Below are 144179 nucleotides of genomic sequence, written 5' to 3' on the forward strand. Positions count from 1 at the left end.
CCCAGGCCAACTCATGTATGCTATAAACGAGCTCCTTGTTCTCTAGTGGTAGCTCCTGGTGACCGGTTACTGCTGGATACCCAGGCATTCCTGCTTATCCAATCCTAATTTTAGGTAAAGTCCTGTTTTTAAAGAAGAATCTAAGCAGAAAATTGGAGCGCAGAGATGCAGAAACTCAATGCCTCCCGAGCTATGGTCCACTCCAGATTGGACTACTGCAACAGCCTCTTCCTTATTCTACCTGAAACCTCCCTTTGGCCCCTTCAACTAATCCAGAATAGGACTGCAAGACTTACTCTTGGCCTCAAGCCCAGGGAGCGCATCTCTCAACCCCAAAAATATCTCCATTGAATCAAGTTCAAGGCCCTCTGTGTTATCCACAAAGCTTTCTGGGACCAGGGATTCCACTACATCTCTCTTTCCATAAATACCTCCCTGTTAGAGACCTTCAGTCATCTAGCTGCAATTCTCTGCAGATCAGACGCTATTTCAAGCCAAGCGCGTGGAGTAAATCTCTTTCCTCGGCAGGAGCATCCCTCTGTAATGGCCTCATTGCCCCTCTCAGGCTTCTGCCTGATCTCAAGTTCCAACTTTTCTCTTCATTCCCCCCACCCACTAATGCCCCCACTGTTGTATTGACTGGCTGCCTGGTCTCTTCAGAGCTCCACAGGGCACCAGGCTCTCCTTGCCCAATATACCCCAGCACCCCGTCTTCCTGCCCCCCCTCACCCACAACCTGCACTTGCCCTTCTGGGACCTTTTCCCCTGACAAGCCTTGCAGGGTGTGCATGCCCAACAAGCCTGCTCCACCCCAGTCCTCGCGCTTCACATGTGGTCATCACTCCCTGCTTCTCCTTGCACTTGCCCATCTGGCCTCCCCTTAGCACTTCCCTAGCTCCATTGGCCTTATTCTTCCCCTCCTCCTCCGCCCCAGCACTTAGATACCTATTCTTGACACACACCTCCCTTCTGCCCTGACCTGCACCTCTCTTCTGCCCTGATCTGCACCTCCCACCACCCCACGGCACTTCTTGCTACTGCTCTTGCCCGATTCTGAATGATACAAGGCCTAGTAGGACGATTGTTTTTTTCTTCCTTGCCCCTCCCTCTTTTTGTTTTGTGGCGCCTTGAAACACCATTTATTTGTACAAGCGCTTTACAAATAACCATTTATTTTATTATTTATTGAAGTCTAACCTCGCTGGAAAGTAGGAATCATGATAAGGGGCTGCAGATAGCAATTGACCAAAAGGTTTATGTGCCACAATGTTAGCCAACACTGAAATAACAAGCAAAGGAATATGTCTTGCCAATGTGCAACACAAACATGTGCCTGTGGTCTTTGCACGTTTACATCTTACTGTGGAAGCCCACATGTTGAGGGAAACCAGGTGTGCCTGAATCAATGCAGAAATCATTATGATTGCTGCAATAGATATACACAGAAGCCAGTAAGCCTTTCAAAACTGCATTCATTCGAGGCATGCTTGAATTTTAGTGATGTAAACTTTTTCCTTTTTATTGTTGCTCATTGGACGTATTGCCCTGGGTGCAACAGTCCACCCAGCATGATGCAAAAATTGCCGCTCCTTCCCCTCCCATCCCGGTCTCTTCCGTGCCGTCTCTATATGTTAACCTAATGCTTTTTATTCATCTATATCCATAAATCTGCATTTCGTGCTGTAACCATCTCTATGTTAAGTATGATTACTGAAATGAGTTTGTAAGTTTTTAATCCGCACTGATGGTGGGTAGTGAATAGCTACTTAGCTTGTTGGGTAACAGGTGCATAGAGTACTGTTGAAATAGGTTACATAGTCCCAACAGTGAAATGATATAACCAATTGACAGTTGCCGAAGGCGTTGTATTGGGCTCAAGATGCAAAAGCCTGTTTTCCTGATGTGTATTCGAATTCTGTTTATTTCAGAAAAGAAGTCACCCACTTTAGCCTAAAAAACTGCACCACACTAATATGATATGCATTATGTCCGGTAAAAGCAGTTCTGATGATTGTATCTCCTTAGATTCACATGCTGTGCATATAGTCCGACATCCAGCCGTAACCGCAGAGTATTGCATCTTGTCTTTCGAGAATCGAAAGGGGACGTCGACATGGGTGTATCTGTAACACTATCCCGACGTGACATGTAGTGTACCCAAAATCCCTCACGCGTCGAGGTCCCTCCGATTGTTTTTTTATCTGCCGTGAGGGAGCATTATGACTATCATGAGTGAGTACATAAAAGAGAGAAAGTAGTAAGACGTCTATGTTCGTTCCATCCGAGCGGGGAGGAAGGGTGGGCGCATGTGAATCTAAGCAGATACAATCATCAGAAATGCTTTTACGGTAAGTAATGCATGTCTTCTGATGCTTGTTAATCTGCTTAGAATCACATGCTGTGCATAGACCAGCGAGTAGTAACCGGAGTTGGAGGTGGGTTGTGAGACGGAACAGTAGATGAAGAGATACTGCCTGTCCCACCTGAGAATCAGACCTAGAATGAGTGTCTAGGCAATAGTGTTTTGTAAAGGTGTGTACAGAACTCCAGGTTGCCGCTTTGTAAATGGACTCTAGGGGAACATTTGCAATGAATGCTATGGAAGCCCCAGTGCCTCGAGTAAATGCGCTCTAGGTATGAAGGGCAGTTCTCTCTTAGCAAGAGAGAAACAAAGTGTGATGCATTTGACAATCCACCTTGAGTTTGCTGATTTAGAGACAGGATCCCCTTCTCTACCAGCTGCCACTGAAACGAAAAATTGGTTTGTCTTTCTCAGTGGTTTAGTTCTGTCCAGGTAAAATATGACTGCCCTATGGATATCTAATGTGTGTAGGCTTCTTTCGGCCATGTTAGTAGGGTTCTGGAAGAAAGTAGGCAGTTCTATTGATTGGTTGACATGAAACTTGGGAGATAAATTTAGGCACAAATCTAGGGTGAGTGTGCAGAACCACCTTATCTCTGTGAACTGCAACAAAAGGGTCTAGAACTGAGAGGGCCTGTAGTTCACTAACCCTTCTAGTAGTAGTGAAAGCCACTAGGAAGGGTATCTTATAGGTAAGATCCTTAAGACTTGCTTTATGCATAGGTTCAAACGGAGACCCCATACATCTGGTTAATACCACATTTAGGTCCCATCCGGGAGCTGGATTAGAATGTGGGGGATTAATTCTCTTGACCCCCTTCCATGAAAGCCTTAATAACTGGTATCTTCCACCACAACACCTTCTGTTGTGACTTGGTCTAAGAGAGCGGCTAAGTAAACCCTCAAGGGAATTAAAAACCAGCCCTGAGTCAAGTAAGTGAGTTAGGTACAATATAATGTGTGTGGGAGAGCAGTCAATGGGATTGACACCTTTGGAATTGCACGAGATAATGAAGCGTTTCCATTTGCTGGAATTGCAATATTGGGTGTTAGGTTTCCTCACTGCCCTAAGTATGTCCATGCATCTCTGAGTAAGTTGCAGGTGTCCGAACTCCATGACCTCAGGAGCCAGGCCGCTAAATTCAATGTTTGAGGGCATGGGTGGAGAGTCTGCCCTTTGTCTTGCGACAGCATGTTGTACGGGAAAGGTAGCTTCAAGAGAGAGACATCTCCATCAAATGAGCAAACCAGGGTTGGCAGGCCCACATGGGGACCACCAATATCATGGTGACTGGTTCCTGGTGCATCTTGTGTATTATCTTGTTGAGTAGAGGAGTCGGGGTGAGGAGGGTTGAAGTGTAAACAAATTTCCCTGACCATGTGATCCAGAGTTGGTTCCCCTTGGAACGGTTCGGGGGGTACCTGGAGGCGTAGTCTTGCCATTGAGCATTCTCCAGAGTTGCCAACAAGTCGATCTCTGGGAAACCCCATTCTGCGAAAACGTTGGAGACGATGTCTTCGTGTAATCGCCATTCATACCCATGGGTAGTGGGAAATCTCTGTTGAGTACGTCTGCCAGAAGATGGAGTTCCCCTGGAGCATGTGACAACAGGAACATGTTGTGTTTGAGAGCCCACTTCCAAATGTTCTGTTACAGTTTGGACAGCACTGGAGAGAAAGTGCCCCCCTGTTCGTTTAGATAATACATGGCCGTGGTGCTGTCTGTGAGGATAAGTACCATCTTCCCTTGCAGCTGTGTCTGAAAGGATTTCAGTGCTTTGAAAACTGACAACAGTTCCAAACAGATTTCTGTGGTTGGATGCTACTTCTATACTATTTCAACAACATCCCGATTTGGCCCGGTAAGCCCTTTTTCACAAAACTCAATCACTTACCTCCTCCTTTATCTGGAATGGGAAGACAGCTAGGTTAGGGTGGGCTAAGATGATGGAACCATTTTCACAAGGCGGTATTGCGGCCCCTGATTTTGAACTATATTATTAACTGCACGGGCACAATTTGCGAAGCACTGGTTCGACCCCGAGGACACGGCTCCCCACATACTCCTTGAAAAACACGCCGCCCGTCCCAACGACATATTTTCAACTCCACTTACAAGGACACCTGCCCATTTGACCTGGTACGTACCACCATACTTGCCTGGTCCAGGATATATAAGAGGGTTGGCCTGGAGACCCCATACAACCCGGAGGTTCCCTTGTGGAATTTCCCCAGCATTGCCGACAAGGCCCTTCAGCTATCATGGAACCCAAATAAACTTTTCAAGATGCGGTACATGTTCCTGGATGGCACTTTTTGCGTACTTACAGACTTTATGGATGCAGTGGGGGGGGGGGCAGCTTAAACGCTTTCAGTTCCACCGAATGAGGGCTGCTAGATGGCCAAATTTTCCACTTGAGCCCCCAACGCATGAATGTATTAGAGCTGTGGTGTCTGCAGATGGTCACGGCAAGGGGGTCTCGTTGCTATACTCCCTGGTGCAGGCACATTCCACTTCACGTAACACAATTGAAGAAACCTGGGAGCGCGACACGGGCACCCTGATCGATGACATTAGATGGTCCAGTTATTGTCAACTTACCAAATCTGTTTCAATGAATTCTGGACTCCGACTGATACAATTCAAAATCTTAAATCAATTGCACTACTCCCCGGCCACACTAGTCAAATTCGTAGAAACCTGTACAGGTTCCGGTCCAAAATGTAATGCCCCAGATGCTGGAACATATCATATTTATTGGTCATGCCCCTTGATTGTGGAATTCTGGCGGGAGGTGGCGGAGCTCCTTGAGGAAATCGATCCCGGCGACCCTGCCCGCCTTGAAGTATTTGTTTGGAGATATTGGTAAGGTGAAGGAAACCACGAGGCGGCTATTTAATATTTCATGTGTTGTCGCCATACGATGCATCCTGAAATGTTGGAAATCCTCAATTAGACCAACTCGAACTAACTTCCTGAAAGACTTATGTATGGTAAATGATGACGAGGAACTCTTTGTACTGTCGGTTCCGACACCCTGTTGTCCCAAGGACATATGGACACTGCTGCGCCTCTATGTGTAATTTGATGCCCGATGTTGATGTAACACCTACACCTTCGCCTTGATTTGGGTACTTACCCGATTGCTGTGTACATATGTGTAACAGAACTATGCTTAAACCACAATGTAATGTTTATGTAAATGGTCTTGTTATGAAGCTGCTCTCTTATTAAATAAAAGTTTTAAAAAAAACAAAAAAACTGGGGGGCCTAAATGATACCCAGCCGTAGGGGTTGGGGGGAGAGCTTGAAGGATTATGGCGACTGTTTTTAATAGAAAATATAAGCATTTGTGGCATTCGGAGAGGCCTGGAAACCATATTTTTATTCAATGGGGGGTGCGGTGCTCAGCATAAAAAGGCTTGAAGACCACTGCCTTGGGAATACAGTGACCTCCCACCTTCAAAAAGCATAGCAATTAATGCCGCCTAGGTCAGAAAACTCCTGCTACCGCACCAGTCCTCCGATACACAAGGCTGCTGAAAAATCAGGAAAAGCAAGAAAATAGCTCCAAGCTCCACAACATGTAACGAGAATTAACTGGTCCCATTATCAAGAGACAAAAACAATTTTTTAAAAAACCACCATCACTATAAAAACCATTCACCCAGATCCTCATAATTATCAAAAAAGATATTTTCAAAATGAATGCCTGTGATCACTAGCTCTAGCAAGCTTTTTTGCTTATTCCTGCGCTCCTTGACGCTTTCCCTCCCTCCCCATGCAGCTACCCACAACTCAGTCTAGCTGCACAGATACATTTTGGTCCACGAGGGCGTTCAACCCATAGCACTTTGCAAATAACATAGGAGAAATCATATAGACCACCTATACTTTAGAGAGTTACTCTAGAGGAAAGAGATACTGTAAAAGAGCGTGGGCATTGTGCAGCACTTGTATGTGTGAAAAAACTGAATGCCTCCGCGTAGCCACGTCAGATGTACCCTCCTCCTCCCCCAAAACATCAAATAGATGAACAAAAAATAAACATTGCTTACCTGCTGATTAGGAAAGCATCATCGCCTTGGAATCCTTTTCTTCACGTATTTCTCTTCTACTTTCATCTAGACCCTATCAGCCATTTACAATTAACTTCACCAAGAATTGCCAAAGGATCAAATTCCCCATCCTTTCAAATAACCAGTTAATGAGTGTCATGATTTGAGTTATTGCCTAAAAGATGAAATACAAAAAACGTAAAATGTAGTATGCTCCAAGTATTTGTGAACCGTGTCTGTACCCAAAACCATTCATTTATAGTGGGCTTGCTATGGATGTTCCTGCCTGTGTCCCGATTTGTGAGTGAAGCTTCTATGCTTGGTTACTTCCTCCAAAACTTCACTCATTGCGGCTTCAACCAGTTGCATCTGCTCACTGATAAAATTAGAGGTGGGTGTTTGAGAGGCAATACGCTATTCACTGTAGAGCTCTTGTACCTAAAATGCTGTAGAGTCATTTTGTGTTTGTCCTTTAAAAGACAAGCCCTGTTTCAGTTTCTTAAATGTAAATATCAACCTCAATGCCTCAAAAGATTCAAAATAGCAAACACCACATGCGAAGATGTAAAACTAACCATGTGAATTTGTTTTAAGTCCCCAAAAGACTTAAACAATGATAAACACGTCATGCAAAGACTCAAAGGAACCATGTGAACAGCGTGAGGGAAAAATCAGAAATACTGGTTGGATTTAAAAAAAAATAAACACATTGATACAAGTCTCAGAAGACTTCCTGTTCAGCTCGTGAAGTTCTAGCTCGAATTTATTATTATTTATTTTTAAGTGTGGTCCTGGACTAGGCCACAGATTGGCAGCAAAAAAATAAAATAATTGCACCTGGATGCACATTGCACAGGGCCGATATAAACCTACAGCACTTCTACTCCACTCAACCAATGGTGCATAGGGAAAAGAAATCCTTACCTGCCTCCGTGACTGGGTTAAGTGCTTCACTGGATTCGTCTTGCTGGGACACAGGTGGTTAAGTTGACACACCAACGCTTGGAGCAATGCTGTTGCAATGAAAACAGTTAGTCACGAATCTCATTTTGAGACTTCAAAATGAAGATTAGGTGAGCAGGGGTTAAAACCAGCTATTGGGTTTTCGGCATCTGCTAGTAAGCAGGACCCCACGCTGGGAAACCAGGAGAAAGTACACAGTGCACTGCAAATGCAACTCCCACAAGAGACGTGAACTCAGTACAGCACCAAACTGCACATGAGAAAGGAACAGCCTCAAGAATAGGTTGGAAACCCCCCGATTATGACTCCATATAGCTTTAAAATTGCCCCAACATCACCCACAGCAAAATACAGTTGTTTAAAAAAAAAAAAAGGCACTTTTACCATTGGCCTACTACAGAGTCAGGATTTGTTATGGTGCCACTGCTACTGGGGACTTTGCTGTCCTAGATGTGATGATGAGTCAAATGGTGTTCCAGCAATTGAATAAGTACAATAAAAAAAATATTAGACGTACCAGATTAACCGTACCATATTTGCGCACTATACTGCCAGTCAGCGCACATCCTCCCCCGCACACAAAGGGCCCTAGGGTGCAGAGTCCTACTGGGATATCTCCAAAGTTTCCTATAGGACAGTCCACCCTAGCTGGCAGAGAGAACAGAGAGCAATCATAGTGCTGTGGGGTACAATTATCCACCCAGCAGAACTCCCCTACAACAGAAGACCGCATTTTGATCAGTACCAGAAGAATGGCTGCACTGCCTCAGTTGAGCCCCATCACCTTGCATCAAAACTGTGTTTGGCAGTTACCAAAATAACGGCTACGCTGTGCCACCAGGCACATATGAGGCAAGATAAAACATAGAGCACCCCAAGAATTGCTGCCCGTTATTTTTCTTCAATTGCACCAAAGAAAAGAAGTCAAAGGCACCGTTGCTATGCTGCCAGTTCAAAATCTTTTCACTGAAAATAAGAACATATTCTGCCTTTTAAAATTACTGCGCCATGATGCTCTTTTTCAGCTTTTCAACAGTACACAACTTGGTTCCAGGGTGACCCAGCTACGCCCATCCATATTCAGGTAGTGCTCCAGCAAATGGGGGCATTTCTCATTGAAGGACAGGCTGTGTTGGGCAAGATCTGTGAAATAACAAAGAATTTCATTCCAAGCCATACGCAAAACGCTTTACTTTTGCAACAAAATATCAGATAAACTCTTTACAAAAAGCCCTCTCTCTCTCCTAGCTCATGTCCGTTTCAAAGGACATTTTATTTGAACAGATGCCTGTGCATTAGAAACATGACTGGGCTTTGGAAAGGTTCAGAAAATGGATGAGAGGAAGGCTGCTTTGTAAAGTGACAGCCAAGGAAAATTAACCACGTGTAAAATGGTGCTATTTACAAAAAAGAAGATGTCTGTTTAAAAGTAAATTGTTGAATTAAGGCCCTGTCCTTGCATAGAAATGTGATGGGGGTTTGTTTTAAAACATATATAGGATATTTAATTCCAACAGACTTTGCTCCAGCCTGGGACAAGGGATTTCCAGGGCACACAAGTATGACTTCCTGGTAGCACCTCTGTTACATTCGTCCGTCCTGCTCCCCCCGATACTAGTGCTCATCTAGCTCCATCACACCGTCTCAGGCATTCCAGGCACTCCACACTCGGCACTTGGACACAAATAATATGCAAAGCCAGAGGTTTGGGTGTAAAAGCTGTAATATTAACACACATACCAGGCTCTGGAGGGCTGCATCGACTCTGGCCCCTCCCAGGCCTGGCTCATACTTCTGTACAATGCAATGCTACATATTAATCTCCTCCCATTAGCCATACGCATTTATAACAGTTCATTTCGCCGAAGGGAGAGAATCCAGTACATTTCGTAACTGGCTGGCTGCTTCTGCGAGGCAGCCTTGGGACTTGAGCCAGCAGCTTGAGCTTCAGAGCTGCGTACTTCTCAGAAGGGAGGGCTGTTGATGCCCATCTTTCGAGGCTTGGCTGGCAGACATTCCACAGCTAGCTTCGCTGGTTGTGCTCCGGTAGTTCTCTACAACATCTTCTTTCATTGTTTAGATGTTTTAGGCCAGTCCTTATGCCAGATCATTAGGCCAGACTTCCTGCTTCAGATGTGATGTACCTCAACCAAAAGAAAGTGCAGAATCAGAAATGATCCAGGTAACATGGCCCACTTATTTTTCATCTCTTCTTATTTTATCTATGAATCACTAACCAATCCCTTGAACTACTACTACATAAGCATATTGCAATACACACTATTCTTACTCAAACTTGGAAGCCAGAAAAATAAAAAAAAACATTACCAAACTAAGAGATTATTTATGTCTTTACTCATTTAAAGCCATTCACTGTACTGTATTGCCACCTATTAACATCAGCCATAATCTAGGGTGCATCTAAAACACCAAAAACAGGCATAAATACATGTCCAGCCCTTTCTAGCTCGGAGCATCCGTGTCCCCGTCACTCTCACATTCAGCAACTTCTGCTTTCATTGTTTAGATGTTTTAGGCCAGTCCTTATGCCAAATCATTAGGCCAGTCTTCCTGCTTCAGATGTGCTCAACCAAAAGAAAGTGCAGAATCAGAAATGTGCCAGGTAACAACCTCCCCTCAACTCAAACTATAGAGCTTTAAAGGCATCTCCATGGCAACGCTGGATTAGGTTGGCTAGAGCCTGACATTTGGCTGTGGGTTGGGAAGAATGCTCTGCCGGCCCATCTGGGGCAAAAGACCGTTCGTATTTAATAAACTTTAAGACCATTTCTGTAACTGTAACACGCGGTAATGCGAAATTCTAACAGTTTAAATGTAATTTTTGTGCCATCAAAACAAGACATTGTACCTTTCCCTAGAATGTGGGGGACGCAAACAGCAGGAAAATTTAATTAATGGGAAATTTACTTTGAAAATGAATGCAAACATGCTCTATGATAATAGGTACACATACATAAAATTGTAGAATTTTAGATGAAGCGGTTCCCACTAGAAATTGCAAAAGATTATTAGTACGACTAAATAACATCGTAGAAATTTAGGAGTTGGAATGACGGGCTCAGTGTAAAATATGGAATCTGCCTATGTGATTTTCAAAAGCACCACAACTGTAAAAATGTGCATTTTGTGTCATAACTGATTTTGGCAAATGTAACTGTGGGAGGGCCATGGGCATTGTAAGCACACACCATAAAACTAATGTCATGTCCCTGAAGTCCACCGGCTGACAGGAAGGCAGTGACTGCCACACCTGACCAATCCAGTTGTTAGAGGCATGTCAGGCCAAAGGTCTGCCCCCATAGTAAATCCTGTGATGTCATCTGCCTTATAAAAGGTGGAGGCTCAGAGACAAAGGACTGACTCTCCTGACTTCCAGCTTCAGCATATCCCGAGATACAGACATTTCATACTCACCCCGCAAGATTCCACTGCCAGAAAAGTGATAGCTGATCCTGACCCTCCTATCCAGGCAGAACCACCCCTCAGAATTAAATCCCACAACAATCCCACTAAGCCAGGGAGAAAGGGGAAAGGTGGCAGAATCCTCATTGCGGTTATCCAGCGCTTCCTGCTTTAACCAGCTGATGCTGTGCCGTGACTAGACCCTTGCCTCGCTGTTCAGATACCCGGTTGGATGTCCAGAAACCCATATTCAAGTGCTCATTGTAAGTATCACCCAATACCCATAGCAAAATATAGCATATCCCATGTTGATATCTTGCCTTTGTTCCACCCTATAAGTAATCCTGAAAGTATCCTGGTAACTGTTTAAATTATCAGAACCCTTTGTGTATTCTGTTTCTTGATTTCCCTGTGTTAGCGCCAGTCTTTCCTATTCTTTTAGTCCATTGCACAAGTCCTTAGTCATATTTGGAGTAAACTAATTAATTCCCACGTAAAGAGCCTGCATGTGGGGGGGTTAAAACTGCAGCTAACCTGTTTCACGGGCGGCGTTCCTCTGTTCTAGCCACTAAAATATAGTTTCAGTAAAACTTATTTATTTCCTTTTTAAACCGATTTTTCCCTGTGCAACCGCTTTCATTTAAAAACCGAGTTTCCTTTCCTGTTAAGAATCTCACCCAGTCATGCATTCAGTTACCCTTTCACTTTCTTATTATTCCTGTGATGTTTATCTGTCCCATAGCATTAAAAAAAAAACGCATTCAGATTGTCAACCCGTTTTTAAGCTGTTTTGACATTAAAACCCACGAAAATAAGAAAATGCAATTTCTCCACGTGTGATTTGGCTGCAATTTGTTTTCCCTCCCAAGTAGATTTTCTGAACTGTATGCCCGTTGTTAGGACATTTCTTGGTAGATTGTTAGTGTTCTTACATCTCTGATACTGTTATACTCAATTCTACCTTTTTCATTCAACCGCACCTGTAAAATAAATATTTAGTAATTTCGCTGGCTGTTTTGCTCAGTTTTCGGGGAGATGCATATTCGGGGGGGTAAGTCAGATTTTTATTCCGATTGTTGCATAGTGTACCTGGCTCCTTGCTACACCTCCCCATCCAAATTTGATTAATAGGGGTTTGAGAGAGTGTTGCAGGGGGAATGATTAACTGCGAAACCATTTAAAAATCCACTCAAAGGTTAATTTTGCTTTCTTCCAATTGTGTAGTGTTTATCTTATATGACAAGGTCTGAGTTCATTCCATCAATTTACTGTGTAATTGTGCGCTGCATCCTAGGCCAGTAGCAAGAGCCCTGGTCTGGTGTGCGGCGCCCCTTTAGAATCCTTAACAGTGCATATCTGAAAACATGATACAGCGAGAGATAGAGCATCAGCATGTTATATTTTACCCTTTCTATTCCCTGCCTAGAATATTTGAGAAGTCCAGCCTGCTGGCATTCCCATCATTCATCTACATATCTTACATAGATTCCGACACAGTAGTGCTTAACCCTCCAAGCTAACTTTCGGAAACATCGAGTAAAGCCATTTAACTTTTACTGCAGTTTGGTGACAGTGCTGCAGTAGCAGCAGGCTCTGCTGCGGCTGCCATGCCAGATACGAGAGCCCCTGCCTTCTCTGCAACATATGGTGCCCCATGCAGGCGAAGGCATGGCACCCACAGCAGGAGGATATACATCAATTCCACTTTAAATCACTTCTATGGCTGTGGTGCACCCAAAGTACTGTTGGAAATGCAGTTATTCTAGTACATCAAGGGATGCATAGACTCGCTTGATAGTAGATGGCTACCCGGGTAGCTCAGCAGGTTGACAAAACGTTGCAGAGACGTTATATATGGAAAATATAATTGTGTATTGATATATCATTGTGGTTTATTTTAATGCGTTTAAGGTTGAATTTAACCAAAACAAAAACACAAAATGTATGCAAAACTTGTTAAAAGGAAGTGCTATAAAATGTTTTTTGGCCAAGGTATGAATAGGGCAACGAGTTGGGGTATTTCTGCCTCTGTAGTGAAAACCAAAAGTTGGCACCCATGAACCCAGTTTAATTTCCCAATAATTGCTGTCAGCACAACGGAAGCCTTTATTTATGATTAACCAGTTTGATAAAGATAACATCTTCATAAATATAACCTGTGATAAAACACCAAGCAAGGGGCACACACATTACAGAATATTGGTGTGGTGCTCTGACGAAAAAATAACTTCTCAAAGAAAACTAGTGAACGCAAGTTTCAGTAGCATTTATGCGTTTGGAAATGGCTTTTTTTCCTATGAACGTGTAAAATTCACATTTGAACAATGTGTCATGTAGAACACCTGCTTTCAACAGTGATTTTCCCCCTCCCTCGCCCACCCCAGCGATGTTCATGGCCCATTGATTCCTGTTGTGTCTCTTTCAGGAGAAAAGAAAACAAAACGGAATGAGCAAACACAGCCAGGAAATGCACAGGTGACGGCTGGGGAAAGGAGCACTGCAAAGATTAGGTCACTGAGACCCCAGCTTCCCTCAGCGAAGCTGGGGGCTTGGTAAAGCCTGGTCATGCCTGAGGCAGGCCGGGTCCCGAGGTCCGGCCAGACATCTGATGCTGGATCTCGTAGCGTCCCATGGAACAGAGGAGTGACGAGGCAGAGGGCCAGCCAAAGCAGGGGGGCCGTAGTTGTATGATATCCGACTTCCCCACGGCAGATGGAGCCCAGCAATCTGCCGTGGGGGAGCCAGATATACAACTCCAGAAATGCATGCTTCCGTCCCCGCTTGCCTCCTCTCCTCCATGGCCCCAAGGTGGGGGCACAGAGTAAGAGATGCAGGGAGACCAGCATTGCAGTGATCCAGCACCCCTGCTCGCCTCCTCTCCCCACGCGTTTGCCTTCATGGGTCCACAGGGGAAGAGGGAAGTAGAGGGACTAGGAAAAGCCTGAAACGCTTGCTTCCCAGCACCCCCTCCAACTGTGGTGCGAGGGCTGAGCAGAGAAACAGCATCCCTTACCAGGCAGAAGACGCTGGCAGCACCAGCAGGAAGCAATAACGTAGCCTGAACATGCAATCAAAATGCAGGAAAGCACACGTCCAGGCTGCATTTATTTCCTGTTTCGTGGCCATGCCCCCACCACGTCACACTGACCGAGCATGTGCATGGGGGGGCCAGTGGTTCGCCATGCACAGTTAAGTGAGGCAAAAAAAATACTAGTCTCTCTTTTCACGCGCCCCACAGATTAAAGCCCCCTGCCTACAGTATGGCTTTGTTAAGGCGAAATACTCAAGGCGAAATGTTATCTTCGGGCCGGACTACAATAGGAGTCTGCATTTTCACTGTATACTAGCATAGTACACATGAACATGCAGGCACCTAGTCAGTAATGCAGGGAAATGAAGGAACTCTGTCCTATACAGACAGCAGAAGAAATGCCCAGGGGAAGGGGGAGAAATCAGTAAGGACATCTTGTGGTACAAACAGACTCAGGCCGGTATAGCTCAATGCACTGCCTGGCAGCACTGAGCGGTAAAGCTGGGAACATCTCTCTGCAATCTTCAAATCAGAACCCCTCACCTCTTAAAATCAGTAAAGTTAAAGAAATCATGCCAAAGGAATTTCATGCCGTCGTACTCACGCCCACGTCCCAAACTCCTACCTACACATGACACCCTGCCCAGGGCTCTTCATCCAGAACCCCGGGCTGACGCTGCACTCGTCCCCCGCTCCGGCGGCAGCACAAATCACCCCCAGCGCAGGAGGGCTCATCATCCCCAGAGGCATCCAAGCCCGCGTGTGCCTGTGCAGCAGTGTAGAAAAAGAAGCAATCATGCGAATGTGGTAAAATGCGGTCGACATGGAGCTTAATTTCCAACTGGGTGAGCTCATTGCTGTTTAAACAGTGAAAGCAGTGTTGCGCAGATTAACGACTGAATAAAGATGCCGTATAATATGACTTGTTACTAGCAGCCGAATTTGGAAAAAAACAGCTTCCGTGAAATTCCCTCGTCGTGCACGACACAGCCATAAATCACTTCTGTTTGGGGGAGAATGAGCCGGAATGGGGATACTTACCAGCCAAAAACACAAAGATCCACTGTTGCTGCAAACAAAATCAAAATATGAATAACAACTCATCGTCATCTAAATAAAACTGGCGCTTTGAAACACTTCTGAAATGTATAATCGCCTTATTATAAACACACAATAAAAAATGAATACCTGCTTGCACACGGCATGCCGTGCTCCTTCCGGCGTGATTGTCTACCTAAGCACGTAGACGTTCCACGTGGAAACTTCAAGACGAGTTAAACTGAAATACGTGCAAAACGTCATAACGCCTTAAAGGCATTTGAGAAAATGTCGGCAAACCTTTAAACAAACACACAATGCTATCGGGTCTCACAGGGACTTTAAAGGTGTGATTGATAATGAAAGCAATATAAGGACTCCAATTACGAAACGCTCGTATCCGGATTTCAGATAGCATCAAGTGAGTCCATGCGATCCAGTTCTTTTAGTGAATTTTATATGCATTTCTTTTATCATCCATTAACTTAGACGTTCTCACCCCTTTGTTGTTATATTGGTAAGAGGAGCCCTGTTGCAACATCTGGAAATGCATGCTGCAGCTGTAATTCACTGTATTTTACTTATCACATGTTGAAATTAAACGTAAGTACGTGGCGTTCTAAACATCTGGTTTGGAAATTACACAGGGCAGCCTGATATCGTAGACACAGTAGCTACTCCGAAGTTCATTTACGATACAGTTCAGGCTCTGGAATGCTCGCAGACGCAGTATCTAACTGCTGTCCAGCTACTACGCAGACCCTGCTCTGGTGTAGGTGACTACATTTAACAACTGCAGGCACAGTGTCTGTTCTAGGTCTGTTGGCTGCAGACATAGAAGAACGCCCCGATCCTTTGGAGTGAATGAGTGCAGACACATTACCTGCTCTGGAGCTAATGACTTCCGATACAGTACCTCGTGCCTGCTCATCAGCTACATCAGTACCTACCCTGGGGCATATCATTACAGACACGTTACTGAATCTGGGATACCGATTCCAGACACAATACCTGCTAATCCGTTACATATGAAAGAATATCTGCCCTGGGGTTTATTTACTACAGACACAATACCTGCTCTGCACAGTACGTGCTCCGGGGCTAATGAGTCCAGTCACAGTATCTGCTCTGGAGCTAATGGTATTTAACATAATACCTGCTCATGAGCAAATCCGCGGTTAATGACTGCAGAAACACTAAAAAAAAAGCCATGCACCCTTTAATTCTCGTGTTTCCTTTACCATTCCTAATTCACCTCTGACACCTCGAGCCACACTTTCTGAAATGAACGTACAGCAAAATGTGTTTGGTGCAAATGATGGGATGCTCATTCACTTCACTTGCGCCAAAAGTGTGGTGAACCGCGCACAAAGGACATTTAAATGTGTGCATCATAGTTGTGCACATTGAGGTGCTCGTTTCCCACCAAATGCACAACTGCGCAAGGCAGAGGGTAGAAGTTTTTTTTGGGGCATTTTCAAGTAAATCCTGAGTTTCAAAAGAGGTGCTCTTTTCAAAGCTCAGGGGGAAAAAAACATTTCCGTGTGCCTATTTGGAACAGGTGCAGGGGGATATAAAATGTATGGGTAGGTCACTTATGATCCTCTCAAGCAATGAGTTAGTGAATGCTGTGTGTGAATAAGCAAGTGAATGTTGAGTCAAATAATGTATGTGTGGGTGTGTTCGTGCTGGGCCAGGGAGCTGATTTTGGCTGGTGAGGGCAGCACAGTAACTGAACTTTAAAAAAAAATGTTTTTATTTTATTGGCATTTTTAACAATAAGAACACATGTAACCCCCCTCCCCATCCCTTCTCACCCCCCACCTTCTCCCCTCTTCCCTCCTTCATCCCAACACATGTAATAAACAACGCACCCAGTCCTGATTGCCCCCCCCACCCACTTCTGAGTCCATAAGCAATGTAGATGGCTCCCCGTCCCAAGTTTCTGTGAGTGGACAGCTCTCTCGCCAGCCGTTGTACTGGCTCTTGCACCGTTTGAGAACCCCCCCTCCCCCATCGTCCACGGCTCCCCTAGAAACTTTAGCCATATCACAGCTTCCGGTGAAGGTGCCCTCCCCAAGTGGAGCGAGTACTCGCACCAGCAATCTCATATTCCTCAGGCACCATGCTGCCCGCGAGTCCCACCACAGGTGATGCAGAACAATGTTCCATTATGAGAGAAACCTTTGGTGATCCCCCTTGAATCGAATAGGTAACCCAGTGCACAAAGTTCCAGGTTTTACTAACCCATTAGTGTTCTGCGGGGCAGGTTTTTGTTTCCATTTGTGTGCTACCACAAGAGTTGCTGCCACTATCAGTATGATGTATGTCTTTCTTTGAGCTTTCAATGGTAGATTTTCCAGCACCACTGATTGCCCGGATAGAGGTACTTGTGTTGTCTGCCATCTGACTCCTAAAAATACTATTCATTGCAACACAGGTCCTGTCTCAATAAGGCTGAATGACTGGGCATTCCCACCAGATATGCTTCCACAATCCCTGTTCCCCACATCCCCTCCAGCAGAGCGCTGACCAAGTTGGTTAGAATCTATGTAGTTTTTCTGGGGTGAGATGCCATTGGACCATTATCTTAACCCACATCTCCTGAATCTGGAAGGCCTGCGTGAGCTTGGGTATATCTGCCCATAACTGAGTCCAAAGTTCCCCCTCCAGCGGCTGCCCCATTGCAGTTTCCCACTGCTCCATATAGTGCCATACCTGGCTCCTTGCCCCTTCTGCTATAATCCCATATATAACGCTCCTACCAAATGCCTGTCCCTATATCTATCGTTGCAAACAGGGCGTGAGATCCCTGGTGGCCGCTGACCTGACCATTAGATTCGTAAGATAATGCCTCAGTTGAGAGTAGTGATACCTCTCCCCTTTATCTAGCCCAAGTCCTGCTTGCACTGTGCAAAGGGTTTAATGTCCTGACCCGAGAACATGCCACGTAGTTTACAGCACCCTGCCGCCTTCACTCATTGAAGGTATCCCTTTCTTTACCCGGTGTGAAATGTGGATTCCTAAACAGCGATGTCTGCGGGGAAGGGAAGGTGGTCAAGTTCACCCTCCGCTCCAGCTCATACCATGAGTTCCCCACTAGGGCCCCTATCCTGCTACGGTACATGTTTGCAGGTCTATCCCCCTTGGGTCACCACAACACCTCGTCCAGCGGTGAGCCCACCACCGCTTTGTCCATTCGACACCAGACATTCCTGTGATCGCCCCTGAACCAATCCCGGCTCACTCTGATTTGAGCCGCAAGGAAATGGAGGCAGAAGTTTGGCACTCACAGCCCTCCCTTGCTTCTGGGAGACATTAGCATCTGCATAGCTACCCTGGTTCTCTTGCTGTTCCAAATAAATGACCCCACATGTTTTTGAATGGTTCTCAAGATACCTTGGGGAACCCCGACTGGCAGGGCCGTGAAATAGTACAGGACATTTGGCAAAATCACAATTTTAAGGGCATTTATCCTCTCCATTCAGGATATTGATAAGGGCACCCATTCCGCCAGCAACTGGTGCATCTTTTCCACTAAAGGCGGGTAGTTTGCATGGCAAAGAGCACCCAAAGAACCAGTAATCTGGACCCCCAAATATCTAATGCCAGTTTCTGTCCATCTGTAGGGTACTATACCCTGTAATTCCTGAACCTTTTCTGAGGAGGCAGTCACATTATTTTTAACCCTGCCACCTCCCCAAAGATGGGAAGTTCCTGTGAGATCCCTGGAAATTAGGTTTCTGGTTCTGTGATCAAGAGGAGCATGTTGTCAGCAAACGCTGCGACTCTATGCTCCTCACCCCCAAAGGGAATCCCCCTAATATCCGGGGAAGCCCTAATGCTGAGCAAGAGAGGGCTCCAGGTGGATGGTGCATAAAAGTGGAGAGAGCTGGCAAATGTGCTTAGTGCCTTGTGAGACTGTGATCCTCTGGGGAAAGTTGCCTGTTGATGGCCAGGCGCAAGGAGAGAGTTCGGTAGTTGGCTCTTACCATTGAAAGGAATTTAGAGCCGAATCCCATAACCTCTGTGGTATGGATGTGGAATGGCCATTTGACCTGGTCGAATGCCTTCTCAGCATGCAACGCTGGTATAAGTGCACGGGTTCTAGATTGATTTACTTTTTCAATCAGATGACGGACCCGTATAATCGTAGCCGAGGTCTGCCTATGCCTAATAAATCCTGACTGGTCGGGATGAATCAGTTTGGGGAGGAGCTTATCCAGGCGTGACGCCAGAACCTTGGTGTAGATCATTTTGTCTAGATTAATAAGGACGATCGGCTGGTAAGAACTGTATAGTGATATCTTTACCCGACTTTGGGAGCAGCACAACCTTGGCTTCTTCCATTGTCGGGGTGATACACCCTGCTCACCCTCCAAAAAGAGTTAAAGAGCTGGACTAAGCGCAGTATCAGTGCCTATCTAAAGGTTTTGTAGGTACACGCTGGAAATCCAGCTGGCCCGGGGCCTTTCCTGATGGCAAGGCAGCTATAGCCACCTTACTTCTTTGGGAGTAATGTCTCCCTCAAGTTCTTCCCATTCTCGAGGAATGATCTTGGGGAGAGGGCACCGGAACAGGTATTTCCCTTTGGGCTCCCTACTCGGGAATCTGATGTATACAGGGATGAAATGTATTCTGTGAAGACCGAAATTATTTCAGGTAGAGCAGTGCTTTCTTGTCCACCCACCTTTTATTTTAAGGATTATCCTTGATGCTTCTTTTTTCCTAATCAACCCCTCTGACAGGCGATCCGCCTTATTGGCTTTGACCTAATACCTCTGTTGGAGGTAAAGCAATGAACGCTCTGCAACGCTAGTCTGCAAAACATCTAATTGTCTCCTAATCGGCCGATCTTCCCTTTGCATCGTACTCCCAGCGTTGTTTGCCATTTGAGCCAATATTTGTTTGTTTAGCTTCTAATTCCTCCTGTAAGAGACCTAGTTGTTGTTCCTCTGGCCCTTCATTGCAATGGGCTCCCCCCTCAATGTAGCCTTAAACGCGTCCTGCACCAACTGGTCCCGTACACCCTCTGTTGCGCAGAGTAATCCAAGATTTTATTCCTTGTCCTCTCATAGGACTCATTCCTTAAGGATGTGGCTGAGGAACGTCTACCGCCATAGGTCTGGTTCGTTCTGCCCCATATTTAAGGTAATCGTTATGGGTGCATGGTGTGACAGGGTGATAACTCCTAGCTCTATCCCTGCAACCTTACCCAATAGTGACCTCGAAATCCAGGAGTAATCTATCCTTGGGAAGGATCTATGAACATGGAAATAAAATGTGTAGACCCCCTCAGTTCCCTACCAATGCCAATTGGGCCATATGTTCGTTCAAGCAGAAAGATGGCACCACCTGGTTCTGGAACACCCTTGCGCTTCTGTCTTCTTTTGGATCCCAGACCAGATTAAAGTTGTCTACCAATTTTATCTGCCCATTGGCAAAAGTCTCCAATTTGGTCGGTGTCGCCCGCAAAAACCCATCTAGCCCCGTATTGGGGTGTAGATTGCTGCCACTGTATATGTCCCCCTCTCCCATTGGAATAAGTTTGACAGATACCTACCCTCTGTGTCCCCCTCTGTAGCTTTGACCTGGAAGCCTGGGATGTCCTGAATAGCGATGACCCCCCCCCCATCTTCCATGGGGCATTGGATTGGAACAGATGGCAGTACCCCTTGATTTCCAGTTTATGCCTGTCTCATCTCCAAACGTGCATCTCTTGGAGGGCTACAACTTCTATGACTTTCCCTGCCCAAGAACTATTCCACCTTCCTTCTCTTAACCAGGGAATGAAGCCCCCTGACATTTAGGGCGATCACCCGAAGCACTTCCTTCTTTCCCATGGTCATCTTACTGTGCAGCTCGCACTAATGTGTGGCTGCCCTTGTGATCCCTCCCACCCCCCTCTGGGCAGGCTCAACCACCCTCTAGCTTTCCCCGACCCATCATCTCTGGAATTGAGCCCTTGGAACAACCCTGAGTAAACCTGTGCTCCCACTAGACCCATATAGATAAACCAAAACATCTTGTACCACCCACCTCCCCGGTACCTTTTCCCTATATACCTCCCCCAGGCAGACTACAATATTCCTTCCTGTAAACCCCCCTTTCGCTCAGCTTGGCACTCAGTGTTGATGGGCATTTGGGCACCTTCCACTCCTGCCCCCTCGTCGGGGTGGTTAAACCGTGCCCCTTGGGCCTGTTTATTTTAACCCCTTGTCGAAAAACTTCATCCACTCTCACATTTACCTCTTGAGCGGTTGTCTCGTCTTTGTTCTTGCCTTGGTGACCCTTTGTCCTCAATCTTCAGTACCTTCGTACCTTCCTCGCAGGTGGTGACCCGATGCAGTTTCCCTTTCCATTCAAACAGTTGTCCAAAGGGAAAGGTCCACTTAAAGCGTATGTCCGCTCGCATTAGGGCACACGCCATCGGGCCCATCATCCTACGCTTCACCAGGGTGGTCTGGGCTAGGTCCTGGAATAGCTGCAGTTCCGAACCATTGTAGCTGATTGATCTGGCCCTCCTGGCAGCCTCCAGCACTTTCTCCTTCTGCCAGTACTCGAAGGCCAGCACTACATCTCTGGGTCTGGACCCTGGCTCTCCCCTCTTTGGCCCCACTCTGTGTATGCTGTCCAGCTCTATCCCTGACCAGTCTTCCACCTCCAGCAGGTCCGCGAACGCTTCCTACACCATCGTGCGTAAATCCTTGTCCGCCACCCACCTCAGCAAGGCACTTTATTTTGAAGTTAGATCTTCTCAAACAGTTTTCAAGGTCTTCGCCCTGGTTCTCGAGGTTCTGCGTGACCCTTGCTAATTGCTCTACCAGCTCGTCGATCTTCCTTGTGTCCCCTGCGACCTCTTGTGTGGCACTCTCCGCTGCTTCGGTCCACTGACCAAATTGAAGACTTTTGCCAAAGGGCAGATAATATTGGGAGATGACTTTAATCTGGCCTGGGATCCAAGAGAAGACAGGAGCGCAAGAGTGTTCCACAACAAGGTGGCGCCATCTATCTGCTTGAACAAACACATGGCCCGATTGGTGTTGATAGATGGCTGGAGTGAACTGAGGGGGCTACGGGTTACACATTTTATCTCCACATTCATAGATCCATCTCAAGGATAGATGACTCCTCGATTTCGAGGTCACCATTGGGTAGGGTCGCGGGGCTAGAGCTAGGAGTGATTGCCCTGTCAGACCATGCGCCCATAACGATTACCTTAAATATGGGGCAGAATGAACCAGGCCTATGGCGGTGGAAGTTCCCTAGCCACATCTTTAAGGATGGAGTCCTATGTGAGGACATAAGGAATAAAATCTTATATTACATTGCATTTAATGCAACAGAGTGTGTACGGGTCCAGGTGGTGTGGGACACGTTTAAGGCTACATTGAGGGGGGAGCTCATCGCGATGAAGTGCCAGGGGTACAAAAACTTGGTCTCTTACAGAAGGAATTGGAAGCTAAACTTAAACAAATAATGGCTCAAATTGCAAATAACGCTGGGAGTACACTGCACAGGGATTATCGCCTGATTAGGGGCCAATTAGATGTTTTGCAGACTAGAGCTGCAGAGTTTTCATTGCTCTACCTCCAACAGAGGTATTCTGTCAAAGCCAATAAAGCGGATTGCCTGTCAGCCAGGTTGATTAGGAAAAAGGAAGCATCAAGGATAATCCTTAAAATAAAGGTGGGGGAACAATAAAGCACTGCTCTACCTGACATAATTTCAGTCTTCACAGAATATTATACATCCCTGTACACATCGGATTCCCCTGAGGAGGGAAGCCAAAGGGAATACCTGTCCCGGTGCCCTCTCCCTAAGATCACTCCTTCAGAACGAGAAGAACTTGAGGGAGACATTACTCCCGAAGAAGTAAGGGAAGATATTGCTGCCTTGCCATCAGGGAAGGCTCCGGGGACGGGCGGCTTTCCAGCGTGCTTCTACAAAACCTTTAGAGAGGCACTGATACTGCACTTGGTCCAGCTCTTCAACTCTTTTTTTGGGTGGGAACGGGGGCAGGGTGTATCACCCCAACAATGGAAAAAGCCTATGTCGTGCTGCTCCCAAAGCCAGGTAAGGATGTCACCATGCGGTTTGTACCGGCCGGTTGCCCTTATTAATCTAAACACAAAGATCTGCACCAAGTTCTGGCGTCATGCCTCGATAAGCTCCTCCCCAAACTGATCCCGACCATTTGGGATTTATTAGGCATAGGATAACATTCTGCGGGTCCGTCATTTGATTGAAAAAGTAAATAAATCTAGAACCCCTGCACTTATACTAGCGTTGTGTTCCAGAAGTGCTTCTTTAATAAGGGTAGATGCTAGGTGCAAGATTACTCCATCTCCCTGATCTTCTGATAGAAATTCAACAACTCTTATATCGTCAGACGATATGTATCGCAATGCTGGCACTCGCTGTAATCGCTTCATCACATTAGATCTATTTAGGAGAAGTGACTTTCTGTCATTTGATCTTCTTGTCAATAATAACTTTGTCATTTCTTTCCGATTTTCTTGAATGTTTGTGAGTATTCTCTACTTGAGTGGAACGGGGGTTTAATTTAGATTGATTGAAACCCATTCTCGGATAGAGGTCTGTCTTTCTATTGTCCTCCGATCTTAACGAGACAGGCTTTATTTTTACATGTTGACGATTCATTTCCGCTGTCAAATCTTTTCTCCTGCCTGTTGTTTGTACTTCCTGAAGACCCCCTTTTTTTTGTCCTCCCTTTTTTCTTCCATTGTTAGAAAGAAGGGCACTGTTTTCTCAGTTTCCAATGGTCCATGCACTTTCTTTCTTTTTTGAGGATATCAGAGCTTCTTGTTTTTCAGTTTCCTGCCAAGCTGGGGCACTTAAATTGTTCAATTGTGCATCTTCTTCCTCCTCTATTAGTTCTGCCAAATCATTGAGCCCGCCATACGATTGAAATGAGAGATATTCTCTTCTGCCTTCAATATTGTGTTTTGGAGCAGTGTCGGTGTCAAGATCCTGTGGGGGGCCAGGATTCAAGCTCAACTCTTTTCGAGGTCTTTTCGATTTTTCAGCTGAGGTCGACTGAGGAGGCTTCTGTAGGTTCCGCAAAAATGCTCTCGAACCGTTCATCTTTTTATTTGGTATAGATTTCGCATTTTTTGGCTTTTTCTCCTGCGGTTCTTCACTCTTCCTTTTCTTCCCTCTAGTGCCCTCTTTATTGGAAGGTCCCACTGAAGAGGATTTCAAGATCAAGAAAGCATTTTATTTCGGGGCTCTAGAATTTTTTTCCGTCAGATAATTGTGATTTCCTCTTGAGCTGCAATATCAGGAGCACCAAATTCCCCTTCTATTCCCAGATTGGTCACAGGGTATCAGTAGCCCCCTTAATTGCATTCTCTGCGGCTTTCCAGTGGGCTCTCATCCACTTTCCATCTTCCAACAGAGCAGTCATCAATAAGATTTTATCATTGGTCTCACTCCTTGCTAGGTCGCACAGTCTTCTTTGCCATTGGTTGGAAGTTTCTGCTTCCACATCCAGCCGTTCTTCCAAATTTTTTTTGTGAATAAATCTGTTGTCCAATTTCACTTGCCAGGCTTGTGTTAGATTGACTTGTTCCTGTACTGCCGAGTGAATGGACTCGTATAGTTTAGAAAAGGGTGCAAGGGAGACCGTCAGGGCAGCCATTACTGTGTTTTGTAAAATTTGCCAACTCTGCCATCGACAGGCCAACGTCCTTGCCTTTATCCCTTCCTGGATAGGTGTAAATCGAATCCGGGCTCGTCGACTGATGAGGAGGCGTTTCTGGAACCCACACTACTATTAAAGCAATCCTCATCATTGGTGAGATCGACCCAGGCATTTTCAGGCAATTTTTCACTGTCCGAGCCTCCAAGGGATTTCTAGGACGTTTGCGCAAGCCTTTGCGCTAAATGACCCATTGCCGCTATGGGGTCCTGTAGTAAGCTCTCTGACTGCCAGGTTCCATTCTTCCACAGCGGTAGATTTATTATTGGCCATTTCAGCATCTTCCAGGGCCTCCAATTTATCTTTAATAAATGACAAGCTCTTACGGAAAAATTGGAAAGACCAGGCATTTGGTTTCCTTCCATGATAGCTGTTGTGATCAGTTTGGAATTGTTCATTATGGTCACACTTTTTTCATTGAATAAACTGTGTTCAGGGTGAGATGATTAGCCCGTATGGTCGCCTCAGGTTCTGTGGTTTCCATTGGTCTCCCACCCTGGCCAGATAAAGGTAGTCTTTTCGGCGATCTCCTTGCAGAGCGCATATTCATCAAGGGAGTTTTCGGTAGCAAATCGGAGCCAACACTTCCCATTTTCATTTGTAAGCGCGTCCGAGCACCCGCTTGATTAGTTGGCTCCATAATTGAGTCTGTAGCAGATATCAATACCTCACCACAATGGTCCGCCCAAGGCTGCTAAGTGCGAAGTACCCTTGGTTGTGGCAATACTATGGTAAGGCGCCCCCCTCACTCAAGCTGGATATAATTACTTTATCTTCCGGCCAGATAAATTCTGTGGGGCCCACAGGGATGGAATCCAATAGCAGGCTAATGCTTAAAGCAGCTAGTTGTTAGTTTATGGGTCTTCAATGATAGATCAAAATTGTCATGAGCATGTAATAAAGCTTACCTCCAACAGGCCGTCAAGAAGACCCGCTATCCACACAGATGGAAGGTGCTAGCTGGCAGCACGCAGAGTCAGTATACTGCAGCGAGGGCTTTCCCTTTTCTTCACCGAAGCAGCCGCGATTGACACGCACACAGCAGCCACGGTTGACAAACACAATGGGACTGAAGTGTCGTGGTCACACAGTGGGGCAGAAGTGTTGCAGGCGGAGGCAAGACCAGCCCTCCTATGTCTGCACTCTCACAGCGCCAACACTCGCCAACACTCGCCACACACGCTCCGTATACGCGGAAGCTGGAGATTTTGAAGAATGGGCTCCTCCTCCATGCCTTGTCTGGTAACGGCCACAGAGGACAGACTTTCTCTACTGAGAAGTCATGAATGACTGGTATTAAGCCACACTCGCCAACACTCTCCACACACGGGAAGCAATGTTAGGGCCCTTCCAAAATTCACAGCCAGGATCTAGGGGAGGTCCATCATAATCAGTATAGACAATTACCACGTGTCTTGTATCTGGATCAAAGCTCAGAATATCGAGAAATGTACCTGGGAAGCAGGGTGGAATCTCATCCAGTCTCGCTAAAAGTGTTTTGCGTTAGAGTTGAGTGGGCTGGCTCGAATTAATACTTCCCTCTTCTAAAATGTCACTTCTACCTGGAATCTTCATGGAAATGAGAGGCCCGGGATTCTGGTCTTGGATCTGTTTGCCTATCCAGTTAATGTGTTATGAGTAGACATTTTCTCCAGATTCCAGGGCAGGGAGCACTGGGTGTAGATGCGATGACAATATATTGGCTAACTGTGCTTTTTTGTAAGCATTCACCCTAAATCTTAGATTCCAAGAGTGGCAATAATAATCTGGGACAGCGTTCAATATATTTTAGTAGTGCTATCCTGTACTTCCTGGCATTGGCACTGGTGTGGCAAATACTGACTCTCCCTTTTCCCCCCTCAGACTGTTCATAGGGGATCGGTTGGGCAGTCTCTGCCACTGGTCAGTATAGGAATTGGTGCAAGCGTTTGACGGCTCATTGTTCCATTAGACAAGTTTCTCTGCGCTTTTACAGCCAATAATACTGTCATTAATGCGTGAATTGATGTTTGAAAACAGATTCCCTGCAACATCAATGCATGGTTTCATTAGTGCTTCAGGTTGGGTTTTATTCGGGACTGAATGTGAAAGCAGCAATTCTATCCTACATGGGGAAAAAACAGCTGCTTGCAGGAGCTCTGACATTTTTTTTAATGTTTTTTTTTAATTTATTTTTTTACCTTCTGCATTGCAGACCATATAGAAAGGCCACCATAGTTTCCATTGGCAGGTGCATAACATCAAAGATATGCCTAGCTGATACTGCAGCTGAGATCCCTCTACCAAGAAAGGGCCATGGGAGTTCTACAAGGGGCATTGCAACCTCTTGGGTAGGTGTTACTCTTCAGCAGAGTAGTGACTTGGTTGGACCCTAACTCTTTAATAAGACATTATCAATTGTACATCAACAGTCAATCTTCAGGCTCTTTTGAAACTAGTGTTCTGCCTCTGGGCACTCGTTAATGAAAGCGGGATGCCCATTTCACAATACTGATCGTGACGTGGATGTGGATTAATCTATTAACCATCAATCGCTAGATTTGACGTACCACAAAAGTAAGTACCTGGGTGAGGAAGTTGGACATGGATGTAATGCGCTAATTATTTACCAGTAACCCTGATTAGTCTGTTTTGTGGTCCAGTGACAATTGATCTTGAGGTTGTAGAGAATCGGTCGCACAATTCCTTGCTTTGCAGACTTCAGAAAATCCCTTCAGATTGTTTTTATTGTTTAGGCTTTTCCATGGGGGAGGCATGCTAAGGAAGTGAGAATTTACAAATTGTACTTCAGGCCCCGGAGTCAGATTGTCCGTTGCTGTGGATGGATCAGCATGTTAATTGTTAGGTGGAGGCAAGCGTCCCCCACAACCAAAATGATAACCAGTACACTTTTCTTTCCTTGGAAAACCATGAGTATTGGCCACCAATGTATTAATTAGGTGGTCAGTGTCCAACTTCAGTCCCATACCTTTGTGCTGTAATTGGGGGGGGGGGGGAGAAGGGAGTGGAGGGCAGGACCAAATGGGCCCTATGTCCCCTCCAGTATAACCTTTGTCAACTTATGGGGGCCAGGACTCTCCCTCTTGCATACACCCTGCCCAAATCCCTAAACCGTAGGGCCTTTCTCAGCCCATGATCCCCCACCTTGCTAATGGGCATTAAAGGGAAAATGCTGACCTCCCCCCACCCCCCGCCCTCCGCACCTCCACATGAGGGCAATTGAAGCATGGTGCACTAATCGTGGAGTGAGCACAAATGGGTAAAAGCACCATGACTGCCTATATTGTGTCCCGGCCTGAAGCCATCTCTGTTACAAAATCTCTCTGCCACTATGTAACCCCTCCCCCACTAAGAGTAAGCAAAAGGGTGAGATGTTGGGCAATATAAGAATCCAGTCAATGCGGTGGAGGGACATCCGCGGGCAGTGTAAATCATGCACAGGAGACGCGTCCTTTGTCTGACAGCTTTCGTGTTGTATCACTTCTGAAAGCCCCCCTGACTATCTGTCCCCAGAGGAGACTACCTGGCGATGTCACTTCTGGGTGGGTCGGTTGTATTCCCGCCCCACCCCTTGAGTGACATAAACCATCTGACCACCATGGTCCCAAACCCCGTGGCCTCACATGCGCTCCCCGTCTCCCCACTATGGGGGGCTGCTTTTGCAAAGGCCTCAGAAGGGGGCGGGCATTGCCTGTGACCAAAATAATTGACAAGACATGTTTCTTGATTTGGAAAACAATGAATCATTGCAACAGATGTATTCAATACCACAAAGCAAATAAACAGATGTATGTACGAATTAATAAACAATAACTGTATAATAGATTGGACAGTGTCCCCCCCGGCCCATAACGTCTGTCTAACTCCTTCATTGTGTCATTAAGGGACAGGACCAATTGGGCCCCAAGCCTTCTCCGGTATAACTTCTGTTTACTTATGGGGTCTGTGCTGGGACATCTGCCCTACTGGTTCCTTCTGCCAGGCTGAATCACCTCCAGCCCTCCTGCCTTGCCAGTATACATTAACTAGAAAACACTGACCCCCGCCCCCATCAGAGGGCAATTGATTCATGACGCACTTATCATGGAGTGGGACCAAAAGGGATAGAAACGCCACCAAAGGGCGAAGGGAACTACTCGTTACTTTCCTCTCCCCAACAATCGCTCCACAAAACAGACTATAGTCTTGATATCTCTGTACCCCAGTGGGCAGATGAACACCATCCTTCTGCAAGCATTCTGGGAATGTGAGAGCACTATGCTTGATAAACCTTATTCTGCCCTATGCTGGCTGGCCCATAGCTAGATTCAACTTGTTAACGGAGGTGTTAATTTTCTTTTTGGAAACTTGTGGTCCCCACCTCCTCCTAGGGGCCATTGTTGACCCAGCAACTGTTGTAAATATAATTGTTAGCCAACACAACTCCACTAAAGGCTTCTTTGTCACTGTTCTCCTACCCTGTCACATCAGGCCTAGGTAAACCAGCACTCTCAAAACATTTGCGGATTGTCGCCATCAGCTGGTTTAACTTCAGCCCACTGGCCCAGTACATCATTGTGCTCTAAAGGCTCATTGCTTTCTTCAACAAACAGCCATTGTTGTTTTATGAGTGCTCTTGCCTTCTGATGTTCGAATACCCTACCACCTATACTGCTTGTTCATTTGTTAAAAGGCCAAAAAGTAAAGGACACAACTGTCACTGAATCCAGTGAGGTACCATTATATTTTCTGACAGTAGTTGCGGACGGATCTACAATTCAAAACAGTAAAGACCTCCATCTGCCAATCCTCTGCTACTGGCATCAATCCAGAACCTGCCGCAGATATTGCCACACCAATTCTAACAGAATGTGGCTTATACCTATCTGGACCTACTCCTAGCACCCCAAGCTCTTTCTAGCTCACCTCTGTGAACTGGTAAACTGACGCATCTATGTGCACCCAGAGTGGACTTCCCTCCTCTAAGGGATGCATTGTCTCCAATGTCCGAACCTGGCAGCACTCATGGCCCAGTGTCCTACCCATTCGCACTCTGTCCCTATTCCCACTGGGTCGTTTTTTGACCTTGCAGCCCTATATTGGATCCTGTCCCGTAGCAGCCGCACCAAAACAAATGTGTAGGCCTCTCCATGTGCCTGTCCTTTAAGCGACCGCAAGTTCATTTACTCTGAAACCCCCATAGAATTTCAGGGTGAATGCTGCTTTAAACCAACCTGTCTCGTACAAAGTACTACACCCCTATCAGTGGCCCCAACAGACTTCTTAATTTTGCAGCATTAAGCAGCCTCTTGTTATCTTCAATCTTCCGTGTTCCCTCGACAACCCTTCGAGTGCTCTAAGAGTTATGGAATTTGACGGCCAGGCCTCCCTTTGGAAAATAATGTGATTGCTGCAAACTGATTTTATTTTGGCGTAGGTGACTGCGCGGCCCTGCGCTTTTAGCTATTTCACATATCCGGCCACCATATTCAGCTCAAATGGTGTGCCTAAACCGTGTATCTCACAAGAAGCCCTAGACAGACATTTCATATGTTTCCTTACTCTTATGCGCCAATGCTACATTCTGCGAGATAAAGGCCCCCAATTTCCAGGGTTCCTCTGAGAAAGGAGTAATTTCCTCATCCTCCATTGTCCAAAAGCTTGGAACACAATACTATACAATATTTTTCACGCGCCTGTACACAAGTGTTTCTAGGTGCGACAAGACTTGCAGGCCGATTCATGTAATTCCTTCCAAAAGTGTCGCACGCGTGCCCGTGCGAATGTCTGCGCCAGCCGCGTGCGATAAAATCAATTTCCGCGCACAGCTTATTCATGGATTCTCGCCTCCAAAAGCAGACGTGGCGCAGCGACCCTGCAGCAGCGCCAGTTACGCCCCAAAGGCCCATGCCAACCCTGTACCAGTTTACCGGACTGGCAAACAGCAAACACAAAGCGGGGAACGTGTATTACGTGCGCTAGAAGTTTCACACGCGATCTGGCCTGGGGGAGCGTGTGCGTGTATTTCAGGGGTGCGCGAGAAGTCCCACACGCGATCGGGCCTGGGGGTGCGGGGTACGTGTATTTCAGGGGTGCACGAGAAGTTCCACACGCGATCGCGCCTGGGGGAGCGTGTGCGTGTATTTCAGGGGTGCGCGAGAAGTTCCACACGCGATTGGCCTGGGCGCGTGTAGTTCAGAGGTGCGTGAGAAGTTCCACACGCGATCGTGCCTGGGGGAGCGTGTGTGTGTGTATTTCATGGGTGCGTGAGAAGTTCCACACGCGATTGGCCTGGGCGCGTGTAGTTCAGAGGTGCGCGAGAAGTTCCACACGCGATCGGGCCTGGGGGAGCGTGTGCATGTATTTCAGGGGTGCGCAAGAAGTTCGACACGCGAATGGCCCATAAAAGTGCACGCAAACAACAAACAAGCTCAGACGCCAGGATGAACATACCGTTCCTAGCAGCAGTGGCCGTGGGATACCGCAGGAGGAGGAGGAGGATAGTCCGGGCCAGAATTTTTACACCCAGAACCAGCCTTTTTGGAATGCCTGATGACCATGTATATGGGAGGTGCAGGTTTCCACCTCACATAATACTCGACCTGGTCAGTGAGTGGGAGGATGACCTCACATCAACCACCCTGTGCTCCCAAGCACTCAGCCCCCTGGAGAAGGTCCTCAATGTACTGCACTTCCTGGCCACTGGATCATTCCAGCGGACAAGTGCCATAGTGGGGGGGTGTCACAGGCCACGCAGTCACGCTGCGTACACCAGGTCTTGGCCATCATCACTGCACGCCCATCAGACCGCAAGCACTGGCATTCCATCAACGCCCAGGTAGTATGTGATGCCAAGGGAATCGTCACCTCAGTATACGCCAACTATCCAGGCTCCACCCACGACAGTTTCATCTACAGAATGTCTACCCTAAACCAGGACATAGAAGCTGGGCGGCATGGCGATACATGGCTGCTCGGTGAGTATAAATGCCACTGCGCATGCATGCATGTCAGATACTGAGTAATGTCACAACCCCACTGATGATACCCATCACCACCTCCCCAGGGGACAGTGCCTACCCTCTCAGCACCCACATGATGACGCCAATTCGGAACCCCACCACGCCGCCCCAGGTAAGATACAACACAGCCCACATTGCAACCCGGGGCATCGTGGAGCGCACATTCGGAGTGCTCAAGTCACGCTTCCGCTCCCTTGACCGTTCTGGCGGGCAGCTGTTATACGCTCCCCCAGTAGTGTGCAGGATCATAGTGGCAGCATGTGTCCTGCACAATGTTGCAACACGCCGGGGCCTGGCCGTGGACATGGTGGTGCCCCCACATCCCCAACCACATGCATGCCCACTGCGCATGGGAGGGGAAAGGGCACGGGGTGAGGCAGCCCGTACGCAGCTCGTGGCTAATTACTGAACATAAAATCGTACCCCTGTGGAGTGCACACAGCCCTGGCACATACCAGCTGACAATCAATGATGATTGTAACTGACAATTATGATGTGTCAATGGACAGTCAACTGTCACAACCATACCAGCCTGAGATTGTACATCTGGAAGTGTTCCATTGTGTGCTTCCCTACCTACACAAACACCACCAATGCTGTGTTCAAAAGACACACTTCTATGCTGCTAAAATCATTACCCCCTTGCAAGACACAACATGACAACAGTGCCATGTCACCCAACCCCTCCCCAGCACCGCCACCCAACACACCATGGCATGACATGCCATGTGAGAGCAAACAAAGTCATCCCCCAAACATGACACGTGTCACAAAGTACAGTGTCCCTAATGGAAACTGGCCACACACAATATGCCCACATAAATGTAGAAACAACACACATGACCAAATACTTACCACAATACAATCGACATAGCATAAACATGACAGTACTAAGGCAAAGGATACGTAGTCCTACAACATGAGAATGCCAGCACATCCACCACCTCCAACTGTACAGTGTTGTTGCCACGCACATCTGGAAGTCCACTGCTCACAACATGAGCTCCATCTCCAAAGTGGACGGCCTTGTGAAGACATGAGGAATGAACCTGCAAATTAGGAGGGAGACATGGATGCACAATCACACATCAATACACCATGCAGTGCACAATACAACAACAATATGCACTAGGAATGTATACACAGTATTGACTACAGACTGCCCACACAGCTCATGGGAGTCCAACGTCACTGTGTAATTCACTGTCACTTGGGCACACTCTTTGCAAGCCCATGGAAACGGGAAGCAGGAGGGGTGTGTGTCTCACGAATCCAAGCATCTAACCCAAACTCAGGACAAGCCTGCATGTGCCCAGCCGGAATACAGTGGATGCCCGCGGGAGCCACACAAGGCAACACACTGCAACAAAAAATCAAAAATGGCCATATGTGGGCCTGGGGGGGGTGGGGGACGCCACCCAGGAGGTCCGAGGACAGGGTGCCCACCAACAGCCACCTGCGTGAATGTTGCGGGAAAAAAAACCTCCATGGGCTCATGGCCTGCACGGCTACTAAATAGTGGGAGATTCACTGCTGGATTCGCTCTCCTCAACCTCTGCTGCTGCTGCCACAGCGGGTGGTGGTCTTATGGGAGGCAGCCCACGCAAAGCCCTAGTTTGGTCCTCCATGGCAGCAAGCATGCAGGTCTGGAAGGCCTCGTTCTGGAGGGATATGGTGCGGAGATCCCCATGCAACACCCGACGTGTTGCCCGGACCTTTGCCCGAGTTGCCTGCATCTCTGCTGAGAGCGTACGGGTGACGGGCTGCAGCAGCTGTTCCGTCCTGGTGACAGTGGAAGCCTCAAGGTCCACAAGAGTCTGCCTGAGGTGCCAGACCTCTCCCCTCAGGGCTTCCCTCTGTCCCTGTGCATCTATAGAAATTGATTCCCTCAGATTGTCCAGGGCCGCCTGTCTGTCCCTGTTGGACGCCAACATGTCCTCCCTGACTGATTGGCAAATGGAATCTGTTGCCTGCTGTAGTAGCTCCATCTGCCTTTCTGGGGGGGACAATGGAAGTGGCCACCCTCTCCATGACTTGAGCAATCATTTCTGATGATGCTGCCTGTTGGTTGGCCATACCGCAAATGGATTGCTCCCATGCGGTATTGCCTGGTGGCGGACGGCCACCGCGTTGGCGGGCACCACACCTGTCTGGGGCAAGGCGAACTGCACCTTGCTGTGTCGGCACTGCCTGAAGCTGCAGGACTGCATTTCCCCTCTGAACTGCTGGCCCAGGAACAGGATCAGATGTTGTGGAGTGTGGCCCTGCATCGGTAACCACCACAGGCGCACCTACCAACACTGACATCCCCATAGTGGGCTCTACCCCTGGTGCAGGTGGGTCAGACAGAACAGTATCCCTTCCATGAACACATACCTGCGAATCCACATAGGCCTCATCCGAATCAACACCTGAAAAGAGTTCTGGGGACGTGCAGCCAGGGACACCCCTGGACAGTATGGCCTGCAGCAAGAGAGGGTTCTCCCCACCACCAAACCACGCCCCCCACTGGTGCCTGGTCGTGCTTCAGATCCCTCCTGGGCCTGCACCATCTCCACTCCCTCAACAGCATCAGGTGCGTCATCCTCTGCAAAGACATGAAAGACAAAAAATCAGAACAGGCATTAGCACCATGGCACGCTATTAGGCCAGACAAGCTACAGTACCAATACTTGATTTACACACGACCCACATGACTATAACCCTCCCATGCATGCACTGTCCATGAGTTGGAAGGGGAGGAAAATGTCAGACACTGATGACACCAAGATGGGAGAGCAACACATCAGCTGCATGCTGGCTAGCAGTGCCATCACACATTGGCCTGCGAGTGGCATGTCCAATACACATACATGACACATGCCATCACACAGATGGCATGTACCATAGGCATGTCATATATGTGACAATAGGGCAGAGTAATGCGCAGTACAACCAGGTGAATTCCTACAATCAGCCTGAATGAACACAGCTAAATACGGAACAATGTTGTAGCAAGATGCCACTTCAAGGGCAACTGGCGTGATGTAGTGCAAAATGCCTACTGTGGCCAGAAGGGATACTGTAATACCCAAATCCCGGGGCGCCGAATGCATTGGATGAAGCACATGGGTGGGCCAAAAAAGGCACACACACCCTGACCTGGCACTCAACCAGAACCCCTCCCACTAACAACATACACATGGATCACACACACATGCATGTGCACTCACCGGACAATGCCTCGTAATCTGGCAGTTCTCCCACACCTTGGATCTGCTCCTCTGTGACGTAGGTCCCAGCAACATGCTCATGTAGAGTGAGTTCTATGTCCTCTTGTGGAGACCCACCTCCAGTCACCAGAGTTGCGGCATGACTTGAGGCCAGCTTTTTCTTAGCCCTACGCTTAAGGTCGTTCCAGCGCTTGTAGCACTCAACAGCTGTGCGCCTCATAAACCCAAGGGCACTTATGCTGTCCGCGATGGACTGCCAGTGTGCCTGACGTCGAGTAGGTGTAATCCTACACCCTGAAGTGACCAACATTTCGGCGTCATGTTCGGTCACATACTGCACAAGTGCATCCAGTTCGGCATCATTGAAGCTAGGCTCCCTTGGCGTGCCGGACCGTGTAGCCGTGTCGGGGTCATCAGCCTGTACTGGACGAGCACTCTTCCTCTTTCTTTTTGTGGGTGGTGGGGATCCGGAGTGCCCTACGCCGCTCTGGACACTAGGGGCAGGAGCACCGGTGGACTGTGTAGTAGTAGTGTGCGATGGCACACTGACCACATGACTTTCTGCAGGCATTAGCTGAAGTGTGATGATGGCAGGGGGAACCTCAGTCTGATGTACCGGGACCAACACTGTCCTTGCTGGGGGAGTCAGAGCTGGGGTGGACGGAGCTGCAGCTGCCCCTGCAGCCTCCCCACCCCGCCTACTCGGGGCAGCAGATGACATGGCTGCCCCTGTACCACGTGGCCTGGTGACACTGGCTTGCGCCGCCACCCGTGGCCTAGACTTGGCGACCTGGAAGTCAGCCTGGGAGTCACCCTGTGCTAGGTCAGGTGCCACAACGGGCCAGTCCAACAAGGGCTGAGCAGGGATGGTGTCAGCCACGTTTCCCTCAACCATGGGGGGGGGGGATGTGTGTCCCTGACTGGTCCTCCACACGTGGGGGGCTAGGGGGAGTCTGCAAATCCTGGCCACGTCCCCTACCGCGCCCACCACGCCCACCTCTTGAGGCTCGGCCACCTTTGCCACCCTTGCTCGCTTCCCAGCCATGGCACTGATGGAGTTGTGCGTATGGGAGTTGCAGTGGACAATTGTCCTGGGCAATTGGGGGTCAAAGGGGTAGGGTACTAGATGGAATTCATACCCAAGTGCTCTAGCAAGGCTGTATGGAACCCCTGGGGAAAGATGACGGGTCACGCAACGCACAGGCACCCCTAAAACAGAAAATCGTAGACCACGTGCATGGGAAAAGGAACCTGTACTACGCTGTGGCACCCAGAAACACAAAAATGAACGTATGCGTGTATCACGCAGCCTACAATGACCTCTGAAGGGGTACGCTACACACGGGGCTAGCACAGTTGGTAAATACGTGCGCAACTCACCGCCTGCCTGGGAAAAGAGCGTGAAAAATACGCGCGTGTGCGCGTTGGCAACACCCCCGCCAAAAGAAGAATTGTACACTGTCTGAGGAGACAGGACAAAAGGAGAAGTCAACGCTGTTTGAGGAAACAGGTCGAAGAGAAAATCAGAAAAATAAAGAGGTAACGGGGAGTACGAACTAGAAACGCTGTGAAGTAAATCGCGTGTGAAGCGACAAGAAGTACAGATTTCACCCCTCGCTCTCCACGGGAAGCACGTACAAGGAAATGACGTACTACACGCACCTTTTAAACCGCACCACACGTCCAACGTCACTTCCGCGTATATGCACTGAGGCACTATCCTCCAATTACGCGGGCTGACACTCGGACGTGCAGTTTTTGGTCTTGTAACATTCCCCCGGGTACAGGGACACGCCCGCGCGTGTCACGTCACAGATGCGCCTGCGCTGTCAGGGCCTTTGGTCCAATGGAATCGCGTACACAGGCCAATCGCGTGTGGAACTTCTCGCGCACCTCTGGAATACACGCACACGCTCCCCCAGGCCCAATCGCGTGTGAAACTTCTCGCGCACCCCTGGGATACACGCGCCCAGGCCAATCGCGTGTGAAACTTCTCGCGCACCCCTGAAATACACGCGCCAAGGCCAATCGCATGTGGAACTTCTCGCGCACCTCTGAAATACACACGCCCAGGCCAATCGCGTGTGAAACTTCTCGCGCACCCCTGAAATACACGCGCCCAGGCCAATCGCGTGTGGAACTTCTCGCGCACCTCTGAAATACACGCGCCCAGGACAATCGCGTGTGGAACTTCTTGCGCACCTCTGAACGACACGCGCCCAGGACAATCGCGTGTGGAACTTCTCGCGCACCTCTGGAATACACGCACACGCTCCCCCAGGCCCGATCGCGTGTGGAACTTCTCGCGCACCCCTGAAATACACGCGCCCAGGCCAATCGCGTGTGGAACTTCTTGCGCACCTCTGAAATACACGCGCCCAGGACAATCGCGTGTGGAACTTCTCGCGCACCCCTGGGATACACGCGCCCAGGCCAATCGCGTGTGGAACTTCTCGTGCACCTCAGAAATACACGCACACGCTCCCCCAGGCCCGATCGCGTGTGGAACTTCTAGCGCACCCCTGAAATGCACGCGCCCAGGCCAATCGCGTGTGGAACTTCTCGCGCACCCCTGAAATACACGCGCCCAGGAAAATCGCGTGTGGAACTTCTCGCGCACCCCTGGAATACACGCACACGCTCCCCTAGGCCCGATCGCGTGTGCGCCTTCTCTGGCGCACATTTTTTTCCTTTCCTGCGCAGGGACGCTACCGCCTGCTTTCGTGTGGCGGACATGTATGGGCCTGTGCGCGTCTTTGGCCGTGCGCTGTTTTTCCCTATTAGATTCCATGAATACGTGTTGTAGGTGAGCGTGTGGGCGTTCTGCGCACTTGCCTCCTGTACTTCCCCCGTGACGCCCACATTTTCACGAGTTGTTCCCCATTCTGCGTGTGACGCCCCGTGTTACGCCTACTTTTGTTATGTGTGCCGCGCTATGTGCGAATTCGCTGTGGCCTTATCGCACGGCGTTCAGTGACCTGTGCGCCAGCGTGCGCCGCGCACTTTTTCAGCGCACATCCCACATTTTGCGCGTGCACGTACTTCCATGAATAGATGTGCGATAATCGCACTTGCACTGCGATAATCGCACTTGCACTGCGATTTTCGCTATTTCACTGCGAATCGCGCGTTTTCGCACGCGTGCGCCGTTTTTTCGGCGCACGTTGATTCCATGAATCGGCCTGTAAGGGTGTGGATGGGACAGAGGGAAGACTAATCTTACTAGGCCTTGTGACATTCAGATTGTGCAAGTGCGACAACGAGAAGTGCAGGACGGGTACAGATATAGCCCCTAAGTGCGCGGCAGTGCAAGGAGGATTGGTCATGGGGGATCCCTGGTACCCAGTGAGAGTCAGAGGGTACCAAGCCACCAGTCAGCACAGGCAGGTAGGTTAGCAGGGAAGCGAGAAGGAGGCAGAGGAGAAAAGGAAGGTCTTAAGCCGCTTCCGGAACTTAAGGGGGTCAGGCGCAAGTCTGAAAGGGGCAGGGAGGCTATTGCAGAGCGAGGCACCTGCAGAGAAGAGCGATCTACGCCCCACTCTCTGCTTGGAGAAGCGCCTGACCCTCAGAATTGGAGGTAGCTTAGCGAAGGGCTCTAGAAGGAAGGTATTTAGGCAGAGAGAGTTGGATATATGATATTGTATTTATATTGCGCCCAAACACAAGTGTTTTACATAATGAGGACCACGGCCCCAGAAGGCCTTGTGGACGATGCATACGGTCTTGAACCTGATCCTTGCACCCACCGGGAGCTTATGAGGGGATTTCAGGGCTGTAGAGATGCAGTCCCTGCGCTTGATGCCAAGGATAAGTCTTGCAGTCCTTTTCCGGATATGTTACGGGGGTCGAAAAAGTAGAGTAGGCCGATTTTAGAAAGAGACTGTTGCCGTAGTCCAGCCTGGAGAGAACCAGGGCTCTGGAGACTGTGAGCTTCGGGGGAAGGTGAGAAAAGGTAGAATACCACTTAGGAGGTGCAGCTGGAGGTGGGCCTTTTTTGGCAAGGTCCAAGATGTGCAGAGAGAAGGAGAGAATGGAGATGACACCAAGATTTTTTTTTTGCCTCGCAGGAAGGTGAGGGTGGAGGGCCCAAGGAGGGCGGCCAGAGTGATGGAGGGAAAGCAGGAGCAGGGGTCCCAATGAGGAGGATCGCAATCTTACTGGCATTAAGGCAGAGATCGTTGGCGGTGCACCAATCCTAAATCGCGAATGGTCAGTCGGGAATGATTGGGGAAGGAGAGGAGTCTGAGGGGATCCTGAGGGAGAGCTAAGTGTCATCCGCATAACACAGAAAGTTAGAAGAGAAGGTGGCGATCAGGTAGGCCAGAGGGGCCAGCAAGGCATCGAAAAGCCAGGGTGAGAGTATAGAGCCCTAGTGGACACCCCATGTGGAGAGAGAGGAGGAGAGGCACAAAATCGTGCATCAATGCTGTCACTTTGCCAAGGGTCAATCTTCAGACCCTTTCTATGGAATCTAATTCAATTCACAGTAAACTTGTGCACATGTCTGGGCCCACTGTCTACCTTTGCGCTAAACAAACTCTCTGGCCCTCCATCCCACTGAAGAAAACGTCCAACAAAGCCTCATACTCCTTCGTGCCTGGTGAATCCAGCAGCAGAAAAACATCCAGTTAATGCCCTACCTCATTGCATGCTGCTTCTTTTTTGACCACCCATTCCAATAATGTACTGAAATATTCAAAATACGTGCATGATATTCAGCATTTCTATGGAATTGGTCTTGTCAAAATTAAAGGCACCCTCGAATAGGAAGCCTAGCAACCTGAAATCGTTGGGATGCGCTGGAAGTAACCTGAATGCAGATTGTGTCTGATTTTGCTACCAGTGTACCCATTGCCAGTCTCCTCATCCTAGCTACTACATGATCAAAGGATGCCTAAGTCACTAAGCAAATGTTGCGGTCGATGGCATCATTCACTGACTCTCTTCTTGGTGCCGACAGATTGCGAACCAACCTCAATCCTCCCTCCTCTTTCTTGGACACTGACGCAATGTGAAACGCACAAATTTTGAATGAGACGGGGCGAAAATCTACCCAGAGTCGTGACTAACATTCTCCGAAAAAGCCACATAAAGCAAGAGTTGAAGAGGTTGCAAAAACGTTGTCTAGCTGCACTCTCATGTCAAAGCATTAATGATGGTTTGCAGAGACCAAATTTAATTGAGGCATGCCCCCTGAGATTTAGAGGATGGGATGTCCGGATCTAATTGAGCCCACACGTTTGCATTTCTTTCTTCTCCCATCCAGCATGATGGTTGAATGAGTGCCCCCAACAACTCGGATGTCAAACACAGGCTTTTAGATTACAGTTGAAAACCTTGCGCTAAACCTTGGAAGGGTGATCAGGTTAAAGTGTTTGCTTGCCCTATTTTAATGTTTTAGTTCTACGCAAGTTTTGCAAAAGGCTCTTTCATGGACCATGAGCAGGCCAAAACATTGTGCAGATTTCGTAATTTTGGTCCACCCAAATATAACCCCTCTGCCCCATCAATTTTTTCTTGTAAACTAGTTTCGTATCTGGGCAGGGTGCATCTACTGAGAACGTTTACAGGCTGCTTGAGAGTTACCTTGTTCTGAGCTTTTGCATGCAATGTCTCCAAACATCATAATTCTTTCCGGTCTTTGGAAGGTGATAATTTCTAACTTCATCATTGTAATGTAGTCTGGCTTGAGTTAGACAAATCTCTGCACCTTGTACACCCCTATTGTGGACTATGTCCAAATGCAGCTGAATTAACTAACTAAATGGGTTTTTGTATAGCGCAACACTCACCCGAAAGTCTCAAGGCGCTCACGAGGACAGATAAACAAGAAACAAATCGGCTCAGAGTGAGGGGTAATTGAAAGTCACTTTGAAGAAGTGACTGGCAGAGTCCTTTCAGGTGTCCGGGTTAGTCAGATGCTCAAAAATGACCTTAGACATCAAAGAGAAACGTTGTGGGACGCTTTCTGAACTGCTGCAATGTTACGCATTGTGTTAGGTAGAGCAGGATTATATTCCAGTTTTTTTGGAGCCCAGGTGGCAAAACGTGCTCCGCCTAGTTTCTTCAGAATTATGCATGGTTGAGCCAGTAACATCTGACTGTTAGATCGCAGAGCATGCTTTGGTGTGGCCATTTGTAGCCTAGATCAGAGATATTCTGGAGCGTTACCTGAAAGACAAAAGACTATACCAGCCCTTTAAAGTTTGGTCGCTGCTCTATCGAGAGCCAGTGTAGTTTTTTTCTGGTATTCTGTGATGTGTGATTGACGACTCAACCCACAGACAGCCCGTACTGCTCCATTTTGTATGGTCTGAAGTTACCTTTAGAGGTTCCTATAAGAAGGCTATTGCAGTAGCCCAACTTCACTATGGCTGCTGCAATTGACGGTCTATTGACTTCTGACAAATAAGGACGTAGTTGCCATAGAAGGTGTGTGAGAAAGGTGCATGCCGATTTAAGATAAGACACATGCTTCTGAAAAGTCAGATGAGCATCAAAGAACACTCCCAGGGTCTTTACATGTTCGGACACCAGAATCTTATTGCCACCTATTCCAAAGGCCTTATAACATGCGTCCACATTTATTAGCCTGTGAGGTGTACTAATGACCAGTAACTCTGTTTTCTTGTTGTTAAGGGCAAGAGAGTTTAGGGCCATCCATTTCTGGATTGCCTCATAAATCCAATTAAAAGTACCCCGATCATCTTTGTATACCCCATATAGTTTAACATCTGAGTGTCATCAGCATAGTTTGCAAATTGTATGCCCAGGGACTTTAGCAGGTCGCATAAACATTTGATATATATGTTGGAAAGTAGGGGAGACTAGCATGATCCCTGAGGGACGCCACACATGACAGGGACTTTTTGAGACTTTGAGGATCCCTTGCCAACACAAGCACTTCTAGGGCCAAGGAATGATTTTAGCCATAGCAGTGCTTCTGGAGAGCATAGGCTTATTTTCTGGAGTCTCTCTGCTAGAAGATTATGATCGACCAAGTCGAACGCAGAGGACATGTCCAACAGGAGCAGAAGAGCAGAGCTTGCTTCCTCAATTTCTGTTATACTGGCCTTCAGATCTAAGAGGGCCGTCTTGGTTCCATAGTTGGTTCTAAAAACGTACTGCTTGTTGGCCAATATGTTGTTAGTTTCAACAAAAGTCCAAGATTTTAAGTATAAACGGAACATTGGTGATAGGGCGATATGGCACCAGTGGGTCTAGATTATCCTTCTTTAAAGATCCATGCCTCCTTGATGCTAAGTAGCAACAGCCTCTCACAAGAACGGTTAATAAGTTCTGTAACCCATGGTGTGAGGGTATTTTCAAATTCTTTAAAGAGTGTGGTAGGGAAGATATCCCCCTTACAAGATGTAGGCTTAAGCCCTTCAATAATCACCGAAACCTCTTGCTCTATCATTTTGGTGAAGGTGAAAGGTATTATCATTTGACCAGGCTCATCCAGAGGTGGAGACACTGGATCCTCGGTTAAACATTGAGATTCAATCTTTTTTCTGATACGATCTTGGTGAAGCCGAGTCTTCTGACAGAAGCTGTCAAGTATATCCTGGCACCAGTCATTATTAATGTTTAACCTGTGTTCAATAATAGGCCCTTTAAGCTCTTTAAGCACTGAAAAAAGTTCTTTAGATTTTATCGAGGCCTTTTCAATTCCATCATTGATAAATGATTGTTTAGCCTCCAATGTAAGATCCTTCTACACCTTGACCGCTATATTATAGGCTGCCAGAGTAATAGAGGAGGGGTGATTGCGCCATTGACATTCACATTTCCTTTTATTTTTCCTAGCGGAAATTATTATTTCAGGGGAGAAACAGTTTGTATCCTTTTTTTTTAACGGGACGGAGAGGGGCAAGAATGTCAAAAGCTTTATTAGTGGTGTTTCTAAAAGCAGCAGTAAATTCTTCCAAAGACAGGTTCCCACCCAGGGGTGGTAGCAGAGGTCGTATGGTAGATTTGAAAGCATCAGCCGTAATATTTTTTTACATTGCGCATTTCAACAGGAGCAGTTGTTCGGGGCCCTATCGGAATTTAATGGTAAAACAAAATGCATCAAAAAGTGATCTGACCAAGGGCATAATTCTACATTTTTTAAAAGAGGTTCAGTATTTTTTGTTAGAATCCAATCAAGTATATTACCAGCTTTGAGTTGATTTGTCCACCAGTTGTGCGAAACCAAGAGAGGTTAGTGTTTGCAGTAGGGATTGTACCTCCATATCCTGCAGGTTATTGGCCCAGAGTTTAAAATCTCCTAGAATGGCAACAGCCCTGTTTGTTTTACATGAGCCTCCTATTAGTGCCAGTAGTTCCTCAAAAAGGAGTATCTCGTGGTGGCCTATATATAATTATTAGGCTCAGTGAGTGTGTTGCATCAGTATTAATTTCAAGTTGGATTGCTTCACATAGATCCAATTGAGGGGATGTGGAGATATAAAAGTCCAATGTTGATCTAAAGATGATTACCACCCCTCCACCTTGCCTAATTAATGTGTAGTACTTGTTTTAGAATGAGTTTAGCCCTTTTCTCTTTGTAAGAGATGGTTTCCTCCTCACTTTAAACTCTCCAAAGGCAATACCTATTTGTGTCTTTATGAAGTCGAGTTTCAAAAGTCTTATCTTGGCTCATCTCTGTTCGTAGAAATGTTTGTTTCAATCAAAATATGGGCCAGAGAAAAGGTCCCACCTGGGCTAGGGGGACAAGACCAGGGCACACTGTAGGCTGACGATGCCTGCACACTTTCAATAAAATAAACGGAACATTTCACAAATTAATTACATTTAATCATGAAACAATTTGAAAAGACAAAGTAAATTCATCAAGTGAAAAGTATATCAAGTAGAAACAGAAGAATTTGCACATTTCTATACAAGTCACGTGCTTGTTATTTTGAACCACTTGTGATTTGTTCATATAAAAACAATAACCGATTGTTTAGATTCCCTGTCACAAGGGGACATTGAATGTAAACTGTCTATCCAATAAACTTCTAAACGGTCTATCCAATAGACTTCTCTTTGTAATAACAATTTGAGTAGGTTGCCGCCTCTGCTTGGTAGACATATATGTTCTAGAATGATAAATATGATTTGGGCAATTGAATGACCTTATTTAGTGAAATGTTGAGCCACAGGAGATTGTTCAGATGCCTGTCTTATATTTGATTTATGCTCAGACCATGGAGATTCTCAGGGTGGCATTCTACTCCATTAAGCACAAAGAGTTAAGTGGCATGGTCCTGCCACTGAGAGGTAAGTGGAATTGATGTGCAGGAAAATCAAACCTCTATTGGGCTCTAGGAAGTGAGGTCCATGAAGGGCAGGTATACACAGTCAGTTGAGATAACAGAGTACAGCAACCTGCCTGCTATCATCAGCAGAATTGTTTTACCGTAGGTGGTGGTAGAGACCCTTGGATATTTAGGTGTAGAACAAAATACAGGTACAGCGTCTGGGGACAAGGAGCTTCCTCGTTTTATTTTTATTAATATGCGGATTGAGTTGATGTGCATCCACTGGCACAAGCCTGTTTCACCTGTCGCACCTCAGGCAGCAGGTCCAGGCTCTATTTCTGAGTCCGATGGAGATGGACCTGTTACACTGATGCGGCTACCGCCACCACATCTATGCGATAACTAATAAAGTAGCACCAGCAGTGACGGACAAAGGGGAAGAGAGAAGGGCCTGTTAAACAGATGCGGCTACCGCCAGCGCATTCATGCACTATCAGCGAGAGACCAAGGGGGAAGAGGTCAATCATCTGCAACAATCCTCCTCTTTCTCCCCTTTTTCTTTTTGGATGGGAGAGACCCTGAAAATATTAAAAGCATAGGCCACCCTCCCCCTTTCTGAGAACTGGATCAAGCAAATTGTTAGCCGTAAAAGCAGTCCAAAAAGAGCACCTCCCCTAGGTGACTCATTTCCTCAGTCCATATGCTCATTGTCCTCATCCAAACAAGAAGCCAAAGTGGAAGTGGGGCAATATTTGAATATTTGGACGGGGAATCCCAGCCCAAAGTTTTGAATCGCATTATGCAGAGCGTGATATTCTGTGCCAACCGAGTAAATGATTTAGAAGCTGCGCCCAATAGCCTCTCTGTGAAAGTTGAATCTAGAAATGTGCCTATTATCCTCTCTGTGCAAAGTTGAACTTAGAAGTGTGCCTTTTATCCTCTCTGGGCAAAGTTGAATTTAGCAGTGTGCCTATTAGCACGCCTTGGCTGAATTTAGAAGTATGCATAATATCCTCTCTGTACATAGTTAAATTTAGAAGTGTGCCTAATAACATGCCCTGGTCGACTCTAGAAATGTACCTATTAACGTGCCCCGGTTGACTTTGAAAGTGTGCCTAATAGCGTTCCCTCGTTGAATTTTGAAGTGTGCCTAATACGCTCTCTGTGCAAAGCTGAATTTAGAAGTGTGCCTATTAGCACGCCTTGGCTGAATTTAGAAGTGTGCCTATGAGCACGCCTTGGTTGATTTTAGAAATGCACCTAATATCCTCTCTGTGCAAAGTTGAATTTAGAAGTGTGCCTAATAACGTGCCTTGCCTGATTTTAGAAGTGTGCAAAATAAAGCGCCCTGGTTGAATTTAGAAGTGTGCCTGATATCTCCTCTGTGCAGAGTTGAATTGGGTTGCCTAATATCCTCTGTCCAAAGTTGAATTTGGGAATGTACCTATCGGCGCGCCTTGGTTGAATTTAGAAGTGCGCCTAAAATCCTCTCCGTGCAAAGCGGAATTTTAGAAGGGTGCCTAATATCGTGCCCTGGTTGAATTTAGAAGTGTGCCTGATAGCGTGCCCTTGGTTTACCTAGAAGTGTGCCCATTAGTGCGCCTTAGTTGTATATCCTCACTGTGCAAATTTAAATTTGGTTGCCTAATATCATCCCCACTGCAAAATTGTTTTGGCTGCCTATTATCCTATTTCTGCAAAGTTGAGCTTAGAAGTGTGCCTAATAGCGTGCCTTGGTGGAATTTAGAATTGTACCTGATAGCGTGCCCTGGTTGTACCTAGAAGTGTGCCTATAAACGAGCCTTGGCTGATTTTAGAAGTGTGCCTAATTTCCTCTCGGTACAAAGTTGATTCTAGAAGTGTATATAACACCACCACTCTGGCATAGCGGGATTTGACAGTGCCCCTAATAACGTCACTGTACCAAAGTCTTGAAAGTCTACCCTATATAGGGTGAACGGGTGAAGTGGACGCCCTATATCGGGTGAAGTATGGGGATGGAAAGGGTGAAGTATGGGGATGGAATGGGCAAAGCATGGGGATGGAACGGATGAAGGGTGTGGATGGAACCGATGAACTGACGTGGAACGGGTGAAATGGTAGAACGGATGAAGTAGGTGAATGAACGGGTGATGTGCTTGGAACCAGCGAAGTGGGGGGGAACTAGTGGAGTGGGTGGAACGAGGGAAATGGTACAAATAGTTAAGTGAATGGAACGTGTGAAGATGACGTATGTGGATGAATGATGCATGGAGTAAGGATAACATGGGTAGAACGAATGAAAGGATCAGTGCGAAGATGACTTATGTGTATGGATGATGCATGGACAAAGGATAACGTGGCTAGAACGAATGACGGGAGTAGTGCATAAAATGGTGGAGGGCATAAAATGGTTGAAGTGCATGGAACGGATGGGAGTGCATGGAACGGATGGGAATGCATGGAACGGGTTGGAGTGCACAGAATGGCGGGACGTACATGAAATGGTTTGGAGGGCATGGAATGTCTGAAAGAACACTGAAAGGAATGGTCTGAGTGCTTGAAACGGTCCTAATGCATGGAACAGTTGGAGTACATGGAACGGATGAAGTTCATGGAAGTATTGGAGTGGGCGCGATCTCAAGCACCTTCAGTAAACCACCATACTCACATCTCCACGCTTACTCTCTTCTTTACACCACCACTCAAATGGAACACAGCGATACTATGACACCATTCGGTATAGCTGTTCTCATACCAACATCTGCCTCATACTCCCCATCACTCTAACTAAACACTGCTGGTTACACACCCCCCAGCCAGGCGTTCTCCTCAGGCGTAACGCAGCCATGATCGGTCTGGATAATTCTTGCCAGAACAAACACATACTATTGACCTCCCAACCACCACACCTACCGCTAAGAAGCAGCTATGACACGAATGCCACACCAGCTGCACACATATCCGGTGCTCACACGCACCTTTGACTCTCTCTACTGACTTGAACTTCGGTTCCCAAGGGCGTTCAACCTACCAGCGCCTTCAGACCATACCAATGGTATATAAGGCGCTATATAAATGCAAAGTAACATAACATTTGCCAATTCAATGAGGTTCCCAAGCCATGTTTTGCCTGATAGCAGAGGTCCAAAGATGATCCTGAAGCAATATTAAGAGTCAGAAAGATAATAATGCCAGATTCACAGCTAATCCGTATACCATTTGCTGTACTATGAGCAGAACATGGCAGATAATCCAGAAATTGATTCTCTTCCTTCCATGTTTACAGGCCACCCTTCTGTGTCCACAGCTGAGGCATCACAGAGGCACTCCACCGACAAGAAGGCAGATTCTGAACTTCGAAAAATGATGTCTATGACAGTGGGCACATGTTAATGTTAAAGGTTAGCACTATCACCACCAGAGTGGTCCACTGGCACTCTGGTGGATCTGAAAAGGAAATGAGTTAGTGGGAATGAGTGGGATAAGTGCAAGAGAGCAGTGATGGGCTGTTGGCAGCTTCAGTTCATTTAACACTGTTCGCTGAGCTGTGCTTTCCGGTCTCGTAGCCGTCGTGTGCTTATTCAGCCCAATCTGTTTTGGCAGACTTCCAAGATTTTTGCAGATCAATAGAGGAAGGAATATAGTGCTCAACGTTACTGAACAACATGACTGGATAGGTCCAGCTAATCGCAGACCTGGGCTTTGACAATGTTGAACTGCAGTGACCGTAAGGTCCGCATTGTCTGCGAGACCTCAAACACATCCGGGATTAGCACACAACACAGAGCAACATGTCCCTGAAGATCTGCTTCAAGACCTGCTCTTGTTTGGGGACCAATGGGAGGAAAGGAGCCACAAGGTGCTTACACATGTAAGACAAATCAAAATCCTTCTTCTGACAGTCAAACCATATCCGATTTTTGGGGACAGGTGACAAGCACGAATGGTCATTTCCAAGACCTCCAGCAAAGATGAATCTGAGATCCTGACTGTTGGAGACGAGCCAAACCTTTCAGTAGGACATCACTTTTGAAATATTTTTTTGAAACCTGGAAAAGCCACAGTTAAAACAGATCAGTGCTACTGGTGATAAAAGTGGGTTACAAAATTCACTTTCTGACTATCCTCCTTTGGACCCACCCTCATCCGAGCTCCTTATACTACTTTGCATCTTGTACTCATGGTGGCCCTGAATCATGCTGTTCCCGTCTTCATCGTGTATCCTGGCTTGCAACATGTGTTACTACTGACTTCTGCAATTGTTTTCACTCTCCCCTCTTGCTTCTCCACTCTTTTTGACTGCTTAGTCTCTCTTCTCCCCTCCTGTCCCTTCTCCTATCTCCTCCCCTCCTCCCCTTACTTTCTTCTATGCACTTAGTCTATCAGAATTGTCCCTGGGCCTAGTATGCTAGCAACCTCGTCTGTCTTCTCCCACCTCCCCTTACTGTTCTCCCCCCACCCCCATCCAGCACTATCTGAAATGTTGTCAGGCCTAGTATGATAGTCACTTGTTTTGTTCCTCCCCTCCCTTTCTGCACCCATCTCCCTCACCTTTTGTTTTTCTCCGGCTCTACCAGAAATGTCGTTGCGCTAGTACGTTAGTCGCCTGTCTGTTTCCATTTCCTTCCCACTCTCGCCCTCCTCTCCTGATCTATGTCTTGGCTCTTGCACGATCTGAAATGTCGTTGGGCCGAGTACGATAGTTAATTTCACATCCTTACTGTTCATGGCCTCTAAGAATGTCATTGTATTTTCCCTTGTTCCCTTCCCTTGCCTTGAATCGCTTTGAAATACATTGTGTATAGGCGCTATATAAATAAACTATCATAAAACAGACACGCAAGAAGCGATTTAAACAGGTATTCAGGATTACCTGTAGAGGTGGGGCTATTGTGCATGATCCCAAATATCAAAGGGTCTATTTAAGCATCTTTCTTGTCACAAAAGAATTTGGAAGTTTCTGGGTCCTGGATGTGAAGTAGGTCAACAGTAGGTAGGTTTGTGGCAACAGCTATTTCAAAATGGAAACCCTTCAGTGGGTCGTTCAGTTAATCTTCAGAGGAAACCATGTTGTATTATAAGATCAGATGGAGTCACACCTTCACGCTCCTATCCATCCAGCCGATATCCAGTTTCTCATATTTTCAGTAGAAAACCACTAATTAAGTGTTGTGCTTCCTTTCCTCTTAAAATCCACCCCAAGCGTTTACACTGGTGGTGACATCTCTTCAACTAGGTGCTATATCCGTGTTAGCCTACCACAAAAACAGACTTATCAAGCTCATTCTTGAGGGGAGGTGATCACACATCTGGATCAAGTCTTCAAAGCCCTGGGGCAGGCCGGGCTCACTTATTGAGGTACCATCTAATCCCTTTGACAGACTGACCTTTATTTAGGTCAGACTTCACATACAGTGAGACTGTCCTTTCAAACGTTCAACAAGGGCTTGTTTGAGAGTACAGAGGCATACCAGCATGTTTCTTCCTTACCCAGTGTGCCACACACCATCTACAGTCTTATCATCTCGACTGCACAATTTGTTGAATCCAGCATTACAGGATTTCGAGCAGGTGGTTCAGTTGACTCATGGACCCAGTTAGAGTGGTGTTTAACTAAACCCCAAACATGGTACCTTGGCCATAGTCCACATCTTTGGGGTGCCTAAAAGTCCCCAAATGACTACAAACATGTTTTGCATCCCCAGTGAAATCATTGACTTTGAACACTGATATCCATATGCCTTTAAAGTAGTGACTTTTTTGTTGAGATATGCAAAATGTTTTTGTCGCCTTCAATGGACGATATTGCATCAGTGCAGAGTTCTGCACAAGGTTTATGGACTCTCGGGCTTCAGGTGTGACTGTGCTGAACATGACAAGGGTCCAGGACTTGCTTTATGACTTCCCCATCTTCCCTGATTCCTCTGTACTATTCATGAACAGCAAGGAAGCAGTGATAGTAGTAGTCTTTACTTAACCTGCAGGGATTGGTTTCAGTCTCTGGAGCCAACCCCACAGACGACTGGTGTAACAGCCCATTTTACTCCCTAAAAACCGATAAATACTCTGGAGGGGAAACAATTGGAAGCAAGAACCTTCCCTACAAACAGTAGGAAACACAAACTGCTTCCCTCTGCTTCTACCCACATAGCACTCCTTTGCGCATATACATTGAGCTATCAGCAGAATACTTTAAAGTAAAAATGCATCTTTAAATTTGCATACATTTTTAGGCTTACAAAAAGATACCTGTTTTAGAATTAAAATATATTATAGCCTGAAAAAGATTCCATTTGGAATGGGAATTACTTTACTACCTAATAATTCATTTTCTCCAAACCTCCAAAAATAGGGAGTAAAAGGCACCCACTTCGTGATGTTAACCACTCCAGTGGAGACTGCCCAGTCTCTTTGGTAAGAGTGAGCTGTGATGAATCCTAGGGATCCCTCACTTAATCCCTGCCTAAGGTCTCCTGCCAGGTGACCAGAGAAAAAAGGCGCCTAGTGATGCTGACCATGGGGGTGGTGTGCTGCGGGAGGTTCACCTGGGAGGAGAAAAGGCCCAGGGAGGTGAGATAAATCCATGGGGTGAGATGCAGTGTGTACCTTCATTTTAAGGAAGAGATATTACAAATGCCAAAATACCTAAACGCTTGTTGGCACAATTATTTCATTGTTCCACATGTTTAAACACATAAATGTGAAAACTCCTGTATTATAAATATTAATAAAACCCAGTCTGAAGCCCATAGAGCGAAATGCTTCCCAAACTCCAAAGAAGGTAAAGGACAGAAGTCTGTAAATGTTAATCATCGAAAGTTTAGAACTCCTTATTCTCTCTTCAAACCAAACTGGAAACTGATTTGTACACTATTCTTCAATGAATGTTGTAGAAAATAGAAGGCAAACCAACAAAAGTACAAAGAGTTAGAAAGACTAACTTTGTTGTCAGGGATTTCTAAGTCCCATAATTCCCTCAGTACTGCGACGAGGAAGAGGGATGCAGAGCAACTCTACAGAACGCTCACCGAGTCTGTTCCGGCCTTTCTTCTTTCGATCCTGAACCTGCAAGAATTATACTTACCATTCCTGTATCCAGTCGACAACAGCACCTGCAAGGACAAGAAACAACAGGTTAGCAAGGCAACCTGTACAAGCAGTGCTTACTCACCTGATCCATCGGCTGCGGCCATTTCTTCACGCTGCACCTCCGCCTGTGAAGACAAAAGCATTGTTATTACTTACCGGCACTCCGCGAATTCCGGATTTCTTCAAGCTGCACCTCCGCCTGTGAAGACAAAAGCATTGTTATTACTCACCGGCACTCCGCGAATTCCGGATTTCTTCACGCTGCATCGCCGCCTGTGAAAACAAAAGAAGAGACATTAGACAGGTATTTACTTACGCCCATCGCGCTCGTCAATAGAACGCCTGCAAATACTCTGGCGTCTCTTCAGCACGGACTAAGCAGCAAGGGAAACAGACAGTTTGAGCGCTTGCATTTACTTACTCATTTCCAGGCGCTTCACTCCATCTTCCATCTCCAGAGTCCTGCAAGACAAAAAGGGAAAAGCATTATACAGAGTCCTGTACAATATTAACGCGCCACGCACCTAAAGACTAAAAAGGTGCCCGGAAACTCAACGCTCGTGCAGTTAACGACGGTAACGATCCTCTGAGTTCAAGAAGCCTATGTTTTACCAGTGAAGGAACTGGCAACGGCACCCTGCACCAGACGCAGATGGAGAGTCCAGCATTCACCTATCTAAGGTGAGCACGTGACCTGGGGGGGGCTCTACGGAGAAGCTAGGAAGAGAGGGAGAGGAACATTCAACAGCCCAGACCCTTAACCCCCATATTCTTTCACCTACAGAATCCTTACCCTTCGGGTTCGACACACAGTGAGAAGAGGTTCGACCCCAGAAGCCAATCGAGTCCTGCACATCACTTTTCGAGTCACAGACACCTTCCTGCCAAGACCAGCGCCTCCGTGGGAATCAGGTGAGCGTTACAGGAACCTTGCATGGAATTTAGACAAGGACCAATGTTTTAAAGAGGCCATATCTAAACCATACAGCAGAACAGGCTCAATCTTCCCCAAGTAGTAGTATTTCAAAGCTGGAAGAATTGAAAATCTACAGTTTCTTTATAATCTGCTTCATATGGGACAGCAGAGGAGACATCTTAGCCTTTAACGTTGATGTCCACATAGCAATCGATGTAGTATTAGATTGTATCCCAGATATCGCATAACCCAGACCCTCTCAACCAATTCGGGCCCCATAAACCACTGCATCACTCTCTGTTTTTTAGCTTTTGAAAATATGACCACCTTCGATTTCGCCTCGTTTGCCACCAAAATGTTCAATGTGGTGTACTCATAAAAGTTTTTGTTGGAAGAGTCCTATCTGATAAAATAATATCAGCGAAAGTCAACCAATGAATTTTTAAGTGCTGGAGTTTGACTGGTATCAAATCGTGGCCACCCCACAGATCTTTGATATCACTAAGATCTAGATTGAAAAGCATAGGCGCCAATGTACACCCCTGTCGTAGCCCCAAGTGGACTTTGAAAGATTGAGAAAGAGACCCTTCCTTGTTTAAACGAATTCTCGGTGTCCAATTCTGATGCAATGCTGCAGTTCAGTGTACCAGTTTAGAGGGCACATCAAGCTAAGTAGTTTGTCCCAAGTTGCTGGTGAACCGCACAATCAAAAGCTGAAGTCAAATCCAGGGAGGCCCTATAGATATTGCCGCCCTGGAAAGCCTTGGTGCTAAGCAGCAGATGTTTAGCTATGGTAGCGTTAAGAAGCGTGCCCATCTGGGAACGGAATCGCACCTGAAAGCGGGATAAGATGTTTGCTTTGGCTGGGTAGGTGTTTATATTTATAAGCAACAAAATGGAGAAAACCTTAGAAGATTAATCGATCGAGGTAATTGTCCGATAGTTGGCCGGATCGTTCGGGTCACCCTTCTCATATATGGGAATAAATAATAATAATATTATTATTGAGTCCACAAGGTCGGGACTGGATTGTGGAATGTATGGCATCAAAGTGGGTTTTGAGGAAAAGAGCCCAGGCAAATGGGTCCTTTTTCAGTACGATGGAGTGAGACCGTCACGACCTGATGCCCAGGAAGGTATTTATTTATAGCCCAAACAATGTCCTCAAGAGCCCACGGGCAAGGTCCATCATCATGGGGAATCCGCAGAGCATCAAGTTGAAGGTTCGAACAGGAAGGGATGTCAAAAGTTCCCGAAAAAAAGACACCCAGATCTCTTCTTGTATGGCATCACCAGTTTTAACAGAAGGATTTGTTTTTAGACTAATTGTCGACCAAAATTGTCTGGTGTTGGCATTAAGAAGAGTCCTCAACATATACTGGTTGTCCTTTAAGTGGAGTTCATATCTCAGGGACTTCACAATACTCCTATGCCTTTGGGCCTCCCACTTTTTGAATATGTTGGACTCTTCTCTCGAAATGTCCCTTCACCCAAATTATTTAAAAGCTGTTCTTTTAGCCCTTTTATATTCCTTAATTCTATAGTCAAACGCATGGGAGTAGGATGGTTTCAACCAGTGTTTGGCTTTAAACGTTACCCTCTTGATTACCTAAATGGTGCGTAAATCCAAAGGTTGTAGCCCATCCCCATAGATTGACCACCCAGACCATAGACCTCAGATCCTCCCTTGTTATTATCATTGAAAAGATATTTGAGTTTATTGTACAGAGTCCCATCCCAATGGTAGGTTAGACCGCTCCCATTACAGGAACCAATATAGTGCGCACCTCATGTCTAGTTGCATAAAGTGTAACATCAAATGGTCGCTGGACCCCAAATCATAAATATATAGATTAGAGGACCTGAGCTTCAGGGGAGTAGAGGCAAACAAATTATCTATCCACGACTTGGATTTGCCCCTATGCCAGGTAAAAGTAGGAACAAGGTCAGTCTTTTTAACCTCCAATTGATGGATATCCCAGCTCATCATAAAGGTATCCCACTCCATGCCATTCAGAAGGTTTTTATTTCCCGGTGCGGTATACAAATTAGCCTCCCAACCCTCAAAGCAGTATGCATTAAAATCCCCTCCCACAATTATGGCATGTTGATAACCAGCCAGGAGTCAAATATTTCAGCTAAGAGTGAGTGGAAGGCAGACATTGACTGTTTTGCTGGATTCCAATAGATGTTAATGAGCAGTACATCGCCAATACTCTCCAGAAAACAAGCATGTACCGCAAGGATGCCCTCCCCCCACATACCACATGGAGGGGATAATCCGCAGCTTGTTGTCAAGGGCAATTACCATACCTCCCTAGGTCTGCCCTTAGCACACACATTGCCGGGCAGAAGAAAGTGGAGTAGCCCTTCAACTCAAAGGAACCTGTACACATCGTCTCTTATAGAAACAGTATGCTAAAGTTCCGAATCTCAGAGGAGCGCTGCCACACATACCAGAAATTATTCAACCCACATGTATTCCAAGAAAATAACTTAAACGTCACCAATGCTAGGATTGGTTTGTACTCTTCGTAAGGGACACACACATTTTAATGGTCGACTCAAGCCATGACCAGTCCTGAGCCTCATTCGCCCTGCTGGCAGCCCCACTGGAATACTGGTCAATGCAGATGAAATCATGTCCTTCAAAACTGCCTGTGCCCTCAGAACAGTGACCACGGGTGACAGATGCAGCTTGGCTGCATTGCTGGAATTGAGTTCTACTAAATCGTAGCCCAGGGAGTGAAATATAACCATCTGTGCCCATACCAAGTTAGAAAAAATTCAGAAAAAAAGTATGCGGCCATGTGTGTCAACAGAGAGTGAAATGAATTCAATTTCGCCAGAGTGTAAGGACCTCCGCAGGGGAATTTGCTTAAATAGATCCAGCACCTTAGACCTATTTGGCGTAGTACACCTTGTCTGTCTGTTGACCTCCAACCCAATGATCTTCGAGGAGCATGCCACATTTACACACAGCAAAGTCAACTGAGCCCCCAATGGGGTCGTCATTGTAATATCTCTAGGACTTTTTGTAAGGGCATTTTGGCCTAAACCATGCCCCAAAACACAGGTTTCCTGTAATGTATCGCCATTCCTACCCTCTACGTTCCTTTCCCGATTAATTGATTGGTTATTTTTTTCTGTGGAGCCTACAAAACCCACAGATGGTACAGATCTGTCTCGTGATGTTAAGCTATGCAAGTTAATTTCCTTGGTAATTGTAGCATCCAATACCCAGAAAGAAGTATGTTTGGAGTGGTGGGCTCTTCCCAATACCTCAGTTAATTTGGAAGCCGCTAAAGCCATTTGCCCTTGAATTGGCTGTGAATTACCCCAATAAGATCTTGATTAATGGGGTCAGCGCCGCCTATCTCTTTACGCCCCTCCATAGGACTGGTAGGCTGATGACCCATTATTGGGCCCACTTTGGGGTTGATATTTTTGCCAAGTTCATTTGGCTTGGCTGTGTCAGCCCCCACCTTCCACCCCCGACCGCGTTTATTGTTGTTAACCCTGTCTCTTTGCCAGAAACTGACAAATCATCGTTTTGAACATTTAAGTCAATGATAATATCAGTGACAGAAAGGTGATTTGCATGTTTTTTTCAAAGCAGATCTAGGTTTGGCAGAAGGTTGGTTTTTTTATTTCATTTTTTATTTCTTTTTTTTGTGGCTTTATTGGCTTTCCACTTTTTTTCCTAGTTACATGATTAGAAAGGTGTGAATCTCCATGGGTGCCTCCGGGAGATCCCCTGCCACCAAAGTATGTCCGTCCACTGTGGTGTCCATAGGTAGGTCCGTGAGCACCAAAGGGTGCTCTGGACGACTCATGCACTCCACCAAAGGTGTAGGGGAATTCAGTGACTGTTATCTGGGATAGGGGTATCCCCACCAGTTCTTACCAATTTGGGAAATCCTTGGGCAGGCAGATTCACGCTATTTAATTGAGCCCTCTATAAATTGGAGTCTGAGGAATGGTGAACACAAGCCACAAAATCCCGTCCCAAAAGCCCTCTCAAATACCCCTCAACAAAAGACAATTTTTTTAATTCATCTGATTAAGTGTGTCAGTATTCGCCCTTAACGCCCCCGAGGCCAGTTTCTGTTGGTCTTAAAGCGCTGTTAACTCTTTGTTGTAATTGGAAGAAAATTTCCCCCAGATAGGCCAATCTCTCTGCCTATAAGAGTCGATGGGAAGAGATTGATTCCAAAAATATCCTGACTAAGATGATGAAAATGGAGGACACAGAACCTCTGCCACCAAGTTCATAGGTGCTGTCATAAAAGAGGTCTGTGTGGTCATATTTTTTTCTTACAATATCCATGTCATTCTCACTCTGCAGAATAGGAAATCGAGGGCCTAGCTGGGTAAGAGTAGGGGCTGTAATCGTACACTTACATTGGGACTTGAGAGATGGCTGCAAATTTTAGAAAAAACCCTGAGATCCAACCTTTCGACCCATGGCTTGTTGTATCTCTGGGTCAAAGTCATTGTCCATTTCCAATATCTATTGGTCAGCCGCGGGCCATTTCCCCCTCTTCCCCCCCCCCCCCAAAACCCTTTTGGAAGCCAGATATGTGGATGTAGACGATGGAATTACACCCAGACAGCCATTCCAAATCTGTGATCTCTCTTGCGACTCCCACCCACAATTTCCGTGGTTGGGTTCGAAAGAGTCATCATTGTATATGCCCAGTAAAATGACATTGCAGATTTCTATTCACCGACTCAAATTGACATCCACACCTTGCGGCCCCATCTTGTTAGTTGAAGGTTCTTTAAACAAGAACGAATTAAACTGATGTGAGCCAAAAACAAATTCATCTGTCTTGAATTTTTTAGTTGAATGCCTGGTGGCACAGAATGTAGACCTATCTGTATGTCACCATGGATTCTGGGGGTAGAGGGAAGAAAGACTGGATGGAAGTGCACCCTTCTACAAATTGAAGAATTCTTAGGACCTGCAAGCATATTATGCAATGAATCTGAAGGAAGAGCTCTTTGTACTGGTATCCTCCACTGCCTCAAATGGGTTTCGGTTCATCCACCCTCAATGGCATGGTTTTGTTAGTCCCCTGGGATGTTGTGTTGGGAATACCAAAATAATTTTGGCGGTATTTGTGCCCCCCTCCGCTGGTTGTAGCTGCTGTTCACTGGACAAGAGGGACAAGTGCACAGCATCAACAAAATGGCCAGAAGGAGACCAGGAAATGCCCGAGGGCCACACTGCCCCCGACCTTAATGTGCACTGTCATAATGAAATGGTCCAAAAGAAGAGTGCCACTTGTTCTGTAGAGTAACTTATAAAGCTGCTTCCAAAGCCTCAGTCCACATTTCTCAATCCAATTGAAGTAAAAATGAGCCTGTTGGACCAAGTGCAGCCTGTCGAGGCAATTTACAGTTCACCATACAGCAAATATGCAGGATGCCCGTAATAGTTCACCCACTAAGGAGCAACACTCTGGGTGCTGTGAAATGGCCACTATATAGATCCCACAAATGGCTGACTCAAGGGTTAACTGCTCGCAGTGGTCAGCCGTGTGCTGGGTCCAGATGAAAATCAAAAGACAATCAATTTCAGCAGTTCACAGCAGAATATGGGCTCCATAGTTGGCTGACTCAAAGATAATCCACAGTCTTCTGCCATACATTGGGTTAACGTTGTAGAAACCTTCATTCCCTGCTGTTCTGGGGAGTATATAAGTCCCCTCCAGTACGCTATGGCCAGTCAGTGCAATGCCACACAAGGAAAAAGAAAGAAAAGGAAGGCTATGGGAGGGGAGGTAGTCTTGGCAAAGGTCGGGTGAGGTTAGGGCATGGATCTCCAAATTGAGAGATAAATTGGTCATTGGCCCCAGCTCCAGATTCCAGTCAGTCAGCAGTCCGCACGCACTCAACACCAACTTCCCAAACTGCAAGACTGCAGTGACCGCAGGCGAATATGGTCTTAATAGAGCAGCACCGCCTCCACCTCACAGCCACTGAAGACTGAGTCGAATCAGTCTCACAGAAAAAAAAATAACGTGCCGCCTTCAATGACTGCCTCTCTCCGGTCTCCTCCAGGCAGAGAAAAGCTGCGGCAGGATCGCAGCACACATTACACTTGACACTTCACACTAGCATTCTGCAGCGTCCCAACAATTTAAGTGTCTTTGATGTAGGATCAGCTATGTCCATGATCAGAGCATAGTGGACAGCAGTCTGGGCCTTTAGGGATACCTGGTCGGGGGTTCTTGGGTAGAGCTGATAGAGGCCAGAATCTTGAAAAGATTTTCCTTCTTCCTTCATTCGCTAAAGGGCAGTGTTTGCATGGTCGGTCATGGGTGTGAATAGCTTTGCAGAAGCCCTGGAAACCATGGAATCCTTCTGTTTGAAGTCCTTCAATAAAAGGGTATTTCTGGTCTCCATTACTTCTGCAAGCCCAATTGGGAGTACTCCCTGTGTAGGGGAAACAGCCTTGAAAACATCATCTGTTTGGTTTTCCTTTAATGTGGTCCCATTTTCTGTTACATGGTAGTATCTGAACAGAATGTGTATCAGGGGTAGTCCCATGAATCTTTTTTTGCTTGACCTGTTGTAGAGGGGAAGTCGTGACATAAAAAAAGCAACTTAGGCTAACTTGGAAAGGACCTCTCTTGACGCAAGCCATCATTTATCCTTCACATTTGGCGCAGCGTGTATGGAAGAGTGGCCTCGTCACCAACACCATTCGCAGATGCATTAGGTGGGCTGATTTCGTTTCTTTTTCAAGGATGATTTATTTATTTTTTTATTTTATTTTTTACAAGAACAACTGCAAAAATGACAAAGAATGACGATCGCAATCCCATTGCTTGGTGCTTTTATATTTTTAGGAGACATTATGGGAGTCATGGAAACACTTAACTAGTGTGGAGCTGGAATAGAGTACGAAAGCGCAAACCTACATAGGGTGAACAGGAAATGGGAAGAAAAGGTATGAAGTCCAGAACCAGGCCAGGTGTGGTTGGAAATGGTTGGCGTAGTTTGAGTCCAGAACCAGCACACTGGAAGGGGTGGAAGTGGAGAGGGAGAGCTAAGAACTGGCAAGATGTGGGAGGGAATGGATGATTACTTCTTGACTGTCCACTTACCAGGGGATGTCCACCAGTTGTATCTCCTTCTCTTATGCTGATGCTCAAGGAGTTGACATGGGAGCAGTGTGTAGACCCTTGCACTTTTTGTGAAACACTAATTCTTGCAAGGAAGTAGCTGTGTTTGGAACCACTGTGCTTCAATTGATTTGTTTAAGTAAATCACCTTGGATGTGCATGAAACATGTATAGGATGCTATCTGAACCAGCAGGGTCCTGGTGGCCCTGCTCCTCTCCCGTCTACATCGGGAGACTGGAAGATGCCCTGCTCACCACCCGCAACAAAGGTAAGCCATGGGGGCTTACTTGTGGAAAGCGCGATCGAGCGCAAGGTATTTGCTTTGAGGTATTTGCTTTGAAATGCCATCTGTCCTTTATAATGTGCTTTGAGTATTTTTTTTATTTTTTTTTAAAAAGGGTGTGCTATGGTGCAAAATGCCTCCTGCTTTGTGCTTTGCACTCGTATTGCCTCTTCCTTTACAGAAGCCTAGCCATTCCACCATACCGCTCGCACCGAGTGCCTTCCTGTTCTTTTTGTTGCTCCTGATTGGCTGGGCCTCAGTCATCTCGGTCTATGGGTGAGCCGGCAGGCTTTGCCGGCCCTCCTCTCAAGGCCCACTCCTAAGACCCTGTCTGCTCCCTGTCCGCTACCAGGACATTCCAGGGCACGCACCCGACCTTGCCCACTGAATTGAGTCATGCATTTGTGTGTTCTGCCGCCCTGCAACATAGGGTAGGCTCCATGTTTATGCCCACTGAATTGACTCTTGCATTTGTGTGTTCTGCTGCCCTGCAACATGGGGTTAGGCTCTATGAATGTACCTACCTTGAACTTTCTCTTGCACTTTACGCGTGCTCTATTACTTCCATATGCTCCTCTATGATGTAATTACCATATGCGCTTCCTTTCTGTAACCTGAAGCACTGCAACCAAGTGCGTAGATACCCCAGGGATTTGTGCGCTATATAAATAAAACAATAAAACAAATCATTGGGTTGTTTATGTACTGACGGTGCATCACACAAGTCATGAATGGGACAAAGAACGTTGTCAGGTGAAGGTAATTCGCCAATTCCTTACTGGTAAACTTCAATGCTTTGAAGACATTGAGATGAGACGTGTGAGATGTAGCACGTTTGTGGTTGTGTACGTGTGAGAGTTAGCACATGTCTGGAGTGGCATGCATTGTTTGGTGGGGAGGCTTCCACACGCTGGCCAGGTGTGTTTGCTGTAGTATTGAAAATCCTTCGTAGGAACCCCATAATTTTGTTTTTAGTTGTTGGACACTTTTAGGAGTGCTCCAGTGAGGTTGTCCCTAGTGTAGGGTAGTTGTGTAGGTTGGACACTTAGGAGTGCTCCAGTGAGTATTAATCCCTTGAGTAGGGTAGTTGTGTAGAGACCAGGGCAAGGGGCCCATGTTGTAATTTGGAGATCCGTTTTAACGCAAGTTGTGCGTGTGAATTTTTTTACAAGGGGCCCGTATTGTAGTAGTTTGTGCATTGTAGGTGACCGCACATGTTCTCTAGTGTTGAGGTTGGTGTCTTTTAGGAGTAAGGTAAGTTCAGACTCCTAGTAGTTGTTCTGTGGTGCCAGGCGGTGCAGTGTAGAGTGAAGTATTGTAGTTTAGCACGCCAGTTGATTTTGGTTGATGATTTTTGGAGTGGCACACAGATTTTAGGCCAGTGTTGTGCATGTGGTTTGTGGTTGTCGAGCACCAGTTGAACCACACACTGGCAGGTGTTACTGATGATTAATCTATGTTTAAAGAATCTAATTCGGCCATTTTAGTTTAGGACTGCACTACAAAATGTTTCCATCTTTTGTGCGCGTCTGAACTGTTGTTGCAAATTTTGAGTTTTGCATTACACTACAATTTACATTCTTGTGGTGTTTATTTTGAAGGTTTTGCATGGTTTTCGCTGTGCATAGTTCACGCACCACACCCTTCCTTTTGTGGTTGCGTTTTGTGATTTTTTTTTTTTTTTTGTGTGATCTTTGTGTTAGTCATTTTGCTATATTTTTCATCCTTTTTCATGTTTTCTTTGGGGACAAGGGTTGAGGCATGGTTTGTTTGTTGGGTACATGGTTGTCTTTGGAATTTTTAGTTGGCATGTTTAGAACTGGGCATGATTAGGACTTCTGTTTGTACTTACCTGGGTCAGTCTGGTTCCTGCTCAATGTCCTCTCTGATCCAGGGGGCATCTTGCAGGAGGCAAGATACTACATATTCCTAACGCAAGAATCAAACTTTGTAGGCCCTTTTTTTTAGTGTGGTTGACCAAGACCAGATCGTCAGCGTAGGCTAGCCAGCTGGTTAAGTGACACCTAATTTTAACAGGGCAGGTGATCAGATTACTCGAAGCCAATCCGACGTCTGCGAGTTATAAATTAAAGAGCATAGCAGCGGCAGTACATCCTTGCTTAACACCGCTTTGTGTGGGTATAGAGCGTGACAGTTTGCCTTCCGCATCTAATCTGATCATAACTGATGTTTTCGAATATATGTCATATGGGCGATGGTGCCTTTTCAGTGGCGACTGCTAAGGCTTGGAACACTTTGCCTCTCTCTCTGCGCTACGGCTGACCATCTTACATTTCGGTGGTATTTGAAAACTTTGCTATGCTATTTTAACATCCTTATGAAATCTGTACCTCTGCTTCTAGCGCCAAGGTGCCTTTGGGCGTATGTGCGCTGAATGAATATATGTAACTTAACATAACATAATAACATCAGCATCTTAAGCAAGTCTGCCGGGATGTTCCATAGTGACAATTTCTTCCACAGTCTATTACGCAGCACAGAGTTGAAAGCTGCTGAAAAATCAAGCAGCATATACAGGGGTATCTCTGCACTTCCAGGCATATTCTATGGATGTAACAATTAGCAGATTGTGGGAGGTGCTGGATTTTTTTATGAAGCCCATCTGCTTAGGTGGGAGTATATTATTCTTTGCAATCCAATTATTCAGTTCAGATAATAGTATTTTTAGCAAATATTTTAGATGGAACATATAACATGGCGAGCATTCTGTAATTAGTTGTATGTTCGAAGGGCCTTTTAAATGAACTGACAGGATGTGACTTTCATTCCAGGTTTTAGGAATGTAACCTGTTTTGCCTATATGTTAATTTATAACACACCCAAGGGCAGTAGCCAGGTGCTTGCGTGACTGTGCAAGAAAGAGGATGGGATTGGTTAGTGAGAGAAGAATGATAGGATAGGTCCAGAACCTGGAGAAACTGATGTATTTGTGTGTTGCTTTGCAGATGGTAGGTTGCGTGCACTAGCTTCTTGAATCCGTATGGGTAAGCTGCAATGCTTGGGATGTTTTCTGTGTGGCTGTTTGTTGCGTTGGGGTTTGTCTGTGTGTTTTATATGTAGATTGCTGCTATTTAGGGTTGTGTGCACTGGCTTGTTGTGTCCGTATGGGTATGGTCCAGTGTCTGGGTTTGTTTGTTGTGTGTGTGTTGCTTGTGTTGGGTGTGTGTTAGGGTATAGGTTGGCTAGCCTAGTGGGCCTGTATAGTGTTTGGGTGGTGTGTGTGAGGAAGTAGAAACTGGGTGCTAAGTGATTTGGTTACTCGCTAAGTTCAATGGGCTAATCTAGACAGTCCTATATGTTGCGACAAATGCCTAATCTCCATAATTGTAAGTGTGATGCATGGCTAAACTTCACAAATCTATCTGGATGTGACGCATGGCTAAAATTCACATTTCACTTTAAGTGGGATGTATGGTTCATCTTCACAATTCACTCTATGTGATGCATAGTTCATCTTCACCTGGACAGAGGATGAACTCCTAAATTGGAGGCACAACAGTAAATGCAAAACACCTAGATTTCAGATGTCTGGATGGAGGGAGAACGCCTAAGTAGTAAATTAAACCCAGCTAAAGGTTGGTACACAGCAGTGAAAGGAATACTATTTACTATCTGGCTAATTTGCTGGATGACGGCTGGCCACTGGCTTCACACGTGAACACCAACTGAAGCTGCTTCTTCGGGAGCTGCCCTTAACCTTGGGGCCCTTTGCAGAAGGGTCTACACAGGCAGAGGCTGCCCTGGGGATCGTTCCCAAAAGGGTTACTCGGGCCAATCAGGGCTCGGGGGTTGGCGGCTACAGGAACATGAAGTGGGGTGCCACTTGGGACGGGGCTAGTGCACAAAGGGACACCTGACTGCATCAGCCAATTGCTAAAGGGCTGGGTGAGGACAGAAACAAATAAAGGACTACAGCACCAAGCCACTCCAAGGCACAACAACACAGAAAACTGGTTAGGAGTCAAAGGGAACCAACTAATAAATCCCTTTAGAAATCAGCCACTAGCCCAAAGATTGCAATATACTCCCAAACGCCTCCAAATCGGACCAAAATCAAAGAAAAAGACCTCACAAGGCACCTAGCGGGCCCTAGGACTCATGACCAAGTGGTTTGTGTACAGGAAAGCTGCACATTACACTCAGAAAGGGAGAGGAAGCAGGGAAAGATGGCTGCCAGGACTGAAGCAAAGGGACACCTGACTGCCTCAGCCAATTGCAAAAGGGCTGGTTGGGGAAAGTAAAAAAGACAGAAACAAAGTACTACAGCAGGAGGCCAAGCCACTCTATAGGCACAACAGCACAGAAAACTGGTTGGGAGTCAACGGGAAACAACTAATAAATCCCTCTAGAAATCAGCCACGAGCCCAAAAAAAACGATTGCAATATACCCCCAACTCCCTCAAAATGGCACACATACCCTAGCCAAAATCGGACTGGAATCAAAGGAAAGCCCTCACAAGGCACCTATCGGGCTCTACGACTCATAACCAATTGCAATATTTACATGTTGTAATACGATCTGAACTATTCCCCCAAATTACCATGCCCCCTCATATACATCATCAAGTTAAAATCTCCCTTCTCCCTTACCTTTAAAACCTCACACCCCAAAACCCCACCTCGCTGCACCACACCAACTAGTTGAGCCTAATAATAAGAGCAATTTAAGTTTACACTTTGCATAACAATTATGCTTGCTAAGCTACAATCACCAACAAAATATAATTGAAGATGTTTGATTACTTGATGGCACGATAAAAAAGGGGGTTTAAAATACAGACTTTGCAGATCTGATTGAGCAAACTATCTGAAACTAAGAACTTTTTCTTCAAATTGATATTCTACAGATTACACTACACCACACACCTGCTCTTAAGATGGTCTAGGTTGTGTGGTCCCCAAACAGACAATCTATATGATCTGTACAGACTGCAGTGGGAGAGTGAGCAAGGCACGATAGCTCCTGAAGAAAGGAGGCCTCTGGCATACTTGAACATGCCCTGAAAGATGATTGATTTTGAACCTTAGGCTTGTTCAGTAGAAGGTCATGTTCTTGCTGTATTGGTCACCAACAAGATATGTGATTGTGACCTGTTGGAGACCAATTTAACAGTGGTGTGGGAGCCACTTTACCAAGAACGAACATGATTCAAATAACCTGTTCTATGGAATTTCATCCACTCAGGAGGGTCTACAACCACATTTTAACACACTGACCCTTCACAGAGGAGAAATGTTCATTTTCATATCTGTCTGGTCTCACTGTTGGAGACTGATACCTGTTGGCTGTTTAAGAATGCCTGCAGTTCTCTGTTGGTCTGACCTATATGTTGCATGATTAAGACAGGGTAACTGGGCTAGGGGGGGATAGGTATGTCCTTGGGTAGAACTAGTGCAGAACATAGTAGTTCCCTCTGTAAATCGAGGCTCACCATGTGTCTTGGGCAGGTCTCATGGCGCGAAACAATGTGATGGTACAAAACTGGAAGTCGTGATGGAATGCAAGTCTGAGCCACTTGTCAAGATTGGGTTGGATCCAGATACCCTGGTCTGCTTAGAAGAAAGTATTCTATATAGAAGACTTATGAGGGGATGTGCCCCTTCTTTGTTTTATATGTTTAACTGCCCCACATCTAATTTCCATTACTCTATTTCTCACCCCTTCTTGTTTTTCCTTTGCGGCACGATGCCAGTCTGTCTGCTGTTTCATAACACTACTGTTCACATGGGGGCCCAAAAAGACCATAACAATGTTTCCCACATGTTACTCTTTCCTTTTGCCTGTACATTAGAACTCACTAGATGATCGTTGATGTCCCGTTAGGTCACAGTGTTAAGGATTTCAATCGGGCGATACACCCTGGTCTCAGCTTAAAATGCAGCGCACAACCGACATGCTTATTTTGTTATATTTGTAGGATCAATATTTGAGAGATACACCACTCATATCACAACCCTTTTCAAATACCCGGGTCACGATGGACCAGGAATCCAGCTGGTTGGTAAAGGTAATATTTATTTATTTAAAATTCAAATGAAACATATACTTTTTAATAGGGAGCAGCAATCACCGAGTTGGTGACAATAACAAATAGGAAGATGAACAATGCCCTTAAATTAACCTGTTAGCAACACAGATGGAAAACGCCAGAGAATAGAACACTTTTGGTTTGTTTGGAAAGATAGCACTTAAGTTAGGATTTCCCCCTGCAATGTTCCATCAACCCACAAAGAATAAATTCTAAATATATATAAGGAAGCAGCAGGTAATCGGGAATGAGGAACAATAAACAAAATTCAAATCCAACGTTCCCTCCTCAGAGAGAAAAATGGATTTGAACCATTGCATTGTTAAAGTGATGCACGGAAATGGCTGAATAAAACAAAGAATGGGTGCAAAAATCCTTAAATAAGTACAATTCTGTACGGGAGCAACACTGGAAAGGTACAAGCAATCATAAGCAATAGATTGAGTAAAAGCATACAATTTTAAAATGAATGGAAGGTTTAATACAATTTGTAGTAAAAAATAACATGTGTAAAACTTTGCAAAAATGCTTGTTCCCGCCTGAACTTTAACCAAACGGTTTTAAATACAAAATTGGGTTGGGGTGTAGCTATAGGTCTTAGGTACACTCTGGAAGTGAAATGAAGTCTCTAGCTATTAAACTGAGGGAGATATGCAATGTAGAATGAGCGGCGATTTTAGAAATGTTTTACTCAATAGTAGAGCATTCCGGCTAGAATACCAAAGAGGGACACAGTAAACTCCAATGTTGATTCATGACTTCAACCCCAGATCCCCAGCGCCAGCCCTGGCGGAACCAGTCGGATCACTCGAAATAGGATTGATAGTTTAGGATTTACACAAGATAAAAATGACTAAAGAAATGGCGCTAGGCAAGATTAATCAAGGACAGGATTGCATTAAGGATTCTGACAATGTTACAAGTTGTTGAGGTAAGGATAGGATTGTTTAGAGATTGGGATAGGGCAAGGCAAGGTAAGGTATCCTATGGTTTTCTATGATTCCTATTAATACTTACAGTCCCCTTTAATTTAGGATTTTGGACCGTCAAGGCTTCTGGTCACCACACGGATCTGGTCTAACAAAGGACAGCTGGGCAAATCTGGCAGGACAGGATCATCTGGGCCGTTCTGGTCACCGGACTGCACTGGACTGGCACTTCTGGTTACTGAATACTAGACATCAGCGGGATGGCGAGTTTGCAGCAGGCATGCCTCTAGTAGCAGCAAGCCAGGCTGGATCAGGATTTTTCCCTTGGCTTTTTGGGATTTTTTTTAGAATTTGAGGCCTAGCTGAAAATGGGGTCAGCAATGCATAGGCCTTGGCTTTACAATGAAAATCTGGAATATGGATCAAACAGGATGAAGAAATCGGGAACCGGACACCACGCAGGAATTCAGGAAGAAAGTCCTGAATCGGTGTGTACCCTGTGTGCTGTCAGGGGCCCTTATGTATCATGCCAGATGACATCACTACAGTATATGGCAGGGGCAGGCTTACTACCCCTGCCCCTAATACTAGGATAGGGCAAGAGCATAGTTTCTGCCTTGCCCACAGCTGATTGGATCACAGAAAAAGGATGTCATGTTTATGGGTTGATTTTTACAGTGTCTAGAAACCTCCCCTAGCTACTGGATCCAAAATACAATTTTGCCACAAACACATATTTATGCAGTTGCAACCTCTGAGAAAATCGGATACACAGTTTACATATTTTTTGCGTCATATCTCAATCCAAACCCCAAGTCTGTTGGACCTGGTTTCGCCTTGCTGACACATTTTGTTAATTTTAAACATGAAAGTTTGGCCTAAAATTCCCAAATTTTGTACACAGATGCGCATTTACCTCTAGTGATGATTGTACAAAATTTGACATTTGCAACATGAATAAGAGTTCCCCGTAATTTGTCATTTTGTATAACATCTGTACCTTAGCAGTAATGAGTTCTACCAAGTTTTCAAAGAAAGAGCATAAAATTAGATTTAGAACTACACATTTTTCATATTTTTCCTAATTCTTGCTGCAAAGTTAAACATCTTTAAAGTTCAGTTACAAAATAGCCTTTACAGCCAAAAGGAAGTCCATTGTCACTTAATACGTTTTTTTTCTTCCCCGCCCCAACTGCTGTCAATTGTCAGTTTCTTTGAAGCAGGATGAGGGGCCTCTTTCTTGATTGAAGGTTGTATTGCCCCTCACACTTGACAGGTGAGAGTCTCAGCCTGCTATTGACCCAGCCGGGAGCAAAGACGAATGTCTGATGAGCTTGTGAAGTTCCTTTGTCCTGGTGCATTCAAAGTCTTTCAAGCTGGCAATTAGCGCTTTCCTGTGCCAGAAGTTTGAGGTGTCACCCTTTATCAAGGCTAGCAACTGGCAGAGCAAGTTTTTTTTTTTTTATAGCTTGCCAACTTAGCCTATGAGTTTTGGCTTCTATTTTCTCATTTTACATCTTGGGCCTCAGTAAGAGTTTTGAGGCAGCCAAATACTGGGCCATTCCGACTTTGGGGGGCCCGGTATTTCCCCATTCAGGGGACCCGGACCATCCCCATTGGAGCCCCCATAGGGCTCAATGGGAATGGGGAGCATGCTAACAACGGGCCCATTAATGACGGGCCCGTTATTAGCATGATGGTCCCCTCGCGGGACTCGCAAAGGACGTCTGGTCTGACCAGACGTCCAGAGTGGGTCCCGCGAGGCAACCTTGTAATGAGGCGGTACGGGGTTAACATCGCCGGCACCTTTACCGGCGTCGTTAACCCCTTACCACCTCACTTGTAATGAGGCCTCTTGACTTAAACCTGTGGAATCAAAAACAGGTTATAGGTACACTTTTACAAGCAACAAATCATTTTACATTGCTCAGTAAACAGGCCTTCACACAACAATTTACTTTTAAATAGGGGATTTTCTCTCTTCAACCAGAAAAAGAACATTTTACCATTTCTTTAAATTCGGTTTTCATCTCCAGCAAATACACACTTTATGCAGCTATAGTTCTTTTCTTAGTGCTGGAGCTGTTTTGCAGCATGGATACATTTAAACGGGCATCCATTTAGAGTGTTTCTCTGAACAGCTGATTTTTAGATACTTTTGCAAAGTTTTAGACGCGCTTCCCGTGTAAAATGAAAACAAAGCCCCTGGTTGATTTTTCAAAGATACTTGACGGGAGCTGTCATTCAAGAATTGGGCCCGGTTCTGCTGAGACACAATGGATGATCCTGCGCATTTCAGGGCTTTTTTAATCACAGTGGTTCATGAGGACTGGATGAGTTTAGCGCCAAGCAGCACTTTTAAAGGTTGGAAAAGGTGTCATTTTAAAGAGACATTTGGGGTTTTCAGCAAAGTAATGCTGCCTCTTTCACTTCACTCCATGTTAAATGTTGCAGAGCACACTGGCACATTCCTGCAGTGAGTACTCTGTTCCACCCCATCTGAAATGTGTGTGGCAGGGTGGTGCAGCCATTTTCTGGTTGTTGCAAACGCAGTTTAGAGACCTGGCGCGCACAGGAGTCAGCACTGCCATTTTGGTGTTTCTTGCACCACTGCAGCAAATTGATGTAGTAAGGCACATCTGAGTGGGTCAATATATCCCACAATAGTGCCTGAATGTTTTTTTAAATAGTGTGCTGTAATTCATGATCTTATTAGTAATATTGTTTAATGTGCTACATAATGTTTGTAATCTTTCTCATGACTGCTTAACTTTCTACACTGAGTTTTCTCTTTAATAAACATGTTAGGAACGAATATGCAGTATAAATACACATACCTACTCCATACGCATCACCTTCCATACTCGCCTCGTCACTGAATCCTCTCCATTGACATTACCCCTATGGCCCTTCCTCCTTGACCCAGTCCATGCTCTTTGAAGGTCACCAGCCTTCCACTCAGAATATCTTGTCTCTTTTCATCCTCTTGAGGCTGTCCCTCTGTCCCTGTGAGGTAAAGAGGGAGTACATCTCACACCTCTATTTCCATTTCTAACATTTCTGTTTGGTGTTGCATGGAGGGACCTGCTTGGCTCACTTCTCCCATGGTATGACTCCTGATGCCCCTGCTGAGTTCAGGAAGCAGTCGAGCAGCATGGAAGCGGTCGAGCAGCATGGAGCAGCGGGCTCCGGGTGAATAGGTGGATTACCCAACCAGGTTTCGAAATTGAGATTCGATGAGCAGGAGCTAAAACCAGCTCCTGGGTGTCAAGCATCACCATGTAGGCAGGAGCTACTGCATGGGAATCAGGAGCTACCAGAAATACTCCTTTAAAATGTTATCACTTTTGTGTGAAACATTGTGTTTAAACGTGTATTAGATGTGTTCTAATTCTTCTTCATTAACATTCTCAAATAGTCAAAGTTAAGGTCACATTTACATTTTTGGGGGGCACCAGTTGGCCCTAGGAGCCAAATGTAGATGTTGGTTTCAAGATAACCAGGCTCTACTATGCTAGTAGTACGAGCTAATTTGCTGCCAGCTCCCTTCAATTTCAAACCCTGCCCAAACCTAAGCTGGGCCAAGAGAAAGGAATGATGTGAGGCTCTGCTGCCATGTCAGAGGTAGGATCTACAAATGGGTGGGACCAGAATCCTTGGGGAAGCCAAACGGATACAGTGCATGCACAGTAAGAACCACCCGGGGCAAGGAAACTGAGTGTTACTAGGGATGCCCAAGCAGTTTTTCTGCAACCCCATGCTCCAAAAGTTAGGTTTCACTCTGTACCGCATTTTGGTGTTTGAACAGTGGTGGCATGGGGAAGCACTCGGCCAAATTGCCACACGTTGTTTTGCCCCCTTTTCAGATTATTCGAGGTTTTCCCTCAGAAAGAGGGCCAAAAAGGGGAGACATCCTTCCAGGAAGTCCCAGTACAGAGCTCTCCAAAAAGAGAATCCAAGAATTTGAGGGCTGAAAAAGTTAGGAGCCGGGGTAAAAGCTGGGACAGAGCTATTCGGAATGTCCCCTCTTCTACCTCCATGACGTCCTCTGAAAATTCTTCCTCGCTGACCTCCATGCACGCTAACCACAAAGAGGAGCCCAAGGGTAAATATTTACAGAAGGAATTGGTGGTTAAATTCCTCATGACTCAGACCATATGTAGTTCGACAGATCTACTCCTCATTCCTACTCCAAACCTACACTACCAGTTCAGGAAGAACGCAGAGAAAGGACTTCTCATGCCAATTATGAACGATAATATATCCAGAGATTGGTATGAATTGGCTAATATTTCTATACCTACCAGGGCTCAAAATGTGCACTAGCCATTAGCTAGTGATAATTGACGCTAGACGAGTAAGAAATGGTGTGCTGTTTATCTGTAGAATTCATATGCCAAATAATTTTTTATGGCTTGCTATCTGCTTGCAATTTGTATTTGTAACCCTTGCTTTATCTACTTTGTCGGGGGAGCAGTCTAGGCCTGCCTCTAGCAACTGCCTCTCATATACAGCTTTATGGACTGTCCATCTGTCCCTGGAAGAAGCGGCCATATGGGATCCAGTGGTCAAGAAGGTGATTGGGCTCTGGGAAAGACCTACGCTGATGCCGACCTCTCTTAGGGCACTTCTTTTAAACTGTTTACCAAAATAGATCAAGGACAGACTGCTCTTCTTTTCTTGAGGTTGCATCAGCAAGAGTTTTTGTCAGATCAGTCTTTGATTAGTTTAGAGCAGGGCTCTGACCATGGGGACCTCATTCCACTCCATGCACTGCATGCAGGTTCAGGACTGGCAGGCAGAGACCTTGTAGAAGGCTGTAACTCCCCATCTCCTCATCCAGAGGGCTATGCTTTTTGGAGATCAGCTTGAGGAGACAGTGCCTTGCATACACCAGTACGGCCAACCCACAATATAAGCAAAATCCTCCTTGCCAAGTCAAGCTTTTCCCATGCAGGTCCTCATTTAGAAGATGCCCTCAACCTAAAGGGCACAACAGGATCCCCTCTGAGAGTAGAAGTTCTCTTTCTTGAATTAAATGACTTGGTTCTCATTAGGATGGTGTCCGGTCAAAGTATCGAATGCAAAAGGATCAAATGCAATAGGGTCGAGTCACTAGGACCTAAAACAAAAGGGTTGAATTTTTTTTTTTTAAATGTATTTTTTTTTTTTGGGGGGGGTTTCCGAATCAGGAAAAAAGGGTGATTTTTTTTTACACCAAAAATGGGGGGTTGGAGAATAAAAAAACCCCACACCCCTGCGCCGCCCTCAACAAAAAAAATTCGACCCTTTTGTTTTCGGTCCATTTGATTCGACCCTATTGTATTTACATCCTTTTGATTCGATCCTTTGACCTACAACCGATTAGGATGCTGCCCCTCAGTGAGGGAGATTGGGGAGCTTAACATTTTTTAGAATAAATGCCTTCTTTCCACCTCAGATCCATCATCGAGACGTGTTAAACCATTGAATTCAACATAATTTCAGCCAAGAGGGGAACTAGAGTTACGCCATAGACACTGGACCCAGACAAGAAACCATTCATTCAGCAACAAATTCAGACTGGCCGGTACCTTCCAATGTCGTAAGATTCCAACTTCCAAGGCTGTGAATTGCTATGTCTCTAAAATCAGCTTTGTGTCATTCCCCAGGTGAGACCCAGGGACTGGATCATGTCCCTGAAATTGATGGATGCTTACCTGCAAATTCCCATCATCACTCCTGCCACAAGTTGCCACAGAGGACCAGCATTTCCAGTTTATTGTCCTCCTGTTCAGCCACACATGGGCCACAACAGATTTAAAGAAGATGTTGCCCCCTTTGATAGGAATGTTTCACTAGGAGGGCTTGCTGGCCTACTCTTACAAGGCATACATTAGTTTAAAAAATGGATTAGCTGATTTTGCTAATAAAATGTTTCTTGATTAGTAAACCCGTTTGATTATCAATATTGTACTAATATTTTTAAAGTAAGCAGAAGTTATTTGTAGCCAACGCATAAAATTAGCAGTTTTGTGTACTGGTGAAAAGATCAGTCAGGACTTGCAAATTCTTTAAAATTCTGTTAGACCTGCAGGTTGAGTAACTTAGTTTATCTACTTGACCTATGAGAAATGACCTAAACTCAGGGCAACAGACAAATTGAAATGTGTTTTCTGTAAAATGGGCAACTCAGCACAAACGCACTTTGTTTGGCACACTTCTGCCATCGAGAAGCCACTCGTGCACAGTGAAACATTTGACATTTATTGCAAACAAAGTAAATGTGAAATAAGTCTCAAACATCCCCTGCAAATGGTACTTGCCGTTCATAAAAACGATTTGACTATGCAAGTGAGCGAAAAGACTTTGCGTGTCCTGGATGACTGTGTAAAATGTAAAAGGTTAGCTGCATGGACGGACAAAAATAAAAAAAAAAGTGATATGATAAGGAGGCTGAAAACAATTTGGCCAGTTCTCTCCTGCAGGAGCTAATGTATAATGCAATCATTAGCATAGAGTGAAGAGAGCTCTGGGGGATAGCTACAGTGTATTCGATAGAACTATTGATTACTACTTTGCTTAAACATCTAGTTAGCTTTTTGAGTATTCATTATGTAAGAGGAAAGAAAGTAAGATATTAAGGAGAGTGGATTGTGTAGCAAACAGAGAACTGGGCAAACTAAATGGAATATTGTAATTTTTGGCCATCTCACCCAGAGTAGCTGGTATAAAGCAGTAGGGTGATGAGAGAAGGTCAAGGAGCATGGGATCAGCTCATGGATTGAGCACCTGTTGCACCGGTGAAGGCAACCAGCAGGCCACAGAGCTAGGCTTGCCATCAAAAGCATTTGGCTCTGTGATGTGTGTTCAATTTTCAATACAAAGCATCTTCCCCCAACAAAATGAAATCTATTTGACCCTGAGATTTAGATACACTGTAAAGCATGGAGGCAATGCAGTGTTTTACGCTAGCCATACTGTAACTCCGCAATATGTATCAACTTACATTTTTAGGAATGGAATTGCAGGACTTTCTTTAAAAAAAATAAAGTTAACAAATACTGGTCTTTGCTAGACAGGTTATAGTTAGCTTTATTAAAAGAATCATCCTCCGGAGGATGTCGGGAGGAGTCTCGGGAGTATTGCTCGGGGGCAAGGCACCTGTCTTGGAAGGAATACAACGCGGAGCAACACAGGTTCAATCCTCGGGTCTGCGCTTAGAAATCTCTGGTTATTAAACGCATTATAAATAACCAATTATATATTCTATCCCGATTACTGGTGGATCGCAATTATGTGAAAAAGCAACAAAATTGCACAGCACTCCCACACAGGCCTTTGGAACTTAAGAGTGGAGGTGATGGTTACTGCTTCACTCTCTCTCTCCATTAGCCAATTTGAGATTGCAGTGAACAGAGAAAAGAGGGTGGTGAGAACCCTGCGGCCAAGAGAGGAGTGGAGGGCAGGCTGTACTTTCATTTAACAAGGTAATTTAAATATCTAGCTTTGCAACACAAGTGCCAATTTCATTAGCAAACTTCCAGAATTGCATAGCAAATTGCTATGCGACACTGCTTATTTTATGCTTTGCCTTATTTGGAGAATCCCCTGGTCTAAAGTCCCTCGCATCTGAGTTTGGAGTTTTGACATTTACCTAACTGCACATACCTTTCTGATGAATTGCAATGGATCTCCAATTCCTCAGCACCCGCTTCAACAGTCATCCGGCAAATTCTCCTAGTCCTTGATAGGAGCTGGTAGATTCAGAAAATGTCCAGTCTATGAGGAGTTGGCCACAGCTCAGGCATGACAGACCTTGGCATCCTCAGTCTTTGTACCTTCTGAGCTCAAATGCGTCTCCGTTACCATCTGCTTCACTGGCACTGATTGTCAGGATTGGCAATTTCGAAAATTCATTCCCAGTATTTCCTCCAATTCAAAGGGTGCTTCAGTGGTGGTTATCCCCTTTTGAATTCCTTAGCAAATTTTCCCCTCAGTCCGCCCCCGTTCCAGCTGTAGTAAGAATGGATATCGCCTCTCTGGGATGGAGGACTGTCTTGGGGACCTTGGTGACCCAGGAGCACTCATCCCCCTTCAAAGCCCTTCCAGTCCTCCAAGTAGAGGGAACATGAGGCTATCTGCTGACCTCTTCTTAAATCAGATCTGGGGCAAGGTAGTAATGGTTCAGACAGACATTACAGCAGTAACCTACCTCAATCACTAGTAGTGTAATTGGGGTCTTATCCACTGGCACTGATTGCCTCCTCAATGGGGCAAAGAGGAACTTGAAATCTCTGGAGCATCGCTATACCAGAAGACTGGAGAACAATCTGGCAGACTCCCAGCAGGGTGTTCCCTTCCTCCTAGATCTGATGCCTTTCCCTAGTAGTTTTCCAGATGATCACAACTACGTTCTGCACTTATTCACTTCACCAGGGAACTCTAAACTGCCTTTGTTTTGCTATCCTGGGCTTATGGGACTGATGTGTTGCTGTACTCATTCCCTTACCACTGAGTGTGTTTTTTTTTGTTTTTTCTGTTGTTTTTTTTCGGATCAGTAATTCCAGGACCCAGGTCTTTCTGGGGATCCTTATTGGACCAGACAGTCCTGCTTATCCCTGTTAATTCAACTGCCAACAACCCGGCCTCTGTTGCTACCCAGGTCTCCGTCCCCCGTCGTTCTTGCAGGAGGGTTGGTGTTGACCAGGAGATGTCTCTGGGTGGCATGGTCATTGAACGGTTAGGTCTACAGTGTCGGGAGGCTGGGGGGGAGGGGCCTGTCAGGTACTCTTGCTCTCCAAGGCCAGGGATCCACAAAGCCTTGCACCCTGTGCGCTTACTCTCACCACTGGCATAGCTGTGTGTGGTAGGCGTGATCTCTTTCCAATGGTTTGTGGCTTTCTGCGATTGTCCAATTTCCCCTATAGGATTGCAATTTGGGGATGGCTGACTTCTTCCGGCGGGCCCAGTAGGCACCAAGTAGAGATTTCAGATATAGAGGTAAATCCTAGGTAAAACAGTTGCACGACTTCCTAATTCAAGGTGATGTCTCTTCCCACCGCCCTTATGCCATAGAAACTTCCTCTGGTACTTCAATGTCATGTGGGCCCCCCTTTTGAGACACTGTGAATCGCGTAGAGTTAGCAGGGTATGGATGGATGGATGCACATTTGCCAAAATACACAGCGATCCTAAGTGAATTATATAATGTATGATCTATATATGTTTCTACAATATGCCATATTCCTTACATTTGGTCTAGAAGAAGCTCCAGGAACCCTCCTATATGTATCTAAGATCAGGATGATTTTCTCACCAGAGAGGGAGATGAGAAAGATTAGGGCAGGGAGTCATGAAGGTTATCGCCTTCTCTGCTGATGTCCCAAGACTATTGAACCTCCTCCCTGTCAGCATCAGACTCTTTCCCCATGCTCCTACAATTCAGAAAAGAACTCAGACCCACCTCTTCAAGGGGTCTCTCCTCCTCAACACCTAGGGTATCACGTCACCCCCTCGTTCCCCTGACTCGCCTGACGCCGTCTGCCTCTCTTACCTGCGACCCTGTAAAGCTGTACCCCTCCTCTGTATCCTATCCCCCTCTGTATATCTGTTCTGTTGTTACCTCTGAAAAGTGCTCCGTTATGCATCTGTAATGTTGTATACCTCTGTAAAGCGCTCTGTTGCTTCTCAAAGCTACGTCTCTGCTCAATAAATACCATTATAATAATATTGCTAAATATTTGGAGCATTATCTTGTCCCTGTTCCTCATCCAAGTCCTTACCTATAGAGAGTAGCAGGGACAGAGCCTCCTCCTCTGTTATTCAAGAAAAGACTCTGAACAGCAAGTTCTGCCAGTCTCAGTGCAGCAGTATTGCTTTGCTTGGTGATCTTGCTAGAGCAACTCTGGTCCTAAAACAATGTTCCGACGACAACATGGAATGTGGAATCTATAGTGGTGCATGAAAGGGGGTGGCCCAGGTGGCTGCCCTGTAGATTTCATCGAGGGGGCCCCTCCTCGCAAAAACCCCCAGTGCCACTGCCCTGAATGCTCCCCCCCCCCCCCTACCCTCCTGCCCGCTTCGACCCTCCCGGAAGAGGAATCTTTGCGCTGTTGGAGAGAGTAGAGGCCTTGCTGGCCCCACCAAAGTTAGCAGATAAGCTGTCTGAGGGCCTAAAAGAGGTATTTTTGTTCAGTCGTGCCAGTGTGATGTGCACCAAAAAGACAGTTTCTGTTGGCAGGCATTTGATGTCTGCCACAGTTAAAGGTTTGAAAAGGGGACCCTGTACTTTTTGAAGGATCCAAGGAAAGAAATCCCAGTGTGGGACCAGGGACCATCCTGAAAGTTGGATTACCCAGCAGGAGAGGGTGGGTGCGTTGGCGTGCATGTGTAGACATGTTTTAGTTTATTGCTTGAGTGCAATATATTGTATACTTGCAGTCCTGGCCCAGTCAGCTCCTCTCTTTTAGAGTTGATCTTTCCTTGGCTCAGGTAGGAGGCCTCTGGTAGTTCCCCCTTTGTCTTGGTCTGCTTCTTGTTTTATTTCCTCTTTACATCCACCCACACATATTCATGGAAAGTTACATCAGTACGACACCCCTTGCCACTCCCACCACAATATACGACACCCCTTGCCACCCAGAACACACTGGTGCTCAAAGAAGGATGCCATTTTGCAGTTTAGGGTCCTCACTTGGAGCACTCCCTCCCCATAGGCGTTCGACTTGTGACAACCCATTTAATCTTAGGAAATTGGCTGTAAAGCCACCCCTTTAAATGTGGGAAACCCTGGTTTGTTAGTAGTGATGCTGTAAGGTTCCTCATTAGTGTGTTTAATTCATGGTGAACTTTGAGTGCTTTCAATACTACCTCATCATAATGGTGTTTAACAAGTGAGGGGTGTCTATTTCTGGGACTCCCTCGCTTTAGAAGAATATCATAGTACATGATGTGGACAAGCACCTTATACCTGCACTTGCATATAATTCCTACCACAACTTCCTGTATACATTACAGGAACTAGGAGTCATTGTTGGCAATGAGTTGTGTTTGCAAGTTTTTAATCCGGAATAAAATTGAATGTGTTGAATAGAAATTTGTTTTATTTATTTTTTTCCAGCTGCATCAACATAGCACATTTTTATGAGTTTCATTTTGAAGACTGTGGCTTCTCACAACTTTTTTTTTATTTCTTAGGTCTATCCATATCGAAAAGTATTACTGTCTGTTGTTACGAATCTCGCCATGACAAAGCTCACTCAGTGGCTGTTTGGACTGGCCCTTCTGGCTACAACTTGGATCACCTTGAACTTCGACTTACTGGGACTAGACCTGCCACAAAATTATCAACAGGTCATTTGGCCTTTCCCCGTGTATCTGCTTGTGATTTTCGGCTGCTACTCTTTGGCTACCATCGGCTACCGCGTGGCCACCTTCAATGACTGTGAAGATGCAGCCAAAGAGCTTCAGGAACAGATCAAAGCAGCAAAGAAGGACTTATCGAGCAAAGGTCTGAAATTCTGAGCTCTAGGTTCAAAATGAAGCTGAACCGATTTTAAGACTGACTGACTTTATAATTAGAAATGCTCCAATTAGTTTCATGAAACAGATAACCATGGAAACAGTAACAGTGTTGCAAGACTAGCCCAGTTTTCGACACTAAATGCTATCTTCAAGTGGATCCCACTCAGTGGTTGAACCCCCATGTTGAAATGATAGCTTTTGTTTAATGTAGTGACCACTGGATCCATCTATGTCCCTCCCTGCTATGCAGCGACTTGGTGTTCTACTATACATTCCTTTTATTATTTCACATGACCTTTGCACAATCATGCATTAAACTTTATGTGGCATCTATTGCTTGATGAATTTCCTTGTCTGTTCCTGGAGATGACACCACTGGAAGTTTTCTCTTTAGCCATTGTTTGTTTCCTGTTTCATTTAGGTGGTCAACAATGAGAAGAAAAAAAACAGTACATCTTTGTTTTGTGTGTTCAGGGTTTTTACCAGAAATTATTTGCCAAGTACACATGCCTGGATAGCTTGAAGGAGAGGAGTTCATGGGGAATTGATATCAAGGAAACGGAACTGCCCTCTGTGGCCTGCTGCTGCAAGACTGTATTAAAGGTCTTTTCCATAATACCTTTAACCATGATATCTAGTGATGAGGAAGAAGAAAGCGTGTTGGAAGGAAGAGTACTGGAGTTTCCTTTTCCTCCTGTCTGCACCTGAAACAGTTTTCAAAGCAACCACAACTTTCAAGTTGTGCACCATTGTTGCCCAGTTCCCCCTCCTAGCATAGCCTTTAGACATGGTGATAATAGTTCTATCAACCGATTTGCCTCACATGTATTACAGAAGAGGCGGCATCCTGCCAGAGAGTATGATAATCCATGTAGGGATGCCAGCAATGTAATTCCGAGAACAGACATATGCTAATGAAATGCTTCAACCTATGTTCCTTTACTACTTGGGATATCAAAAATGGCACAACTGGACAGATTGCTGAAAGGCACTAAAAGTAAGAGTTATTGCAACTTCTGTTCCTTGATGATTGGGGAAATAATTCTGCTTATATTCTAGCAATTTGGTTGTATATTTGGTTGTATATTTACAATCATTTTAAAAATGTGGATTGTAAAAATTAATTTGTATCCTAATTTTCTTTACCTGGTAGCCAATGTCAACTTAGGCAAAAAGTTAGTTGAGTCTGGGATGCCAACCTGCTTCTCTTCCCAGCTGTAAGCATTGCATTTAGGAGATCGACAAGAGCACCCTAACCACATGCCTACCTAGTTGCACTTCCATAGTCTCCACCTCCCATTTCCTAGCACTTCACCTGATTGTTCTCTGTATATTCCCTCTGGGAGCCTTCCCACTGGGTCTCCAAAACACTTTCTCTGACATGCATATCTTTACCATTTGTCAATTTACTTTTTTAATTTAAATCTTATGAGCATTTTATATTTCAGGCTCGATGTTCCCCTGGAGTAATGCGTATCCTGAGGAGGACTTTTGAACACACTAGTGGATGCAGCAACCCATTCCTGAGCCCATTCCACTTTTTCGCTTAATCCATGCTCTTTCATTATCCACCCATGCTTTTGCTATAGACTTATTCTGTCCTTCATGACATGGTCAGGAGCTGCAGGGCAAAAGGAAAGCTTCTGTATTGGTTAAAGCATCAGGATAGTTCAGCCCCAAAGCTACACATGACATGACACTTAGAAGTAAGGCCATCCACCGACACACCCTCTCATTTAGCCAGTCTCTCGCCAACTGTCGTACTTAAAGCAGTAAGCACCACATTGTACACTACAACTCATGACATCACCAGGCAAGGGAAGTAAAGCACCAAACAACAACATGGCTCCTCCACTGCACTTCCTGCTCTTAGGAAGGTGTGCCCAGGTGTATGGCATGAGTGAGTAGAACATGAGGAATGAATACCGTGGTTGGGTGATGAGTGACTTTCACAGTGGTTGATGAGTCGAAACTATCTGTGTCTGGCGGTACCATGCTGGATCCCTACCTAAACCAATTTACCTGTATGCATTGGCCTTGGCCTCCTCTTTACACGTAAATCGGGCCGTTTTTGACCCAGAGGGAGCCATTTGTGGTGAATCACAGCCATTACCATAGTGTGTCACCAATCCGTTGGTGAGCAATCACTGGAGCCAAGGGGGTAAGTGGCAGGCTGGTTGTGGTAGACTATAGTGACTGAGCATGACCACCGCCAACACAGACAAAAGGACTAGCAATGTCAGCCAGCCTGCTCAGAGCGCAGCAAACACATTGCTCCGACGAGCTGGTTTCCCTAGAACCTAGTAAATCGGGAGGTAGCATACACATCACAATCGGTGGATCAAGACAGAGCAGGGTTGCTGGCACACATCTGTGATTAAACACAAAAAGCAGCAATAGCATTCACAATGCAGCAAACAGTAAAGTTAAAGGAAGTATAAAGCGGAAAAACTGCCAGAAGAAACATGCCCAGTACAAGACGGTAGAAACCCAGAATTCCAACTGAAACTAAAAACTGTATGTATCAGACATATAGTACAGCATAATAGCCTAGAACAGATTCCAAGCATCAGTGCTTGCAGTCTAATTTATGGTATTGCAAACAACCAATTCATCCAGATTAGTGTGATGAATCTGATGGTGGCATCACTCCTTCCCCGCCGGTGACCTCTTGCCATGTGGCTAGGAGATGGCAGCCTCTACCCTATCCTTGGGGGCGGCTATATGAGGGAGGATCACATGGGGGAGACAACCTCTGGGAGAGTAGCATGGCACCATCGGATAAGGCATGGTATTCCCCTTGCTCTCTTGAGGATACCCCATCCATAACCAATGTCTTAAGGACATATTGTTACACCTCCCCTCATCCGCTGAGGAGAGGTATCGAAAACCTTTTCACACGCTCTGTATACAAACCTTCAGAATTTGACTTGCCTCTTAAAACACCTCTTCACTCTACCTACAAGTCATTTAGAATTGACTTAACCTTAGAAAATCACCAAGAAAATTTGTCCAGACTTTATATGCAATTCATCAATAATGATGACTTCCAAGATATCCCGAGCCGGCAAGCCAACTCTGCAGGCCAGTTGTTAGAAACTATTACAACAGACCGGGAAGTTTAACTGCCGGACAGCTAAGAGAGAAGAGACGGGCGTGCAGAAGAGATATTCTCCTGATTCTAACGGAAATAGCGAGAGCCATACACACAGTGCTGGAGCATACAAGCAAACTGCAACAAAGTGGCGGTCTGGCCAGAAGTTGAAGTGAGCGATGCGAGCTCAGATGTCTGCAACATGGGCAGACCGCTGCAGAGAGCCAAAGCAGATGGGAAGACCTGGCATCCCTGACCAAGGCATGACGCCGGTGGGACGCACTGCCACGGAGAGGCTCACTCGATGAAGATGCAGACGACATCCAGAAGGAGCCGGGAAGCCAGTTGAGAGCCGTACAACCGGTGAGCCCATTAACACTATGTAGAAATACTGGGAGAAGCCAAGTAACCAGCGAACCCACAAAGCAAGGTTTGGGACGCCAGGATACTAATTATGAATCTGAAAAGGGCAAGAATGGAAACAATAAAGCCCTGTAACAAAGAAATAGAATGTGTGATGAAACTAAGAAAACTATGAGTTGTACGAGGTTGAGCGTATTCATAAAGAAAATAAGATACAAGGGAAGAAGCACAGCCTTTCTTGTTGGAGAATAAACGTAGCCCTGGCAGAACAAGTATACCAGGGAGTGTTGAATGTGTGCATCGAAAGAAAGCCCTGCCAGAGTATACCAGGCAGTTGCCAGTGTGTGCATTTAAGAAAGCCCTGGGAGGAGAGTATACCAGGCAGTTGTAAGTCTATATAAAAGAAAGCCCTGTTAGGGAAGTACACCATGCAAGGACAAGTTGAACATTGTATCGGAAACACAGGACTTAAAAAGGCCCTGAGGAAAGACCTATCAGGGTTAACAAAAAGGCTGTGTTACACATGAGAAGAGAAGAGAAGAGAAGACCTGGTAGAAAAGTACACAAGGTATCTCAGTCCTGAGAAGCATATATTAATACACAACCTCACAGTCAGTTATTTTGGATGTCAATTGTGTTATTGCTCAAGAAGAGGAGTGAAAACCTGTCACCAGGTATCCTAACGAGACAAAGACAGAGAAATGCGTTTTGTATATAGATTGTATCATTTATCAAGAGAAACCCAAGGAACTGATATTTTTGAATAAAACACCAAGGGAGAGCAATCCAGGGGAAGGGAACCACCCACTGAAACAAGGAACTATAGCCTGTTGGAGATATGCATTTTCCTTTTTGAACCACTCAAGGCCTAAGACATTACCCTTTTCACTTTAGAGTTTAGTTTATTAGAATGTGAGCGGCAGAACAGTACTTTGGACATGGGATGGTTTTGCTTTGGACATTCTGACGCTGACAGACGCTTAGTTTTGGTTTTAGCTAGGGAACCACAACTTGGAGCAGGGTCAGAGAGACATCCCCCCCCTTTATTTTAATAAATGTCTGACTAAAACCATGACTCCCTTGTGTCCAATTCTCATTCATGGCTCCTCACATTATTCATGGCTCCTCACATTAGTGACTATCTTCAGACCTGTTAAGGGTGTGGGCCAAACCCTTATCCCCACTACATCAACACTCGATGGGGAATCTACCAATAGCCCAGAAAAAGTAAATCAAGAAATATTAAAATTACTTGCTAGCTTTTAAAGAGTGTAACTTTTGTGTGGGCAGGAAACATGCCTTGCTGTATCATGTCTTGGGAAAAGAGGGTCAGGCTGTATATGATAATCTACCAAATTAAGAAATTTGCACCAGGGCAATCAAAAGGATGGAGTAACGCTGCGATGGCCCGCACTCAAGGCCCTTGAAATAACGTGTCTGGCACTGTCCGAATCCTGGCCGTATAATGCAAACGGCATGTTGAGCCAAAAGTACTGTGTTCAGATTCCGTTTCACTTCTACACACTCTTTCCATCCCCCTTCCCATTTTCTACTGAACTCCCTACCAACTACTAAGCCTACACATGCATGTACCTATGCCCGCTCCAACCCCTTCATGGAAGTAGCCTCAGTATGACGCAACATGCAGCATCGGAATGCCCAACTCTCAAGTTGCCTCCCGTGCACCCTTGCTCTCTGTGCAAAACCTCAACCAACTACAGCCTGCAACTCCTGTATTGGCTCCAGAGCTGCCTCCAAAGGTAAGCGACCCATGCTCGGCCACTCTGGGTATGGGCTCAGTTACCCCTCTTGCAGCAGATACCAAAAACCAATCCGATTTAACCTGTGCCCTTAACTCCCCAGAACAAAGATTTCACCTCCCACCCATTGCCCACTAGCAGGTCCCTGCAGCGCTCCAGCACTATCAAGTAAGAAGCCTGACAAGCAAATTCACCCACACAGACTCGATCACTCATCTTGCGCAACCACATCGGCACCCTGAACTCTAACAATGGCCACATACCTATACGAAGTCATACGCAGATACCCAATGATTACAATATTCCTGTATAAGGACCAATACTGCCTCGGACCCACTACTAGTACAATTGCCATGCCAAATGCTGTATCTAATGATTGTAATATTACTGTGCCTAATGAACGCATTGCTCCTGTTCCAGTACTCCATATTGCCTCTGATCCCACTGCTAGTACAATTACCATGCCAAAGGCTGTATCTAATGAGTGTAATGTTACTGTACCTAATGATTGCATTGCTCCTGCACTCAATATTGCCTCTGAGCCCACCACTAGTACAATTGCTATGCCAAATTCTGCATCTAATGATTGCATTGCTCCTGCTCCAGTACCCACTATTGCCTCTCAGCGCACTGCTAGTATAATTGCCATGCCAAATGATGTATCTAATGATTGTAATGTTCCTGCTCCAGTACTCAATATTGCCTCTGAGCCCACTGCTAGTACTATTGCCATGCCTAATGTTAGCTCCACCCTATTGTCCACTTGAAATGTCACCATTGAAACCATGACTAACGTCAGCAACCTTCCTCCTCCTAAAACGAACAACCCTAGCCTCACCGTTCCTAATAACATCTCCCTACCAGGACAGAACTCGCCTTTTATCTCTGCTCACTACCTCAATCTAGCCCTTATCACCGCATGCTCCCTGCCCGCACATGCCTTCGACATCCCCATAAAAACACTTTAGATGCCCTGGCTAGCGCTCGCCCGCCCCATAGGCTACACCATTTATAGAAGTGACAGATCAAACTCTAGAGGTGGTGAGGCCTTTATCGCAAAGGACCACCACACCCTCAGACAAATATCTGCTGTGCTCAAAACTGTGACACGCTCTGACTCAAATGGATCACCTCCCACACTAACTATCTCGATTCTCCTCATCTACCACCCACCAGGCCCTCTCCTCTCCTTTGAAGAAGACTTGCTACTCCTCCTAAGCGACAACCTCAAGCCTACATCTCAAATGATCCTTCTAGGGGACCTACATATAGGCCCTCATTGACCCCCTGGACCTACCGGCCACGGTCCTTGCCTCCCTTGGGTTCAGCCAATGTATTTACCCTATCCACAGCAAAGGACACACCTTGGACTGGCTAGCAGACATGAACTGTCACACTACCATTAAAGCTAACTCACCATGCCCATGATCAGTCTGCCATATAATCATCTCCTCACTCCCAGCAGGCCCACCACCCAAACCCTTTATCAGCCCCTCCGTCCACCTCTGCCTGTAGCGCATGCAAAGTCACAAAGGAAAACCTCATCCTGTTCCTCAGCGTCCTCAATCCGGACAACCTAGAAACTACTGACCCAGTGCTCCTAGTGCAACACTACTCCACCACTCTCACTAATGCCGTCAATACCATTGCTCCCCTAGCTACCAAAAAAGCGAAACCAGCTGTCCACATTCACGCCTGGTACACACAAGAGCTTGAAATAGAAAGAGTCAGAGGATCCAGATTGGGAGCCCACACAAGAGCTTGCCACTCTCAGAACTGAGAAAAAACGGGCTGAGTCGAATTGGAAAAACTCCCCATCTGAGTCATCCAAACGTGCCTTTTCTATCTTCACAAACCAGTACAAAAAGGCTATTCTACTCGCCAAGGCCTCCTCCCTCAACACTAGGATTGCCATTGCTAGCTCAGACTCCAAGGAACAGTTAACCATCCTCAAAGAGCTGGAAATCCCCCAAGTCTCCACGATCAACAAAGACTCTGCCTGGTGCAACACCATTCAGAATGCCCTTTTATCCAAAATTGACACATCGCAACAAAAGAATCAGGCAAAAAAGCGAACATTATGCAACAATGTCTGCCCATGCACACGCCGTTGGCTTACACGCCTGATGCCCCATCGTTCCACTGCAGCAAGGTCACCATACAGCAAACCACCAGTATCCTTCAAAGCCTAAAGCCCTCAAGGTGGAAAGGGGATATCTGCCCAGCTCCAAACGGTGCCCTTGAACTAGCACCCTTCATCACAGTCTTCATCTTCAACACAGGGATAGCACCCTCCCGCCTTAAGGAAGCTTGGGTCCTCCCCCCTACTAAAAGAAAACCACACTTGACCAAACCATCGCCAACAATTACCAACCGATCACCACTGTCCCATTGCTACTAAAAATCCTAGATAGAGGAGCCTAGCTACAAATTCAATGCCACCTAGAAACCAATCACATCGTAGGCACCCGTCAATCTGGATTCCGACCGGGCCACAGAACAGAGTCTGCCCTCCTGGAACTAAAAATTCAATACAACTCCCACAGACAACGGGAAGCTGGCCATGCTTCTCCTCCTCGTTCGATCGAGTTGATCACAATATCTTATGCCACCACCTGACCTCATCTGCTGCCTTTTCCCAGAAAGCTGCCACCTGGATCGCGTCCTTCCGCGAAGGGAGAGCAATGAAAGTCTTTGCTGACAATGCCTGTGCAACTCCATCCACAATCAGTTGTGAGATTCCACAAGGATCCTGTGTCGCGCCTAGGATCTACAACATTTTCACAAAGTCCCTCTTTGACTATCTAGATTCGCTCGGCATAGCCTACACTAACTATGCTGAAGACACGCAGATTCTACTCCTGCTCACAGGGTCACACCACACAGATTCCTCCACCCTCAGCTCTACCTATGCCACGATCCAAGTCTGGATGGCAACCCATGGCCTCTGTCTCAATGACGAGAAGACAGAGCTCCTCATTGTCGGTCTGGCAGCTGCCTTAAAAACCCTCGACTCCCAACACTCCACCTTCGTTATTGATGGATCTGTGATACCTGTCTCCCCTTCGGTAAAAAACACTAGGAGTCCACCTCAGTGCCACTCTCTCCATGATATGATATGATGTGGCATTTATAATGCGCCTATACACAAGTGTTTCAAAGCGCAACCACATCGGCACCCTGACCCGATGAGTAAATGCCATCTCCTCTGCAGCAGCCTACTCAACCAAACTGCTCAATGCATCCAAGCCCTTCTTATCCAGAGACAATTGCCTAACTATTGCCCAGGCAGTGATTGGCACCAGGCTTGGTAACTGCAATGTCCTCTTCGCCGGCACATCCACCCACAGCTTAAAAATACTTCAAACCATCCGGAACAATGCCTTACGTGCTGCCCACAAAATCCCACGTTCTGAACACATTTTGGCCGCCCGAAGAGCTGCCCACTGGTTAGCCATCAAGGACAGAATTTTATTCAAGCCTCTCTCAATCACACATAAGTGCATTTCCAGCGCAGTCCCTCCTTGCCTAGCTTAGAACATTAATAAAGTACATTCCAATAGACCTGTCAGGAGCCCAACATTCCCAAAGGGTGGTCCAACCCAAGTTCAACGAACCATAGCCGGACGCTCCAGCTTCCCAGTCCTGGCTGACAAATACTGGAACTCACTCCCACCTGCCCTCAGAGCGGAGGAATCATACTGGGTTTTCAGCAAAACCTGGTTATTGACATACTTCCACATAATAGTCCTCTACCGAAGCCTGCCAGCACTTATAATATGTGTATGCTTTTCTGGCTTAAACCTGTGATTCTAACTCTGGCTATCTGTAGCTGTGTTACCATGTCTGTAACTATATCTATGCCCTAATCCTGTGGCCACATAATTGATCCCCATGACTGAATTGCCAGTAATTCTGTATCTGCATCTATGCCCATGCCCAACCTGGGCCCATGTAACTGGTAAAAGCTGCCCTGATGCCCACAGGTTTGTGTGTGCTCTACAAATGTAAAAGTAAAAAGAAGTTACAAAAAATGCTAGCTTGGAGTTCGAAAGACCTGTTTGCACCTGGGTGCACATACTTGGACAATACTAGACATTTATGCAACTGTACTATGTATCCTGGCCTTCCCTTGCAATTTGTATAATGTTAACAGACCATCTCATCCAAAGCCAAATCAAAGCTGCCATGATAAAATGATAAACAAATGCCTACTTACCTACCATAACCCTATGTTAGAACAGACCTTTGATCTTGTGAAGGCACTAAAGCCCTCTGTGTAGTCCATCAAAGGGATGAAACGCATACCAGAAGACTTACACTCACTGTTCAGGCACCCAGAAGAGCAAGAAGAAGAACTGGCCAAGACAGGAGAGAAGCTTCAAGAACCCCAAACCCGGAGGTTGGAGCCAATGGAGAATGTGATCAGAGGCTTTAAATGTGTCCAGTTGGACGTGCCGAGCCATCAGCAAGGTGTATTGCAATTTCAGCAGGTAAGAGTCACTTTCTGTATGTTTGCAGTAGGAGGAACTCCTCAAGGTTGCAGGCAATTACAGGTAAGCAAGAGGAAGAAGCCATGCAAGAAGAATTGATATCGCTGTTACTAGTGGTGAGAGGTGACACATAAAGCATTAGAGCGTCCTTGTGCCACATCACGATAACAAGCAATAATGTGAAATGCATAGCTGACTCCGGGGTAACCATCACCAATGTATCAGCAGACCTACAGAAGACTGTAAGGCATAGACAAATGACTAGCCTCCACATTGGTGCATAGGGATTGCAAAGATGCCAAAATTTATTTAATTGGATGCTTCAACGTGGAATTAGAATTCAAGTGCAGGAAGACCCATGATTAAATGTAAGCGAGCAGGAAGGGCAAGAACAGTTTGGGTTGGTGGCAATGTTTTGTATTTTTCCCTTGTTCCCTCCCTTGCCGTGAAGCGCTTTGAAACACTTTGTGTATAGGCGCTGTATAAATAAAAAATCATATATCATAACAACTTAGAATAAAACTGGACCTGTGCTTTTTATAGCAAGTGCTTTGTGTGCCCAAGAAGAATCTGGAAGTCCTAAAAAGAAGACTGTGACTGGGTGTCCGCTACTAATAGCCACTCTGACACCACCTGACAGTCCAAGGGTGTTTATTATAGCTTTTCTAATTACAGGTGACTGTCAGTATCTTAGAAGGGTACCTCGGGCCTATTTGGCTTTTAGGGGGATGTTTGGCAGTAGCGCTGTCCTGTTACTCTCTATCGCTTCCCCGACCAACTCCCTGACCCAATCTTCCCTAATGGGTGTTAGTCTGTTGAACAGTGGTACCTGTTTTTCTGGTTCTAGCTGGGACTAATCGTGCTTTCCCTGAGTCAATGGCTAAATGTCTCCTTAGGGGTCTTCTAGATGAGCATAACCTAGCATGCTTACTACTCCAAAGAATAGATGTGTGTAGGCTATTTTTCAGTCATGTGCGCAACTGAGTGATGCACCGCCAGACCGGTGGTGGTCGGTGCCGGCCCGGTGCCCAACCAGTGAGCAAGTGCTTAGTGATCCGATTCCAGTGTGTGCAAGCGAGGAATGCAAATTTGCGGCACAACAAGCTCTACTTCAAGGGATATTTGGGTGCTCAATTCTCCTCTTAAGACTTTAGCTCATCTCAAATTGTGTCTTTTTAGATCTCTACTCATTAGCAAGATCTTTTGTTTTATGATGAATTGGTACAAGAACAGACCCTGGTTCTTCTAGTGGAACACAGATTCTGCCTCACAAATTAATATTGGTAGCTCAGCAGTAGTAGCTCATGCATTCTCAGTTCACTAAATGTATGGAATATAAAATAAATGCTTTCTATTGGTTTAATGAAATGAGCAATACATGAACACGATTAATGACAAAGATTACTTAATAGTAGGTGGGGGTATGGATGGACACTGGACAGTTAAATAAAAAGCACTAAATCATGTAATGTCAAATTGTTCTGGCAGTCAACCCGACAGTCTCAGAAAGTCTGACAAGAAGACTAAACTATTGGCACAGCATCATAAGAGGACTCTTAGTGTTGTGCAACCAAACAGAGGTCCAGCAAGAGGCACACTCTAACAAGGAAGGGTTTAGTATATTATGTTTACTATTTTATTCAACATGAACAATAAATATAAAGATGAAGGAACTTGGGGGCGGGGGGGAGTATGGGACTGGTATAGTAGCAGCCAAATAGAACATTTACAAAATAAATTGTTTTACAATCAAGAACATTAATTAAACTAATATGTAAATAATACAGAAAACAAACATTTCTCATCAGATAGGAAAACAGGACAGAGAGTACCATCAGTTTTTCCATATATTGTTACTAAGCTGATGAGATGTTAATACAAGAATAAATACAAATCTACACATTTTCATTTTAATGAAGGGAGATGTGAATGCCATACATACCAATTCTTCTTTTCTCTCTCTCTCTCTGCCACAAAGGAATGAATGGCCATGTGCAACTGTGGGCCACTTTTGCATTGGTGCCTGCCAAGACAAAACAGCACATCAGTCAGGTGGCCCACTTGAAGAGATCGTCAAGAGGAAATACTTCTGCTGCATGCAGTAAAACAGAGGTTGGCCTGCTTTAAATGTTGACCGTGCCTACAAGGGTGTCTGTCAATATGCTACTTCCCCGCTGCAAATCTTGTATACGAAATGCAAGAACAGCTAGGCCCAGAGTGTAATTTCTCACTCTACCCCAGAGGCCAAAATGTACTTGGTCAAACAGAGGGATCTATAAAGAGCATGGCATGTAGTTGACCTAAGCTACTTCCCCCAAGTTTGCTGGGTGCTCTCTTTTAACAGAAAAATGCAGCTGCTGCAGGTCTTGCTTCTTGACAAGTTACCTAACCTTGGTGCACTGTTGCTAAATCTGCTGGAATGTGTCTGTACTGTGCCCAAGGTGGTTGTGTAATTGGGGACACAGGGAAGCAAGGGAGCAGTCTAAAGAACTGCAGTTCTAATGGGAGGCATGCCTTTTCCAGGAGAAATATCGGGTGTTCTGACAATCAGAAAAAAATAGCAATGCAATCACGCCAAATGCAGAACGCACATGCCAGCGAGTCTCTGTGGCACAATAGATTAGAGCGTTTGGTTGGTACCCTAAAGTTTGGTGGTTCAAGCCCACCCAGGGGCGCTACTGTTTTTGGCACAAAGACACAGAGTGGGCCACTGTGTTTGTGGATTAGTGTTCTGATGCCCTGATTTGCTGTGGGAAATGGAGCCATTTTAGAAAGATGTTCAGGTTGCATGGGAGCCATTTTAGAAAGATGTTCAGGTTGCATGGAAAGCATAAGCAAACACCACACCAATTAGGCCCCACTGTAAGCACTGCATTAGTCTCTCTGGTGCAATCGGTTTGCAGGTTCGGCTGTTAACTAAAATGTTGGTTGTTCAAGCCCACCCAGGGATGTTGCATTTTAGCTGAAAAATTCAGGGATGACCAACTTCTTACCTCTCGCAGGTCTCGTCTGCTGACTACCAAAGCATCCAATAAACCGCAAGCACTTCTTCCCGCTTGCTTTAGTTTTTCAGAACTTGCCATTAGATACATAAACATCAAGCCTTCATGGGAAGGCTTTGACTCAGCATGCACTGAGGCACAGAAGGAAGCCATCCTAGCCAGTCTACTTAAAGAAGCAATGAGACTCTGCAGGTGCATGTACGTCGCTTCGCCAGCGCTCATGGCGGCAATGATAATAAATAATTCATATCTTTATTTATTCAAATGCGGAAATGAATTATTTTAGCAGTTTTCCGTGGGATACGTGCTTTCGTTGGTCTGTTATATAAGAAAGGGTTGTTTCTGTTGTGCAGTGATGGCTGTGTATTAACTAGTAACAAATAAACTCTTTATTATTAGTTAATACGCAGACGTCACATGACTGCACAATGCTAATCCTTTATCTGCGAGCAGCGTTCGTGCAACTGGTCTTGTAGAAACACACTACTAAACGTCTCTCGAATCGATTTACAGGCCTTGGCCTGACTCTATCGCGCTACTCTAGCTCATGGCCCAGCGGAGCCCTCCCAAGTCTGAGTACTCTGGCACCTTGGCGCTCTGGCCTTTGTGCGCCTACCCCACCCACACTCAATGAAACCCGTGGTGGGGCCAAACCTCTAGCGCCCCGCCAGCATCCTAATGCAATACATTATGCTAACTGCGTAGAGCCAACAAACTGACTTAGTGCAGTGCATTAAAGAGAAAACGATGGGAAATGGGACGTGCCCCTCTTCCTGTCACAGGCAGAGGTGCACGTCTGATTTCACACTGACGCTGCTGCTATAATGATTTATTTAATTGCTCCCGGGGACCCCCGCCCTAAATAAGCAGCGCCACCGTCTGTTTTACTGACCACCAGTGCCCAGCGTATAGGCCTGAAATGCTGGCAGTGGTTGTGGAACACGAGTCACTCAACTGCACCGTCAGTAGCGCACCTCCAACCAAGGTGCCTGCTGCCATGCCTCACGCACGGTATAGGCTGATTTTATCGGCAAAAAATGGCCACACTGACCAAAAGTTCTACAAAATGTTACCACCAAAGGTTCGAACACCAAAAGTTCGAACACCAAAAGTTTGAACCTTTGGTGGTAGCATTGTAAAAGAAAAAACGGGGGCTGCGGGGGTGTCCCCTGCTTTGCCCCGCTCACTATACTTCAGTGTATAGTGAGCAGGGGTTGTGGGGGACACCCCCGCAGCCTTCTGTCAAAAAAAAAACGGAGGCTGCAGGGGTGTCCCCTGCATCGCCCCGCTCACTATACTTTATGGTATAGTGAGTGGGGGCTGCGGGGAGCCTTCCGTTAAAAAGAAAAGAAAAGGACCCTGTGGCGACGGTTCCCGATCATGGAAGTGAAAGGGAACTGGCGCTGCAGGAACCCAGCGTGAAGATGAAGGTAACTGGGGTTTGTTTATGTTGGGGGTGGGGGGTGTTATGGGTGTGTTGTGTGTGTGTGGGTGTGAGTATGTATGTGTGTTCATTTGAGAAAGGTGCAAACTTTTGGTAGTTCGCACCTTTCTAATGCGAACGTTTCGGCCGCTGTAGTTTCAGCTGCGAGCAAATCACTTAAAATCTCACGCACGAGGTCTGAATGTCAGAGTGAGTGGGCTGGAGCAAACGTGTGAGCAACAGTGTTTGATTGGCTGTAGCAGTGCAGCATGTGCATCCAAGCGCTGTTACAGTCAATCAAATTAAAAGCATGTGACTGCATCAACTTGTGAGTGGCTAATCCATGCAGCCCTTCAACATGAATGTTCAACAAAAAAAATCTGTTAAAAAACAAAATAAACAGTATGCGCGGTTTCCCAATCAAAGGAACGTTGCTCTTAGGGGTGCTATGATGCCTCCTTCTACCCAGTTCCACTTGCTCCTCTTGCACACATCATCTCACCTGACCCTTCACTAGGCCCCAAGATGTTCTCCTCCTGCTGTGCTACTGGCTGTCCAATCCCACACTCTGCCTTCTTACTTCCACCCTTTGATGTTAACACTCTCTGTATTCCTCTACACACTACTATCACTAGCACCTACTATCTCTGATGTTAACTTCTATCTCCTTCCTTCTCTACAACTCCTTGTCACCACTACCTCTCCGCTACTACTACAATTTAACTGCCACTGCCATCCCTCTGCTACTGCTACCACCACTCCCATTACGTACTTTCTCCTCTTATTACCACCCTCTACTTCCACTACTACAACCCACTACCGCTCCCTACTACCACTACTTCCTTTATGCCCAACTATTTCTTCCTCCTACTAAACTCAATCCTTCATCCTATACACAAACACTCCACAGGCCCCTCTCTCCACTCATATCCACACTCTGGTCTCTCAAATGTCCTCCACCAGCTAACCCACACTGAACAACTCACATGCACTTCCTTAAATACTGCACCCCCTCCGAGGATTGGATACTTACCTTATGAAACACCATCCTTGCGGGTGGGTCTGGAGAGGCTTAAAAGTGCCTGTACGCCCCAACCCCTTTCCCCATGCAGTGTTACTTTTTTTTTGATCCTGGAGCCTTTAGTGGCTCACAGGGACCCGTTTTATTTAATAATGTGATTCCTGGTGGTTTAGTGGATTCTCCCACGATAAGGCCTTTGTGGAGGCCTTCATTTATTGATATAATCCATTGTGCGCTAGTGGCATTGGCAGAGTTGAGTCTAGGCTCCTGCTGGAGCCGGGTCCTCATCGCCCTGCTTTCTGCATGCTGCTTTTGTTCTTTGTGCAGGGCCGCTGTGCACTCTTCTCTGGTCTCTCCTCATGGCATTGGAGCTGCTGCATTGACAGGTAAGGCAGGGCAGGGAAGGGGCCTGCCGACAGTCATTCAGGCACTGCAGATTGTTGGGTCAGACTCCCCCCTTGCCCTGGCATCACTGAGAACACAGCCCTGTCGCAAAGGCATCATGTATTTGCATGGAAATAAGGTTGCTTGAGAGACTCTACTCACAAACTGAAAAGCGGATTGTTGCCTACCAACCACAAAGTTTGCAGTTCCCCTGACCACAAGAAAGAACCGAAGGCCATCCTTCAGACTCTGCACAAAACAATTCCAGTCTGTTTTATGGCTTAGTCCAGTAGTCATTGCCTGAAAAAAGAGAGGTGACCTCAAGTTCTGTATGGATTTAAGGTCCTTCAACGGCAGCATGTTGGTCAACCGCTTTTCTCTTTAAAGGAATGGTTAGGTCAAAAAATGTTACTGGCCCTACGGGTCGGCCATGTGTTTTTAAGCCTAAATCGCTCGATTTTAGAAAACTTTCCTATGGACCTTACCCGAGTTTTCGTCCATTAAACGCACGCGAAAACAGGCATCAGGGCGCTGCCATTTTGAGATAATCCTATCACTTGCCCCATCGCCCTGGCTGACCTGCATTTGCGGCACTAAATCATATCCCCCACCCCTGAGCCTGTCATCAGCAGACGGGTACCGCCCATTTCACAACGCCAAAGCACGTCTCGTGTCAACATTCGCTGCGCTTCAGCTAATGACTTGTCGCCATGGAAATGGCAGGACGCCTCTTTCCTCAATAAGTATAAACAGACCTTTTCACAACACACAGCAGCAGATTTTCGATTCCATTCCTCTCTGTGTGTTACTTTGAGTCTTCTGTGACTCGTTTCTGTGCTCTGGTCAGCTACCTTCGTTGCTTGTAGCCTGTGTGAACAGATACCAGTACCACCGCTATAAATTATTTTAGTTTGTTTAACACACAATGGCTACAATAATGGCCTACATGTACGAGCCCGAGTATACCGAGAAGGAACTACTGGAAAGGGAAACATGCGAAAACGATGGGTCTTCAGACGGCAGTTGGGAGGACGATTCAACAGCTGAAGAGCCTGGACTTAGTCGCATGGACGGTGTTTCCACCTAGTGCACATGCAATCGGTGTGAGCTAATGCCAACCGAGGACGAGAACGGCTGCTGCTGAGAAAACTTGGGATGCGTGGCCTACATTTCGGAAGGCGAGCCACGACCGCAATGCATCACCGAGCTGCCAGACTTCAGGGCAGCCTGCCTCACACGGTCCGTGTTGAGGATAATGATGGTGCTTATGCACGAACTTCGTGCAACTGTTCGTCCTCTTAATCCGAGTAACGAGTAAGTATACTCTGCTTGTCATGCCACTCCTATTTCATGGTCTTCTACTATATCCAAAATTACATCTACATATCATTGTAACGCATGAAAGTCGTTCAATAGTGTGCAGTGTCTAGATAGCATTTGTCCGAGCAGAATGCCATTAGTTACAAGAATTGTCATTGACAACAAACGTTTATTAAACTTATCTTGGTCATTTAAAAACAGTTTGTTTCATTCCTTTTCACAGGTGGTACCGGCTGGTGGCCTATCGTTCCTTTACATGGTGGCTTCACGGGAGGCTTGGACACCGCGTTCGAAGAGTAATACCCGCCTGTGCCGTTCATGCCATAAGAGAAACTTTCCCGAGCGACAGCGGTCAGTACAGGGGATTTTCTCTCGCTGTGCTGCAATTTGACCTGTACAATGTGTAAAGTCTCGTATTTTTGTGTCATCAAAATTAGATACAAAATAAAACACCACATATATTTTAACAACGGTTGTTTCGATTTTTTAAATGAATGAAGTGTGTCTCCATTCAAGGATGGACGTCCGACATCTGTGCTCCGAATGGGTGAAAGTCAGGTCGCTGTGAAGCAGGGTGGTCACTATCTAAGCTAGTATAATATATTCTCAATAATGCATGCACTAAATAACACTTGTTCAAAGTCTTTCAGTCGGTTATGTCTCTATAAAAGTCACACATATATCTATACTATCAATCAACATTGGATTATACAGGCCTTATGTTAAGGGTCTCGACCACTATAATACACTGTTTGAAGTGTGCGTCTGTGCTCACAAGAATCTCTTGTATGTGGCATTGGTTATTGATAGGCAACGATATACTGCAGTAGGGGTCTAATTTTAGTTGGGGATCTGCTAGGTGGGCATCATGGCGTGGTCAGTGGTCTGGCACATGAAGAGAATACCTTGCAGGGACACAGGGTTAGAATGGCAGTAAGTTTCCACTGGCGAGGGTGCGTGGGCAAGGACACGTTTGTGGAGATGAACGAGCTATGTGCTTAGTTCAGGCTGGTTCACATGCAGGACAGTGATCTCAGCGGAAGAGTGATGTGTTACATTTATTAGCTGTTGCAAATACCTCTGGAGTTTTCCAGTCAGAGTGGGAACGAGGGTGGGGGCCATGTGCTCTGCGCAGTGAGCCCTGGTCACCAAGATGGAGTGGAAAGGGGGTACAAAAATGGATGCCCCGTGTCCTGCTCAGTGGTCCCATCTACGCGAATGTCAACCAAAGTTAACATCACATAAGGGCATGGGGCTAACCCACTACTGGAGGCACTTGGTCTGAGTTTCTACTGAGAAGTAAAGGATGAGAGGGGCCTAATGGCCCCTCGCTCCCACACACTTGCCTGCATGCCCACCGGCCCATCCATCCCACCCCCCTCTATCAAAGGCGGTTCGCACCCGGGGATGAGCGCTGGCATGGGGGGCTGTCACGGGCACAAACGGCCAAGGTGCCAAACAGCATGTACACTTCAAAAGGTATCCCACACCCAGGGGCCATCGCTCACATGGCCTCCTCAGACCCCATGTCTCCAAGCAGGCCTCCCTTGAGGCAGGCCGCCCCCCTGAAATCCACATAAGTGTGTCTCCATTCAGCAGACTTCCTGTGCCTTATCTGCATGCCCATCGGCCCATCCATACCACCCCCCTCTATCAAAGGCGGTTCACACCCGGGGATGAGCGGTGGCATGGGGGGCTGTCACGGGCGCAAACAGCCAAGGTGCCAAACAGCATGTTCACTTCAAAAGGTATCCCACACCCAGGGGCCATCGCTCACATGGCCTCCTCAGACCCTGTGTCTCCAGGCAGGCCTCCCCTGAGGCAGGCCGGCCCCCTGCAATCCACATAAGTGTGTCTCCATTCAGCAGTCTTCCTGTGCCTTATCTGCACGCCCACCGGCCCATCCATCCCACCCCCCTCTATCAAAGGAGGTTCGCACCCGGGGATGAGCGCTGGCATGGGGGGCTGTCACGGGCGCAAACGGCCAAGGTGCCAAACAGCATGTACACTTCAAAAGGTATCCCACGTCCAGGGGCCATCGCTCACATGGCCTCCTCAGACCCCGTGTCTCCAGGAAGGCCTCCCCTGAGGCAGGCCGCCCCCCTGCAATCCACATAAGTGTGTCTCCATTCCGCAGTCTTCCTGTGCCTTATCTGCACGCCCCAGGCCCATCCATCCCACCCCCTCTATCAAAGGCGGTTTGCACCCGGGGATGAGCGCTGGCATGGGGGGCTGTTACGGGCGCAAACGGCCAAGGTGCCAAACAGCATGTACACTTCAAAAGGTATCCCACGCCCAGGGGCCATCGCTCACATGGCCTCCTCAGACCCTTTGTCTCCAGGCAGGCCTCTCCTGAGGCAGGCCGCCCCCCTGCAATCCACATAAGTGTGTCTCCATTCAGCAGTCTTCCTGTGCCTTATCTGCACACCCACCGGCCCATCCATCCCACCCCCCTCTATCAAAGGTGGTTTGCACCCGGGTATGAGCGCTGGCATGGGGGGGGCTGTCACGGGCGCAAACGGCCAAGGTGCCAAACAGCATGTACACTTCAAAAGGTATCCCACGACCAGGGGCCATCGCTCACATGGCCTCCTCAGACCCCGTGTCTCCAGGCAGGCCTCCCCTGAGGCAGGCCACCCCCCTGCAATCCACATAAGTGTGTCTCCATTCAGCAGTCTTCCTGTGCCTTATCTGCACGCCCCAGGCCCATCCATCCCACCCTCCTCTTTCAAAGGCGGTTCGCACCCGGGGATGAGCGCTGGCATGGGGGGCTGTCACGGGCGCAAACGGCCAAGGTGCCAAACAGCATGTACACTTCAAAAGGTATCCCACGCCCAGGGGCCATCGCTCACATTGCCTCCTCAGACCCCGTGTCTCCAGGCAGGCCTCCCCTGAGGCATGCCGCCCCCTGCAAACCACATAATACCACGACATACACACGTCATTCATTCACATACACACCCCTGTTTCTAATACTTTACAAACCACTTGATATGTCTCTTGAGAACATCTTTGTGCTTTGCAAGTCAACTCCTGAACCTTCTACCTGAGAAGCACTGAGATCTATGCTAATCTGCTCGTCGTCGTGCTATCTGTGACCGCTTCGAGCAAACTCCTCAGTGTGCTACCTGTGGCCATCTACCTGTTCTCCTGCAACATACTGCTCGGCCTGCTGAATCCAACTGTTTGTTGGTCAAGGTAAGCCCATGTATCCTAGTCATATTTTGGTCATTTTTACATTTCTATCTATTTGCGATTACAGTACCCAATAGTGCTATGGTCATTGGTCTCATTGCTATTGACTTGAGTTTCAATTGTTATGCTATCAATAGATCTATTTATTTTCATCTGTGTCAATTGTCATCGAATTGCATCCTTCGGGGGTCCAGTCTATAATGTAAGCATGTTACCTTTTCGTGCAAGACAGAACATCCAAGGGACGAGTCACATGTTCAGAGTTTAGTCACATCATTTAAAAAATGTCTGTAACTTATGCAAATACTAAGCCGCACATGATGAACTGGTATAGTTCCGACAACCAAAACAAACCTTGCATTGAACATGGTATGGTTCATTTACTTTTTTATGACATTTTTTTTCATCAAGGTTTTATATTTACTTTTCAGAATTTTCAACAATGCCTGCCTGTTCGATTAGCGGTTGCCCTTCGAAGACCCATGCTAAATCTGAAGGAACTACAATGCATGTATTCCCGAAAACTGTTGATCGAAAAAGAGAATGGGTCAGACATTGCGGATATCCACTGGATGAGCTGGAAAGTAGAGTCCAACAAGTCTTAGAGGACAAGAGGGGTGATCGATACTGCATCTGCAGCCGGCACTTTTCCTCGAACATGTATGCCACATCTTGGGTAACACAGAAGAATAGACGGCGAACAACACGAAAATTGCTCGCAAACGCTATTCCAACTCTATTCGTCCACATTCCGCCACTGGTGAGTCAAGTGTCCGGATTTAGCTTTAGGCCTTGCGGTAGTGTGTAGGTAGCCGAATGGATTAATTGATATTTTAGGTGTTGTGTGCCTTGTAATACTTTCGATATTGATATGAGTGTATAGCTTTTTGAATGACATTTATCAATAAATTATTTTTCGAGTTTATAACCCCAAAGGAAATCTATTGATGGGCACAGGGAACTGTACGATATTGCGCATTTTCAATAGCATTATTCTCAAGTATTCTGTCGGTTTACATGGCAATTTTTTAATATTTGCATTTAATTATCAAACAATGATTTACCTTTACAACTGCTTGACTATCCACTGAATCTGAAGCAAGAACATTCTACATCCGTGATGTGCCCGCAGTTATCAACCACTTCGAGCGCGTATCAGGTAATCATACTTGGCTGTTCCGCTACAGACTTGTTTTATGCATGTCAAGTAATAGTTTTATGTATCGTGTGATTATTTTACCAATTGTTTGGCTAGTGCTTTCCAATTGATATACATCTTCGTTGTCGTCCCCTGGTGTTTGTTTTCAGTTATAATTAGTGTTATCCATACTAATGCAAGTACTGTCTTTCAGGGAGATGCTGAAGCGTCCACCACATTGACAACAGCCCTAGATGTTCTTCAGCAGCACGAGGTATGGATACTGACAGCTTCATCGACCGTGATCATCAGGACTGGAACACTTGTCGTTTGATTGTTCTACACCATGTTTCATTTGTGGTTAGCCACTGATATGTACCTGTGTGGTTGACCCCAGGTGTGTGTTGTGTTTTCAATATTGTAATCCTTACTAATGCAAATACTACCCACGCACTTGATGCGGAGCCTGACATTCAAGTAATTCCAGGGGAAGTGGAAGCGGGACCATGCAGATACGAATCGGCATCAACAGCTTTCGGAAGTGCGCACCACATTGACAACAGCCCTAGATGTTCTCCAGCAGCACGAGGTATGGATACTGACAGCTCCATCGACCGTGATCATATAACGTGATTCCATTTGCTATACTTTCTTCCCTATTAACGCAAGTACTGTGTTTCAGGGAGATGATGGAGCTTCCACTACAATCCCAAGATTCCATTTATATGATGCAGATGTAAAGAAATCAGAGAAATAAGTCGATTAAATCTGATCATATTTAAATATTCATTGATTCTTTTAGACAATGTAACATTTGTGATTATCTCTTTATATGTACCTGTGCCGTTAACCCCAAGTGTGTGTTATGTTTACAATATTGAAAACCATACTAACGCAAGTACTGTATTTCAGGGAGTTGCTGATGCCTCCTCTCCAATACAATCATTCATGGCAGTCCATGCAGAGCCAGAGGTATGGATACTGACAGTTCCATGGAAGTAGGTCATCAGAGCTTGAATACTTGTCGTTTGATTGTTCTACACAATGTTTAATTTGTGTTGAGCTATTGAGATGTACCTGTGTGTTCGTCCTCACGTGTGTTTTATGTTATCAATATTATGATACATAGTAATGAAAGTACTATGTTTCAGGGAGTCGATGGAGCCTCATTCCATGCTGTCTATGCGGATACAGAAAATATAGTCGTTGCAGCGCAAGAGGAAGGGAAGAGATGCGGAAACAAATCGAAGCTACAGCATGCAGATGGTGAAGGTCGAGTCAAGAAAGTTGCAAAGAAAAGAAACAAAGATAAGGTTAGTTACAAACAGTTCATAACTTTAGAATGTCTTTGTGCTGGGGACTATTTTATGTTTTTTCCAGTCAATTGTACTATACTTTATCTTGTGTTTAAACTGAACATCCCTTTTCCAATCTGTCCTCCAGTTACCCGTGGGTGTACGAACTATACATACACAGACAGTGAAGCGAATGAGAGATGTTCCCTGCCAGACCATTTACACTATGGAGGAACTATTAATTCAGACGCCACGTGTTGAGACTAAAGATGCTCATATCCAATGGCCAGAACATGAAATGAATGTGTCCGGAGAATCCAGTAAAGTTCTAATGGACCATTGCTACAGTGCGACTGCACCACCACAAGAAGATGATACTGAATGTATTGAGGATAGCTCAGAAGTAGTTGCAGATCAATTCACACAATCTACACCTGCCAAGAAATTGCCACCAAAAAAGCTGTTCACAATGTTGTGTTCTCCCATCAATGTTGAAGGACAGATGTTGAAATGACAGAGAATGAACCAGCAGCAGCATTCACCGACGCATCAGAACCTGATATCGGCGATATGTCTTTCAGTTGTGGTGAAATGTCCTCAACGATGCAGTCCAAAACAAGTGTGACACTGGATGACAGTCTATTGAAAGAGGACAAATACATAGTATTCGACAGTTGTTTGATGGATATTATAAGTATGCTGAAATGTGGGCATTCCGTCAGAGGGAAAGTATGTCAGAGGCCATTGATTCATGTGACTCGTCAAAAACTAGGCAGTAACATCAAAATACATGCCGTCTGTAGATTAAATCATGCGTTCTCATGGTCTGCACAACTGATGCTGGGGAAGCTGCCAGCAGGCAATCTACTGTGTGCAGCTACATCACTTTTTAGTGGGTCCAGTTTTAGAAAGTGAGAGTCTTTCTTCAAGTTTGTGGGACTTCATTTCATTTCTAAAACGCAGTACTTAGTGATGCTTGGAAAATTGAACAATTGTCTCTAGCAAGTACATTTGAAGGGAAACGATTCAGGCTAGCCGGCGATGGACAGTGCGACAGCCCTGGATTTTCTGCCAAGTACTGCACCTACCACTTTCAGGACATGGATAGTAAGAAAATTGTGAGTTTGGTGGTCATGCAGGTAACACAATGTACATCCTCAGTGTCCACGGAGAAACTAGGATTTATAAAATCAGTGGAATATCTACAATCGAGGGGAATGCACATCGACCTCATAGCCACGGACAGACAAGTTTCAATTGCCAAGACAATGAGAGAGCAGTTCCCACATATTAAACATCAATTTGATGTATGGCATCTTGCTAAATCAATCAATAAGAAAATCTCGGCTGCAGGGAAAAAAAAAAGGTTTGGAAAGTATTTCACAGTGGTCCCAGTCTATCAGCAACCATCTTTGGTGGAGCTCCAAAACTTCTGAAGGGTCAGTGGAAATACTACTTGAAAAATGGCGGTCACTGATGCACCACTGTACCAACGTTCACCGATGGTCAGAAAACCTACATTTCCACCAATGTGAACATGGCCCTTTGTCCCCAGAGGAGGCAAGGAAGAAGAAGTGGTTGATTCCATCTTCACCGACACACAAAGCCATTGAGAAGATTGTTTTCGATAAAACTCTATCAAGAGATTTGAAGGGACTGACAGAATTCTGTCACACAGGAGGTTTGGAGGTGTTCCACAATATGTGCCTAAAGTACAGGCCAAAGCGCTTGCATTTCAGCATACAGGGCATGAAACATAGGACTCTACTTGCAGTCTTGGTCCATAACGAGAATCTCAGCCGTGAACAATCTAGGACTACGGGTAATGTAAGGATGCCTCGCTACACTAAGGTGTTTTCTAAAAGAAGTAAGCAATGGGTCATCAAACCAGTCTATGAGGAAATGGAGTTCGACTTTGTAAAAAGCCTTATTGTTGCTGTTCTTGAGAAGCACAGATATGGAATTTTGAACGTTTCTGTGCAGAGCACTGATGCATTGCCACCGAACATTGCCACTGTGCCATGTCCACCCAAAGAAGAGATGGTTGTGAAGTACAAATCCCGGTTTAAATAATTGTAATATGATTGTCTTTTTGTAAATAAATGTTATTGTACAGTGTACATACAAAGTGGGATTTACGGACTGCATTATGCAGAGACACAATGGAAATTGCAAATATAATGTAAGTAACTCTTTAGACGCTTTTATACCGGAATGAAGAATTCATAAATGGATGAATGAATGAAGAGCAAGTAAAACGTTTGTGGGATCGTCTTTGTACCGGGCACATGGGCATGCAGGTCCACATTCCACACGCATGTAGACAAACAGTCGTTTCTCATTGTGTGTTAACCTCGATTTATTTCGTTAGTTTTCGCATTGATTTTAGAGCCGAACATACTCCATTGCACTATCCTTGAAAGCAAATAGTTTCAGATCGGCCGTAATAAATAAAATGAATAATATTAATAAAGATCGGCTGGCGAGACTGATTATAATTTTTATATTTTCAAAACAGGTATATCCTACCCTACTGCTACTGCCACCAGTTTCAGACTCCGGCAGATGGTTTCTTCAACCGCCAGCTGCAGCTTATCGTAAACAACTGCACCACTTTGACGATCTTATGGGACGATCGCCAAGGGCCCATATGCGGTACTAGCGGCTAGAAGCAACATATCAACCTTTACGCTGGCCTAGTGCCTAGTTGATGGAACAGCCTTGTGGTTCACCGTGCGACCAAAGTGCTTCTTTTAACGAAAACCAACAACCTGTGTACCATAAAGTAACAGCGCGTGACTCACGATAAAACGGAACAGGATTTGCGGATAGAGAGAAATGTCATTCCGATTTAATATGCCAATTGCTGAATATTCTATAAACATTTAATGTTAAATAAATGTACTTTACCAAATGTACCGTGTTGCTGTTTGATTTGAAAGTACAGTTTCATATTCAGAATTGTGGCGCGCTGTGTTGTGAGTTGATCTGTGTTGGTTTCCGGGTTCTGTGTGAAGTCGCGTAGAAGACGTCTGGGCGCGTTTGCCTACGCAGCACAGTAACGTCACGGAGAGAGGTGGGGAATATGAATGTTTTGATAATGTCAGGCTCAGGATCGGGGGATATGATTTAGTGCTGCAAAAGCAGGTCAGCCAGGGCGATGCGGCAAGTGATAGGATTATCACAAAATGGCAGCGCCCTACTGCCTGTTTTCGTGTGCCTTTAATGGACAAAAACTCAGGTAAAGTCCATAGGAAATCTTTCTAAAATCGAGCGATTTAGGCTTAAAAACACATGGCCGACCCGTAGGGCTAATAAAAAGTTTTGACCAAACCATTCCTTTAACAAATGCAGCAGCTCATGTCTCTGCTTGGTAAAGTAAGGTACTTTTCACTATTAATTTACGATATGGATCACCAGACTCCTGCCGGCTCATTGCCATCATCCTGCGTGAAGCTTTTCAGTACAAAAGGATACCTTTTGGGTTAACATCCACAGCTGCTATCTTTCAGAGTATTGTTCAGCTTTCAAGTGCATGAGCAATGTAATGTCATTCCAGGACCACATCAAAGTATTCGGGTCACCCCAAGATGGCATACTAGATAACGTGATGACCGAGTTAAAGGAGCCACTGATTGATGCTTAGGGAAGTTAAATCTGAATTCTGCTGCTCAGAAGTCGAATATGTGGGCCACATCCTTTCCATCGAAGGAATCGGGCACAGAGATGGTTTATTCAAGTCTTTCAACCAAGCACGTTGTGCACATTTCAAAAAAGATTCATTCTAGTTTTGCAGATGTCAATGAGACAATGTGCAGACTAGAAAGCGAAAGGCCTTTGCCTGGAGAGGTGATAAATAAAAAGCTTTGATGAAGTGAAATGACTACTCTCCACAGCCCCTCCCCTAATGCCTTTGTCCCTGGTAAATTTGGCAAAGTAGGTGTTGATATTAGTGCCTGTCTTTTAGAAGCCATGTCAATCCAGTTGGGTGGCCATAATAAATATAAGAATTGCATTTGCTTCCAAGAAATTATTTTTGAGGTGTCACATCTGCGGTCTCCACTTTATCCTGGAAACAAGCCGTACATCCCATGTCAACATACTTTCTGGGAAGGCCTTTCCAAAGTGTTGGCACGTTGAACTAGGATTGTGTAAAAAATGTATGAGTATATCTTGCCCCTTGCCCTGTAATCTGGCAAGCGATGAAGACATTTGTTGATTCTTTACTGATGACATTTTAGAGGGATCTGAGAGTACAGTGAACCAGAATTGTAGACAAACAATGGAAAAAGCCTGAAAGGATGACTGTGGCTATGTGACAAATGTGTGGCCTGGGGAAAGCAGGTGTGTGGGCATCTCTAACCTTACATTAAGTTGTGCCATTTGTGTTCAACACTGAACAAATTAACATTTAGGGCCTGATTCACAGAAGCATTTTATAATTGTGTAATCCCATAGGAAAAAGCTCTGTGAATCAGAGCCTTAGGGTCAATTACCGGTGACATCTCCTAAACAAAGAGGTGGAAGGGTTTGTACATAGGTGTGAGGTGAATATGTGAGAGGTGTCAGGAGTTGCTGGCTACTATCCAACAGAGAAAATAGTCTTATTGGTCAAGATGTAACATTTTGGAAGGTATGTGGAGAAAAGTCAAGCTACTATAAGAAAAGTCTAAAGCAGATGACAATAACCGGTACGGTGTCCAGTCATTTGGTCGACAGACAAATGGTTGAATTTTTTTTTTTAATTATATATATATATATTTCAGGTTTTCGTTTAGGAAAAAAAGGGTTTTTTAGCAAACCCCCCCCCCCAAAAAAAAGTGAAAATACAAAAAAAAAAAATTCGACAATTTGTCTTTCGACCAAATTGCGTCGACCATTTGTCCTGTCGACCATTTATTTTCGACCAAATTATCTGTAACCAACCGGTACTCCATACGCATGTGTAATTTTGAATAGGGTCTTGGTTCAGATTTGCTTGCAATGGTACGTTGTTAAATACATGTCCACATTTAGCCACCCCATGGAGTTTCAGATATTGGTACCAACTGTATCAATGTCTAAGATGGCTGCTTGTGCAACGTGGAGTGTGTTGTTAAAGTAGATGTGAGCAAAGAGTATACCAAATCTCAGCTCTGATGTGAGTTAGATGTAACCTCTGCCCCAATATGGGCTCACTAGTATGGTCTACATACTGATCACTCAAGAGAAATAAAGAAAAAAGACAGACACGTGGCGGTGCTAATTATTTATTGAGTTGTGTTTGTATGGTACCCATTTCCAGACGTTACCATCCAGCACACCATCGTGCTGGATGGAATGCAAACAACAATGGACAAAGCTTCCCTGCCGAGGCGTGGGCTGGACAGGGGAAAGAATATTCTGGAAAACAACTGTTGGAAAAAGAGAAAGTTGAAGGAGAGAAGGAGCAGGAGTGTGATAAAATGCTTCTGAGGCGGTGATATGCAATTACTTTAGGTTTATTTGTAGAGCCACTGGGGCATAATTTCACATTTCATTGGTTCTGGAATGGCTACATTCCAGAACCATTCAACAGTGCACTGCACACCAACACATGAGAGAATCCCATATAACACCCCCCCCTTAAAATGCATAGAAAAATACAAGGATATAATAAAAACAAAATATCAAGCAAAGAACCTTAATGAATTGTTACATTTTAAAAAATGCACAACTGAAAGACAAAAGGATACTCCTGTACGAAATGATACAACCAGCAGAATGGTCCTTTGGTGGTCAAAATGTAAATTAATAATAGACATATTCTTTGTTGAAGTTCTGGATAATTCTGCGGTTTCTCTTAGATAACATGCCTCCTGGCACATCACCCCTACTTCCAAACTCTTTGTCTCCACTACTAGAACCATAGTCTTGTACTGTCCTTCCTCTGTGGTCTGCCGCCACTGGAGTACTTGGTTTACTGGTACTTGGCATATTGGAATCCCTTTCCATCTTCACAACATCATCGCATGACCACTTCTTGCCATCGTCCAGCAACACAGATTTTCCAGAACAACTTATCACTCTTTGTAGAGACCTGAACCTGGACTCCCGTTTAAACACTTTCTTGGGCTCCTTGATACAGTCCCAGTCTCCACGTCTGATTGTTTCTCCCTCACCCCATTTCTGCAATCATAGTACTCTTTATATTTTGTTTGTTTCTCTCTCACCCTTCTTATGATTTGCTCAATGTCAATATGTCCTTTCGCTGTATTCATGAACATCCATGCAGGCCTTAAACGATTTGATGCCAGCCCACCCTGCATCATGGGAAACGGCTCAACATCTGTGGTGGAATGCAGAGTTGTTCTGTATGTACAAAGAGCTTCCTTACGAGTTTCCCTCCATGGAAGCGTATTAGCTACCGCCAGTTCAATAACACTTTTCACAAATCTATTCATTCTTTCAACAAGACTATTGGCCATGGGGTGATATAGTGATGTAGTTATATGTTCAATTGCTCTTTCCTTTAAGAACAAATGAAATTCAAGTGATGTAAATTGAGCTCCATTGTCAGAAACTATTTCTTTGGGATCACCTTTGCTATTAAAAATCTCATTCAAAAAGGTTATTATCTTTTCTGTTGTGACATTCCCTTCAACAACACCCCACTCGACCCATTTAGAGGTGTAGTCCAACAGAACTACAATGTAGATCTAAACAGTATATAGGTTCTCTGGTCTTCTTGAAAGAATGAATACATTTGTGAAAAGTGTTATTCAACTGGTGGTAGCTAATATGCTTCGATGGAGGGAAACTCTTAAGGAAGCGCTTTGTACATACAGAACAACTCCGCATTCCACCACAGATGTTGAGCCATTTACCATGATGCGGGGTAGGCTGGCATCAAATCGTGTTATGTGAGAAACAAACTTGTCAGAGAGTCCCCCTGAAACTAAGCACACCCTATCAGTCTCCAAGCCCCCCAGACCAAGTTCCTGGGACCCTCCACCCCTAAGAGGCCCACCACCGGATCCTGGCTCCCAGTCAGAGGGAGCATGGGGGACACAGCCAAATCCAGGAGAGGGGGAAACCAGCACCTACAAGGCCAAAGCGGGGCAATGAAGATCACTGCCTGAGAGTCCCGGATGCACAGCAACACATTCTGAATGAGAGGGAGGGGCGGAAAAGCATACAAGAGCCCCAATGGCCAGTGGGAGGTCAGAGCATCCACCCCCCCCCCCTTCGTCCGGAAGGGGGAATCTGGAGAAAAACAGGGGGACTTTTGCAGACGGGAGAGGGAAACAAATCCACTGAGGCATCCCCAGAACCCTGCTCATCCTCGAAAAGACCACCTCCCGCAGCACCCACTTCTCAGAGGGGAACACTCTGCTGAGGCGATCTGCCACCACATTGTCCTGGCCCCTGATGTGACAAGCAGACAGTGACTGAAGATGAGACTCGGCCCAAGTACAGAGGAGAAGAGTAAGAGACCCCAAAGGCCGAGACCCCAAAGACCGGGAGCTCCCCTGGCGGTTGATACACCCCACTCTGGCAGTATTGTCCGAGCGGGGGAGAACCGCCTGCCACTTCAAGACTGGGCAAAATGACTTCAGAGCCCTGAAGGCCACCGAGAGCTACCTGCAGTTGGTGAACCTGGCTGCTTCACCCCTGGGACCACCTCTCCTGATGTTCCCATCCCAGGGTCACTACCCCCCACACCACCAGGCTGGCATCCGTGGTAACAATGGTAGGAGAGGGCAGACAAAGCGGGAACCCCACCAAGAGATTGGGCAGCTGCAGCCACCATCGAAACCGGTCCCTAAGAGTGTGACCCACAGAGATAGTAGCCTCAAAGAGATGACTTCTTCCAGAATCTGTAGATGGGGAGCAGAAGGGGACTTAGGAGAAGTCTCACACAGGGAACAAGGAAGACACACGCTGCCATGTATCCCTGAGCCCGAAGAAAGTCCCTGGCCAGGGCCGACTCCCAGAAGATGCACCAGGCAGTCCCGCCGCCTCTGAGGTCTGACACAGGGAAGAAGAACACGCCCCTCCACTGTCCAAAACCTGCCCCAATGAACTGAAGATCCTGCAAGTGCTGAAGATGATACTTTGTCCAGGTTATGAGAAACTCCAGCAAGGTCAGCAGGGCACAAGTAGTCGCCAAGTGCTGCAGCAGAAGATCTCTTGGCCGAGGTATGAGAACACCTGAAACTCCTGGAGGTGCAGAGTGGCTATGACCGGTGCCGGAACCTTGGTGAAGACCCAGGGGGGCTGACTTGAGACCGAAGGGCAAGGTCCAGAACTAGAAATGATCCTTGCCCACTGCAAATCTGAGGTCTGACACAGGGAAGAAGAACACGCCCCTCCACTGTCCAAAACCTGGCTCCAATGAACTGAAGATCCTGCAAGGGCTGAAGATGATACTTTGTCCAGGTTATGAGAAACTCCAGCAATGTCAGCAGGGCACAAGTAGTCGCCAAGTGCTGCAGCAGAAGATCTCTCGGCCGAGGTATGGGAACACCTGAAACTCCCAGAGGTGCAGAGTGGCTATGACCGGTCCCAGAACCGTGGTGAAGACCCAGGGGGGCTGACTTCAGACCGAAGGGCAAGGTCCAGAATTAGAAATGATCCTTGCCCACCGCAAACCTGAGAACCCTCTGATGGGCAGGCCAAATGGGAACGTGCAGGTAGGCATCCTGAAGATCCAGGGAAACCAGGAAATCTGCGTCCTTTACCAGAGGAATTACCTGCTGAAGATCTTGAGGTCTATAATCAGGCACAAGGACCCCAAAGGTTTGGGCACCAGGAATACAATTGAGTGAACCCCCTTTGGCCTTAAAAAGCCAAAAAAACAGGCATGTTTCTTCTCCCATATCCGCAAACACTCTGGGTATTCCTGCAGTGTCCGCAAACAGCTTAGATGTTTGGGGCCATGTAGGCTTTTTTGTGCATTACAGGATTGGTAAAAAGCAGTTTTTGGATGGCTTATAACTTTGATGTCACTCAATGAAACTACATGAAATTCTGGAATTTCATTCTGGACCTGACCCTGAATGGGTGTGGAAAGTATGTTGCTGTTTTGGTAAGAGGGAACAAAATTAGAGGGGGGTGCAAAATATTGTAAAGGCTCATAAATGTAGTGCCATTTGATGAATCTGCACAAAGGTTTGCAAAGAGATTTTAGATCTAGATATAAATGTTTTTGCAAAGTTCGGTGGGCTATTGTCAAGAGGGGGCACAATTAGAGGGAGGTCTCAAAATATAGTAAAGGCTTATAAATCGGGTGCCATTTGACAAATCTGCACAAAAGTTTGCTAAAAGATTTTAGGGCTAGATATGAATGTTTTTCCAAAGTTTGGTGGGATTTTGCCAAGAGGGAGCTAAATTAGAGGGGGGGTCTCAACATTTTTAGATGGCTTATTATAACTTTGTTGCCATTTGACGAATGTGGACAAAGGTTTTCAGAAAGATTAGAAACCCAGCCTTGAACATTTGTGCAAAGTCTGAATTGATTTTTGTCAAATGGTGGCTAAGTTATAGGACTATTGTATGTATGTACATTTTGACACTTTAAAAAAATTAAAATAAAACATTTGCAGATTTCCAGAAAACATGTGTAAGAAGCATTGTAAAGGACCTGAAAGCATGGTTTTGCAACTGTGTCTGTTTTATTTTTTGACAAGTGCCTCAATGTAGGTAAAAAAAAATAGTGATATACCTGGATCATGACTCAGACAATCTGGCTACTGGCCATGACCACGAGGGATGACCAATGGGGATAAAGTGGCCATGTCTACCAGGGGCTGGCTATGTGGTAACGTTTTTCAAAATTGGGATTGGTTTGAAAGGGAAATAAAATAGCTTTTTTTTTAGCACCCGCTTACGACATTCGCAACCTGGGGTGCTAAAGGCCTTCATCCCCCGTTGCAGGGGCTGGAAGGAGGGATAACGTCCAGAGCCCAAGTTATCCGCCCTCGCTTCGCTTGGGCTGATAATTTGGGCTGGCGGATCGTTAACACCCATTCCAGTCACTGAACGTCACATTATTACCATTAGCATAACACAAAAGGCCAATAGAAATGTTGGAAAATCTTATTGAGTCTATGTACTTTACTGAGAAATGTAAAGTAGATGGAGTCTATGAGAATTTCTTTTTTTAGTTCTATTTTTTAACTGCGAAAAGTGGTTCCTAAAGGAACCTTTTTTGAGTTGGTTTTTTTATTTCTTTTTTTGCAGGAGAGGTTAGACAGTAAGGTGGGAGGGAAATGAGAGAGAGGCACCAAGCACTAATATGGAGGGGCAGGTAGAGAGGTGAAGATGTTGCACGTGTGTTACATATGAGGTAAGGGGCAGTGTTTGAAGATGAGACTCGGCCCAAGTACAGAGGAGAAGAGTAAGAGACCCCAAAGGCCGAGACCCCAAAGACCGGGAGCTCCCCTGGCGGTTGATACACCCCACTCTGGCAGTATTGTCCGAGCGGGGGAGAACCGCCTGCCACTTCAAGACTGGGCAAAATGACTTCAGAGCCCTGAAGGCCACCGAGAGCTACCTGCAGTTGGTGAACCTGGCTGCTTCACCCCTGGGACCACCTCTCCTGATGTTCCCATCCCAGGGTCACTACCCCCCACACCACCAGGCTGGCATCCGTGGTAACAATGGTAGGAGAGGGCAGACAAAGCGGGAACCCCACCAAGAGATTGGGCAGCTGCAGCCACCATCGAAACCGGTCCCTAAGAGTGTGACCCACAGAGATAGTAGCCTCAAAGAGATGACTTCTTCCAGAATCTGTAGATGGGGAGCAGAAGGGGACTTAGGAGAAGTCTCACACAGGGAACAAGGAAGACACACGCTGCCATGTATCCCTGAGCCCGAAGAAAGTCCCTGGCCAGGGCCGACTCCCAGAAGATGCACCAGGCAGTCCCGCCGCCTCTGAGGTCTGACACAGGGAAGAAGAACACGCCCCTCCACTGTCCAAAACCTGCCCCAATGAACTGAAGATCCTGCAAGTGCTGAAGATGATACTTTGTCCAGGTTATGAGAAACTCCAGCAAGGTCAGCAGGGCACAAGTAGTCGCCAAGTGCTGCAGCAGAAGATCTCTTGGCCGAGGTATGGGAACACCTGAAACTCCTGGAGGTGCAGAGTGGCTATGACCGGTGCCGGAACCTTGGTGAAGACCCAGGGGGGCTGACTTGAGACCGAAGGGCAAGGTCCAGAACTAGAAATGATCCTTGCCCACTGCAAATCTGAGGTCTGACACAGGGAAGAAGAACACGCCCCTCCACTGTCCAAAACCTGGCTCCAATGAACTGAAGATCCTGCAAGGGCTGAAGATGATACTTTGTCCAGGTTATGAGAAACTCCAGCAATGTCAGCAGGGCACAAGTAGTCGCCAAGTGCTGCAGCAGAAGATCTCTCGGCCGAGGTATGGGAACACCTGAAACTCCCAGAGGTGCAGAGTGGCTATGACCGGTCCCAGAACCGTGGTGAAGACCCAGGGGGGCTGACTTCAGACCGAAGGGCAAGGTCCAGAATTAGAAATGATCCTTGCCCACCGCAAACCTGAGAACCCTCTGATGGGCAGGCCAAATGGGAACGTGCAGGTAGGCATCCTGAAGATCCAGGGAAACCAGGAAATCTGCGTCCTTTACCAGAGGAATTACCTGCTGAAGATCTTGAGGTCTATAATCAGGCACAAGGACCCCAAAGGTTTGGGCACCAGGAATACAATTGAGTGAACCCCCTTTGGCCTTAAAAAGCCAAAAAAACAGGCATGTTTCTTCTCCCATATCCGCAAACACTCTGGGTATTCCTGCAGTGTCCGCAAACAGCTTAGATGTTTGGGGCCATGTAGGCTTTTTTGTGCATTACAGGATTGGTAAAAAGCAGTTTTTGGATGGCTTATAACTTTGATGTCACTCAATGAAACTACATGAAATTCTGGAATTTCATTCTGGACCTGACCCTGAATGGGTGTGGAAAGTATGTTGCTGTTTTGGTAAGAGGGAACAAAATTAGAGGGGGGTGCAAAATATTGTAAAGGCTCATAAATGTAGTGCCATTTGATGAATCTGCACAAAGGTTTGCAAAGAGATTTTAGATCTAAATATAAATGTTTTTGCAAAGTTCGGTGGGCTATTGTCAAGAGGGGGCACAATTAGAGGGAGGTCTCAAAATATAGTAAAGGCTTATAAATCGGGTGCCATTTGACAAATCTGCACAAAAGTTTGCTAAAAGATTTTAGGGCTAGATATGAATGTTTTTCCAAAGTTTGGTGGGATTTTGCCAAGAGGGAGCTAAATTAGAGGGGGGGTCTCAACATTTTTAGATGGCTTATTATAACTTTGTTGCCATTTGACGAATGTGGACAAAGGTTTTCAGAAAGATTAGAAACCCAGCCTTGAACATTTGTGCAAAGTCTGAATTGATTTTTGTCAAATGGCGGCTAAGTTATAGGACTATTGTATGTATGTACATTTTGACACTTTAAAAAAATTAAAATAAAACATTTGCAGATTTCCAGAAAACATGTGTAAGAAGCATTGTAAAGGACCTGAAAGCATGGTTTTGCAACTGTGTCTGTTTTATTTTTTGACAAGTGCCTCAATGTAGGTAAAAAAAAATAGTGATATACCTGGATCATGACTCAGACAATCTGGCTACTGGCCATGACCACGAGGGATGACCAATGGGGATAAAGTGGCCATGTCTACCAGGGGCTGGCTATGTGGTAACGTTTTTCAAAATTGGGATTGGTTTGAAAGGGAAATAAAATAGCTTTTTTTTTAGCACCCGCTTACGACATTCGCAACCTGGGGTGCTAAAGGCCTTCATCCCCCGTTGCAGGGGCTGGAAGGAGGGATAACGTCCAGAGCCCAAGTTATCCGCCCTCGCTTCGCTTGGGCTGATAATTTGGGCTGGCGGATCGTTAACACCCATTCCAGTCACTGAACGTCACATTATTACCATTAGCATAACACAAAAGGCCAATGGAAATGTTGGAAAATCTTATTGAGTCTATGTACTTTACTGAGAAATGTAAAGTAGATGGAGTCTATGAGAATTTCTTTTTTTAGTTCTATTTTTTAACTGCGAAAAGTGGTTCCTAAAGGAACCTTTTTTGAGTTGGTTTTTTTATTTCTTTTTTTGCAGGAGAGGTTAGACAGTAAGGTGGGAGGGAAATGAGAGAGAGGCACCAAGCACTAATATGAAGGGGCAGGTAGAGAGGTGAAGATGTTGCACGTGTGTTACATATGAGGTAAGGGGCAGTGTTTCTCATGCTCCTTGATTACAGCTTCAAAAGCACTTCGAAATCGCAGAGTGGTGTGTTGCAGTATGTACAGAGGACTTCGAAAGATATGGATCAACAGCCTTTTGTATTGCTTGCAAAGTAGCCTGTGGGATTTTGTGTCCCACAGAAGTAGTCTGTGTGGTTACAGTATTGGTTGTGGAAGATGAGGTGGAGGAAGAGAGCCTACTACTTGCTAAGAAAGGAACAGCCTTTCTGAGAGCATTGCAGTGGTTGGATTGGGTGTGGTGGCGCATTGAGGTTGACCCGTAGGAGTACTGTCCAAGTAGACCGCAACGGAGTACAAAGTTGCATTCTGTGCATTTCACTTTGGTAGCTTTAGCCTTTGGTACATTCCCAATGGTGATAAAGAACAGCCTCACCCATGATTCTCCCTTGGTGCTAGAGGTAGGCACTTCCGCTTCTTCATCATCTTGGTCCTCTTCATTGTCTTTGGAAGTACTGCACTTATTTTGTTGTGTAGGTCCTCCAGCTGGTGGTGGTGGTGGCTCTTGGGGAGGAGGGATGGCAATAGCTGTTGCCATCTTTAAGATAAATGGCAGTTTTGCTAATATTCTTCCAAGTATGTGCTCTGTACTAGATTGTTAATGGATAACGAGTAAGAATAGGTGTAGGAGCTGTGCAATGGGAACATTTTGAGCTTGAAAGTTTCTAGCTCAGTAAAAAATGTAGTTCCGAACTGTCCGTGAAGCATGGACCCGATTGCGAAGTGCGGATGCATTCGCAAACACGTCATCATGTCGAGCGTGGTCACGTGACACTGTCCGGACAGTCTGCGATGACATCACACGTTCGCGAACGTCAACAAATACAAAAACAGTGGAAAAAGTTGCAAAAAGTATAGAGAAGTGTTAAAAATGAGGCTAGAAGGTGTGAAATGGCAGAGTTTTAAGGTGAAACTTTATAAATTGGCAAAAACTTTGCTATATTGGGATAAGTAAATATTGGTAAGTTGTAGGAAATTAGCATGCACTGGTAAAAACCCATAAAATTCACTGAAAAACTTTGTTAAAGGGACGTTATGGTTAAGTTGCACTAATAAAAACCTATTTAATTCACTGAAAAAACTTTGATAAAAGGACATTATGGTTAAGTTGCACTAATAAAAACCTATGAAATTCAATGTCAAAACTTTGTTAAAGGGACATTATGGTTACAATTAAAACCAAATAAGCTCAGAAATGTGCCAGTTATGGTAAGCTAAGCAACCATAAGTCTCGCCACCATCATGGCATAACTGCTAAGACGAACACCCAGGACATCAAAAATGACATCACAAATGTATTTGATGACATCACTGATGAAATTCATTTTACTGAAATGTCCCTACAAGTGGTGGTGTTTATAATGTTGGCAACAAGATGTCAGGAGTGATCGGGAGACCTATCATGAACTACTTAATCTATTAAATAATGTGCTCATCTAAACAAAACATTATTGGAATGTTGTTGTTAATACAGGAACCTAATCATACATAAACATAGGCACTATAGAGTACAATATTTATAATCTTGTAATTTTGGATAGTAAAATAATTAATGCTACCTTATCAGAGTTTTGAGTAATGTTAAACATGTAACAATTCAAGACGTACTACACACTTGTGCTAGTACAAACAATACATATGAAGACCTACAATGCATACAAATCAGAGGCACATACAGGGAAACTAAAGTAAGGAAGAAAGAAACGGCATCACCAGAACATGTTAATAACATTAAAGTTTATCTTCGTGCATACAAATAAATTGTGTATTTGAGGCTTCCCTATCGCCCCATGTATGCGCACCAAGAACTGAGACCAAACCCTAAGGAAAGTACTTTCAGAACATATGACAAGGTTAACGTCTAGATATATATCACCTTTTGAATTTTAGTATCCTGACAGTCAGTGAACGAAACCACCTGGCCTAGATATGTCAGTAAAAAAAAGTAAGTGGCCCAGATATGTGATGTCATCAGTGATGTCCTCAATGACATTTGTTATGTCATATTTGATGTCCTGGGTGTTAGTCTTAGCAGTGCACAGTAGTGGTGTGAGTTCTAGCGGTTTAGCTAACCATAACTGGTGAATTTTTGAGGTTTTTCGCTTTTACTTGTAACCATAACGGCCCTTTAAGAAAGTTTTTTCATTGCATTTCGTAGGTTTTATTAGTGCAACTTAACCATAATGTCCCTTTAGCAATGTTTTTTCAAGGAAAATATTTATACATCTATATATATGATCAATGCATTATACTTGTTAATTGGGACTTGTTGCTGTGTTCCACACCTAAATGTTAATCTTTTCAACCAGTATTTTAAGTGGGTTGCTTTAACGAGGGTGTGTGGCATAAATGATGGGTGTGGCCTAAATGATGGGCGTGGCCGATAGTGAACCCAGCACAGGACAATAAAAAAGGAAAGTGGCTTTCCTCGCTGTTAGGTTACATTTTTTTTGTTGTCCCGCGCTGGGGATCCCTCCCTGCGGATCCCTCCCGTGGCAAGGCAGTGTCGCATTGCACTGTGCTATTTAACAGGTGCTCATTTTCTATTGTTTCATTCAATAGACGGGCTTTATGTGTCAGGCACTCTGAGGCCGATTCATGGAATAATTAGCGCGGCGCAAGTGGGCAAAAACGTGCGAATCGCAGTGGAATAGCGGAAATCGCAGTGCAAGTGCGAAAATCGCACCAAAAGCAGCGCACATCGATTCATGGAAGGCCGTGCGCGAGAAAACCAGCGGATGTGCGATAAAAAAGTGCACGGTGCACGTTGGCGCACAGGCCATCTAACAGCGTGCGCCAGGTCACAGCGAAAATCGCACAGGCCACAGCGAAATTCGCACATAGCGCGGCGCACGCTACAAAAGTAGGCGGAACTCGGGCGTAACACTCGGAATGGGGAACAACTTGCCAAAACGTGGGCGTCACGGGGGAAGTACAGGGCACAAGTGCGCGGAAGGCCTCACGCTCGCCTACAACACGTATTCATGGAATAGAATAGGGGAAAAAAGCACACGCTCAAACCAGCGCACAGGCACAAACACGACCGCCACAAGAAAGCAGGCGGTAGCGTCTCTGCGGCTGTAAGAAATGTGCACCAAAAGGTGCGCCAACAAATAGCACCTATATACTGCCATGATGAATGTCCTATACTGTGGCCCTCCAGGACAAATGACGTGCAAAGGGGTACCCACAAACATGGACACCCGCTGACAAAAAATACATGTGCGTGTATACCGGGTTGCGCGGGAAGTCTCACACGCGATTTGGCCGGGTATGTGGATTTCAGGGGTGCGCGGGAACTTCCACACACGATTGGCCCAGTGCGAGCAGGGTACATGTATCTCAGGGGTGCGCGGGAAGTTGCACACGCGATTGTCCCAGTGCGAGCAGGGTACGTGTATTTCAGGGGTGCGCGGGAAGTTGCACACGCGATTGTCCCAGTGCGAGCAGGGTACGTGTATTTCAGGGGTGCGTGGGAAGTTCCACACGCGATTGTCCCAGTGCGAGCAGGGTACGTGTATTTCAGGGGTGCGCGGGAAGTTGCACACACGATTGGCCCAGTGCGAGCAGGGTACGTGTATTTCAGGGGTGCGCGGGAAGTTCCACACACGATTGGCCCAGTGCGAGCTGGGTACGTGTATTTCAGGGGTGCGCGGGAAGTTACACACGCAATTTCAGCAAGGTATGTGTATTTCAGGGGTGCGCGGGAACTTCCACACACGATTGGCCCAGTGCGAGCAGGGTACGTGTATTTCAGGGGTGCGCGGGAAGTTGCACACGCGATTGTCCCAGTGCGAGCAGGGTACGTGTATTTCAGGGGTGCGCGGGAAGTTCCACACGCGATTGTCCCAGTGCGAGCAGGGTACGTGTATTTCAGGGGTGCGCAGGAAGTTGCACACGCGATTGTCCCAGTGCGAGCAGGGTACGTGTATTTCAGGGGTGCGCGGGAAGTTACACATGCGATTGGGCCAGTGCGAGCAGGGTACATGTATTTCGGGGGTGCGCGGGAAGTTGCACACGCGATACCAGCAGGGAATGTGTATTTCAGGAGTTCTGGGGAGTACTACACATGAATTGGCCGTGTGGGTCCTCCCAGGTGTACACTCCACAACCTCCACGGCCCCTGCAGGCAGCCCACACCACGGGGGACTACCCTGCACCCCTGCCCATGTCCCTCAGGCAGCCCATTCACCATGGGCATGCCCCCCAGCCAACCCACATGTCACCTTGCACTACTGATCAACAATGCATGTCTCCCACCACCCCCACCCCCCAGCAGTGCAGGGGCAGCCTCCACCAGGCCCCCACTCATGTCCCCCTGCACCCCCAGCCCCCAGCAGTGCAGGGGCAGCCTCCACCAGGCCCCCACTCATGTCTCCCACCACCCCCACCCCCCAGCAGTGCAGGGGCAGCCTCCACCAGGCCCCCACTCATGTCTCCCACCACCCCCACCCCCCTGCCACCATGGGCATCCTCCACCAGGCCCCCAATCATGTCTCCCACCACCCCACCCCCCTGCCACCATGGGCATCCTCCACCAGGCCCCCACTCAAGTCTCCCACCACCCCCACCCCCCAGCATCCAGGGTCACCCTCCACCAGGCCCCCACTCATGTCCCCCTGCACCACCACCCCCCAGCAGTGCAGGGGCAGCCTCCACCAGGCCCCCACTCATGTCTCCCACCACCCCCACCCCCCAGCATCCAGGGTCACCCTCCACCAGGCCCCCACTCATGTCCCCCTGCACCCCCACCCCCCAGCAGTGCAGGGTCACCCTACACCAGGCCCCCACTCATGTCTCCCACCACCCCCCTGCCACCATGGGCATCCTCCACCAGGCCCCCAATCATGTCTCCCACCACCCCCACCCTGCAGCATCCAGGGGCAGCCTCCAACAGGCCCCCACTCATGTCTCCCACCACCCCCACCCCCCAGCATCCAGGGTCACCCTACACCAGGCCCCCACTCATGTCTCCCACCACCCCCACCCCCCAGCATCCAGGGTCACCCTCCACCAGGCCCCCACTCATGTCCCCCTGCACCCCCACCCCCCAGCATCCAGGGTCACCCTACACCAGGCCCCCACTCATGTCTCCCACCACCCCCACCCCCCTGCCACCATGGGCATCCTCCACCAGGCCCCCAATCATGTCTCCCACCACCCCCACCCCCCTGCCACCATGGGCATCCTCCACCAGGCCCCCACTCATGTCCCCCTGCACCCCCACCCCCCAGCAGTGCAGGGGCAGCCTCCACCAGGCCCCCACTCATGTCTCCCACCACCCCCACCCCCCTGCCACCATGGGCATCCTCCACCAGGCCCCCACTCATGTCTCCCACCACCCCCAACGACCCCTGCCACCATGGGCATCCTCCACCAGGCCCCCACACATGTCTCCCACCACCCCCACCCCCCTGCCACCATGGGCATCCTCCACCAGGCCCCCAGTCATGTCTCCCACCACCCCCAGCATCCAGGGTCACCCTCCACCAGGCCCCCACTCATTTGCCCCTGCACCCCCACCCCCCTGCAGTGCAGGGTCACCCTACACCAGGCCCCCACTCATGTCTCCCACCACCCCCACCCCCCTGCCACCATGGGCATCCTCCACCAGGCCCCCAATCATGTCTCCCACCACCCCCACCCCCCAGCATCCAGGGGCAGCCTCCACCAGGCCCCCACTCATGTCTCCCACCACCCCCACCCCCCAGCATCCAGGGTCACCCTACACCAGGCCCCCACTCATGTCTCCCACCGCCCCCACCCCCCTGCCACCATGGGCATCCTCCACCAGGCCCCCACTCATGTCCCCCTGCACCCCCACCCCCCAGCAGTGCAGGGGCAGCCTACACCAGGTGCTCGCAATCCCCAATCATGTGCGTAATGGACAGCCTCCACAGCCAAAAAGCCCTACCAAGTAACCCATTCACCCACATGGAAATGGAAATCACATGTTACACCCCCAATGTTCATGAAGCAAATGAACCCATGTCCGTCACACACAATGGTTGCAATTGAATGGGAAAACACACAACATGACATGCATGAAACCAATGAGATGATACCACACAGTGAAGTATGCAAACAAAATTGTATTGAAAAAAATAAAGAATGCTAAAGAAAGAAAACAAACTACAATGTGAATGAGAAAAAAAAACCATGCATGTCCGTATAAAAAACTACCAAGGGTCCATGAGCCCAACTGAACAAAGGAAACCTACTAAAAAACCTACCTAAAAATCAACTATATACAAAAAGTGGAGCAGTGTCCGTCGACTCCAAATCATAATAATAAAGAAAGGAAACCTAAAACTAAAGAACTATATACAAAGGCGGCGGGCTAGTCCAGCGGCTCACTCTGTGGTGTCCCGGGCCAGGGCATCATTGAACTCCTGTTCGATGTCCCGGAGGCGGTCCAGTTCCATGGCCCCGAGGGTCCGCAGGGACGACGCTGTGTCCTCCTCCAACCCCCTGCGGATTTCCTCGAGGCACTCTGCCCGCCTCAGGGCCCTCCGCATGGAGTTCTCCGCCCTGACCATTGTGAGCCGCGCCTCTTCCGCCCGCCGCTGCTCCGCACCTATGGCGTGGCCCAACCGCAGCCACACGGAAGACACTCTCTGTCCTGGGTCCCCCTGCCCTCCGGCCGATGCCTGCCCCTCCGATGTCGAAAGCCCCGAGCCTGCATGTCTCCCACCATGTTGCTGCTGCTGCTGCTCTGCCTCTGCCCGTGCACTGCCTCCTGCTGCCTGCACATCCTCCGCCGGCTGGGTGCACTTGTTGATGTGGCCACCCCTGCTGGACCTCCGACTCCCGACTGTGGCAGGGATGCCTCCTCCACCAGCCTGGCCGCACCATCAGAGGCAGCTCCACAGGGCACCCAGGTGACTGATGGGTGGGAAGATGGCACAGAGGACGACTGGCGCGTAGGGGGTCCAGTTGAGGAGGGGGTCGGAGCAAGCCCCATCAGACGGAGGAATCCGGCCTGGGTGACCTGTCCCAGCAGGCTGACGTGGTCAACGAGCCATTCGAGATGACGTGCAGTCTCTCCATGAAAAGACTGCAGGTCACCTCGCATGGCCCGTTGACGCAACGCCACACCAGCCAGGACAGGCTCAACCCGGACCTGGATCGCCACGTCCGCAGGCAGAGCAAGGCCAGTTGACGTCAGCTCATCCCCTGCCTGAAAACGAGTCTGGACGTAGGCATCCCTGCTGGTGCAAGATGATGTAGGGACAGGATCGGGGACAGGATTGCACACAGGCACCTCCGTGGCCGCCTGTGCTGCCTCCTGTCCCTGGTCCCACACTGCACCACCAGCACCAGTGGGATCCCCACCTCCAGACCCCGTCTCTGGTGCTTGCGCGGCCCCCTCCTCCACCAAACCCCCCACCAACCTGGATGACTCCGTGCCATCTTCCCCCGTTGGGCCCTGTGTGGTCCCAGCTGCCCCTTCTGCTGCCGAGGAGTCCAACTGCAACCTCCGCCTCTTGGACCTCCCCCCGGCAGCTGCGGCCTGGGACGCGGCACCGGACTCCTCACTCCCCGACGAGATGACAACACGGGAGGGGAGCCGGGCCTTGCGTCTCCGGCTGGCGGTCGGATCCCCGCCGCTGTGCTCCACAGCACCTTCTCCGCCCTCTTCATCAGTTGACGCTGCAGACAGGGAGAAACAAAACACAGGCATCAGGGCACGGTACAATGGACACATACACGCATGACAGTTGCACATGAGTGGCATTGGCAAACCTCAGACATGTCATCACAATCCCCAACACACATGCAACTGGCACACATGAGCCATACCACAGCCATATCGCAACTGCCAACACCATCCCTACACATACAACAGCATCAGCAGCCAAAGGGGAGCCAGACATCACATGCAACACAGGAAGTGCACCACACATGTACACACACCACCACACTTGCATGCACGTCTACACCTCTGCCAAGTGTCGCACTGTTCAGACGGGCATCCATGTCACATCTGCCAATCAGGCTTCCACATACCGCTGTCACATGCATCCATGTTGCATCACTGTTGCACCCTTGACAAATACACACACATGCACACAGTGCACATACATGCAGCCGAAAACAACATACATGCCTGACATCACGGACATGTCTACTTACATACACATTCATCCAAACATGTGTGCACGCACAACTGCATTTGCCATGCAAACCCACACACACAAGCACCATCCATGTCTCACACATTACAGCCCTCGCATGTGTCAGCCCCACGGCCCTGTACACCCCCACCCATACTCGACCCCATACAAACAGATGTGCAACCGGCACAATGGCGAATGATCACCACACGCACTGCTCACAATCAGGATGCATGTACACTCACCGCTCGACTCCAGGCGGGTCTTCTTCTCTAGGACCTGGACGTGGAGCGCTGGGGATATGCGTTCCAGGACCCCCATCTGTTCTTCCGACAAGTGGCCCCGGCGCCCCTTGGCATCCGCTGCCTTCAAGAGGCGCCGGCCCTTGTTCAGGGTCCTGGACCAGAAGTCCTCCCAGCGCTTCCTGACATGTTGTAAGTCCCGGACTGCCACCCCCTCCGCGTTGATGGCAGTCACGATGTCAGTCCAGATCCGAGTCCGTCCTTCCTTGTTGGCGCAGGAACTTCCAAAGAGGGCATCATACTGCCCCAGGACTTGCTCCACCAGGACACCAACTTCGGTGGCACTGAAGCTGGTGCCCCTCTGCCTCTCTGGCCGGGGGTTGTCAGTGGTCACAGATGGTGGATGCCCCGACATGACAACCCCAGAGGCAGGAGTGGGTGGGCAACTGGGTCCTGGGGCTGGGCTGTGGAGCGATGGAATTCCAGTCGGGAGTCTTCGGTTCCAGCAGGGGTGGTCACAGCAACAGCACCCCTGGCTGATGTGCAGGCAGGAAATGGCAGTGCACGTGGGCAGCAGGCAGTCAGGCAGCAGCAGATGGCAGGTGGGAGCGTGCTCGGGGCTCTGGGGGGCAGTAGTTCGGCCTTCTGGGCAGGAGCGTGGTCTTCCGTGAACTTACGCGTGGCCAGCTTGGTACGGAGTGATTTGGCACGTGAAAATCCTGCACGTCAGCGTGAAAACCGAAGAAAGGCCCTTAGCGCGTAAGCGCGTCAGCACGCATACGCGAATCTATTGGACTAAAGGCCCTCAGCGCGTAAGCGCGTCTGTGACGTTACCCGCACGGGTGTTTCCCACACAGCACGTGATGACAGAGCTCACGTGGAAAGACTGCACGTCAGAGTCTCATCGCGTGTAATTGGACAGCACGACAGAGTCTCATCGCGTGTAATTGGACAAAAGTGCGCGTACACGCGATTGGCCTATGTACGTGTATATCAGGTGTGCGCGGACACTTACACACGCAAGTACGTCAGCGCACCTGTATCCCGGTGTGCGGGCAATTTCCACACGCTATTGGACTGTGCACTGGATTTCAGGGGTGCGCGGGTCACACGCTCGCCTACAACACGCGCAACGCATCAATTTGCGCGCTAACAAAATAACTAGTTCAGACCCAGGATGAACATACCGTTCCTAGCAGCAGTGGCCGTGGCCTACCAAAGGAGGAGGAGGAGGATAGTCAGGGCCAGAATATTCACACCCAGAACCAGCCTTTTCGGGATGCCTGATGACCAGGTGCATGGGAGGTACAGGTTTCCACCACACATCATACTGGACCTGGTGAGTGAGTGGGAGGACGACCTCACATCACCCACCCTGTGCTCCCAAGCACTCAGCCCCCTGGAGAAGGTCCTCAATGTACTGCACTTCTTAGCCACTGGATCATTTCAGCGGACAAGTGCCATTGTGGGTGGTGTATCACAGGCCACCCAGTCACGCTGCCTACACCAGGTCTTGAACATCATGACTGCACGCCCATCAGTCCGCAGGCACATATACCTGCCCAGAACCCCTGCAGAAAGGCATGCTGCCGCCCTGGATTTTTACGCTGTGGCACGATTCCCCAAAGTGCTAGGTGCCATCGACTGCACCCATGTGGCTCTACGTCCCCCCAGGGCATCTGAGCACATCTATAGGAACCGCAAGCACTGGCATTCCATCAACGTGCAGGTAGTATGTAATGCCAAGGGAATCATCACCTCAGTATATGCCAACTATCCTGGGTCAACCCACGACAGCTTCATTTACCGAATGTCCACCCTAAGCCGGGACCTAGAAGCTGGCCGGCATGGCGATACATGGCTGCTTGGTGAGTATGAATGCCACTGCACATGCATGCATGTCAGATACTGAGCAAGGTCACAACCCCACCAATGATACCAATCACCACCTCCACAGGGGACAGTGCCTACCCTCTCAGCCCCCACATGATGACGCCAATTCGGAACCCCACCACGCCACCCCAGGTAAGATATAACGCTGCCCACATTACAACCCGGGGCATAGTGGAGCGCACATTCGGAGTGCTGAAGTCACGCTTTCCGTCCCTTGACCGTTCTGGCGGGCAGCTGTTGTACGCTCCCCCAGTAGTGTGCAGGATCATAGTGGCAGCATGTGTCCTGCACAACGTTGCAACACGCCGGGGCCTGGCCGTGGACATGGTGGTGCCCCCCCATCCCCAACCACATGCACAGCCGCTGCGCATGGGAGGTGAAAGGGCACGGGGGGAGGCAGCCCGTACACAGCTAGTGGCTAATTACTTCACATAGAAATCACACCCCTGTGGAGTGCACACTGCCCTGGCACATTCCATCTGACAATCAATGATGACTCAACCTGACACTGATCCTGAAAGTCTGGAGAAAGAACCGTGAAAACCATATCAGCCTGAGATTGTTCACCTGGAAGTGTCACAATGTGTGCATCCCTACCCACACTGACACCACCAATGCAGTTTTGTGAAGTTACACATTCAAGCAGCTAAAATTAATACCCACTTGCAAAATGCAACAAGAGGACAGTGCCATGTCAGCCAACCCAACCCCAACCCCAGCACCGCCACACGACACACCATGCCATGTCATGGCATTTGCAGGTAAACAAAGTAATCCCCACAACATGACACTAGTGTCACAATGTACAGTGTCCCTATTAGAAACTTGCAACACGTGAAATGCTCACAGTAATGGCGGACCAACAACAAACTTGAGCACGTACTACCATTAACTTGACATCACTAATGTTTAATATTAGTAGTCTCACCATCTGGAAATGCCTGCACTCCCACCACTACCAACTGTGCAGTGTTGGCGCCTGTAGAGTTGTAGGTGCACTGCTGGCAACATGGACCACATCTCCAGACTAGAGGTCCTTGTGTAGACATGAGGAAGGGACCTGCAAATTGGGAGGTAGACACAGAAGATGAGTTACACATCAATGCAACATGCAGTGTACAACACAACAGCAATATGCACTAGGAATGTATACACAGTATTGACTATAGACTGCCCACAAAGCTCATGGGAGTCCAACGTCACTGTGTAATTCACTGTCACTTGGGCACACCCTTTGCAAGCCCATGGAAACGGGAAGCAGGAGGGGTGTGTGTGACTCAAACCCAAGCATCTGAACCAAATACATTACAAGCCTGCATGTGCCCAGCCACAATGCAGCGTATGCCCACAGGAACCACGGAAGCCAACAAATCGTCCCAAAAAAATTGGGAATAAAAGAAATAAAAATAAAAACAAAAATAAAAATAAAAAAATTAAAAAAATGGCCATTGAAGGGCCCGGGGGGGTTGGGGAGGCCACCCAGGAGGTCCGAGGACAGGATGCACACCAGAACCCACCTGCGTGGATCCGGGGAAAAAAAACACCTCCATGGGCTCATGGCCCACACGGCTACCCTATTGTGGGAGTATCACTGCTGTCGCTATTATCACCCTGTGCAGCTGCATCGGGAGGTGGTTGCACTATGGGAGGCAGCCCACGCAAGGCCCTAGTCTGCTCCTCCATGGCTGCAAGCATGCGGGTGTGGTAGGTCTGGTTCTGGAGGATGAGTGTGCGGAGGTCCCCATGCAACAACTCACGGGATGCCCGGACCTCCGCCCTCGTTGCCTGCATCTCAGCTGAGAGCGTACGGGTGAGACGCTCCAGCTGCTGTTCTGTCCTTTGGTGTGTAGAAGCCTCAAGCTCAACAAGAGTCGTCCTGAGGTGAAGGAGCTCCTGCCTCAGGGCTTCCCTGTGGCCCTGGGACTCAATGGAGATGGCCTCCTGCAGAGTCGCCAGTGCTGCCCGCCTGTCCCTGTTGGACCCCAACATGTCCTCCCTGTGTGACTGGCAGATGGAGTCGGTTGCCTGCTCTAGTCGCTCCATCAGCCTTTCAGGGGGGACAATGGAAGTGGCCACCCTATCCATGGCCTGAGCCATCATCTCGGATGATGCTGCCTGTTGGGTTGCCATACCGTGAATGGATTGCTCCCATGCAGTATTGCCAGGTGGCGTACGGCCACCACGTCGGCGGGCACCACACCTGTCTGGGGCAAGGCGAACTGCGCCTTGCTGTGCCGGCACTACCTGAGGCTGCAGGACTGAATTCCCCCTCTGATCTGCTGGCCCAGGAACAGGATCAGATGTCACGGAGTGTGACCCTGCATCCGTAACCACCAAAGGCGTAGCTGCCAACACTGACATCCCCATTGAGGGTTCTGACCCTGGTGCAGGTGGGTGAGACAGAACAGAATCCCTCCCTGGAACACTCACCTGCGACGGCACGTAGGTCTCATCTGAATCAACAGCTGAGTACAGCTCGGGGGAGGTGCAGCCAGAGACACCCCTTGAGAGCACGACCTGCAGCACTTGTGGGTTCTCACCCACCACCACACCACGTCCCTCACTGGTGGTTGGTCGGCCCTCGGACCCCTCCTGGGTCTGCACCATCTCCACAACCCCAGCAGTATCGGGTGCGTCTTCCCCTGCAAAGACATAAAAACAAAGAAATGGAAACAGGCATTAGCACCATGGCACACAATGAGGGCTGAGAAGCAAGAGAACCAGTACTTGTTTGACACATGTCCCACATGACTAAAACCCTCCCATGCATGCACCCTCACTGCGTATGAAGGGCAGGCAAATGGCACACACTGATGACACCAAGATGGAAGATGAACACATTTTCTGCATGCTGCCTGGCAGTGGCATCACACATTGGCCTGTGATTGGCAGGTGAAACACACATGCCATCACATAGATGGCATGTACCATTGCTATTGAGTGAAGATGGAGAGGAGGGCAGCACCTATTCATTCTGTCCAGTTCCCGCATGTAATAGCTTTTCTAATTCAAACAGGTCAGATTCTTCACCTGGAGCTGCCAGTCCGAAATGGTCCAATTGCACAGGGACATGTTTGAACAAATGATATCCAGGTAACAAAGTCACTCCACTTTACCATAGCCATGTCAGACATGTGACTAGAGGACTGCGACATGCCTAGTAAAAGTGGTGGAATGTAAAAAATCTGACTAAATGAACAGTGGAAAATCTAGCAACAATGTTGTGGCAAGGTGACACTTCAAGGGCAACTGGCGTGCAGTTGGGCTAGATGTCTACTGTTGGCAGAAGGGATACAGCTATGGGCAAATGCAGCTGCGCAGGATGTATTGCATGAAGCACATGGCTGACCCATACGACTCAGGCGCACACACTCTCACCTGGCACACAAACAGAAGCCCTCACACACACCATGCACATGGATGACACACACATGCATGTGCACTCACCGGACAATGCCTCGTAATCAGCCAAATCTCCCACGCCTTGGATCTGTTCCTCCGTGACGTAGGTCGCAGCGACTGACTCATGTGGAGTGAGTTCCATGTCTACTACTGGAGACCCGCCTCCAGTCACTAGAGTTGCGGCATGACTTGAGGCCAGCTTACTCTTTGCCCTGCGCTTTAGGTCATTCCAGCGCTTATAGCAATCATTGGCTGTGCGCCTCACGATTCCAAGGGCACTTACGATGTCCGCAACGGTCTGTCAGTGTGCCTGGCATTGTGCAGGTGTGGTCTTGGATCCTGCAACAATGACCATCTTGTTGTCATGTGCGGACACATACTCGACAAGTGCATTCAGTTCGTCATCCGTGAAGCTGGGCTTCCTGGACGGGCCGGACTGTGTAGCCGTGTCTGGGGCATCAGCCTGTGCCGGACGAGCACTCTTCCTCTTCCGCTTGGAAGGTGGTGGTGATCCTGAGTGTCCTGCGCCGCTCTGGACACTAGGGGCAGGAGCCCTGGTGGACTCTGTATCAGGAGTGTGGGATTGCACACTCAGCATGGGAGTTGGTGCAGGCATTGGCTCTAGTGTGATGGTGTCAGGGGGTATATCAGCAGCATGGACTAGGACCGACACTGTCCGTGCTGGGTGTGTGAGGGCTGGGGTGGATGGAGCCGCAGCTGCCCCTGCAGCTTCTCCGCCCTGCCTACTTGGTGCAGCAGATGACCTTGCTGCCCCAGATGCACGTGGCATGGTGACATCAACGTGCACCAGCGCACGTCTCATAGGCCTGCCGACCTGGAAGTCAGCCATGGAGTCAGCCAGGTCTGGTGCCACAATGGGCTGGTCCAACAAGGGCTGAGCATGGATGGTGTCAGCCACATCAGCCTCAACGGGGGGGGGGGTGATTATGGGTGCCCTTGACTGGTCCTCCACACATGGGGGAAGTAACGACCACGTCCCCTACCGGATCCACCACGGCCACCACTTGTGGCTCTTCCACCTTTGCCACCCTTACGGAATCCTCGCCTCCCAGCCATGGCACTGATGTTAATGTGAGTATGGGAGTGGCAGTAAAATATTGTCCTGGGCAATTGGGGGTACCAGATGGTAATTGTACCCTAGTGCTCTTGCAAGGCTGATTGTAACCCCTGGGGAAAGATGACGGGTCACGCTACACACAGGAGCCCCAAAAAAGGGAGATGACGTGTACGCAACCCCTCCTAGACCACGTGTGCAGAAAGAAAAACCTGCACTACGCTGTGGCACCCAGTAACACAAGAATGAACGTATGCGTGTCACACGCAGCCTAGAATGACCTCTGAAGGGGTAGGCTACACACGGGGCAAGCACAGATGTTAGATACGTGCGTGACTCACCGTCTGCCAGGTAAAAGAGCGTGAAAAAGGAGCGCGTTTGGTTGGCAACACCCCGCCAAAAGAAGATATGTACACTGTCTGAGGAGACAAGACAACAGTAGAAGGGAACACTGTTTGAGGGAACAGGCCCAGGTAAACCAGTGAAAGAGAAAAAGGAGAAAAATCTGTCAGAGGTAACAGGGAATACGAACTTGAAACGCCGTGAAGTAAATCGCGTGTGAACCGACAAGAAGTACAGAATTCACCCACTCGCTCTCCACGAAAAGCACGTACAAGGAAATGGTGTTCTACGCGTACCTTTTATATAGGCCCACACATCCAGCGTCACTTACGCGGCGTCTACGCGCTAGGGCCATTTCCACCAATTTCACGCTTTGTGACTTATGCGTGTACGGCCATTTCCACCAATTACACGCTTTGTCACTTCTGCGTGTACGGCCATTTCCACCAATTACACGCTTTGTCACTTCTGCGTGTACGGCCATTTACACCAATCACACGCGATGACACTCTGACGTGCAGTCTTTCCACGTGTGCTCTGTCATCACGTGCTGTGTGGGAAACACCCGTGCAGCTCACATCACAGACGCGCTTACGCGCTGAGGGCCTTTGGTCCAATAGAATCGCGTATGCGTGCTGACACGCTTACGCGCTAAGGGCCTTTCCTCGGTTTTCACGCTGACGTGCAGGATTTTCACGTGCCAAATCACTCCGTACCAAGCTGGCCACGCGTAAGCACACGGAAGACCACGCTTCTGCCCAGAAGGCCGAACTACTGCCCCCCAGAGCCCCAAGCACGCTCCCACCTGCCATCTGCTGCTGCCCACGTGCACTGCCATTTGCTGCCTGCACATCAGCCAGGGGTGCTGTTGCTGTGACCACCCGAGCTGGAACCAAAGACTCCCGACTGGAATTCCATCGCTCCACAGCCCAGCCCCAGGACCCAGTTGCCCACCCACTCCTGCCTCTGGGGTTGTCATGTCGGGGCAAACACCATATGTGACCACTGACAACCCCCGGCCAGAGAGGCAGAGGGGCACCAGCTTCAGTGCCACCGAAGTTGGTGTCCTGGTGGAGCAAGTCCTGGGGCAGTATGATGCCCTCTTCGGAAGTTCCCGCGCCAACAAGGAAGGACGGACTCGGATCTGGACTGACATCGTGACTGCCATCAACGCGGAGGGGGTGGCAGTCCGGGACTTACAACATGTCAGGAAGCGCTGGGAGGACTTCAGGTCCAGGACCCTGAACAAGGCCCGGCGCCTCTTGAAGGCAGCGGATACCAAGGGGCGCCGGGGCCACTTGTCGGAAGAACAGATGGGGGTCCTGGAACGCATATCCCCAGCGCTCCACGTCCAGGTCCTAGAGAAGCAGACCCGTCTGGAGTCGAGCGGTGAGTGTACATGCATCCTGATTGTGAGCAGTGCGTGTGGTGATCATTCGCCATTGTGCCGGTTGCACATCTGTTTGTATGGGGTCGAGTATGGGTGGGGGTGTACAGGGCCGTGGGGCTGACACATGCGAGGGCTGTAATGTGTGAGACATGGATGGTGCTTGTGTGTGTGGGCTTGCATGGCAAATGCAGTTGTGCGTGCACACATGTTTGGATGGATGTGTATGTAAGTAGACATGTCCGTGATGTCAGGCATGTATGTTGTTTTCGGCTGCATGTATGAGCACTGTGTACATGTGCATGTGTGTGTATTTGACAAGGGTGCAACAGTGATGCAACATGGATGCATGTGACAGCGCTATGTGGAAGCCTGATTGGCAGATGTGACATGGATGCCCGTCTGAACAGTGCGACACTTGGCAGAGGTGTAGACATGCATGCAAGTGTGGTGGTGTGTGTACATGTATGGTGCACTTCCTGTGTTGCATGTGATGTCTGGCTCCCCTTTGTCTGCTGATGCTGTTGTATGTGTAGGGATGGTGGTGGCAGTTGCGATATGGCTGTGGTATGGCTCATGTGTGCCAGTTGCAATGACATGTGTGTTGGGGATTGTGATGACATGTCTGAGGTTTGCCAATGCCACTCATGTGCAACTGTCATGCGTGTATGTGTCCATTGTACAGTGCCCTGATGCCTGTGTTTTGTTTTTCCCTGTCTGCAGCGTCAACTGATGAAGAGGGCGGAGAAGGTGCTGTGGAGCACAGCGGCGGGGATCCGACCGCCAGCCGGAGATGCAAGGCTCGGCTCCCCTCCCGTGTTGTCATCTCGTCGGGGAGTGAGGAGTCCGGTGCCGCGTCCCAGGCCGCAGCTTACGGGGGGAGGTCCAAGAGGCGGAGGTTGCAGTGGGACTCCTCGGCAGCAGAAGGGGCAGCTGGGACCCCACAGGGCCCAACAGGGGAAGATGGCACGGAGTCATCCAGGTTGGTGGGGGGTTTGGTGGAGGAGGGGGCCGCGCAAGCACCAGAGACGGGGTCTGGAGGTGGGGATCCCACTGGTGCTAGTGGTGCAGTGCAGGACCAGGGACAGGAGGCAGCACAGGCGGCCGCGGAGATCCTGTCCCTGCATCATCTTGCACCAGCAGGGATGCCTACGTCCAGACCCGTTTTCAGGCAGGGGATGAGCTGACGTCAGCTGGCCTTCCTCTGCCTGCGGACGTGGCCATCCAGGTCCGGGTTGAGCCTGTCCTGGCTGGTGTGGCGTTGCGTCAACGGGCCATGCGAGGTGACCTGCAGTCTTTTCATGGAGAGACTGCACGTCATCTCGAATGGCTCGTTGACCACGTCAGCCTGCTGGGACAGGTCACCCAGGCCGGATTCCGCTGTCTGATGGGGCTTGCTCCGACCCCCTCCTCAACTGGACCCCCTACGCGCCAGTCGTCCTCTGTGCCATCTTCCCACCCATCAGTAACCTGGGTGCCCTGTGGAGCTGCCTCTGACGGTGCGGCCAGGCTGGTGGAGGAGGCATCCCTGCCACAGTCGGGAGTCGGAGGTCCAGCAGGGGTGGCCACATCAACAAGTGCACCCCAGCCGGCGGAGGATGTGCAGGCAGCAGGAGGCAGTGCACGGGCAGAGGCAGAGCAGCAGCAGCAGCAACATGGTGGGAGACATGAAGGCTCGGGGCTTTCGACATCGGTGGGGCAGGCATCGGCCGGAGGGCAGGGGGACCCAGGACAGAGCGTGTCTTCCGTGTGGCAGCGGTTGGGCCACGCCATAGGTGTGGAGCGGCGGCGGGCGGAAGAGGCTGTCATGATCACTGCTTCTAAGGAGTCAGGATCAGTCCAACGTCCTTGGAAGCAGGCCCCTAACCCTGATCCTAGGCACCAGCCGGTCCCCACAGGGACCTTTTGGACCTTGTCCTGGCGCCGGTGGCACCAGGCTCATCAGAAGCCTTGGTCCCGGCACTGGAAGCGCCGGGCTCATCATAGGTGTGAAGATGCTTGGGTGGACTTACCTGCGGCAGACCATGCTGCTGACTTGCCAGACTCTTAAAAGTCCTCGGTGAACTGGGACTACTTTTCTTACCTGGGTGGGGCAGTTCCACTCCACTGGAACTCTTCTGGAAGCAGGAACTCTTTTCTTGCCTAGGCGGGGCCGTGGAAGGAGACGCCTCATCACTCCAAGGCTATTTAAACCACACCCGATTGATGAAACGTGCTTCGCGTTATTCTGCATCTGCAGCAGAACGCTCACTGAGTCTGCTCCAGCTTTTCTTCTTTGGATCCTGAACCTGCAAGAATTATACTCACCATTCCGGTACCCGAGCAACATCAGCACCTGCAAAAGATCAGAAACAACAGGTTAGCAGAACAAACTTTCACACGCAGTGTTTGCTTACCTGATCCCTCGGCAGCGGCCGTGTCTCACGCTGCACCTTCGCCTGCAAAGACAAACAGCATTATTTTACTTACCGGCACGCCGTGCATTCCGGATTCTTCACCCTGCATCTGCACAAAGACAAACAGCATTATTTTACTTACCGGCACGCCGTGCATTCCGGATTCTTCACGCTGCATCTGCACAAAGATAAACAGCATTATTCTACTTACCAGCACGCTGTGCATTTCGGATTCTTCATGCTGCATCTTCACCTGCATAGACAGCAGCAGTGTTACACTCACCGGCACGTGGCGATTTCCGGATTTCTTCTTTCTGCATCGTCGCCTGCAAAGACAAAGAAAGAGACAGTAAGAGCGCTTGCCATACTTACAGACTAAAGGTGTCCAGAAACTTACCGGTCGTGCAGACAACGACGGTACTCATCCTCTGAAGTCAAGAGGCTAACGTTTCACCAGTGAAGGAACTGGCAACGGCACCCTGCACTAGACGCAGATGGAGAGCCCAGCATTCACCTATCTAAGGTGAGCAAGTTGACCTGGGAGGGGGGTTCAACAGACAAGCTGGGAGGAGAGAGATAGGGACATTCGACCACCCAGACCTTTAATCCCCATATTATTTCACCTGCAGAAACCTCACCCTTCGAGTTCGACACACAGTGCAGAGAGGTTCGACCCTAGAAGCCAACCGAATCCTGCACATCACGTTTCGTGTTACGGACACCTTCCTGCCAAGACCCGCGCCTCCGTGGGAATCAGGTGAGCGTTACAGAACGCGAAGCCAACCACTAAACTCCTACCCAGGCGCAATGGAAACTTCAGATACCGATCAACTGGCCCAGTTGCTTGGGGAATTAAGAGCAGAAGTACATGCAGCTCGCCAGGAAACAAGCTCCCTAAGAAGAGAACTGATAATTTCTAAGGAGCGAACCGAGGACCTTGCTAGGCACTTGTTACAAACTCAGGCAGGACAGACACCTTTGCCCGTTCCAGGAGGGAGTTATCCTTCTGCATCAGCTTCAAACCCAGTGCAAATCAATCTGCCCGGTAATGTGCCCTTGGCTCCGCCCGAACGCTTTGCTGGTGATCCAAAGAAATTCGCAGTGTTCATCAACCAGTGCCGCCTGCATTTCTTGTGTCGACCAGCTGCATTCCCAACGGACCAGGCCAAGGTAGCTTTCGTGCTTTCCTATCTCAGTGGCAGTGCTGCAGATTGGTCGATCCCTTTAGTCACCCAGGATGATCCTGTTTTACGCGATTTTCAAGCCTTCCAGTCCAGCATGGAGAAACTGTTCGCAAGACATGCGCAAGGGCAGGCCTTGGACAATGAACTTCTCTCATTACGACAGGGTAACCAAGACCTCTTGGCTTATATAGCCTCTTTCAACAGACTCATAGTGGAAACACAATGGCCCGAGGACAAGAGAATAACGCTTTTTTACAGAGCCCTGCGTGGAGAGCTCAAGGATGTGCTAGCGCAGGTTGTGAATCCTCCACAAGAATGTTCAGACTATATTGACTTGGTTGTCCAACTAGACCATAGACTACAGAACAGGAAGGCAGATCGTTCCAGATTTGATACCCGAGTGTTTACCAAACCACAGACCTCGAATAAGGGAGCTGATACTGTGGAACCCATGCAAATAGGGGGCATGAGAGGACCTTTAACCCAGAAAGAGCGGGAAAGAAGAAGGCAGCTGCAATTATGCCTCTATTGCGGTAATTCAGGACACTTTCTTCGGGACTGTCCCGTGAAACCAGCTAAGAAGACTGTAGGAGCCGCTGATACCTGTACCACAAGTCCTGAGCAGGGTAACGACCTCGCCCGACAAGAGTAGAGGTCCTCTTGCCGAGCGTTAAGATCTGTCCCGTGACCTCGCATTTCGTGATACCCATGGTCCTCATTAGTCCTGAACGTCCGGATCGTTTGCATGCAATTGAAGCTTACATTGACAGCGGAGCAATCGGTAACTATGTGGACCGTGAAATGGTATCAAGGATGAATCTACCCCTTGTCCCTAAGGCAGTAAAAGACGTCATCACTACTGTGGATGGCACGGAGATAGCCTCCGGACCAGTAACGCATGCCACCCAAGAAGTGACGCTGTTGAGTCATAACGGACATCGGTAGAGAATAGTGTTCGATGTAATCAAGGCCCCTCAGTTCCAGATCATTCTGGGAATCCCTTGGTTAGAGAAGCACAACCCTCAGATTGATTGGCGAGCAAAAACGGTTCCGTTTCCAGAGTGTTCTACCACTTGTTATCCTCGACCTGATGTTTCACTGGCGACGATCTCTTCTGAGGAGATTCTCAAATTGCCTCCCGAATACCAGGAGTTCCAAGACGTCTTCCAGAAGGATCAAGCTAACACCCTACCTCCTCATAGGTCTTACGACAGTCAAATAGATCTGATACCTGGAACAACCCCTCCTTGCAGCAGGATCTATGCCCTCACCGAGCCAGAGAACGTTCACCTCAGACAGTACCTGGACCAATACCTAGCTAACGGGTTCATCCGTCCTTCAAAATCTCCAGCTTCATCGGCTTTGTTCTTCGTTCCGAAAAAGGAAGGAGACCTTAGGACTTGCATAGATTACCGCTCCCTGAATCAGATCACTATTAAAAACAGATACCCGTTACCTTTGATCCCTGAACTCCTGGACCAAGTCAAAGATGCCTGTATATACACAAAGCTGGATCTCAGAGGAGCCTACCACTTGGTACGGATCAAAGAGGGCGATGAATGGAAAACGGCCTTCCGCACCAAGTACGGGCTATTCGAATATCAAGTGATGCCCTTTGGACTGTGTAATGCTCCTGCTGCCTTCCAATATTTTATGAACGATGTCCTCAGAGAACTCATTGACGTATGTGTAGTTGTCTACATTGACGACATCCTCGTCTATTCATCATCTGAAGAAAAACATCAGAGGCATGTTAAAAAGGTTCTCGAGAGATTGCGTCAACATAGTCTTTTTGCTAAGCTTGAGAAATGCGTCTTCAACGCAACGGAAGTCGAGTTCCTGGGATTCATACTGTCACCTAACGGAGTCCATATGGATTCAAAGAAAGTTGATGCAATTATCAAGTGGCCATCACCAACCTCTGTAAAAGGAGTTCAAAGCATGTTAGGATTCGCTAACTTTTACCGCAGATTCATTCCTGAATTTTCCCGGATAGTCCAGCCCATCACCGCTCTGTTGAAAAAGAACAAGCGTTTTGAGTGGTCTTCTGAAGCGGAACAAGCTTTTCAAGACTTAAAAGCTAAATTCATCTCTGCACCTGTTTTAAAACACCCTCGCCCAGAACTACCTTACATCATGGAAACGGATGCTTCTAGTCTTGCTATGGGTGCAGTGTTATCACAAAGGGATTCGGTCACAAACCAACTACATCCGGTTGCCTTTTGGTCCCGCAAGTTTTCGCCTCCTGAGATCAACTATTCAATTACAGACAAGGAACTTTTGGCCATCAGATCGGCCTTTAAAGCTTGGCGGCATTATCTTCTAGGAGCCAGACACACAGTCACTGTAATGACTGATCACCGCAATTTACAATACCTAAAGACAGCCAAAGCTCAGTCTTCCAGACAACTTCGTTGGGCTCTGTTTCTAGCAGAATTTGACTTTATAATTACTTATCGACCAGGCAGTAAGAACGGAAAAGCGGATGCCCTCTCCCGGATGGGAGTAGATGAACATTTGATCAATCCAGATCCAATACCCATAATCCCAGAACAAAGGATTTTGGGTTTGGTCAGCACTCAATCTTTTGAAGACATCAAGACCACGGTGAAATCGCTCCTAACTCCGACCGATTTGCAGGACTGGCAATTAAAGGGAAAAGATTTCTCAGTAGATCAAGACCTACCATATTTCCAAGGACGATTGCACTTGCCCTGTGAGAAACTACAAAAACAAGTAATCTCCGGTTATCATGACTCTCTAATGGAGGGGCACCCTGGTATTACCAAAACCATGGAAAAGATTAAAAGACATTTCTGGTGGCCATCGTGGAAAAGGGATATTAGAGACTTTGTAATCTCCTGCGGTGTGTGTGCCCAGAATAAAAGTCAAAAGCAAAGACCAGCCGGCCTATTACAGCCACTTGACATCCCTCCATGTCCATGGCATACCCTGTCCATGGATTTTATCACGGACCTACCTCCATGCTTGGGATATACTACCATCTTAGAAGTCGTGGATCTATTCTCGAAAATGGCTCACTTCATACCCTTGAAGGGTCTGCCTTCAGCCTCAGTATTGGCCCGGGAATTCTTGGCAAACATTGTTCGCTTACACGGTTTTCCTTCGGTTTTAGTCTCCGATAGGGGAAGTCAATTCATCTCCCACTTCTGGCGCAGTTGCTGTCGTCTAGCCCAAGTTGATGTAAGACTTTCGACCAGTCACCATCCCCAAACTGACGGACAAACCGAAAGGACAAACCAGACACTAGAACAATATCTACGCTGCATGCTCCAACAAACAGAAAACCCCTGGAAGGACATTCTTTGGATCGCTGAATACGCGTATAACAATTCGACTCATTCTGGAACCGGGAAGACTCCTTTTTTCTTGTTATATGGCCACCATCCTAGAACCTCCAACCTGGACCCTCCCCAAGAAATTGAAGCACCTGCTGTGGATCACTTGCATTCGGAGATCACCTGTGCTTTTAAGGAAGCCACTGCCCATCTGCAAAGAGCTAAAGCTCAATTCAAAAAGGCAGCCGATCGGCAACGTAAAGAGGCCCCTCACTACGCTGTTGGAGATCAAGTCTGGTTATCCACTAAGCACCTGCCTTTAAAAGGACCCCGCACTTTCATCCCGAGATACCTGGGGCCCTACCTCATATCTGCCATAATTAATCCGGTGGCCGCCAAATTGGAATTGCCTACGCATATGAAAATACATCCAGTATTCCATGTCTCCTTATTAAAACCAGTACAACCAGAAACCCGATTGACTGAACTCCCGGAACCCGTTTTGGTAGACGGAGAACTCGAATTTGAAGTGAAGAACATCCTAGACTCCAAACTTTCCAGGTCTAAATTATACTATCTGGTTGATTGGAAAGGATACGGTCCCCAGGAAAGGTCTTGGGAACCCTCAGAACACGTCCACGCACCTCGTCTGGTCAAGAGATTCCATCTGAATCACCCCGACAAGCCAAAGCCCCCGGAGAAGACACACTTAGGAGGGGCCTTGAGGGGGGATACTGTCATGATCACTGCTTCCAAGGAGTCAGGATCAGTCCAACGTCCTTGGAAGCAGGCCCCTAACCCTGATCCTAGGCACCAGCCGGTCCCCACAGGGACCTTTTGGACCTTGTCCTGGCGCCGGTGGCACCAGGCTCATCAGAAGCCTTGGTCCCGGCACTGGAAGCGCCGGGCTCATCATAGGTGTGAAGATGCTTGGGTGGACTTACCTGCGGCAGACCATGCTGCTGACTTGCCAGACTCTTAAAAGTCCTCGGTGAACTGGGACTACTTTTCTTACCTGGGTGGGGCAGCTCCACTCCACTGGAACTCTTCTGGAAGCAGGAACTCTTTTCTTGCCTAGGCGGGGCCGTGGAAGGAGACGCCTCATCACTCCAAGGCTATTTAAACCACACCCGATTGATGAAACGTGCTTCGCGTTATTCTGCATCTGCAGCAGAACGCTCACCGAGTCTGCTCCAGCTTTTCTTCTTTGGATCCTGAACCTGCAAGAATTATACTCACCATTCCGGTACCCGAGCAACATCAGCACCTGCAAAAGATCAGAAACAACAGGTTAGCAGAACGAACTTTCACACGCAGTGTTTGCTTACCTGATCCCTCGGCAGCGGCCGTGTCTCACGCTGCACCTTCGCCTGCAAAGACAAACAGCATTATTTTACTTACCGGCACGCCGTGCATTCCGGATTCTTCACCCTGCATCTGCACAAAGACAAACAGCATTATTTTACTTACCGGCACGCCGTGCATTCCGGATTCTTCACGCTGCATCTGCACAAAGATAAACAGCATTATTCTACTTACCAGCACGCTGTGCATTTCGGATTCTTCACGCTGCATCTTCACCTGCATAGACAGCAGCAGTGTTACACTCACCGGCACGTGGCGATTTCCGGATTTCTTCTTTCTGCATCGTCGCCTGCAAAGACAAAGAAAGAGACAGTAAGAGCGCTTGCCATACTTACAGAGTAAAGGTGTCCAGAAAATTACTGGTCGTGCAGACAACGACGGTACTCATCCTCTGAAGTCAAGAGGCTAACGTTTCACCAGTGAAGGAACTGGCAACGGCACCCTGCACTAGACGCAGATGGAGAGCCCAGCATTCAACTATCTAAGGTGAGCAAGTTGACCTGGGAGGGGGGTTCAACAGACAAGCTGGGAGGAGAGAGATAGGGACATTCGACCACCCAGACCTTTAATCCCCATATTATTTCACCTGCAGAAACCTCACCCTTCGAGTTCGACACACAGTGCGGAGAGGTACGACCCCAGAAGCCAACCGAATCCTGCACATCACGTTTCGTGTTACGGACACCTTCCTGCCAAGACCCGCGCCTCCGTGGGAATCAGGTGAGCGTTACAGAGGCGCGGCTCACAATGGTCAGGGCGGAGAACTCCATGCGGAGGGCCCTGAGGCGGGCCGAGTGCCTCGAGGCAATCCGCAGGGGGTTGGAGGAGGACACAGCGTCGTCCCTGCGGACCCTCGGGGCCATGGAACTGGACCGCCTCCGGGACATCGAACAGGAGTTCGATGATGCCCTGGCCCGGGACACCACGGAGTGAGCCGCTGGACTTGCCCGCCGCCTTTGTATATAGTTCTTTAGTTTTAGGTTTCCTTTCTTTCGTATTATGATTTGGAGTCGACGGACACTGCTCCACGTTTTGTATATAGTTGATTTTTAGGTAGGTTTTTTAGTAGGTTTCCTTTGTTCAGTTGGGCTCATGGACCCTTGTTATTTTTGTACATAGTTCTTTATTGCATGGAGATTTTTTTACATTTGACTTTGGACAAATTTTTTTTCAATTTGGATTTCCAGTATTTTTTTTTTTTTATACGGACATGCAGCTTATTTTTTCTCATTCACATTGTAGTTTGTTTTCTTTCTTTAGCATTCTTTATTTTTTTCAATACAATTTTGTTTGCATACTTCACTGTGTGGTATCATCTCATTGGTTTCATGCATGTCATGTTGTGTGTTTTCCCATTCAATTGCAACAATTGTGTGTGACGGACATGGGTTCATTAGCTTCATGAACATTGGGGGTGTAACATGTGATTTCCATTTCCATGTGGGTGAATGGGTTACTTGGTAGGGCTTTTTGGCTGTGGAGGCTGTCCATTACGCACATGATTGGGGATTGTGAGCACCTGGTGGAGGGTGACCCTGGATGCTGGGGGGTGGGGGTGGTGGGAGACATGAGTGGGGGCCTGGTGGAGGCTGCCCCTGGATGCTGGGGGGTGGGGGTGGTGGGAGACATGATTGGGGGCCTGGTGGAGGATGCCCATGGTGGCAGGGGGGTGGGGGTGGTGGGAGACATGAGTGGGGGCCTGGTGTAGGGTGACCCTGCACTGCTGGGGGGTGGGGGTGCAGGGGGACATGAGTGGGGGCCTGGTGGAGGGTGACCCTGGATGCTGGGGGGTGGGGGTGGTGGGAGACATGAGTGGGGGCCTGGTGGAGGATGCCCATGGTGGCAGGGGGGTGGGGGTGGTGGGAGACATGAGTGGGGGCCTGGTGGAGGCTGCCCCTGCACTACTGGGGGGTGGGGGTGCAGGGGGACATGAGTGGGGGCCTGGTAGAGGATGCCCATGGTGGCAGGGGGGTGGGGGTGGTGGGAGACATGATTGGGGGCCTGGTGGAGGATGCCCATGGTGGCAGGGGGTGGGGGTGGTGGGAGACATGAGTGGGGGCCTGGTGTAGGGTGACCCTGGATGCTGGGGGGTGGGGGTGCAGGGGGACATGAGTGGGGGCCTGGTAGAGGATGCCCATGGTGGCAGGGGGGTGGGGGTGGTGGGAGACATGATTGGGGGCCTGGTGGAGGATGCCCATGGTGGCAGGGGGTGGGGGTGGTGGGAGACATGAGTGGGGGCCTGGTGTAGGGTGACCCTGGATGCTGGGGGGTGGGGGTGCAGGGGGACATGAGTGGGGGCCTGGTGGAGGGTGACCCTGGATGCTGGGGGGTGGGGGTGGTGGGAGACATGAGTGGGAGCCTGGTGTAGGGTGACCCTGGATGCTGGGGGGTGGGGGTGGTGGGAGACATGAGTGGGGGCCTGGTGGAGGCTGCCCCTGCACTGCTGGGGGGCGTGGGGGGACATGAGTGGGGGCCTGGTGGAGGCTGCCCCTGCACTGCCGGGGGGTGGGGGTGGTGGGAGACATGAGTGGGGGCCTGGTGGAGGATGCCCATGGTGGCAGGGGGGTGGGGGTGATGGGAGACATGAGTGGGGGCCTGGTGGAGGGTGACCCTGGATGCTGGGGGGTGGGGGTGCAGGGGGACATGAGTGGGGGCCTGGTGGAGGCTGCCCCTGCACTGCCAGGGGGTGGGGGTGGTGGGAGACATGAGTGGGGGCCTGGTGGAGGATGCCCATGGTGGCAGGGGGGTGGGGGTGGTGGGAGACATGAGTGGGGGCCTGGTGGAGGCTGCCCCTGCACTGCTGGGGGGTGGGGGTGGTGGGAGACATGAGTGGGGGCCTGGTGGAGGGTGACCCTGGATGCTGGGGGTGGGGGGAGACATGAGTGGGGGCCTGGTGTAGGCTGCCCCTGCACTGCTGGGGGGTGGGGGTGGTGGGAGACATGAGTGGGGGCCTGGTGGAGGGTGACCCTGGATGCTGGGGGTGGGGGGAGACATGAGTGGGGGCCTGGTGTAGGGTGACCCTGGATGCTGGGGGGTGGGGGTGGTGGGAGACATGAGTGGGGGCCTGGTGGAGGCTGCCCCTGCACTGCTGGGGGGTGGGGGTGCAGGGGGACATGAGTGGGGGCCTGGTGGAGGGTGACCCTGGATGCTGGGGGTGGTGGGAGACATGAGTGGGGGCCTGGTGGAGGATGCCCATGGTGGCAGGGGGGTGGGGGTGGTGGGAGACATGATTGGGGGCCTGGTGGAGGATGCCCATGGTGGCAGGGGGGTGGGGGTGGTGGTAGACATGAGTGGGGGCCTGGTGGAGGCTGCCCCTGCACTGCTGGGGGGTGGGGGTGCAGGGGGACATGAGTGGGGGCCTGGTGGAGGCTGCCCCTGCACTGCTGGGGGGTGGGGGTGGTGGGAGACATGCATTGTTGATCAGTAGTGCAAGGTGACATGTGGGTTGGCTGGGGGGCATGCCCATGGTGAATGGGCTGCCTGCGGGACATGGGCAGGGGTGCAGGGTAGTCCCCCGTGGTGTGGGCTGCCTGCAGGGGCTGTGGAGGTTGTGAAGCGTACACCTGGGAGGACCCACACGGCCAATTCACGTGTAGTACTCCCCAGAACCCCTGAAATACACATTCCCTGCTGGTATCGCGTGTGCAACTTCCCGCGCACCCCGGAAATACATGTACCCTGCTTGCACTGGCCGAATCGCGTGTGTAACTTCCCGCGCACCCCTGAAATACACGTACCCTGCTCGCAATGGGACAATCGCGTGTGCAACTTCCCGCGCACCCCTGAAATACACGTACCCTGCTCGCACTGGGACTATCGCGTGTGGAACTTCCTGCGCACCCCTGAAATACACGTACCCTGCTCGCACTGGGACAATCGCGTGTGCAACTTCCCACGCACCCCTGAAATACACGTACCCTGCTCGCACTGGGACTATCGCGTGTGGAACTTCCCGCGCACCCCTGAAATACACGTACCCTGCTCGCACTGGGACAATCGATTGTGCAACTTCCTGCGCACCCCTGAAATACACGTACCCTGCTCGCACTGGGACTATCGCGTGTGGAACTTCCCGCGCACCCCTGAAATACACATACCTTGCTGAAATCGCATGTGCAACTTGCCGCGCACCCCTGAAATACACATACCTTGCTGAAATCGCGTGTGGAACTTGCCGCGCACCCCTGAAATACACATACCTTGCTGAAATCGCGTGTGGAACTTGCCGCGCATCCCTGAAATACACGTACCCTGCTGCAATCGCGTATGCAACTTCCCGCGCACCCCTGAAATACACATTCCCCGCTTGGCGTTTGCTGTTTGGCAGCCCGGTGAACTGGTCCAGGGTTCGCGCAGCCCTTTGCGATGATTTAGCGATTTTGATGGCTTTTCCTTGCGCGAGGGCGTTCTTGGGGGCGTTACTGGCGCTGCTGCAGGGTCGCTGCGATTCCCTGCGCCACGGCTGGTTTGGAAGCCTGAAATCCATGAATACGCTGTGAACGGAAATCGGTTTTAGCGCACGTGCCTGGCGCAGTCAATCGCACGCGGACACTCTGCGCCAGCCGCTTGCGACACTTTTCTGCGAAATTCTATGAATTACCCTGTTAATGGAATGAAACAAAAACAATTGAGCATCTCAGAAATAGCACAGTGCGCTGTGTCACTGGCAGGGCTCGGGTTCGGATCCCCAGCACGGGTCAATAAAAAAATGCTTTTCTTTATTGCTCTGTGCTGGGGAATCGTACCAGAGACCTGCCGGTGACAAGCCAGTGTCACATCGCACTGTGTGCTTTATGTGTCAAGCAGTCTATTGAATGAAACAAATGAAATCCAGCACCAACGAACTGGCAAATTAACTGTTGTTTCATAGGAGCTGGATTTCTTTTGTTTCATTCAATAGACTTCTTGACACATAAAGCCTGTTGTAATGGGCCTTATGGGTCAGTCTATTGAATGCAACAAATGAAATCTAACACCTATGGAGAGCGCCGGGGAGGGGAAGGGGGAGGAAATGTGTAGGTCAAAAGCATTTCACACCCCCATTCGCGCAAAAAGAGTTGCGCCGGGATCCCGGCAAAAAAAGGGACCATAGCCGAAACCACGGACGGGGTTTATCAAATAAAAAAAAAACATCGGGTGATTTCCCCGGACTGTCTCGGGGAAAACCCGGACGTCTGGTCACCCAACCCCAGTCACCTCCTCCGGGACTGGGCGCCCAGTAGTCTGGGGGTTGCCTTTGTTTTCTTTTTTGTGCGCCTCCCTGCACACCTGGGTGCAAAAGGAAACATGCCTTTTGGATGTCCCCCGTTTCCTTTCGTGACGAAAGGAGTCCCTTCCTCCCTTCATTCCCACCTCCCAGCTTATGCTTCTGGGCCTTCTACCAGCGGGTCCCTGGGGAAATAGACAGCAGAAACCCAATGGTCTGTCGGCAAAAGAACTCCTCGTTTGGAACGCTTTAACATTGTCTCAAAAGGCATTTCTCAGAGGTTTATGATCGAACAATGCTTTGGGGCTGCGATGCCCAGACCTTGTTTCCAAACTGTAGTCTGTGGGGACTTCCGATCGCGAGATCGCGGGATTGCAATCTCGCATGAACTGATGGCAGGAAGTGTGAGGGAACGCGCGTAGAGCCAGAAGCGGGTGGGAGAGAGCAGTGAATGGACTGCCCCCGCGCTCTTCCTGAACCACGGGGCTTGCAGGCTCATACACACACCAGCGTAAATCCATGGCTGAGGACAACCTCCTGGGGGCTCTGGTGTGAGTTGTGTGTTCCA

The 144179-nt window shown here is 47.7% G+C and overlaps 1 protein-coding gene and 1 long non-coding RNA gene across 3 annotated transcripts; one reads left to right on the forward strand and one right to left on the reverse strand.

Moving 5' to 3' along the window:
* Positions 1-9089: 9089 nt before the first annotated feature.
* Positions 9090-15103, reverse strand: LOC138579922 (uncharacterized). Its single transcript, XR_011304158.1, has 3 exons — positions 15027-15103; positions 14880-14907; positions 9090-14604 (listed from the first exon to the last, which is right to left on the reverse strand). It is a non-coding gene; the product is annotated as an uncharacterized lncRNA (long non-coding RNA).
* Positions 15104-15182: 79 nt separating this feature from the next.
* DPM3 (dolichyl-phosphate mannosyltransferase subunit 3, regulatory) lies at positions 15183-78288 on the forward strand. 2 transcript variants are annotated; one of them, XM_069650147.1, is made up of 2 exons: positions 15183-15297; positions 77629-78288. In XM_069650147.1, the coding sequence occupies exon 2, from the start codon at positions 77677-77679 to the stop codon at positions 77953-77955; it is 279 nt and encodes a 92-aa protein (XP_069506248.1). In that variant the 5' UTR covers positions 15183-15297; positions 77629-77676; the 3' UTR covers positions 77956-78288. The 2 variants fall into 2 exon arrangements, with proteins under 2 accessions (XP_069506248.1, XP_069506247.1); XM_069650146.1 differs by lacking the exon at positions 15183-15297 and adding an exon at positions 47330-47447.
* Positions 78289-144179: the final 65891 nt, after the last annotated feature.

Source organism: Ambystoma mexicanum, chromosome 1p (assembly GCF_040938575.1).
Source record: "Ambystoma mexicanum isolate Mex_15411 chromosome 1p, UKY_AmexF1_1, whole genome shotgun sequence".
NCBI lineage: Eukaryota > Metazoa > Chordata > Amphibia > Caudata > Ambystomatidae > Ambystoma > Ambystoma mexicanum.